The 119248-nt window shown below is 42.6% G+C and overlaps 1 protein-coding gene across 3 annotated transcripts; it reads left to right on the plus strand.

Moving 5' to 3' along the window:
• Nucleotides 1-10172: 10172 nt before the first annotated feature.
• On the plus strand, nt 10173-96562 carry LOC120844085 (zonadhesin). 3 transcript variants are annotated; one of them, XM_040215689.3, is made up of 27 exons: nt 10173-10438; nt 24223-24327; nt 41532-41555; nt 42637-42663; nt 45747-45815; nt 45923-45946; nt 47559-47585; nt 48824-48850; nt 51749-51781; nt 51845-51886; nt 55565-55639; nt 57446-57484; nt 57547-57588; nt 60042-60125; nt 62355-62435; nt 69897-69977; nt 71304-71390; nt 71701-71781; nt 76990-77070; nt 80618-80698; nt 83946-84026; nt 84890-84970; nt 87492-87518; nt 89887-89994; nt 90060-90161; nt 91393-91500; nt 96425-96562. In XM_040215689.3, the coding sequence occupies exons 2-27, from the start codon at nt 24237-24239 to the stop codon at nt 96529-96531; spliced, it is 1710 nt and encodes a 569-aa protein (XP_040071623.1). In that variant the 5' UTR covers nt 10173-10438; nt 24223-24236; the 3' UTR covers nt 96532-96562. The 3 variants fall into 3 exon arrangements, with proteins under 3 accessions (XP_040071623.1, XP_040071624.1, XP_040071625.1); XM_040215690.3 differs by having other exon boundaries at nt 10269-10438; nt 71307-71390; XM_040215691.3 differs by lacking the exon at nt 83946-84026 and having other exon boundaries at nt 10296-10438.
• The last annotated feature ends 22686 nt before the right edge of the window (nt 96563-119248 follow it).

The raw sequence follows: 119248 nt of genomic DNA on the forward strand, positions 1-119248 counted from the left end.
CAAACGAAGTCCGGCCAATGCAGGCACCCAACACCGGCCAAGCCTCTCATCCGAGACTTTCACTCTTTCTAATAGACCAGCAGGGGGAAAGCGCCAATAGCCCTTTCCCCTTTTCTTTCTCGCTCTCAAAATGGCGCTACCCACGATAAATTGAAAAGGCCGTAGGAATTCTTTTCTAGCAGGCATCTAGGATGTCCTGCCCCTAACTAACGCTTTGAACGCATCGTCGAATCATCGCTCCTAAGGACCGAACACGTCTTCCTCTCCCTCTCTTGATGCGCATCCTTGAGAACGACGACGGCACCACTGACCCCCAGCGTGGACAGTCGCGACTGGGCGCGGCAGCAACGGCGTCCCCTTGCTGTGGATGAGTACGCCGCTTTGACCTATTTGTGTCAAGGCTGCGTCGCTCTCGTCGAAGCCGAACCCCTCGGCCCTTTTTCCATTTCGCGACGTCTTCGGAGATGATCTTATGTCAGCCGGAGGAGCGCAAAGACAGACGAGTACAATTCATCATGTTAATTAAAATTACGCCAACAACGAATGAATATTGCTTTCGTCGTTCCCTATTGGTCGTTAGTCGTGTATTTAAGTTTGCTCGAATACGCGTCTACCGTTTAGTACCATTCGCCGAGTTACAGCAATTGAAACATCTGGGCGGCACAATAGCCTTTTCCGCGACGGTTCGTTGTCATCTATCGGAAAACCAGGAAGTGTTTTTGATGGCATTCTAACGAACTTCCTATTACGCCCGTATTGTTGCGAACGATGGCGGAACAAAATTACGGCGTGTTGCGATTGAAACGCTGGGCCATCCCCGGCTCCACACTGTTACTGAACGTTGATAGCGCCAGGCGAGTTCTGCCACAAAATTCGGACGGCCGCGTCTGACATACTGCTACGGATGGCAAAAGGCACAGATTCCGTAGCACATGAAAGTCTGAATGTCTGGACGCCTAGAAATCTCGGCACGATTTTGCAGCTATAGTACAGCTAGGTCTTTATCGTGACCGAAAAACAAATTCAACAAAAATTTGGTTCGAAAGAAAAGGTGTCAAGTTCAATATAAGCTTTGATCATAGATTGGAAATAGCTATGCCACAAAAGATCCTCTTCAGAAAATCGCAGCCGGCAAACGGCAGCGAGCAGACATGTGTCTCCATCAGCCTAATACACATTACTCAAAAAAATTAATCGAATACAATTACAATTACTCCGTGTAAAAAAAAGTTAATCAAATTACTTCATTACTAGAGAAAAGTAATTGGCCGTTACTTGAAAAAATATCCGTAACCTTTCTGATTACTTCAGATATTCAAAACGACAAATGTTTCCGTCGGTTTGAAATTGTCACCCTCGTGCCATTCATTATTACAGGGTGATTCAAGGAGACGCCAGGCTCTTTAAATCGACCGCAAAATTCGGTTTCTTAACCTATCGCGCTACTACTTTGTGCAACGTTGCCCACAGATGGTGCATTTTTTTTTTTGTAAAATTTGCAAAGAGCGAATTTACCTGAGGAAAAAAGTAAAGAAACAAAAAGGCTTAGCTCCTATGGAAACGCAGCGACGCCACCGGTCTAGCGACGCCACCGGTCTTCAACACTGGTTGAAATAGATTTTGCAGGTCGGCCTTTAAGGAGGGGAAGATTCGGTTTATGCATAAAGTGGTGACACACAGTCTAGCATTCTGTAACAAGTGTAGATCAAACGTAACGCACGTCGTTGCATCTGCTCCAAATTTGAAACCACACATTTAGTATGCCGGTTCCAGACTTCACATGGGTAGTCTAATGAAGCCTGTATTAACATATTGTATGACGTGATCTTTGTTTTTGTCGAAGCAAGCTTAAGAGAGCGCCTAATGTAACCGAGTCTTTTATTAGCTTTTGCGACCATGTTGTTAACGTGCGCGGTCCAACTTAGATATGAAGCCATAGTAAGACCAGTATATCTGTACTCTGGTACTCGGCTTAGAGTTTTTCCCTGCAGCGTACACCCATACTCTAGCTGCTGTCGTTTGTCAGTGATCGTCAGAATGTCTTATTCAGGTTCAATGTCATTTGCCACTTAATGTACACCATTCGTTGATTTTAGACAAATATTTGCTTGTTATAATTCGATAATCAGCAGATTTAAATGCAATATAGATAACACAATCGTCCGCACATAATCTGGCTTTGACAGCGGAGTCTTGAATAAGATCATTAACAAAAATCAAGAACAGCAAAGTACCCCAATCTGAACCCTGAGGGACTCCAGAGATAACATCACATACCTCAAAACTTTCTCCTTCAATACTGAAAAACTGCCGACGATTTGTTAAGAAAGCGTCAATCAATCGAACAATTTTATTATCTCCCAAGATAGAAATCAGCTTAATTAGCAGTTTTCTATGATTAATTCATGGTTAACCTATGGATAACCTATGGCTAACCTTACACCTCTCTATTCTTGAACCAGGCTCGGTAAAAAAAAGAAAAAAAATGAAAGACGTTTACGACTTCCTGTAACGCCGATTTAGAGCGCAGCTCTTGAGGAGGAGGAGGAGGAGGGTATGCCCCTCCTCCTCCCCTCCTTCCTTCATGCGCGAAACGCGCGTCGTCCGGCGACGCTTCGGCGCGGTGCCGAAACCTCACCGCGGTGCATTACGGGAAACGTCCCATAATGCACCGCGGTGACGTTTCGGCATTGTGACGTTTCGGCACTGTGCCGAAAGGTCCGCGAGGTGCATTATGGGAAACGTCCCATAATTCACCGCGCGATTGCGCCGACGGCAACGGCGACGCCGACGCCGACGCCGCTCATGCAGGAAATAAGCGCCTAAAAGCTGCGCTCTAAAAAAACCGACAATGTTTAAAACAGAAGCAGGTCCTCCTCATACGAATCCAGACTTATCGCTCAAGCTTGCATCCTAGTTGGGAAAGATAAATAAATTTGTTATGTATCCAGAACTAGTTATATAAATTGGGAGGCACTGATTATCTACGTCCTTTATTTCGCTCTCGACTTCATGACTTTCTCGACAACAGTCACTCCAGCGATTCACTTAGAGGCTTGGATATACTCGAGCTGATGAGTAAGGTTGTTTCCAGCATTGGACACTGACTGACTCGAAATGAGTTTCGCTCTTCTTGCTGTCCTCATTTGTAAAGTTAGACCTGACGACGCCGGATATTTTTTGGTCGCCCACCTGCCAGTTGAATCAGGGGCATTGACTGGTCGCCCACAGCCCCGGCTGCCTCTTTGCACTCTTTGTTACAGATAAAGACAACCAACACCATAGCCATGCCAACACACATGGAGAAGCACATTCCACGGACACAAAATCACGTCTTTTAGCTGCTCCTCTGTGCCGCCATTCGCTCTAAAAAAAGTCACCCTTTTGCTGTACCCGCGTCCAAAAGGCAGTGGTAACACAGAATGTGATGTGCTAGTACGGTCGTTGGACACTCCCATTGGCCGCAGCGGCACAGATTGCAGAAGGACGAGTAGGACACTTAGCAGTAGGCAAAGGCCCTAACATAGTTTCGGTTTCGATTAACGTTAATGTCGGTTGCGTATTTGCGGCTTTTGTTTAACCTCGCTTGCGAGCTTTTTTAACAAAACAATTTAAAACACTCACCTGTTTACTTTGTAATTGTATTGAAGTCGCCCTTTAAGGTTAATGACGGCCTTTCGACGCAGTCACATTTATTGTTAGAACGTTGTTTTTCTACGAACACCATCTATTTACCAAAAATCATTACCGGGGCCATATATTCCGACGATTGTTTGTTATTATAAAACACAACCCCCAGTTCTAAACAAGAATCCCTTCAACTTTCACAAAAGCTAAACGAATGTCCATGCGTCTTGTTCGAAGACACTGTGTACCCAATCCCAGGAAATAACGACAACACATGAAAAGCTTCAAAAATAGATTATGGTAGGTAAAATCATGTAAAGGCAGCCAAGGAGCATGTCGTGTAGCTGCAAATACCTGCAAATGTAGAAGCAGGATAAAGCTTGTACATTCTTACGTGATAATTGAAGGCGGTAGTGGTGATAGGTTGACATTTTTTTATCAAGACACATAAGAACGCTTTAAGAAAAGTGACTTCTAACACTGGATATTTATTTATTATAAAAAAAAAATTAAAGTAATAGAAAGTGGGTTTTTGGTTTGTTTAGACAGCTCGATGTTGGCCAGCCCTCAGATGTGGCAGCCCGTCTCCCGCTGTAGATGAGCATTTAACCAGTGAAGTGCGACTACTACCCTGGGGTCTTTAACGTGCACCACCCAGTAGTGCTACACGACCGTACGCCGGTAAGATGCTCATCGAAATCGAAACGGGCAGGGGTGGGGATTAAGCCCAGGATCCCTGGGGTCTGCAGCGCGAGCTTTCGCTCCACGTGCTCCGAGCTGCTGCGCGCTAGAGTGGGTAACAATGTCTCCATGTTATGGCAGACTAAACTCGTGCTGTATAAACAACTAACGACTCGTTACCAGAGTTACAGCGGAGCAGAGCGCCGCTGTAACTCTGGACACCCGATGTTTTTTTGTTTTTGTTTTTTTTCAGATGGACACCCGATGTTTTTGTTTTTTTTCCAGATGAGAGTTACACGGAGGGCCATCGAGGAACAGATTTGGCTGGCACTTTTGTCCAAAACAGAGACGAGCGCGGCATCAGCGTCCGGCTGGCAGTCGGCCTGTCGACTTCCGTTCCTGGCACCTAACCGCATGTGGTTAGGAGCCAGCCATATAGCACACTCTGTGTTAAACCCTGTACCCTCAAGTACCCTGCACTTCAAAGAATGTCGGTACTTGCAGAAAACACCAAGTATGCACTTCATCTAAAAACGTTAGTAGACCTTGGACGAGGAAAAATAAAAAGCCTCAAAGTATCAAGTGCTTGTAGAAGATATCATTGCCCAATCGTTGCGCGCTGACCGGACCTAGCCGGAATATGACAACGAAAACGCTTTTTTGCCGGGCATTCGTGAAAAAGAGCTGCCTAACAATGACCACCTCGATTCGACACCACGCTGCACCCACAGGTGTTTTGTGTTGTGTCGAGACGTGCATTGGGCTTGCCGCCACAATCTGTTTTGCTTCATGTCCTCTATAGCTGCCTCCTCTGATATTGTAGCGATCTGTTCGTTTTGTATGTTCTTCGAGTAAATTACGATCTAATGCATGTATCAAGCCAGGTAACACTGTTCTTTGGACCAAAATTTGACCTTTGTTTCAGAACTTTGGACACTGGAAACCCGAGGACTCAAGGTAGAACCTGATTTTCTTTACCAAGAGCCTGTGTATCTTGATCCTAAATAGATAAACCAGGGCCCAAGTTAGCTTCATTGCCTAGTTGTTAGGTTGTCACATGTCAGCTTTGGCTCGTGTATGGCGCTTGACTTGGTACTGCCATGGAAAAACCAGGAAAAGATAAACTTTGGCAGGCCTCTGAATCTTCAAACAATTTCCAGGCAAAGTACATGCCCTTAAAGTGCCGTGGAAAAGAAAAAAAAATTTTAGACAGTTTGGAAGTGACACGCAAGTCAAAAAATTAATTTTACGCGAAAAAAAAATTTAACAGCAGTATTGACGGCGAGAAATTTATTTGAAATTCTGTGCGCAAAGCTCATGACGTCGCGGAATGGTCATTTGCTCACCAAGATGGCAATTCGCTCTTTCCACCTCAACGTGAAGGAGAAGCCGATCCACCTCTCCTCCACGCGCCCGAAATGCCGAGAGAGAACAAGTGGAAAGGAGGTGATTACTGACTAAATCGCGTCTCGCGCCGTCAATATTACTCTCAATTTTTTTTTTCGCGTAAAATTATTTTTAAAGCGTGTCGCAATCAGACTTTTAAAAGAAACAAATCTTTTTCAGGGCGTTTTAATGAGTGCTTTCGAGCAAAATCCTCTAAGGCTCATATTAAGATTTTTATATTGCCAAACCTAGGACAAAGTTAAGTTTTTTCACTGCTGCGCAATACGCTACGCATTGATTAGTTTGCATGAAGTTTGGCTCAAACGCCCACGCAGTAACGATGTGGTCATCGGGCATGTGCCCAGTTGGTACGGATTTGGCAACATCATGTACTTCATCATAGTCGGTTTTCACCTGATTTCTTATGCCTTAGAGACTATATCGCTCAAGTAAAAGGGCGAGTACGACGAAATACGTGACGTCAATGCCGGCTCTACGCGGTGTCCGTCTCCGCGTATTGCCTCAGTGGCGGTCAAAGCTGCGCTCCGAACAAAAGCACAATGTTCGCGGAAACTCCCTCGCAAATCGGCCAAGTGATTCCGGCCGGACGCTCCGGCGGTGCGGGGGGCCCGAGTCAAGGCCGGCGGCGCCCGTCTTCTGCCGCGAGACCATATTGCTTCGAGAATCACTTGTGCGGCAGGGCGGAATAAACAACGGTCGACCTTCATCCGCAACAGACCGGTCGTGAGGCCGGCCGGATAGCGAGCCGGTCGTGATATCGGAAACCGCCCACAGCCGCTCTCGACACCTCGGTTGGGCGCCAACTAGGGCCGAAAAGTGCACGCTTTCTCTTCGCGGAAGTTGCGAATTCCCGATCGCTCCGTGTAAACACCTCCCGCGTCCTATGGACGGTCCGCTTGATCGCCGTGAAGGCGCGATTCAGGTACTCCGCGTTCATGGCTGTCCACACGAAATATGGAGTCCCTCCTGGCTTTTCTGCTCCGTTCACCCCTAAGCTAACAATCCGGTGGAAACAACGTGCTCGCTGGACAAATTAGCTAGCTCTCTTTCATCACCTGACCCAGTTCTCTAGGTATGGGCAGGAGTGTGATCACGCGCCGAAAGACACACACGTAACTTCCATCGGACTGTCAGCTTAGGGGTGAGCGAGGTATAGAGGACAAGATTTCACGCATGCACGGCGGATTAGTGGTAAAGCGAATCTACGGAGGGGGGGGGGGGGGGGGGGGGGGGGGCGGGAGGGCGGGGGGAGGGGGGGGGGGGAGAAAGAGGTAGGAGTCAAAAGGTTGGGTCCACTAAAAGTCTGAGGCGTTAAGGAGTCCATTTGCGGGGGCATTTCGACACTTACCGGCGCACCCCGAAAGTTTCGTTTCGGTTTCAGACAGTTTCTAGAGTAAATTTTAGCGATGAATAGCTCGAACCTCGTGCTCGATATAGGATTTGCTAAGAACTGGGCTAGCCTTCTACATTGACTGCTTCCAGTTTCGCAATATAAACATGTGCCCTAAATCTTATAATTAAAAGTGAATTATTGAGTTTTAGTTAATTACGCATCTTTTGGATGCATACCTTGAGCATAGTGTCCGCTTGGCCGTATAACTCATCCGCACAAACCACAATGCTGTAGGTTTTACGTTTTATTTTTAGGAACTCCTGTAAAGAAAAATTCGGCTGATACACTTAAGACTGCTTACTTGTAGGAATGCGAAAGCATTCTTAAACGCAGCGCATTCCTACAAGCAGCGCGCCATGTCTTCCTTTTTTCACACGGCGCTCCGGCGGTAACATCACGCTCCCCCACTGCGCAGGCGCGGTGCACCCGCCGGCTCCACGGCTTCCGTGACGATGCATCTGCGTTGCTGTGCTTTTCTTTATGTTTTATTTCTGAGGTGCGTCCGCTTTGACTTTGAATGCACCCGCCGACTTCCGTGCCGAAGCACGGAAGTCGGCGGGTCGCAGCCAATGGGAATTTAGGTGCCATTTTCGCTGGACAGACAACGCCGGCTTCGCTCCATGGGATAGGTAATGCTTTCGCATGAATAAGAAGCATGGAAGACACGTAAGCTTCGCCTTTAAGAGTGGAACGCGATAGCATTATCGGGCCCCGTTCGCATCGCCTTCTCATTCGCTTCTCCTGCTCTTCCTGCCGGTGAGCAGGAAGTGCGGTGGACATGGCGTAGTCTGCAGTGAGTATGGCTCGCAACCGAAAGGTCCTAGAGTCGAATCCCGCCTAAAATTGTTCAAATTTTGCTTCGAGGGAAATTAATAACTTTATAAAATGAGATCATTTGAGATTTGTGGCGACCTTAAATTCGCACTACCTGTCATCTTTCTCTTAATCACTTTCATTTCACGCGTAGCGTCATGTTTCACGTGAGCGTCATGGGTTGTTTGAAATTACCACGCGAGGTTATGTGGCTGCGACATCACGACCCTATTGACCAATCAGGATTTTCACGTCACGTCACCGACATCGGCTTTTCTTAACGCTATCTCGTTAAATAAACACCTTGTCTAATTCCTGGACAGCTGCACGGTCACTGACAGCGAAAGAAACGCAGGACGTGACCTATCATGATTGTCCTTGTTTTGTGAGTGGTCCTCTCTCATTCTTTGCTGTCGGTGACTATAATTACGACACGATGTGGGCAATGACCCCACGGCACGCGGGAGGGAACTCACGCGACTTCATCGAGCCGCGCACCAACCTCACATCTTCTTGCGATTGCATCCACAATCCCAAACCTGGAAACCTGCGTCCACCGTATCATCCAGCTATCTGGTTAAAGTATATGATCGATTTAATGTACTCGTAAAGATATTTTGCGGAGCGATCATCTGCGGGAAAACGTCTCTGAAAATGCAACCTTGTTGGTCGCTTGTTAGGGTAGTCGTGCCAATAAACTTCGGCGCTCGAACGCCAAACGTGTTGGTCAGCAAAGTAACGTTCTGGTATAAGCAGCCATTGGTGTCATATTTGCAAGTCTAAAAGCCCCTGAAAAAGAAAATATTGTAAAAATAAACAGAAAGGTGCGTTAGGAGTCGACATTTTATATTTTGTTTCGCGTCGGCAGAATAATATTGTTAATTGACTCTTTGTAAATTCTTGGAAAGACGCTGAAATTTCGCATCGAAAAAGATCGAGCTCTAATAAATGTGCACCCTCGACATTCCTAGAAAGTTCATGACAAACTCTTCACCCCATCAAGGACATGCAGAGCGTAAGGAAGTGGAGTCAAGTTGTGTTTTCGTGCCAAACACGACTTACGCCGCTGATACGTAACAATTGCTCAGGCGCATCGCACATTACGCGGCGCATCCGACGATTCCATCTCGAGGTCAAGTGCCACGGGTAAATTTACCTCCGCGGCACTTTACCCGCAAACTTTACGCTAATCATCATCTTTTCATCGTCGTGTAATTATGCCTACATTTATAGGCTCCAAGTCCGTGTTGAGACTTTCTAATACTTCTCAAAATTTAAACGACGAAAAAAAAAAAAACACGTATTCTTAATCGCCGTGAATCAGCGACTAATGTGACGAGCGAGCCCTCGAGAGCGACGAACCACCCCGGCCGGCGTCGTTAGCGCGATGCGGGCCGATTCCCGGTCGACGGCGTTATGTAAGCGCCCGGCGAAGCCTCAGGAGAAAGGGAATGCCGCCGTGTGCCCAGGTTTGAGAGTGTTACAAAGCTGGCCGACCGGGGTCACGTGGTTTATGTACCGCGTTTGCAACGCAAGCTGCGAGGAGGACGCGAGAGCGTCGATCCTCTGCTAGGCGTTCCTCGGATCCTCCGATCGCTGTTCCCCTTGCCACGGGGCGTGAGCTCGTGCAACCAATCTGCAAGACCTGTATGTAACGTGTTACACGTAATTTGTACATCTGTCCAGTTACTTATTTTACTAACGAAGTAGCGACTTCCCTGCTTCTCGAGAGACAGAAGGAGTAACGTATTTTCGTTACTCCTGGATGAAGTAAGGAAGAACGGTGTTTAGTTACTTCTGGAGAGGAACGTCTACAATACAAGTTACCCTATTTGGTTTTCACACCAGCTCACGCCTGTGGCTTCACCGGCAAAACAAAAACGAGAAGAAAAAAACGCCCATTAGAAAGAGAAAAAAGAAAAGATGCTTATGAATACGTTAAAAAGGAAATGATTACTAACGTCTGGAAATATTGTTAGGCGTCGACTGTTTAAGAAAAACAACAGTTTTAGAGTACCGAGAAAGGAACTCGTTAATTTTGAGCTGAAAGTAACGCCACCCTTTTGAATCTCAGTAAAGAGTAAGGTACCTACTTACGTTTTAAAAAAGTGACGAATAACAGTGGCTATAGTTCCTTCTTTTTTTTCTTTTTTTTTTTTTTTCGGTAACGCGTACACGTTTGCAATCTGCGCAGGAGGTGCGCGCCATTCAAAAGGCAAACGCTCTTCGCGTTGTGAGGTGCTTCTTCTCTGAAATCTAGGCTCTCGAGAATGGCAGCCAGCGGGTGAGGCGCCTGGCCTTGTCCTCTCATTGGGTCCCCCTCGGCGGGAGCGTCCTCGCTTCTTGCACACCTCTTGCTTTGCGCGCACGAAGACGGACGGAGAGTCTGCGGCGAGTGGCTCCGATCTCCCAGGCCGGGTTTTAGAGCGCCAGAGCCGACTGGACACGGGACTGGCATCGCCTGTTTGGGATCAGCGGGGATACGTCGTTGCAAACCCGACCGGGATACCTGGGCAGGTGAGTGGACACGCGGTACGGCCAACCACATGTCTCACCGATCTAGAGGGGGAGAAGGGCCATGTGCTTAGTTAAGTCGAAAATCAACGAGTCAACGTTGTGACGGAGCGTTTTTTTTTTTTCTTCTTTCTTTTGTTTCATTTTACAGGGTGTGTTATTTAAACCCAAACGACGTTATAAAAAATATAAGAAAACGTGAATTGTACATTAACGCGGTCTGTGCAGGTGTGTTATACAGCCAGGGGGACATAACGTCGATGTCTAATCGTTACAATAAGTCTAATAATTAACTAAAGTTCGGTAAATAACTCGTTAATTAGTAAAGTAAACACATGCTTCTAATTAGAAACTTGCTGGGACTCATCAAAAGCCATTATACTAGTAAATCATGGAAAGGTTTAAAGTACGTGAAAGCGCGGGGGTGCGCTAAAGTTACCACTCCTGCAACAGGCATAAGCCTGTGGCCCGACTTTTTTTTTTTTTTTATAAAATAGCCTAAATTAAAAATGAAACACCGCGTATATTAAGTAATCACGATTTTTGTGGGATCCTTTTTATTATATTCTTGTACTGGTGAACGATCTCGGTATATTAGTCCCGTTATTAACAACTCATATTACACGATCATCTCATTAAACGAACTTTAAAATGCGCAAACATATTTCAACCTTGCGTGTCGTAGCACTGGATTTGGTTCAATTATCATAACGTTACAAATGAACATCGGGGCAAACTGACGTCACACAACCGCTAAATTTTGTAGTCCCGCTAATTAATAAAGTTAATCAATGAGGGTAACTAAATAATTGTAAAGATATAAATACACGCGTCATTCCGCCTCACACTCAGTTTATCCGTAGGATTGAAGTACAATTATATTTTTTTTCTAGATATACATTAGATGACAGACTTGAGATCAATGACGTGTTGGTCTAGAACCACGTGGAACATAAACGGGCGTTCGTCGATCAACGGCAGCATTTATATTTGATATAATTTGAAGGAAGGCTCTAAAGTCACTGCGAGCTGAAGGAAGGCAATCTTGCTTGTTGTTTCATGCTTCTCGCTTGGTGTCTACTTTGAAGTGAATAACCAAAAGCAGGGAGCATGATAATGCTCCTTGCTTGGTGATTCGATCTTCGGCGTTCTCAACAGCCGATACAATTGGCTGTAGAGCGACAATAGGACGCCCGAGAACCCGCCACGCCCTGCGTTTGCTTTGAGCTGGTTACGTACCAATCCGGCTGAAGTGTCCTTTCGACCGACGGGTCAATTCGGCTTAAAGATTCGATCCGGCTGAACGCTCTCCTTCGGCTGGATACCCAATTCGGCTTAAAACCTCAATTCGGCTGGAGTGGACTGGAAGCCGAACTGGGTATCCAGCCGAATCGGAGCGTCCGGCCGAATCGAAACTTTAAGCCGAATTGGCGCTTCAGCCGAATGGATACCTCAGCCGAATCGAGATGACACCCCTTCAGCTGGCAGTGATTGCACGGCGAGCAAGCGTTCCAAAATTCGTCTTTGGTGCATCGGAACGCAAGGAGAGGCACGCCAATCAAAGGACAACGAAGAGGCAGTTAAGCGTGCGCCGCCGTCATTGGTAGGTCGTTGGAAAGCAAATACACGTGGCTGCGTTTTAGAGGGTACAACAAACGCACCAGGTGAGCGAGGGTTAGACGAACTTGCCCGCCGTATAGCACAATTTTGAAGCTTCATGAAGCAACGCGTGCAACTCGTCAGAATGGTCTTTGGGCCATGTAACCTTATCTGAATGATGCATAAGTATATATATATATCTTTTGTGATATCGATGAGTTGGGGATGTATAACGTTCGGCGCTATTCGTATCCTTTTTACTGTATATTACAGAACTGATGTTTTACTTGTCATTATTGTCCGGCGTGTTGACGAACAATAATACACAAATAGCGCTGTCTCCTAGCTTTAACAAAGGACTCAATATGTGTAACACATCTGGAATGTTACAATTTTGTAAACAATTTTCACGCAACTTTGCGAAAATGGAAATTCTCTGGAACAAATTTTAAAGACTCAAATTTGTGGGAAGTTACTCAGTAATAACAGAAAAAGCGTTGTAGGCAATACTTATCATGAAAAACTTAGTACGCTCGAATATACCGGAGTGTATAAGGAAACGTGTACTTCGTAAGACGAATTGTTACCCGTAGCAATTCGTCTTACGAAGTACTCTTTCCCTTATCCATGAGAGTGTATTTCTTGCGTGTAATGAATGTTTCATAGGAAGCCGAAAACTACTGAAGCGCGGCTCAACAGTGTTCAAATTCTCTCAAGATCTTTGATCCTTTCTTGCTTTTCCGCTCGAACAAAACTTCGGCGTGGCATTTAATTTCTACAATTCGGCAATCAATATTTTATTCATCGAGTGTTTATGACGTTTAAAATTGATAATGAGATTAAATGTTCAGATTCATCAAGTATTGCGATCTATCACGTTCAGAATGACGGCTTTAAATTTAGGAAATATTCTGAATAATACAAATGCCAAGATATATTAACTCGACACCAGCTTGCCAGTTCAAATTGGGCGCATCTCATTCGTTATTCATTAAACCACTAACGTGTGAGGCATCTGCGTAATTACCGGTCGTGTTGTCACTTATGGGTTAGTTGAACTTGTAACAGGGTGCTTGTAAAATCTGAGCAAAGAGGTGCAATCGGTGTCTCGGTATTCGATCATGGTCTCTGCGTACGGTAATGCAACTTACAGCAAAATCGTAGTTCCCCATTATAACATCTGATTCTTGAATAAGGACGCATGAGGGGCTTTATTTTTTTTTATCTATGACAACTTTGGACGTAATGACATCAAATTTCTGAACTCCACAGTAAATCCAACCTCTTCCCCCAAAAAAAAGAAAAAAAAAAAAAAACGTTTTTGATTTGAAAAATTCCAGGCTGCAGCGGTATAGGCTTGGCAGAGCTTTCTCTTACTCCTTTTATTGAAGTTAAAAAAAGTCACCACTGCATGAGTATAACCCAAGGCAGAAACTTTCTTTTCAGTTATAGCTCAAATTAAAAAAAAAAGAAAAATGTTTTATATACGCAAAAAATATACCCAATAGAAACCAACAGCGCCCAAAAACAAAAAAAAAGGTTTACAGTAAACATTTCAAGTCTGAGCGAAATCCTATTGTATCATTTCAAATGCGGCATTAAAATCAATTTGTGAATTAAGGGTGAATAAAATGCTGCAGAATGCATATAAACAATTTGGCAGATTAATATTTATTCGGGAGAAAATTCGTGTATCGCATGCGTTTAAAAATAACAGTGAGACCAAGATTCCACAATTTTATTGGCTTGAAGAGCAATTGTCAAAACATTGTTTTCCAAGAGAAAAAAAAGATATATGGAAACCGTTGACCCTTGTTCATACACAATACTTCGCACTCACTACTAGTCAAAACAGACTTTCGCATGTATTGCCAAGGTGGCAGTTCCTGCATCCTCAAAACTGATTGTTGATCAAGTGCCTTGTGTTCATACTAGGCCTGTCAGCTTGTATTAAATCACTATATTTTTTCAGTGGCACAGATCTGAGCATGTAGGTAGCTTTTGGTTACTTTACACATCTCCCACTAGTTTATACTTCTCTCACTACTAGTACATCACTACTAAAGAAGGTAATCTTGACATATCCTTTCCGATTTTATAAGGACGACAAGTGCATAACCAGTATCAAAAGCAGATGCCTCTCGGTTCTTGTCTTTCGAATGTAACTAAATATATACAGAATCAAATTATAATTCTCAAATAACCTCTGGGTACGCACACAACTAAGAGTGTTCGCCGGATGCTTAAGGTCTTGACCTTGCTCCGTTGAGCACCCCTGGTTTGGCATCGCTCTTCTTTGCCGTTAGAGGCAGTCAGCTTTCCCACGCCTGGCTGTTGGCACAAGCGACGGGCGTGCATAGATTCGTTGATGCAGCATTCTGCGTTCATTCAATCTTATATTTCTATTTTGGATACCACCAGAACAACCAGTTTGGGTATAACATTTTGATGCCCAAAGCTATGGAAACTATATTGTAATAAGTTGGACACACATAAAAATAAAAAATGTTGTTGTTTTTATTCAATTTAATGTAGGCGTTTAAAAAATTCAGATTATTTAAATTAGGTAATTATTTTGCGAATCGGAATATGTCAGAATAGTTACTCTTGACTAGTCTGCGTCATTTAATAACAGCTGCAGGAATATTCCTAGGCCATTATATTTTAGGTGGGCGTCTGAACTTGCATTGGGCACGAATGCTGTGTCAGCACTTAAAGTAGATTTTGATCCAAATGTAAGCGATACGCGTCAGTGTTCCGTATGAACTCAAGTGGAGTGAAAGTTTTTGCGCTGTAAACGATCTCTAAAATAAAGCGACCAGCAATGTTGTCTAATAAGGCTCTGTAAATCGGTTATTCAGGCTTTAAGAAAATCTGACTTTTGCGCTATATACAAAGAAGCATGAAAACAAGTATCTGATTACAGAAAGATATGATAAATTGGTTCTCGAGATATTTCGTTTCTTCAAAACTTTATTTATAATTCGTCTATGTAACAATTGGAGCATATTTAGTTGCAGCAGTAGCGTGTTTTATTTATGGAAGCATTTTTCCGCTCTGAATGCTGATATATACACAACTAAGAGGACATTTTAGTCCTGCTATACATGGCCACTGAACGATCCAATTGTAAGCTAAATGATATGTCAAAGTGAGACTCGAGCAGAGGGTTAACAACTAAAAAACAATATTAATGAACAATCTAGGACCCTTGCGATTGATTCGTCGAATAACACAAGGAACAAAAATTATTTTAGATGTGTAAACATGTCAAAGTGCGCAACCAAAATCAGCCCCGCCCGAAGCGACACAGATACTATCTTGCAACTTACTAATGCAACACGTAAAGTGCATAGCCGTTTACGGAACAATTCAAGCTTCCGATTTCGACATTCTACCGCACAAGTAGTTTCGCTGGTAGCCTCTGTTTCAACTTTACGAGAAAATAGACTAGACCCGACGATCGCGCATCTGGGGTATTCTGTATCGCGCTTTATATTATGGTCACAAAACGTAAGATTTCTATCTGTTTCTCAAGGTTTTCAGTATACGTGGCTTCCGCATGACGCCATCAAAAGAGCGCTCCGATGACCTCGAGAGAAAAGGGGAAGCAGGAACTCCCCTCTTATCAGGATCCTCCTCTGTGCCTCCCGGATATGCACAGACGTCGCTATTCTCCTCCCAGAAGATTATAGAAGATTAACCTGTCACTAGAAATTCTTACAAAAGCAGCTTCCCTTTTCTCCTTTTACGTGGTGGTCAAAAGTATGTGATGTGACGTCAGTGCAAGGAGCCTATATATGTACACTGGCAGACATATTTTGTGCGTTTTCGCGTGCCACCCCCACCCGTCCTTATGATGAAAATGGACGACTTGCGCTCTACGTGCTTTTATCTGAAAAGAGGTGATGCAAATGTGCTAACTTTGTAAACGAACAACTCTTGTTCCTTATTTGTTATTTCATTTTATTTGAAAAATACCCCGCAGTAGTCGAAAGCATTATAGCAGATTTTGAACAAATAAATAAAAGATGTCTTCGTCAGGACGGCACACCTGCACTTGCCACAATCTGCTCCACTTTCTAATGGCGCAAAAAAAAAAAAAATCGGCACACCTGTTCATCCTGGCGCAGTACTCCCTCAGTTTAAGAGAGTGGTCGTTCCCTCTAGAAACATAAAACATTTTTTTAAATCTAGGTTTCGCTGTTAATCTTTATTTTTAGTCTTTTTTAGCAGACATTTTAGCAGAAAAAGCATTAATCACTGCGTCTTCCGGCAAGCGGAAGAGGTTGTGATTAAAACACACTGTTGGAGTTAGGAAGTCTAAACAAAGCCGAATCATGTGCATACACCGAGTCTTCGGAAGGGCCCGCGTGGCCATAATACAAAAATGCAATGATCTCGTGCGCGGATCCCCACGAACGGGTGCCCATAAAATCTGCGCCGACGCAATGGTGTCTGAGGTATCGAGGCGTCGTAATTCGTATTGATGATACTGCTGAATTTTGGACCAGTTAGTTGATAATTAATTAACAAAAACTAGGCAAAGACGGACCATGGACGAGCAGATGTACACAAACAAAATGCTGACCCAAGAAAAAAAATGTGGAGGCGTATTTTATTTCACGCTGCAAGGAGAATAACTGTGCCAATGTGGCGTCAGCACCATCATTTGACAAATAACTATTGATCTTCAGTTAAGCAAGTAATGGGCAAGATGACGTTGTAGGTATGCTTTTATTGTCGTGGGATTGTTTGGTTTGATTCTAATAAAAATCAGCTGTCAGACATCGCACTGTTACTGTGCTTCTGTTCCGGCTTCTTCCGCCCTCGTGCTGATTTTAGTTTCTTAACTGCATGCCTCCCAAATAAAGCGAAAACCCTCTTTGAGTGTCGTGTTTATCGTGGTGGTGTGACGCCTGGTCAGGACATTCTCCACCCCATTTTTTTAAACCCTCGCTCGCCCCTGTAATATGAGAATACAAAAATGTATATCTGGTAAGCCAGACATCATTAGACATATCGTGGAAACTTCGCCTATTTTGGTTAAGTACAGGTCTTTTATTACCGGGAAACACCGAAGTGTCGGTCTACGCCCTAAGGAAAAACTATACTCCAGCCACACATTCTCAGAATCTGGTTCGGTTCTTTGAAGCCACATACATGAGTGGGAAGGGCGCTAGTGTTCTCCGGACTCGAAGATTAGCGCGGCAAATAAAGCTACGGTATTGCAAAGAAAGTACTCTCTGCGAGGAAATTGACATTTACATCAGTCTGCGAAAGGAAAAGGTACTAGAACACGTTAAATACATTTGTTGTCCACCTTATTGCCGTCGGTGATACGTGTTTTTTTTTGTGTGTTTTTTCGTATTTTGCCCGGGTTTGCGTTTTCGGACTTGACTTATCCTGTTATCAATTGTTTCTATGTGGTTAGAATATTAAAGTGAAGAAAGCCTTTTAACGTAGAGGTACAAGGCGCCGGAAGTTCCCACCTATCCTGTCTCTTCTTTAAAATAAAATTTAAAAAAACGTTCCGTTTTTGTTTTATAATATATATCCCAACAAGATCGAAAAGCACTTCAGTGTAGATTAAAAATTTAAAAGCACTCACACACGAAATAGGTTATTTAACAAAATATATACCAACGTTCCTGTTACAATTGTTTTAGAGTATAGAACATACGTCTACACAAAAATAAGGTTTTCTTTGGTAAAGTTAACGAGCTCAGATATCTCATCCTCGATATATTTTAACTTCAGGCGCTAACTGTAGCATGGATTTCTTTTGGTTTTTTTTAGGTTCATTGAAATGCCCATCAAACCAGTTCATTACTTTTACTGGACACTGCTCAGAATGAATTCATGATGCTCCTAACCTAGAGAACGCACACAGGGTCTTTCCCCGGGCAACCTGTCGCGTCGAACAGAGGCTGCTTCTCGGATCGCCGGCCAAATCGATCCTGCAACAAATCGTTCCTGACCTCCCTCATAGTAGAGAAGGAAGTGCGGCGCTCGTGGGCAAAATAAAACCATTTCGCCAGTCAGCGTTATCCCACTCACTTTGGAAAGAATAAGCTTTCATTCTCGGGCTCGTTTCTGTCATGCAAAAAAGTCGTAGAGCGGTACCTTAGTTTGTGCTCTTTGGCCACGGGAAGCAGGACAGCTTGTGCAAGGATGCGCTCCGATGGGAAACCGGAACCTAGGAACAAGTCCAAATTTAATGGTGTTGCTGTTCGTTTTGTTTTTGGTGGTTTGGGGGGGGGGGGGGGGGGGGGGAGGGAGGGGGAGAGAGTGAATTTTTGCGAAATGCGGCCCGTACGTTATATCTTTGTCAAGTCCATTCATTTAATCAATCTCGAAGGTGCCTAGTCAGTTTCTAACTCGAATCACACTTTTAAATAGTTGGTGTCCACTTTAGCCAACGCCCGATCAGGCCCCGCCTGAACCGGCCCGAAGGAGACCGCACAACGCGAGGTACGAAGGCCTTTATTGTCTCACTGTCCGACGAGCTGGAGGTAACGCCTTCACCTCTCGCCGTCACGTGCCAGGGAGTCCTCGAGCCGCCGCCCAAACTCTGGCTCGTGCACTCCTCATCTTCCTCTCCCTCGGCCACCGGGGGCCCATGTCCGGCCCCGTCGTGGCCACGATACCAAAGAGATAAGTTAATCTTCCAGAATATACTTTTCGGCAGAGACCAACATACGACGACTCCTTTTCTGTGTAATGCGTGGGTTTCGCAAGAACCAATTGACCGGAGTTGCGTGCAACAGTCTATATCGAGCAAAACGAGCGGTGGTCTTCTTCTCGATTCGCTGCCATATTTAGCGACAAGCGATAAGGTGCTGGTTCTGAGTAACTTGCATTGCGTGGAAGCCTACTCGCGTCACGTGTATGAGTAATGTGACGACTTGAAGCTGAGCTAATTGGTTCATGATTGTTAAAGTGCCAGCTGAACGTTTTACGGACACACACACACAGAGGAGCGAAAAAGGCAGACACCAGCGGTGTGTCTGCCTTTTTCGTTCCTCTCTGTGTGTGTGTCCGTAAAACGTTCAGCTGGCACTTTAACAATAATGAGTAATGTGCTTGTGTAATGGCGGGTGACGTTCAAACGCAGTAATAATATTTATTGTTATTATTTTGCACGTACTGATACCACATCTGAGGTCATTGTAGACATGTAAGTAAAGCAATAATTAACAATGGGGTACAAAAAAATAACCGATTTAAAGCAATCCAACATGAAGGGAAGAAAAAATATGGGGTGTGCTCAGATAAAGATGGTAAAAGGGGTGTTCTGCCTATTTTCGGGCTTCAAATCAATTTTTTTGTGAGCTAGACAAACAAGTTATACAACGAAACGAAGCTTCCTTTTGCAAACATACTTATTTTCTTTAAAAGAATTGCGTCTGAGAGGAGGTCGGACTACACTTTTCCAAGTTGTGCGTGGACGCAACTTTGAGGGTACGGTACAGGAATAAAAAAAATACAATATTCTACAACGTAAATATATTTATATAGAAAGCACGCAAACTAATCTACTTGAAGCAGTTAGATTTGTTTGTTTGTTTAAGTTTATATTTCAGGTAAAGTCAAATAAGTCACTTGGTATCTTGCGCAACTCATTCGTATTTAGGCACTTTTCTGAGATTTTTAGCGCACCTTATAATTATGTTTTTGTGCTGAAAACTTTTGTGCGCACTATTGTTCACTTTAAATTAAAATAATTTAAATGTTTTTTTTTTAATTGCCCCCGGAAATTCTCGAAATATCGAAAAAGCGAAAAATAGTGAAATTATTGTGCCGCAATTACACAAAAACTATCTTCATCGATTCTTTTTTTTTTAATTCCCTAGATGATTCCTTAGAAACAGGTAATTCAGGATCCACAAAATCATCTTGCATTACATGGCTTTAAAAGAGAATAATAAACTTCTTGCCAGGTCTATGTTGCACCCAGTCAATTACAGTTGGAGGCTTTCTGTCTCAAGAAGTGGAACTTGAGCACTGCATCCACATTGGCCGTAGTTGGTCGTATTGTCTCCCAGACACCATGGAGCATTAAACAAAAACCTGCGAGGTCTTTTTTTCTGAATGATGCGGTTGAAATTGCCTACCAAAACAAAACTTTGCGGTGCATTTGGTCCTTAGTGTGTTGTGCTTGGTTGATTGTACTGCGTCGCGCTTCTGCCCCAGGCTACTATTTTCATGCGGGTAGCCTATAGATAAAATACTTCGATTTACTTTCCTAGAGATCACTATACCCCGTTTTGAATTACGATGGATTATAGCTTGACGCTACGAGCTCTATCAGCCAATTCAGCGTACCAAGTGGCAGCGCGTCACTGCGTTCATACTTTTAAAGATCATATAAAATAATATAGGTAGCAGAAATTTGAAGAAAAAAAGTTTTAATCAATGTTTCGAAAATTGCACTGTTTGGCATTGATCACATGTTTGCGCGCCAATATCTGAAAGTTCGCAGACAATCGCACACGGTGCCACGTTTGAGAGTTTTTATAAAATAAAATAATGTAATGAAAAATATTATTTTGGACAACTGACCTGTACGCAGATATATTGTTTCTCGAAATTAATTAATTTCTAACTACAAATTTTAGAATGGCGTACTCAAATTTCTCCGCGTTCAAAGAAATAGCATCGTCGGCATGCGTCAATTCAAAACGCGGTTTAGGGTTCGGCTCTGCGTACTGTTCACAATGCCATTTTTTTTCTTTCACAAAGCTTTTGGGTACTCTCTTCTAAATTTGCGTAATGTTATTACTTAGGTTATTTACAATCACACAGAATCATACCGGCGGTGCACGGAAATGCCAGTGACAATTTATGTCTTCATGATATACGACTTTTTTTGTGTCAGGATATTCTATTTTACTTATACAACGGATTTGTTTCTACTATACATTGGGCGATGACACGTAAAATATAAAATGAATTAAAAATGTCGACCATTGGCCCACAGTTCAATGTCGTCTAAAATCACCCAACACCATGGTGTTGGGTGATTTCAGCCTTCAATTGCGTGGTGTAAACACCACCCTGTGTGCAGTGGCGTTACAAACACTAGAGGCATCACTTGCCCGAAGATGCAACACTGGTCCAATGACGCTACCTAGCTTTCCACTTATTCGTCCTTTTTTTTTTATTGCAACACTTGCCGCGCTCTTTATCGGTTAGGGAATACGATTCTTAACATCTTCTGCTCATATGCTCCGTTTTACCGTGCGATGGGCCACGGACAAAGCTACGAGTCATACGAGTGAATCCAAAGCCCTGTGAGTGCTACGTGATCTTTGAGAGGGACAAGATGACGCGTTGTCACTTGATGCGCTAAATTGGTTGAGATAGCTCGTAACGTCCACTACAATACATCGTAATTAGAAATAGAATATAGTGACATCTAAATAAGGGAATCGAACCATTTCCTAAACAGGCTTTGAACATTAAAATACTACACTGGGAAAGTAGCGCAGTGCAGCGTAATCAACCAAACACATCATCCTGAGGACCGAGGGCGCCGCAAAGTTTAGTTTGAATAGGTGGCATCAGCCCCAACACTAACAAAAAAAAAAAACTTTTTTTTTTGTATGATGATTTTTGGTGTTTTGAAGATAAGGCGACTAGCTACGACGACTGTGATTGCTGTGTTCGAGTACCACTAGTCGTTCAAACGGAAGTAGTGTTGGCCCGAATCAGCCACAGTTCGGACTCGGCAAAATTCGGAACTTGCCGAACATTTGGAGGAAAACCCCGATAAAGATTAGGCAAAGATTCAGCAGACGTCTGTGCGCGCCAATTAACCGCTATGCCGGCAACATCGCCTGGCAGCAGTTACCGCACGAACGTGACGGAAGGTAACTCGAGACAATGGTAATGACCACGGACAACGATGCGCTTCAGCACGGCTAACTGTTACGCATCCCGAAGCGGCGATAGGTAATGCGTAATTTTACAGCAAAGTTACAGGGTCGTTGTCTGATTTTTCGTCAAGAGCTTAAGATCAAGCGGTTTGTTCACTGTGCAAGGGACAAGCGGGCAGGGCTGTTAACTAAAAAAATAGTATGCTTTTTTAAACAACACGGTTGAGAACATTTTAATTGCCACACAAGCTGCTGATATGTCTAAGAATAACATACTTTTTTGCGATGCTATAGAGAATGTTCTATTGTTGACTAATACATATGTTCAAGTACCCTTCGCAGTTTTAGCGATGTACAAGTTGACCAAAATTGACACACGCAAAAAAAAAAAAAACTTTTTTTTTCTATTTTCGTGCATTGTGAATATGTTTTATATCTCGGTTTAAGCACATTTCATACCGATTTCAACTCAAAACAAAGGCACCCGTTCTAGCACACCCGAAGCTTCCAATTGCCGCGTTCCTAAACCGTTTACAAGCTATCAACGCATGCAAAGCTGGCCCAATGTTCAAGAGCTTGCATACTTAAAATTATAGTGTGACTTCAGTTGGAGGATCAGCCGGCGGATCTATTGCGACACGCAAAAAAGAAAGTATCCACAAAACCCGTCAGGGCTACCAACCCAAATACTCACACCTGAAAACTTGCATCAATGAAGTTCCAAAAAATGAGCTAAACCAGCTACACAGGCGTACCAGAGGTCACCGCGAACCTGCGCGTACCATGCCTGAAGTTACTGTCATTTTTCAAGTAAACAAGCAAAAATTACATTAATAAACTTTTACTTTAAAATATTACGTTATTTAGCAATCGCTATGGCAACGTTTATTCATTTTGTTCCCTTAGGTACCCAAAACAGTTTTTTTTTTTGCTAAAATAAAGTAAAAATCTGTTAGTCAGTTCGAACACCCGATTTTTGTCGTATCTCTGCCGAAAATATTTGGCCATTACCAACAGAAAGTCTCCAACAGTAATTGACTGCAACTATTCACCTGGAAAAACGTTTATTTTTTTATTTATTTAGGAAAAAATAATGCAGCACATTCTTGCGAATTCTGAATTATTCGCTTCCAAGGGTTCATCGAGGTAAATTTTGAGAAAACCGAAGAGGAATGTGTTTTTAAGTGCCGCACGAATATTGCACAAGTTTGACTCATTCGACATTAAAAAAGAAAGGCGCAACGCAAAAAAAACAAAAAAAACAGCACGTTTGTAATAGTAGCGCGCTTCTGTCACAAGTGAACAAAGGACGAAATACTTTGTATAAAACGTTTCAACCTAAATATTTAATCGTAATATACGATAGAGAAGTGGCGAAAATGTCTAAATATGATGAGGTGTGCAAGAGGCCAAGCTTGTCATTTAATTTCATTTGAAATAGAAACTTAAATAAACTAATTGAACTGCTTCAGCCATAAAGCATGCCAGCTGGCATGCTTTATGCATACAAATATCTAGGTTGTAGAAAGTTTCATTTTTTATTGCTGTGGCCCTCAAAGTTTCGTTTACGCACAATTATGGAAATCGTGGTTCCACTTTCCTGGAGTCGCAATCTTTTTTTTTCTTTGCTTTACAAAAACAAAGAAGTTTTTTTAGGTAACATCAATTCCATTGTATGACCATGTTTTGCTACCTTATATAAAAAAGTAAGAGAAAACAAAAAGTATGCATGATACCCCTAAGACCTACCATTTCTGAATAGACCCGCTACTCTTAATTGCTGAAATAAGTCATGTAACCAAGCATGTCTGTAGGCAAATCTTTATTAATCCACAAATCAACCGTTTGCGCAAAGAAATGCATTTTAAAACAAATTAACGTAAAAATGAAGTGGCGCAATGTTTAAACAATGAAACCGTCTAGTGTTCGAATCATCGGGTAAAGAAATACATCATGTAAAGAATTTTCAATCCCACTCAAGTCCCATTGACTTATGTGGAAATTGAACTGTAAAACGTGAAATAAACCGTAATGAAATGTCTTGTATCATATAGCATTTAGTACACGCAATGCTACAATACTCATCACCAACTCTATGTAGCGCGTTTCGCTGCTCTACGGTTTAATGACCCGCGTATGTGTATCCTAGTTTCCAGTTTACCTGGCAAGAAAGTTCTCCCGGGTGTCCGGGTTTTTGTTCAAAGAGAAATTAATCGCCACCCTGATTCAGCAAATGTTCCGCTTTAGTAAACTAGTTCGTGTAAGTCGCCTATTAATATTTTCGCTTGTTTTGCTTTATGTCCACAGATTCATCATAAAACATGGGATGCGGACCGGCAGAAAGGGCTTTGCTGCTTGGCGCTGTTCTTGTGATTACGACTGTATGTTCTTCTCAACACCTTAATTCAGTTGGTGAGTGCGCATGATTATTCAAGTATAATACCAGTAGCATGGTGTCTTTTTAATGTACAATTACAAATATTCGCGCTGTAATTTTTATGTAAAAGCAATAATGTATAAATGAAGTTACATTGAATGTACTAAATATAAACAAAATAATTGTTGAAGAGCAGGCGAGTCGGTGAAAGTTTCTCGCGATGGTAAGAAATAAGAAAAACGGGGTAGAGAACAGAAATCTTTTTCTAGGTTTTCTTTCTCTACCCCAACCTGAGGTCTTAGCAACACAGTTGAATAGAAATACTGGGTATTTCAATTATGACACAAACATTCCTACCAAAAAAGTGGTAAAGAAAAATAGAAACTCTTTTGAGAACCAAATGCCAGCCACGGCGGCCGTAAGAAATTGCAAGAAAAAAAACTGACCAATTAGCCAAATGGTAAACATCATTTGAGCAACTAAATCATTAATCTGTGAAAGTAATTTTTTTTATTAGAAACTTGTTTAGCATCATGAAAATTTCCTAAATCAGTCAAGTTTAAGCAATACGAAAACACAGGTGATAAGAATATCGTTCGCCTTTTTATCGTCAGCCTTGTGCCTGCTGCATTACATCATTAAACCATTCGTTTAGTTTGACTTATTTAAACATTTCTGAGTTGATTTTAGTTATATATTTTTAGCTAATTTGTACTTATTGCAATCCCTGTCATCCGCCATGGCCGGCACTTTGTTCCCGAAATGGGTGTATTTTTTTCTTCACCACCCTATCGGTACAAGTAGGAATTTCTGATACTTTCCTGAAACACCGGTACGTGTTTTACTCGTCCTCCATTCAAGGCACAAAATTGGAAGATTACCAGTCCTGCGAATCACCTCTACACGCGGTTTCTGCTTGAATAGTTATTCAATGCCATCCCCGGTTTTCTTGGTTGTTTTTTCTGATGGTCTCTTAAATTCCTGTTGAGCGGCACGCCAAAACCTGGCAATAGGCACCCTGCTTCTCTTGGACATAATGTGCTAACCAAAAAGCTTCGAAAAGCGAACCTTAATGTGAATTACTTAACACACATAAATTATGGGCAAATGCTAGCTCCTCTACATCGAACAGCGGATTTTCGATACACACTAGCAGTGCCATCTGTTTGGAACAAAAGAGAACCGCATTTCTATCACCGCATTCTTCTGAAAATTAAAATACCCGTAACCGTCTCTGTCAAAATGTGGCGCTGGTGGTAGTGACCATGCCAAAGTTTCACTACTTACCGCTATGTGATCAAAACTTAATAGGTGATTTTCAAAAACATATAATAAGCAAATAGGATCCGATACCCGATGTATTCGCGTGCTCTACATTCATTTACTTGCTCGCGGAAAAATATGCGGAAATTGCGCACAACTTTGGGCGTAGACGAAGCGTTCGGCAATGCGTAGCTTATTTTTGCGCTGAGAAAAACACTTATTTTTCGAAGCGTCGCTTTTTCAGTGGCTCTATACACCTTTCCAAAAAACACTCGAACCCAGGGGCAACAAACCGTTTTCGAGCCCGGTCACTGAGTTTGAGGCTAGACTTTCACCGGCGTCCCTCCTAACCCTAACCGAGTGGACTGTGATTTCAATAGGCGCAGCCTGCGTAGGCGCAGTTTCAAACGCTGTTGGCGGCTAAATTCTCGTTTTTTCCCGCAATATTTTGTGTTTCATTGTACATGTATTTTCCCGAGGGCATTGAGAAAGCATTGTGTCACACTAAAAAAAACAAAAAAAAACTGTAAACTGTTTTTGTTGGGTACGCGCGCGACAGAACGAGTGCGACTGGAATGTATAGTTCTAGTTATTTGTTTTTTTCTTACGATCAGTTTTGACGACGCCGCGGGATTCGCCGCATGTGAAGCGACAAAGCGCTCTGCTGTCAAAAATAAATTGCAACAGAAGAAGGCCGAAAGGCATGCATTTTTCACGCTCACAAATAACGTGTTTACCGATGGACAGGACACGGACATACAATTGAGGAAGTGTTAACAATCGAACAGTAAATCGTACGTACCACACGATGCAGCGTTATCCGAAAAGAATTTATTTGAGAAAGATCTCAAATAACAGAATAACAGTCGACGACAGTCACATCTTGACGATCGGACGGAATCCGAGATGACTTCGTTTGGGGCACGTTTCGGGGAGAGATTCCTTTTTTTCACAACCGCACCAAGGCAAAGAAACAAACGCGACTGACCCGTTTCTCACACCAACCCGGGCAACTATTTTTGGAGACGACTGAGGATTCTACGCGGATTATCTCTGGGAGGGGGGAGAACAATGTTCGCAAAATCGCGTCGAGGGTCGTTCGACGTCCTTCACCTGCTTCGTTTCCCGTGAATGTCGAGCAGAAAAGCTGGAATGACAGGCACTTACCAGCCTTATTTCTCACAATGGAAGATAACACAAGCCGTTTCGCATAAAAAAATGAAGTGGAAACTTTCAAGAGAGCGAGAAAACGTCGAATGCAAAACGGCTAAAATGCATGTAGAGAACCGCGCTGAGCGGGTCTTCACAGTCCCAGAGAGTGGCAGAAAACTTCTAGCTGATAGAGGGCGCGAGAGTCGCACCAGCCGCATCAGCATCAGCAACATGGCGGCGGCCTAGGAGCGTTTTTGGTGAGCCTTGGAGCAGCACTTCCGAAAGAACCCGAGCATTATCCACGCATCTCCCGTTCCCATGATGAACTTCCGCGATCACATATGTGCAAGATACTGCCCATTTTCAAAAACCGGGGTGTTTCAAGTTATGCCCAGGTACAGCCATGATATATGTAGGTAGCCAGTGCACAAGATCAACGACTTAAGAGCAACTAAGTAGAAAAAAATACAAGACGCAGACCTATTTGCCGTCAGCTTCTAAATGTAAATGTTCTGGACTAACTATACAATTGTATAGTTGTTCATATACATATATAGATATACAATGAGTTCAAACAAATTGTATACTGTAAACGACTTATTTTTCGCGGGCTCAATATTTCGCGATTTAAGTCAAAGCTGAGAGGTTTTGGAAAAATTCACGGGTTCGAATTTTCCCGAAGCGGTGGGATCTCAACATAGAGTTCAATCTATTTACATTTTACCAGACTTTTTCGCGAGACCTATCTGTTTTTCGCGAATTGAAGGCGATTCGCGAAATTCGCGAAAATTAAGTCGTTTACAGTATGTTCTAAAAATCACAAGGTAGCTCTTAAAAATGTCAAGCAGGAAAGTTTCAACGCCATAAAGACTATGCTAGCTGAAGGACATTTTCAGCGCACAATTAAAATGGGGGTAAAAGTACCTGAGCGAAAGACAAACGCAGCATGTCGAGTATCTCTCTTTTCACAAAAACGTCACAGGTAAAAATAAGCCATTACCTCACATACTGGTGAAGGCAAATATTCAGAGCACCAAAAATACAGCATCAGTACTTAGAATTCGCAGCTACTACGCTTCGGCGCTCAGGTATTTTAACCAAGCTCCCTTGAAGTTCACGTCTGATGTCGCCGGTAAAAATTCAACAATATCTCTGCATTAGGCTACCTGCGCTCAGATTTAGAGCATTGTGTTGTAATTAAAAAAAAATTTATAAAAAAAAATTACACTAAAGGTTGAGTGTGTAAAGATACTTTCCCCTCCCTTTTTTTAAAAAAGTCTAAGAAATTTAACAGAACATGAAGTGCTAGGACTTTCTTGTATATTTTGGATTTATTTTCTTGGACATGTTGTTCCGCTCTTAGGATGATGGGACCGTACCGACTATAATTTCCGTCTATTTCTAAAGAGCAAACCCTAGAGTGCCAGAGATAAACAACATACGAATACCGGTATGAGTATTTGGCCGAGTTTCCAGTGTACACTGTAACGCACCATGCGCAACCATTAAACTCGCCGGATTCCAAGCTGAAAGCTTTGTTCAACGCCTAATGTGTGGCAGCAAATGGAGGTGTTTGTTCACGTAGGCGGCTTGGATCAAGAAACGCTTGTATACTCCCATAGCAATAATAAACGGAACAAAGAAACCTATTTGCAACCACGTATACATCTCCTATCCTTGAAACAAAATGTTGCTGCAGCTCTTGCATATCCGACTCTCTGAGAAACTTCGCAGGCATTTCCAAGCATTGCAAGAGAAGTTGGCCTCCAGTTTAATTACACTTCGCCAGGCACATCGATAGAGAGAAAGAGCTTGGTCAGAGAAATTGACGGAGGTGACAGCCCATCACATGCGCGTGACATGAGAACCTGCGTGATGACGCCTCGCACGTCTTGCCTGTCCTAGGTGTGCCTTATAGCGCTGTAAACGCACTGATGTGGGCACTCCTCTTCACCATAGTTTGAATGCCTGCTTCCATACCTTCTCTCTCGAGCTATAGATGATTCGCTTGTCAGAATTCCATGAAGTGGGAAAGGTGGTGATTACGTTACGAATATTGTTTTCAGGTGTGCTAGAATATCACGCTTTCCGCGAGGAAGGTTACGTTTTGTACATGAACTGACTACATTTACAAAATGACAAGTCTGAAAGCTTTACAGCTTTATATCTTTTTCACCTTGTTCATGGGTTTATTACGTGTACGATGACGCAGAATCACTCGTAAACCAGAGCATGCTTCGTTTTGATTGTTTTTGCTGCCTTGATATGTTGCCCGCTCCTTGCTTTCTTCATAAAATCAAAAATGTTGAGATAGCTTAGGTGTTTTTTTTTGTAATTGCATTTTACCTAGAAATTATAATCAGCGGACAAGCAGAATTCACCTTAAATAAATAATTATTTTCTAATTATACCTTTCTGGCCTATACCTAACATCGCAATACATCGATGAAGTTTTAGGTACAGCTACTACTACCATTGTAACGGAACTGTCATTAGCGGCTCAACTTTCACAGAACCGTTACGTTCGCTTACTTCAGTTTAACTGAACGGACTTCGCTAGCTGCGTATAAGATGGCCGCATCAGCGATGTCGTTGCCGACAGCCAACGATATCGACGCGCTTACTGCTCAAAAATGCAAGAGGAGGCACCCAGACACAATCATAGTAGCGAATAATGGAGGAGAGGGCATGTGTAGGGTTCGGAACTGCCTTTATAACGATGTGGGTAGGTCACCCAATGAACACAGCCAATAGTGATGTCTTTGCCAACAGAGCTTCGTTTCTTTGCATTCGTTTCAATTTTTGTTATTTCAAAGAGAAAAATTATATTTATTATAACTAGAGATAATCGCTTATTTACTCATTCATTTCTTTACTTCATGTACGTCTAGAGACCCCATTCAGAGGCATTGGATAAGAGGGAGATACATTTCAAAATTATGGATACATAAACAACAAAACAAACACATTGTTATCAGCAAACACAATAAAAGTGCTTCTCTAATAAATTTAAAATGCGACATCAACTTTTGTTTCGTTTTCCTTTCAACTAAGATTAAACTAGCCGTGGAACACCAGCTCATTTCACTTCACTCTAAGAACAGTTGAGGCAGCTAAGAGTCGTTGGACAAGAGATAGTTAAAACGGCCCGTGTAACAACGGTGTAAGAACTGCCGTTTCATTCTTAAGAGCCAAATTAAACATGCAATTTAGCTTAGAGTAAAGGCATGAGGATTATTACAAATTGACGACACAAGACATTTCTTTTTGTTCAGAAACAAAATATTGATGACAGTCGTTGTCTGAACAAACAAACTATGGCGAATCTTACCCCCGCCAGTATGCATAGGCTCATCAATTGCGTATAAATATGTCTCGTCTTTGTCTATTAAACTGTCCATTAGGAAATGGTCTTTTTTCTTTCTCTTGATATTCGAAATTATGGGGAAGATTCTATTACGTTGGGGGAGAACGGCACATGAAATGAATTATCATCGAAAGTTATTTGCCATATTTTAACTTTGTACGACATATGTTTACCGCGAAATTTATTGTGCCCAATACAGTTCAGCGAAAGTAAAGTAAGTCAGTTTATCCCGTTCAAAAGTCACATTACCAGCGTGATCATATACTACTATGTAGTCAGCTTAAAATCTTCTGGGAGTGGCTTATAAATAATAAACATGCTTCTAACTCCATGATTCGTCTTCTCGGCCTCAAACTCATCGCCTGCTGAGCGATGAAATGATACCTGGAGCTCGCCACGTCCTGCCATTCTTTAGGGGAAACTAAAGCGGTTCTGTATTTGAGAAGAAAATTCTTGAATAGTCTTTGCTTGGCCTCCTGGGTTACGAATACCTAAGTTATATCTCAGATTGATGCGCCAAGTACCTACACACCGCTGTCAAAATAACGCTAAAGCCCCCCCCCCCCCTTTCCTCCTCTTCCTGTCGCGTTGGATCTGGGGAAAGAATCATGACGTATTATGCAGAGATCTCAACATTTATGCACTTTACGCAAGCCTTACCCGAGCAGTCAAAAGCGCCGCACGGGTCCCTCACAAGCAGCACGCGCATGGCAGCTGAAACCTTTGGGTATGACGTCACACCCAGAAGTTGGTTTTTCGGTTTTTCTCACGTCTATTGATATATTCGGGTCAAATACTCGTGATATTCAAATTCACGGGTCAAACATATGCTAGAATTCAAGTCTAATTAATTTATTTAGCTTCTTTTTAAGCGGTCAGTGGCTATATGCGGAGAGCAAGTCGTCTGCTTCTTGCACAGGAGCTGCTGTGACGCCTTTATAACTATTGAGGTCTATTCACTATTTGTTTCAATCAGCCAATAAGAGTTCGGCGTTCTTACATCATCGTAACCCCTGTGCAAGAAGTAGACGAACTTGCGCTCCACATAGTTCTTGTAAACAAGAGTAGAACGAGGGAAGACGTGTTTAGGTTATACATTTTTTTCGTGATGGTGTTTTACTCTCATAAACTCGAGTGCATAAAAAGGGCGTGTAAATAAATGGCCCTCATTATTCATTAGTCATTTTGTTCCTTCGGTGATACTAAGCTCAAAAACATTGAAAGGTGAGTCTGAGCAGACACAAGTATGTAACTCGTGTGTAGGATTAATTGCGCGTGCACGTACCCAACTTGGACGTCTCTTTAACATATGTTGAATACGAAATGAACAGGAAAGTATACGGTTGGAATTTGCACAAAACGCCATACGTGCTTAAATTGCTCAAATTAAGATGCCCTTTTTTTGTTTTGGATGTGTTTATGTATAAGACGTATGTCACCAGTGTTATGAATACATTATTATTATTTTTTTTTTATTTCGGAAAAAAACAATATTTTTCAGAACCTTTTTAGTGCCAAACCTAAAGAGTGCATCTGCCGTGCCCCAGCGAAGGTTCAAGGATTAGTTTAATCTACCTGGGGATCTTTTATACATACGACCCAAGTCTCCGTTACACGGCGTCTTCACCGCAATAATCCTCCGCCCGATTGCGGGTACCCCGGCAGGGGTCCGAAACCCGCCAGCTTGAGATCTGTAGGCCGGCGCACTGCCTCGGAGCCGCCAAGTCGGCTGGAAAATATTTTTCTAATGATTAAACTTGAGCCACTCAATGCTGTAGGCGCCGGCATAGTTTTATCAAGTGGGGCACCGTTAAAGAGTGCAAATGGTTACTTTGACTGCTTTCTTGTGAGCACTCGCGACTTGATCTTGTAAAACCCCTATGGTGCTAAACCTCGCAAGCCATAAATTGTTCTTTCCTGTTATTCCAGGCGGTTACAAAAACAGGCAAGAAATTATGGTATGAGTAAACAAAAAGTATTATAGAAGAAAAAAAAACAATTTAAAAAGGAAAGTTTCGCACACGCTTTAATTTAAGGTGACTGCCAAGGTTGGTAACCAGTGTAGTGCCAAATAGAAAAATAAGTATTTAAGATAAGATGCTAAATACCCCTTTTAAAATGTATTTAGAGTTGTATAATTGAGTTACTTTTAGTACGAAATTCCTTGAGTGCAAATACTTTGCAAAAGTAATTGAATTAGATTCGAAGATAAGTGTCAAGTTTTGGAAGCTGGTAATATAGAAATAAAAAACTCAGAAAGGGGGCGCTCTTTTTGGGATGACTTTCTGAAAATCAGATTTTGCTCTAATCTTTATGACCTTCAAGATGCAACTTGGCTGCTGCAATTTAAATTTACCCTGAACTAATTCGGGATATGCAACATAATGCCAGCCGAATTACTTTGAGAACAAACGGGACTCGTGCATTCTAGACATGGCACCGGCAGTGCTTTCGTTTGACGGCAGGCTCGGCTCATGACTCATTCCGCAATAAGTTTGTAATGTGCCCCGTCGCAATTCGGGGGACGTGACATGTAGTCCGGCACTGCATATTTATAACAGCCGAACTAAAAGTTGATCAGGCAGCCAGACTTCGTGATGAGTTCGCGAGTGAACGACACATGTGCACGCGCAGGAGAAACGTTTACTGGAGCAGAGCAGCCTCTGTCGCTGATACACAACCACGAGCGAGTACTTTGGTTCCGCAGACAAAAGCGAAAAGGAGCACCTGTCCCTTCAACGTAACACCGAGAAACCTTATAGAGAATACAAACCCCAACTTCACCTAAAAAATGTTATGGCAACTTGAATTGCGACACCAGTAATTTTGCAGTGCAGCACTTTCGGCGCGCAGTACGTGGGCCAGACAGAGACGGCTTTCCGATTGCGGTTTATTAACCACAAAGTGCATGCAAGATCAATTCCCCCACTCCCCCTTTCAATACATGTCAGCAATTCAAAACATTCATTCGGTAAGCTCGAAGTTCCATTTTTACAGTCTGGTTTCAAAAGCAACCGAGATCGCGAACAAAAAGAATTGTACCTTATTCACAAGTTTAACACTATCAAAGCCGGGATCAATAAGCATCCCGGCATTAAGTCTCCCATTCACGCGGTGAACATACCTGATTCTCCTGTATTTGCGTGAGCGTGCACATTCCACAGGCTATGGGCCATCCACGCTTTATTTCATGTAGAGGTCGTTGTAACGTTTTAAACTGAAAAGGCGGCTGGTGGTGTGTTTTCTCAAATGTTGTAGTTTCTTCATTACTTTTTTTTTTCTTGTTTACCGACCTTGACCTTTGCCGAGCATTTGGCGGCTGCTGTTTCGTAACTGCCTCTCCGTTTTTGCTCAGTCAGACCTCCCGGCCAGGTTTACGCTGGGGGCTTATCCTTCGGGCCAGGTCCCCAAATAATCGGCTTTTGTGGCGATAACTGTGTCGAGTCTATCGTGGGGCACTTGAAGGAGCCAAATGTCTTGAATTAGCATAATCTATTAATATCATGTACCACGTGATGTAGCCAAGGTGTGTCAATATTTCGTCTCATGTAACCAGTCCTGAAAAAGGTCTGTCTCAAGCCGAAACATCGACGAACTTTACGCATAATATGTTATAAAACTCCAAACAACCGTCTCAAGTGCGTTTCCTGCTGTATATACAGGGAGTTACAAAAGAAAATTTACAGGGTTTCTTTTTTTTCCACCGCAAAAATAAAGTAGACATCGCCGAACGCTCATTCTCCGCCCAAAGGTAGCAGTAGAGGTCACAACCAGATGCGAAAGTTTCAGCTCGGTCCGATACCTTAATCGAAAGTTATAAGTGACTATCTAAAAATTTCAATGGGAAAATGGAGCCCAATTTTGCCCGTTTTCGGTTTCTGGTGCCATAGAGCCCCGTGTATTGGAAAACTCCGTCGGCCGCCAATTTCCCATCGAACTTTTCAGAAAATCACTTATAACTTTCGATTAAGGTATTGGATCGGGCTGAAACTTTGGCATCTGGTTGTGACCTCTAGCGCTACTTATGGGCGGAGAATGAGCGTTCGGCGATGCCTAGTTTATTTTTGTGGTAGTAAAAACCCTGTAATTTTTTTTTTTTTTGTGACACCCTGCTTTTTGGCATCCTGAGCTACGTCTCTCTCTCTCTCCCTCACTCTTTCTTTCTCTCTCTCTCTCTCTCTCTCTATATATATATATATATCTATATATACAGGGTGTTTTTTTAAGAAGCTTAAAGGGCCCATGAAACGAATTTTGGGCTGGAATTAATCAATTTATATTGGGATTTTACTAATAGCCCATCGTTCAGTGGGCCAAAAAAACAAAGGCAGAAAGTCAGAAGCCTGACTTTTGGTACGAAAATTTTGAAAACAAAGCGAACTATTTCGTACCTCCTCCCCTTCGTAAGCTCTCTGCCTTTTCGCCCTGATACATCCGCGGACCCCGCAGCGCGTCATCGGGCCCAAATGCACGTGACACGGCACCGGACCTCACTTAATCCCTTCACCCCTAAGCTGACACTGTGGTGGAAGCTACGCGCTTGCCGGACCAATCAGCCGCTTTCCTTTCACCACCTCACCTAATTCTCTGCCGGTCGGTTTGCGCGAGAGAGCGCGATCACGTGGCAAAAGTGTGGCCGGGCCCAACGAGCACGTAGCTTCCACTGCACTATCAGCTTTGGGGAGAACAGGGTGCGGAAAGCAACTTTTGTCTGAATTTTGAGCGACGGGCTAATCTTTTAGGGGCACAATAGCGGTGTCCGGCTACACAAGCGAGATTCCCAGCAAGAGGGGACTCCCCCTTTCCGTCTTCTTGAACTGTTTGGTACAATGCGCGATTTATGAGTTGAGGAGGAAAGCTAAACAGGAAGTGGTTGGAAAACCGTTTCATGACTCCTTTAACAGTTTTCTTTAAAAAAAAAGCCGTGGAAGTTACACTTATGCCGCTTATGGAGGTGAGTTATACGGCCAAGGGGACATATTATAGGGCGTGAATCGTAACGATCAGTCGTCTGATTAATTAAAATTCGTTAATTACCTTTTTAAATAATGAAAAGATATATATGGTCCCAATAAGAAACTTGCTCAGCGTCATCGAAAACCACTAAGTCAGTCATTTTCAGGAAGACTTTCGGCGCTTGAAAAGCGTAATATTGCACTAAATTTACCACTCGTGGAGCAGGTACAAGGCTGGGGCTAGATAAGAGACGGAAAAATCTCGCGGGCGCCTTATCGCAACAGCTAGCTTTGTAACTGCTCCACGAGTGGTAACTTTAGTGCACTACTACGCTTCTCACGCGCTCAAAGTATTTCTGAAAATGACTGATTTAGTGGTTTTCGATGACGCTGAGCAAGTTTCTAATTGGAACCATATGTCTAGTTTCATACATTAAAAAGTTAATTAACGAAATTTAATTGATTTGTCCACTGATCGCTGCTATTAGCCCCCCATAATATGTCCCCCTGGCCGTATAACTCACCTCCACAAGCGGCATAAGTGTAACTTTCACGGCTTTTTTTAAACAAATCTGTTAAGCTTAAAAAAAAAAAAAAACGTTCCTCACAATAGGTCGCTGTCGCTCCTTCACAGTCCGTGCATTGCCGTTGGAGGATCCCCCCCCCCCCCCCCCCCCCCCCTTCCCCCGTTGGTGCCGCGCTATCCCTCACAATACACCCACAAACATATATGTATGAAGGACAAAAGGAGACAAAAAGGAAAGTGTACAAAAACCACTTCTTTATCCCCCGCTACCTTCTGCACCGCCGTGTTGTTTGCAGACCGGTGGCGTCGTTGCGTTTCCATAGAAGCTAAGCCTTTTTCTTTCTTTACTTTTTCCTCAGGTAAGTTCGCTCTTCGCAAATTTCACAAAAAAAAAATGCACCGTCTGTGGGCAACGCTGCACAAAGTCGTTGCGCGATAGGTTAAGAAACCGAATTTTCCTAGGGAGCCTTCATGTGCGCTTTGCTAAGGTGATGCCACCCTTTGTAATACCACTCGCCGACAAACCAGCAGCCATTTTGTTCCTCGGCGATAATCCGTGGGGCTTATAACCCTCCCGGAAACAAGCACCTTATTTCAGAAGTTCGGAGCAGCGTTGTGGAACCCACGGAGGGAGGATTAGCATTTTCCCCCTCGGATGGGATTACCGATGGACACAAAGGCCACCTTCCGGCGCACGGGGAAACAATGAGGGGAACAAAATGGCGGTGGAAGAGGGTGTGGGAAAGGGAAACAGGCAGTTGGCATCACTCTATGCGAAGCGCACATGAAGGCACTCTAAATTTTCCGGTCGATTTCGAGAGCCTGGCGTCTCCTTGTTCCACCCTGTAGTTTGTAAATGACTGCACCTGGCGGAAAGCTGGTTTTGAGGATTTTGAGGACAACACAATGTGCGCATTTGAAAGGAGATGAAAGAAACTCTTTTTAACAATCATCGGAGCACATATTAAGCAACAATAGGCAAACAAGGAGCTTTAGGTGAGCCCAACTGGTCACTTATCATAAAGCCAGCATGATCTACCGGGTGATTCAAGGAGACGGCAGGCTCTTTAAATCGATTGGAAAATTCGGTTTCTTAACCTATCGCGCTACGACTTTGTGCAGCGTTGCCCACAGATGGTACTTTTTTTTTTTTTGTAAAATTTGCAAAGAACGGAATTTACCTGAGGAAAAAGTGAAGAAAGAAAAAAGCTTAGCTCCTATGGAAACGCAGCGACGCCACCGGTCTTCAAACAACACGGCGCCGTTTCGCACGGGACACAAGAGATGGCGCAACGAACGCCGCCAACGAACGAGCATACGGCGCCGAGAGCCAGCGTCTTTAGCAAACAATCTTTTCGACTCAAAAGCGGAGCGCGTTCCGCGGGCGGCGACAGTCGCAGAAACAAAAACAGGCGCGGTAACAACAGTTCCTTGTCTGCTAAATACGCCGGCTCTCGGCGTCGTCTGCTCGTTCGTTGGCGGCAGTTGGCGTCGCGACCGCTTGCGCCATCTCTTGTCTCCCGTGCGAAACGGCTCCGTGTTGTTTGAAGACCGGTGGCGTCACTGCGTTTCCATGGGAGCTAAGCCTTTTTCTTTCTTTACTTTTTCCTCAGGTAAGTTCGCTCTTCGCATATTTTACAAAAAAAAATGCACTATCTGTGGGCAACGCTGCAGAAAGTCGTAGCGCGATAGGTAAAGAAACCGAATTTTCCCGTCGATTTAAAGAGCCTGCCGTCTCCTTGAATCACCCGGTAGCTTCTTTGGCCGAGGGAGTGGCTGTCCTCGCAAGAAAACATGTTCGCGTATTTTAATACCGGAACCCCTTGAACCTGGGATTTCTAAAAATAATCCATTGTGATCGCACCGAGCGCTAGCGTCACAATCCTCCTGTGACGGAAACACTCCATTTCCAGACAAAAAGTGTGGTCCGAGTGTGTAATCCGGACGACGTTACAAGCACTTTTCTAGCTCCAAGAGTAACGTACGTTTAGAAAAAAAGCTTGAAAAAAGAAAAGTGGGCAAAACGGCAAGTGGACACATAGAGGCGGGCGTACTTGGAGCTATACATCTCGTTTTTTTGTTGGCATTTGGAGGCTGTGTTTTGCTCGTGCCTTGTTTCCTGTTCTGTGTTTGGTCGCTCGGCTCAAGTTAGCAATCGGTTCAGCTTCGCCTGGAGTCTGACGGCCTCTAGTTCCGTAGATTGTTTTGCCGAGAGTTTTTTCCGAGGTGGCAAAATGTATTTGAGATACTGAGTACAAAAAAATTTAGAAATTTACTTTAGATAGAGTACCGAATACTCTAGACCAGGGGTGGCCAGAGTGACATGGGAGTAGAGTCGCAGACAAAACTACAAAAAATTCAAATAACCGCAGGAAAAAAAGAAAGAAAAAAGGGGGGGAGGGGTACTTTTAACAAGAAACAATATGGAGGGAGCAGGTTTTTACAAAGAAGACAAGTCTAAAAGTCGCTTATAACAAAAAAAAAAAAAGCAGAACAGCGTTTTTTCAGTTGCTAAGCAAAAATTGATGCATGGTTCGATAGCCAGACACTGCCAGTTATGCCTATACAGTTGAAAGTTCTTTCTAGAAAAATAAAGGAAACAGGGTCACTGGACACATCGATGCGTCAAAAAGCAGTCCAGCTGTATGTACATGTATGTAGTGTAGTACAAAACTAATAAGACTGTGAGTTTATCTTTTGTCGATAATTAAAGAACTATTTTTTGTTTGCGGAAGATAGGAGAAGAAAGGCGGTAACACTTACCATGCAGCCGCAAGCCGCACTTGTTCCCGCAAAGAACCGCATGCGGCTCGCGAGCCGCAGTTTGGCGACCCCTGCTCGGGACGAAATGAATTTGCAAGATACCAAAATCCTAGCAAAAGTATTTGAAAAACGGTGTCTTAATCAGACTATTTAAGATAGGCACAAGTCTGGCGGTAGCATATCACGAGAACCACTATCGGTATCGAGAGTACTCACGTTTAGTTAGTATCCCGTAACGCCGACTGATATGCACAGTTTTAAGTTTTCAATAGGTTTTGGCCAGGGCAATAAGCCTCGGTATTACAATGGCACGAGAAGCCGGATGTCGGCGTCCTTCGGTGCGGCGTTTGGCTCGTGGGTGGTTGCAAGCCGCGTGATCGTGCGACCTCTTTGGCTTCCTCGAATGCACTCTGCAACAATACGAAAGACCCGTTCAGCGAGGCACTCCCAGGTGGCTGCGCGGGATTTGCTTTGGCAAAGCCTACGTTACTTGAAGTGGGGAAATAAATGAACCTTTGTTCCAATTTCTCTCTCGAAAAATAAAGAGGCTCAGACCAAAATGTGTCTATACTCAGTTTGACTGAACGATGTACCGCAAGGGACCATCGAAGCTAATCCAGTGCAGTGTGAGTGTCTCAGGACCTTCGGGGACGGCACGTAATCACGGAAGGCGTTCATAACACTAGATTGGCTGGGATTGACCGTAGCGTCCACTGAGGTCCATCCTAAGTTGAAACGGAGGACACCGCAGCCGATAATTGAATCGGAAAAGGGGTGTTTTATATTGTGGGAGACTGCACTTCACTCCACCCTCGAGGACGTGTTGCTTAACGTGCTGAATGGTTATTATAAAACACCACACATACACAAAAGGCGATGAGTGTAAAAAAAATTGGCTTGCTGTTTATGTTTATACAGCCTTGATGGAGATTCGCCTCAACGGGTAATCGGTCTCTTAGCTGTAGATGAGAAATTTGGCCAGTGCGGTACAACCGCTAAGCGGGGTTTTTTAACGTGCATCACGCAGTAGTGATCACACGAACGCCTGCCGGTACGAAACTCATCCAGATCGAAACGGGCGGGGGCGGCGGGGATCGAACCCAGGAGGTTCCCAGCGCAAGCTTTCGATCCACGCTCCGAGCTGAGACGCGTTAGCCCACTCGGTCACTTCCTCCCCTAGGCGATGAGTGTCTGCCATGTACCGTATTTAGTAAAGGTATTCGCCTCGAGATCGAACCGTGTCGCCACCGTGCGGCCGAAATTGGAAACGCGCGAAAGCGGGGATACCGCCGTGCGTCGTCTGCTACGGGAGCACGCTCAGAAGCATGGATCTCGACGACGCAAGCCCGTTTCAGGCTGAGCTTGACATTGCTTATTAAATGCTTTATGTTTTTGTTGCCGTTTCTTCTTACTAAAGGCTGTGTTGTATCGTTTCCCATGCGTAGAAATTCTGCAAAGTGATTATTATTAAGTCGGAAGCTTCCATAATCTTAGTGTGTTGGTTTGTATACAATCGCTGTTCCCACGTATTATTGTTATCTCGCACAAACCGTGGCTTTCATAAAGCATTGAATGTTGAGTGGGTCTGTGGTTTGATTAGAAGATTAACCCGACTGATCGCTATTTTTAATAGACTAATCAATCAATAAATTGGTATGTTGATTTTTTTTGCCGGTCATATTGCGTGAAAGACGTTAAAACTACACTCTTTTTAATGGTTTTTATACTATGTCTTAAATGACCTATTGCATTCACATTCTAAACTTCACGTTGTGAGTCCTACATAAATATAAACACGGGAAACCTTTTAAAATGAAATATTTTTTAAGTTATTATTTAAACAGTATAATCACCTCGGTGAAATGACAAGCAGGCTGAAGTGGTTTATCGTGCAAGCTTGTGTCTCAAAAGAAATAAAGACCTCAAAAATATTAAAGAAGGCATTTTTTACTAATTGTTGACTTTCTCCAGCACAAGACTCCAATTAACCGGCAAAAACAAATTGCAATTAAAGCATTACTTGAATAATCTGGACTGCCCAGTCCCGATATACGTTAGGTGAGAGCGGAGGGTGATCGGAAAGTCTCGTGAAGGTCGCTAGCCCTCATCAGTAAAAGAGTATCACTGCGGCCTATGCTGTCCGTGTCGTGATGCGCGTCGATTGTTGGGGTTGCAGAATCTACTTTTTGAATACAAGATTATTTAGCCAGAAATTTATAGTATTGGTCTCTTGACATCCGTGGCCCTCACCAAGAAAATTGAAGCGGGTGAGCCCACACTACCGAGAAAAGCATTTATTAACAGGAACATTGCTGCGTTGCTCGGTTGCACCAGTTTATTACAGTCACGGCAGATATATTAGAACAGTTCGTTTCACTTGTTTCAGTGGTGCTGCCAACCGTGCAGTTTGCAGATCTTAACTAGAAGAGGCACCCTCTCCTCATCGCAACGCAGTACATTTGTTCAGACTCCAAAATACTTACCCACACTATGACACAGTAAAAGGGCAGGGGAACTCAATAGCATGGTAATTTCCAATACAGCGCTAACTTATCTTCATTCTAAATACTTATATTACTGCAAAAGCTAGAAGTTAAAAAAGACATAGAAGCTGCGATCTCACATCCCACAGTACCAGTATTATGTTATCTGTGTTGGAATTTACTGTTTTTTTTTTAATTGCCACGTTTATGAACCGATACATCCATTTTAAAAGAAACAAATATTTAACATAAATATTCCAGTTCAGCAGGAGACAGGCATCAGTTGTGGTGATCCATGCTTTCCAACGTCTGCCTCGAGCAGACGACGCACCCACAGAAGCGATTATATAAATTTAGGCCGCACGCTGGCAACACGATTCGATCTTCACTGAATCACCGAACAGTACCGCATCCTTTTCCGCTAGAATTGTTTTCCCACCGATAGTATTCGACAAAATAAACGCAAAAATCAACGCCGTCTCGCGCGCAAAGGTGGAGGCCTATGGGGCGGCCGTTTTCCTATCCCCTCTTTGACGATGACGATAGCGCGACCGTAGCGCCACCTCTAGGTCGATCTCGAGGCCAATATTAATGTAATTCAATAACGGCTCAAAAAGAAAAAAAAATTCTAGACAACAACAAAAAAATCATGTTATCTTCTTTTTGTTTTTATTGCCCTTGAGGACATAATTTGTGTACTAACATGTTTTTGTTTTGTCTTTTGTTTCAGAAAAGAATGGTGTTTTCTTTTCTGGTAAGTATATTCTCTCGTACGTAACCTGAGTTCTTGGCGTCGTAAGTAAAATTTGCTACATTTGCGTCGGTCAGGGCTATTCATAGCTCAACAAAATATAACATTACCCTAACAGCCATCTGTGTGGTGTTCTTCAATTTGTAAAATCACACCTTGCTTTGTCCTATCTCTTGTCTTTCAAAACTTCAGGCTGACTTTTACTTTTAGTCGACCCTACGCTTACATTCTTAAAATTATTTGCACCTTTAGAGGCTTCAAACCTATGTTTTGTTTTAGCAATTTTTATCACTAAATTGTCTGGGACCAGATTTGTATAAAAGAGAGAAAATAATTTATTTTACTCTTTTTACCTGTTACAAGGTAAGTGTTAACTCCTCAGGTGCTTCATGTTTCATACGATGCTCACATTCTGGTTTCATCATTCCCTCCCGAAAGCAAAAATGGCTTAAGGATCAATACAGTAGTAAGCAGTGCATTGGTCATGGATTGGCTCTTCCTATACGGAACTTAGAGAAAACACGGTTGAATCAACTGCCACCAGAGCCCCTGCAGTAACTCTCAATGTCTCACTCAGAGGAAGAGAAACGGTTTACTTCAGGTAATTATATCCGATGACATCTCGTGTAAAACAACGCACTGCAAAACTCGCTTCTTCCACATAAATAGGCGATGCTGTGGCAAACACATCACCTGTGTGCGCGACCGAGCGCCCTCCAGGGAAGGCTGCAGCACGTGAAACTAATCGATGACCATCCACATCTTACATCCAGGTTTGGCGGGGCGGAGGAAACACGCTAATATACAAGGTCGACTATTGCATCTAATGAACATTACACAAAAAATACAGCCGTATATTTTTCATCGTGCGTGCGTGCCGCGCTCCTTACGCTGGGCATTTTTTGTTTTACAGAATAAAGGGGAAAAACGTACCAATTATTTCATATATAATGTTGCCGAACGTTTTGTTTGTACCGCGCGAATATGCAATCAAATTAATGTTTTCATTTCATTTGAAAACTACTAATTTATTTTGCCCAATTATAGTGCATATAAGAGGCCAACACTGACCTTTTCATTTTAGGTTTGCCACGGCCAGACTCCGAGCTGAGTAAGTTGTCTGTCCTCTTTTCCCCACTTTGCTTTTATTCGAGTTATTGCGAGTATTTGTAAACATATTATAGGCTCACTGAACGATGTTCTGTCGTTCACCAAATAAGATCTGAAAAAAAAACGGAAACCTTTCAAAATAGCATGGGCCATTCACTCTGCACAGTAATTCGGCTATATAAACAAAACACGCCTTTTGTTATATTCAGTCAAACACTCCGTAAGGTCTCCGTCCATGACCTTTGTTAGTGTCTTACGTTGCAAACTAAAAGAACCACATGGAAACACGGACGCATTGAGCTACTGTTAATACGACTTGCGAATCAGTAAGTAAGACGTAAGCCGCGTTTATTTTTTGGAAGTTTTACAGTTGAAACTATGATCCTGGCTTATTACCCTTTTCATGTTGCGCCTTTGTAATCCTACACGATATCCCGATCTATAAAGAAATGAAAAGAAAAAACAAATCGTGTTATGTCTCTTAAAGCATAATGGCAGGAAGTTTATATTTTTTTCATTGCTACCCAATCAAGTCCTTTTCTTTTTCTGCTCAAAATATATTCCCAGAGAAAGTGTGGTATACTGAACAAATGTTAAGTCATGTTTCCTAAACAGAAGCTGTTCGCACTCCTAGTTATAACTTCTGTTTCTTCCCAGAATTCTTGGTAAACATTAACCCGCTATCCACATAAGTTGACGACGTTAACAACGTCCGGTGCACTTCTTGCTACTTCATTTGTCTTTGTTTTGTTTTAGAACTCAAGCTCCATCTACACGCTTTAGGGATTTTGAAAGCCGATTACTCGTGTCAGCTAAGTTCAGACGCATCCGACGCTAGGAGGTAACGGACTCAATAAAGCAGCGTCATAAGCGCAACCCTCTAGGCCTTTTCTCTTTATGGTGGTTTTAGCAATGAAAGAACACGAACGGAAACATTACGAACACCATGATGGTGAGCTTTTGAAGCTGTCTGATTGGTTCCTTCAGCTCGTAGCGTCGGCTGTGTCTGGACTTAGGGTGAAACAAAGTGTAGTAGTTATCCGCATGCATATTTTCAAAACGAAGTGAAACGCGAACATTGGAACGCGTGGCCTTCGATACATGCTGCGCTATCTGGAGGCGATTAAATGCGTACAAACTCGCCGCCCCTCTCCAATGTGCATTTTTTCATCCTCCAGATGGTGCACCATGTATTGAAGACCACGTTTTGCCGGCGTTCGCTTTTCATTTCGGTCTGACAGACGTAGATTCTGTGAGAGAATGGTAAAGGAAAGTAGGCAAACATTTTTTTCTCAGTTTTCTTCTATAAAAGGCGAAACGAAAAAAAAAAAGTGAGGCAAATTGGTAAACGCCCAGCAACAGAAGCCAATTATGATGCCACTCAAAGTGCTAACGTCAATGGCATTCATTGCTGTTTTTATATATGAGCACATACGAACATTGATGAGCGCGCGGTCGTAACCGACGTCGCGGTCATTTTGCCGCGTGATCATTTTCCTCTTGCCATTCACTGAAAAAAAATGTGTCAAACAAGCGAGAAAAAAAAAAAAACTGCTAACTCGAACGTAGTATTTATTCTCTCGCCCCCCTTTTTAATTTTTTCGGTGTTTCCGAAGAGGGTATTTGTAATTGGATTATTTGTTCAATATTTATGCGTATATGCGGACAATTTTAAGATTTTTGGAATCCATGAAGAGTCATCTAATGCACGAGTCCCACTAGAGTGACAAACAGAAACAACTAACAGCGACAAGCCTCAAACCAGTTCTTTTTGCGATTTGACAGGCTTTGTAGAATAAGCGAGCCTATGCTCAAACACGAGCATCAAGCACGTGAGGGTATCTTTGGGCTTGCAATCACTTGCTTAATTCACGACTACCGAACGACTAAAAGCCTGCCAAAGGTACCATCGCGAATACGCACCACGTGTTCGATGCTCGTCCTTCTCGGTTGTTTTTGTTAGCGGCTCTAGCGCGACTCGGACGCAAGACCAAAATAAAAACGATTTTGACGTAAAATATATTTCTTTCAGGCAATATAAACTTATGTTTTGAAGGGTTGCGCCGTCGAAACATACCTTCGTGCTGATGCCACGAAGGTATATCTCGCTCCTCCTATATACACCTTACCGAAAGCGTTACTCCAATATCTGTCTTGTACAACCTGCGCTCGTAACTTAAATTTTAAAAAAAATTAACTACTTGCTTGAAAATAGTGCGAATGGCCCAACGACGTCCGTGGCAGTGTTAGACAACGAGGGGTGAAGGCAGCGGAACGTTGAGCCTACCTGTCAAGCGATTTTATACGTAACCAGATTCAATTCTTACCTGGCATCAAGCTGCCCTCGTCGTGTCATTTCCCATCCTGTTGGTCTCAAAAATGACTTGAAGCCATTTTTTTTTATCAAAAACACATGTTGATAAATACTAAATAGACAGGAATTGACACGTATCAGGGAGGAACACATTATTGTTTTGAAAGAGGTGACTTCGCTAAGGCATCTGAGTTAAAAATCTACTCGAGAAACCAGGGATGCGTTTAATTCTATATTGTCATTAAATCAAATGCTGTTTCTTCAAGAATCGCCCATATTCTATTTTAATGCCTGGTACAAAGTATCCGTGTTCTGTACTGCTATATCGCTAGATTGTGCACGCTCCTGAGAAACAGGCAGTATGTGCTATTAATGCATGCTCTGCACGCTCTCCAAGAAACAGAATAATTAAAGCCTGTAAAAATATGTCAGTAAACAAAAAGTGTACTTTTAGCATGAATCCATGATTGTATACTAAAATCAGCCAAACAATTGTGTGATATTAACAGAACTGATTCACGTGGTCGCAAAGCCTCGGTTCAATTTTTCTACTCACGATTGTTTGACTACCTGCCTTCTAAGCTTGTCGCTTTACCGTTTAAACAATATCGCTAGTGCAAGGAAGGTTATCTCTCAAATTAAAAACTTGAGAGATAACTTTCGTTTAAAACGTTTAAAAAATATATAATTTGTATTTGCAAGTCATAGTAGCCCGGGTGGTTTTATACGTTTCCCAATAAATGATTGCATGGTGTCCATCTCCAATGCAGATACGATTACAGAACAAGATACCCCCCGGAACACACCAAGCAGGGCTGGACTTCCGAACAAAAAATTAGGTATGCACAATATATCAAAATAAATCCTAAATAGTAGGAAGGCAATGCCCTTTGAACCCCACATTCCGTTGGGTAAAACAAACCAACGATTCTCTTTTTTTTTTCAGGTGGCACCAACCGCCAGCTCACAGGTAATCGGACTACAAAATCAATTATATAGCATATCACAAGTAACTGCAGAAGTGGCGAAGTGTGTAGACTCGTATACACCTGGCATAGATTTATATGATAGGTAGAAAAAAAAGTCGACAGCCGTTTACAACTCCCTGTAACACCGAATTAGAGCGCAGCTCTTGAAAAGGAGGAGGGAAGGGTACTGGGGGGGGGGGGGGGGGCAGGGTGTAAGATAGACAGGTGGGGAAACGGCCCATAGAAGCCTACCGCGCGCCGTGACCGGATTGTGTACTCGTCTGCTTGCAGGTACCCCCGACTTGCGACAGATGGCGTTGGAATCGAATTTGCGTGGAACGTTATACTAGAGTGCGAAAAATAAGCCGAGAGCACTACAGTTCTTCATTAAAAATCCACGAGAAACCATCTCCGTCAGTTTAGAATGTCTCCATCGGTCGCCCACCTGGAGTGAAAGTTCGCGGTGCTCCACATAGATGGCGCCACAGAAAAAGAGAAAGCCGAGGGGGACACAATGCGGTCACTCATTTGGCTGTCGTTTCCCCACCTGTCTATCTTACACCCTGGGGGGGGGGGTGAGGTGACCTGGGGGGGTCACGTGACCTGGGGGAGTCACGTGACGATGCCGATGATGTCTTCAGTGACGTCACTGATGACGTCATCAGTGACGATGACGATGCGGACTCCGATGACGTCATCAGTGATGATGACTATGAGGATGTCGGTGACGTCATCAGTGACGTCACTGATGACGTCATCCGTGATGATGACGATGACGATGCGGATGCCGGTGACGTCACCAGTGACGTCACTGATGACGTCATCAATGAAGATGACGATGACGATGTGGATGCCGGTGAGGTCATCAGTGACGTCACTGATGACGTCATCAGTGATGATGACGATGACGATGCGGATGCCGGTGACGTCATCAGTGACGATGACGTCATCGGGGAGGTCACGTGACCTCGGCGGGGGGGTCACGTGACCTCGGGGGGTCACGTGACCTTGGGGGTCATGTGACCTTGTGATGACCTTGGGGGCCGCGTGACCTTGGGGTGACCTTGGTTACGCCGACGCCGACGCCGCTCAAGCCGGGAACGGGCCCCTAAGAGCTGCGCTCTAAAACACCCACGTGTGCTTCGTGAGTACTCTGTTAACGTGGCAATGGTTAAAAAAAGGCGCGAAAAGAGGCGAGGGCGAAAGAAGAGAAGAGAAAAGACCATGCCCTATTTCCTTTCTACTTTTATTCTCAATATATTGACGTTCTTTTTAGCATGAACACTTAACAACTTTACAAACTTCCCATTTTTCATTATTAACCTGGTCCTTGCATCAAGTGTTTCTTTATAGGGGCTTTACGTAGATCGTTTTCTCCATTCTGCAACGCTCTAAGCGACCCGCTACGCTATCCGGAACTGGGCAGGCAAGGCTAGCAATGGACATGCACCGTAGCCTCATCTTCGTGTCGGAGGGCGTTGCAGTACGGCGGAAGCAATCTACGATAAGCCCCTAGCGTCAAATGCAGGTTTCGACGCAAGCATGACCCCCAACGAGCATCAGTATAAAATTATTCCTGCAACCAACCAATTTCTCTCGTGCTTTTCTTTGCAGGAACCACACCGTTTGACTTTCGATTCAGTAAGTTACGTACATTAATAAATGTTTTCGATCGTTGCAAATATAAAGACCTCGGTTTTTCGTGCTGTTGTACTTGCGGGAAAGGTATGCCGGGCAGGCGATTTGACGCTTCAAAAACGCAAATAACGAACAAAAATTCTAAGTGAAAACACAAGTTGCTCGCTTTGTGCTCTACTAATGTTATTCAAAGGCAAAGGGGCGGGATATGGTCCTCAAGTTATGAATCTTCAAGTTTGTCATGATTCTTGGTTCTCTTTAGACTACAATCCAACAGGACACTTGTATAAATATTCGTACGACTGCTTTCCCGTAGAACTCTCGGACAGGCAACGACTGCATCTACAAAGGAAGCTCCGCGAATGACAATGCCGAAGTTGCATCATTTAAAGAAACACGGCGATATGACACTCAGCATGACGTACGCACTTGAAATCGCATGCTCACTGTCGTACTTAACAAGGTCTAAACATATTTTCTACTTTGTCCCTCGCCGAGCTACTTCCATACATTGCAGTCACTCCGAGTGCTCCCCGAGGCTGTTGACGCACGGCCATTTGTTATCAATGAATATTGGAGTCATCCCTATATCTTTCCCGGTTCTATTTAGTGGCCTGCACCTGTGCGTGATTGGAATGAGTGCCCTCAGACAGCTCGAAAAGGCGACGAAAAGGCTACTGAATTCAGGATAGAGCGGGGGATAAAAGATATTGAGGGTTATTTGGAGACAGTTTGAGACTTGGATCATGATACAGATTCCTTCAGCAGTTTTCCTATTTATTTTGTTGACAGGTTTATTCATATAATTAGGTGAGCTGGGGATTTAATAGACAAACAATTAAAATACTTGCTCCCTGGGTTAATACAAATAGCCTTTTTTTTACACTGAAGTACACAAAACCCGCCATTAAACTCATATTTAGAACTTGAGAAAGCAAGCATCCGGGAGGCTAATAATGCACAGCGTTGCTGTGTTTTACCAACGTCATTTATTATACCACCGGGCTCCTCTCAGTTATTTACATTGAGTATCATCCCTTTCGTATAAAATACGTATATGCATACGAAGTACGACAAAAGTAACATAAAGTGATACCGAAAACGTCTTTTTAAAGCCCATTAGCCTAGACAGGTGTTTTCCGTGACTCAGAGGTCCAAAATATATAGCACAAGACGTCCATGCACACTTTACAGCACCCAATTAATAAACAATAAATATTAATACGCATTTCTTATTACAGATTCTGCCAAGCCAGACAGCAGATTCAGTAAGTTTCACTCACACCTATCTCATTGGATGATTTGAGCGCTGAAACGTTTAAAACCCTCAACTAATTTTGTCAGAACATTCTGGTTTCCGCGCACAAAATACTCCAAAACCCTTCCTCGCTCGAAACTTTATGCAGTGTGGTGCAGAGTCACTCGCCTTGCTGCAGTGTCTTTGAAAAAAAAAATAGACTTATTGCTAAATTGCTATTGCTAGTGTAAGTATACGCGCCGCACGCGCTCGCCTTTCCCGTATAAAAGATACGACCTAAATAACCAAATATGGATGTTGGCGAACGAGCGTGCGGTATGAACTTTGTATTAGGTTTCTGCTTTTGAACAGTTACAACTGAAGACGCCAGCACGTGCTGCGTGTAACTACCCTCGCAACATGCTTCTTGGTGCTAGGGTAACATCGCGAAAGGCCTGTTACCCAAACACGGGATGAGGACGTTTCGTCACATGCGCACTCGTCACAGGACGATTGGTCACAGGACGATTCGTCACGTAGGAACATTCGTCACAGGATGACTCGTCATGCGGGCACCTGGTCACATCGATCGGGCAGGCGACGATAGTAAATCGCAAATTTCAACAACTGCCCACATTCCCTGATGAGGACTTTCACGACTTCCCACTGTCACATAAACCAATGGCTAGGAATCTTACAATGCTCCTCTTCCGCTTTTACTTTCATTATATTACGAGTCTTTAGCAGGTTGATCTCAGTTGCTGGCTTGAAGGAGCAATACTCCGACTGACAGCTAAATCAGTTTTTACTTTTGCCTTGCCTAGTACCTATTCGACAAAATCAATAAGTGTCGGAATTCTTTCTGCTGAATGTGTACAGCGTCTCTCTGTTGCGATCCCCTCCATTATTTTGAATGTAGTCCGAGTTCAAAAATAATCACTCTTATATGGCCTCCGCATTCACCGTTCGGGACGGACCCAGAAGCTAAAACGTCTGTTACAAATTCTTTGACCTTGAGAAGCGAAATACATGCTAAGATGTGACCCACTTTGTGAGACCGAACCAACATTCAATGTTCGGGACCGAAACAGAAGCTAAAACCTTTGTTACGAATTCTTCGCCTTTGAGAAGCCAAAGACATACTAAGATATGAGGTGAGCCACTTTGTCCGCCCGAACCAAATTGAACAATACATTTTTGGGGGAACTAACTATTGTGGGACCGGTTGGCCATGTGACGAGTCGTCCTATGACGAATGTTTCTGTGTGACGAGTCGTCCTGTGACCAATCGTCCTGTGACGAGTGTGCATGTGACGAATGGACCGTATCCCCCCAAACACCAATGAAAATGGAGGTCTACGTGCCGCGTCTGCTGGCGTCCGCAGCAGTAATTGTTTAAAGCAAAAGCTTAAAACAAATGGCGCCTTGCACGCGCGCTCGTCATGCCTTAGCTTGGTTATTTACTTCGAATCTTTTAAACCGTGAAGGCGAGCGCTTGCGGCGCATACACGACATTCCCAGCATTCTACTTGATGCTTGAATTTTGTTACAGCTCTATTTAGCAATAGGTCTATTGCCCGTTACTTTGGTGGTTCGGACTATGCAAAAAGCGAGCTCAATCGCGTGGCCTTTCCAGTCACGTGGCGCCATCTCAGGGCGTGCGTCAGAAATCAAAAAGAAATCTACCGTTTGGGTGCCGTTTCTTCCCTGGCTTTCTTCCCTGGAAGGCCTATCGCATATTCTGTGCTTACTAGTTTTTGTTGGCATTATCAAGCTTCTATTTTGTTTTTACTTGGGTAGCTGAGCTTCAGTACTCACGTTACAGAGGTACACAACTCGCAGTTACGAGCTTTCGGTGCCACACCCCATGTAAAGGAGTACAAAAACTCGTCCACGTTTTGTTTTCTAAATGCTCATTTATCAAATCCTCTATTAGAGTATTCCTCGGATCGATTAAAATAACTTTTCCTAATATTTCTTGACAAGAGATAGTAAAAAAAAGACATATATTGATGTCTAAACGTAATAATTGTGCTTTTTCTGTGAAGTTATTCACACCCAGTGGGCGACTGGAGTCTCCGCTGCAGATGAATTATTTAGCCAGTGCAGTACCATTGCAAGCCGGCGGTTCGTAACGCGCCTCACAGATTACTCACACGCGACCGCACGTCGGTACGACTCTCATCCAATCTGATTGAAACAGGCAGTGGTGGGGATTGAAACCATGATTCATGGGTTCTGCAACGGAGCTTTCCCAACACGTGCTTCGAAAATGGGGGTGCGCTAACACATCCGGACACCGAACGTCCCCTCCCCCCCTCTCCTATGTTTAAACACCAGCAATCTAATAAAAATGTCCAGTGGATGCACTATGAAGCCGCGTTAAGACTTGTACACTGGCTTAACTTGCACTAACGTCGTTCGGAAGAAAGTGATTCCGCTGGATCTGTTTAACCTCGCACGTGGATTCTCTGAGCCTCTGGTCTCACTGACTCCTAGGGTTTCACGCCTTCCGCTCCAATCACCTTTTACACTTCTGAAAGCTGAAATCATTCCAGCGAATTTTGAGATTGTCAGGAGGTTAGAGCAATTACACTGAGAGGCATCATATTTTTAACTCCGCTGTAAACGCTCTTCTATAACTCAACTCAAAACCTTTCTGAGAATGGATAATGGCTCGTATTTTATGTTCAAATAAATCAAGAGGCACGTCAATTGGTCGTGTGTGTTCAAGCATCATTCGGTTAATTTTTACAATATCGCACTAATATCACTTCTTTTCTAGAATGCAAATAATTTTAAAGCGTTTCCATTGCTAACTCCGGTTTGTGGTAAAGTTGTTCGGACGGTAAAAATGATATTAGTATGGTCTAATTACTCAAGGTTGCCTTTCCTAGAGCCTTAATTTTACCTTGCATTAAAATTTCAGCTCTTCTCAGAACAACACCCAGACCCGATATCGGTAAGTGGAGTCCTTTGCTTATTAAATTGGCGCAATGTTGTGTGTTCCTTATCTTCCGTACAGCAGGAACTTTGCAGACGACAAGAGCTGCGTTTTTCACGACAGGTAAGAATTCCGTATTTTTCCTAGCATGTAAGTTTTACAGAGTATGTGCTTTATATTACACACAAGTGTCAACCATAGCAAAATTAGAAAACAAAAATCAACAAGGAAGGGAGAACCACATTCTTGTGATATCGTTGAAAATTTTTATAAATGCACAGTACCTCTGCTGGAGGTTATGGCGTCTCTTCTGCTGCGACCTCTGTGAACAATTCAATGCTCTCAAGGCGCTCAACGTTCTTAAAAAAGTATGTTACCACTGAAAACCTACACATGCTGAATATTTCTACAAAATATGACTTTCTCCCAGGAATAAGGGACGCATTAATCTATCTAGCAGATATAAGTATTTGAAAAGTTTTCTGTTAGTGTCAAAAGTCAGATTGGACGTCTAGTGTTTATACAGCGTAAGGTTGGCCTGCCACGAGGGGCGACACTTGTTCACACTGTAGATGAGCAATTTTGCCAGCGCAGTACGACTGCTTAACCTGGGGTCTTTAAGTGCTCATGCAGTAGTAATACACGACCTCACGCCGGTACGATGCTCATCCACATCGAAACGGGCAGGGGTGAGACTCGAACCGAGGATCCCTGAGTTCTACAGCGCGAGCTTTCGATCGCGCTGCAGAGCCCAGGGATCCTGGTTCCTAGGCTCCACGCGCGTCGAGTTGGGTGTGCGCTTCCTGTTAGTTCTTGAGGTAAAATGAGGGGGATCGGTGGCCGAATGGGCTAGCGCACTCCAGTTCGGAGCACGTGGAGCGAAAGCTCGCGCTGCAGAAGTCAGGGATCCTGGGTTCAATCCCCACCCCTGCCCGCTTCGATCTGGATGAGCATCGTACTGGCGTGCGGTCGTGTATCACTACTGCGTGGTGCACGTTAAAGACCCCAGGCTAGCGGTTGTACTGCACTGGCTAAATTGCTCATCTACAGCTGGGAGACTCGTCGCCCTTGGAGGCAGATCAAGCTCTAGGCTGTACAAACATACACACAACCCAATTTTTTTTAGGCGCAATCCCGCGTCTATTTACTAACCAAAACAAAGAGAGGTAACAAAATATCCAACGGTATTTTGAAATCAGTACGCTACCCATTTCAATAAAATATCGACCACCGAGCCCGATAAAATGAGTGTTCAGAACATCAATTCGAAATAAATTTTCAAATGCGCTATCACTTGATTATATTCAAGGCAGACCATAAAGATATTGTACATAATATGACAATTTTGAAGCACATAAAAAGCACCATCTAAAGGCACATTTGTGCAAAGTTTCAATCCACTATGTACTATCGGGTGCAAATGAAATGCGAACAGCGGAGCGCGTGGCCCTCGGTAGATGCTGCGCCTCCTGGAGGCCTCTTGGAACTGATAAATCTGCGGGTTGGAGCCCACTGCGGGGGTGTGCGTCCTACTCCCATATGTGTTTCACCCTCGCCCAGCATAATGCAAGCTTCGACGCTACGCCGGTGGTGCGCTGAAAATTCCGTCACTGTCAGATTCGTTGGCTCGGTATGAGCCATGCCAGGAAGCTCGCCGCTCGCAGCAGGAGCAGGCTGCTTGCGCGCGCGTGTCACACGCGCGTCCGTGGAGCATTACCGCAGCGTCATAGTCCCTCCTCACTTGCGCAGTTTTTAGAGCGCAGCTCTTAGGCGCCCGTTCCCGGCTTGAGCGGTGTCGCCGTCGGCGTCGGCGTCGGCGTAACCGCGCGGTGCATTATGGGTAAATTTCCCGGCTAAATCTAGCGGAAAAATTCCCCGCTAAATCTAGCGGAAACATTTTCCCGCTAAATCAAGCGGAAAAGTTTTCCCGCTAAATCTAGCTAAGAAACACGTGACCCTCACTACCCTTTCTTCCTCCTCCTCAAGAACTGCGCTCTAATTCGGCGTTACAGGGAGTTGTAAACGGCCTTCATTTTTTTTTTCTTAACGCCCGCTGTCATGTTTGTCGAGGCTGAGAGGAAGCGGGTGTGGGCTTCGGACCTGGTATACCGCATAATGGAAGGTCTACATCGTCGGATGGCTGCCGTTGTAGACGCTGAAAGCGACTTTACAAAGTATTGATTGGCTAACCACCAAGACTAGCTTAGCGATATACAACAGCGAAAGCAAGCCGGTCCAGACAGCTACTGCTACGGCGCTGCCTGCGGCTTAGTCTTTGTAGGTTGCAGCACTCGTGTTCCCTAGTTGTTCATTATTTCTTTTTCCACAAATGCTACCTGGCAATAAACGTAATTTACCGTCCAGGCTATTTCACTATTTTGATGCAGCCATGCGTTCTAGGTCCTTCACGAGGACGTCTAAATGGTTCTTATAACTGTTGTCAAACAAGCTCCACAAATTTTTCGTGTGCGACCGTTCTGCTTTAACTTCTATTTCACACTCTTGACACACGGGTGATCATTTAATGAGCGCGCTGAACTAGATTCTGGCTGCTTGCAAAATGCCAATGATAAAGTTACTGCATTTCGTTAAAATGTTTGGTAAATGCGAGAGCTGGTGGACCTGCATTTCGGAAATCCCAGCGCCACACCCAAGACACAAAAAATAGAGGGGACACAGTGCTAGCGCTGGGAGCTGCGACATGAAAGTTTGCCAAGTAATTGACTTCACTTAGGCATCAGCAGCCGTCCAGGGTCCCCTCTTGATATTTGTCTCGAATTTCGCACAGTTTTTGCTATATTTTTCACAAGAAAATTACAACGCATATTAAGAAAAGAAACAAGACAAGCTAGGAGGAAGCATGACGCGGCGGTAATGGTCCACGGACGCGCGCGCGCAAGCAGCCTGCTCCTGCTGCGAGCGGCGAGCTTCCTCGCGTGACTCATGCCTAGCCAAAGTAAGTGGCTGCGACGGAACTTCCAGCGCACCATCGGCGCAGCGGCGAAGCATGGGTTGTGCTATACGAGGGTCAAACACATCGGAGTATGACGCACACCTTCGCAGCGCTCTACTCCCCAACCCGCAGCTTTATCAGTTTCAAAAGGCCTCCACGAGGCGCAGCGTGTACCAACGGCCACGCGCTCTGCTTTTCGCATTTCATTTAAACCCAATAGTTCATACGTGGGTTACTTATACGAATTTTGTTTAGGGCCGAATAACGCTCGAGAACACACTATAGAAAGGCCAGTTTAATGTTGTGCGGAGCAAACTAAAGTGGGCAATAAACAGCCAGTTACACTACAGTTAGAGACAGCAAATAAAACGTGGGGAGTGGCCTATCATGATCCCGCTTTTTGCTTCGTGATTCATTCAGGCTGTCCTATATCTGCCTATGCCACAGTTTCATTAATTTAGGAGTAATCATAAAATGCTTTGAACTGGCCCTCCCCGCATTCTTTAAGGCGTCAGTAATCATAGGCTAGAACACAAGCCGTAAGAGAGACATAAAGAACAAACAGCCGATGCGGGCCCGTGTAATCTGCTTGTCTTTCTTTTGTTTTCTTTTTCTAGTCGCAGCGCGCTCCACCTCGAAATGATGCCAGTTCATTAACCGCATAAATGCCATGCTGAGCAATCTTGCGCAATGTGTTCCGTTGCTTCCTTTGTCTTGTAGATAATATTGAGTGGGCATTTTGCTTGTTCCGTGGGAGGCGCCCGGCCTTCTACGGAACTGTCGCTTTAAAGAGCATGGCAGCTTGTTCCAATTAACGAATACTAGAAATCAATGGCGATCCATTTCAGACAAGCGTGCGACGAGCAGAGCAACAACAGCAAGACCAACTTTGCCGCCTACAACGACGCGAATACCAACCCAAGGTTGTTACAGTTTTCTATAATCATTCCGCATACGACATCGAATCTGTGCAGAAGGCTGACAAATCTGGGCCTCCCGTGGAGCAGGCGTGCTTAATTCTGCGTGAAGGAATATGCCACTCGAAAAAGTGTCAGAGCGATAGAAATGTCACACATAAGTGCTCAGTAGGTGCTTGCATTGGTTTGCGTAAACAAATAAGGATTCAGAAAACTCACGGTGATGCTGTTTGACGAGGGTATACGTAGGGGAGCTCGAGTACAACGAGCACTAGCTCATTAATAGTTTCCATTTTTGCAAACAGTTTGCTTAGGCTGATTGGATAAATAAAATTAAGTCACGTTATGATGTTATAAAAATAATCTGGACGTAAAAACCACGGGAGGAATGCGAGTCAGACATGTGACCTTCGATAGTCTGAAAAAAAAAAACACTTTTTCATCCCGGCCCCTTCTGCAATCACACCTCTCCCCCCCCCCCCCCCCCCCCCCCCCCTCAGAAAAAAAAAAAGTTATCCGAATTGGCGGTTTTTACCTTTCTTCGGTAGAAATACCATCCACCAAAATTTACATATTTTAGGTAAATTTAACAATTTGGCGTGTTTTGCCCGCACGCTTTGAGATGAAATCATCCAGCTCTCTTGCAGCTTTTTTTTTTCTTTTTCTTGTCTGCATTCATAAATTGGTGAGAAAATAAAGCTATTTTATTGTTTCGCATCCTGCCCTGCCTTCCTGTGGCTCTCTTGTGGTAAAGTTTCAGCGTTATTTGATGAGTGGTCTATTTATCGGCTGCGGAAAGCTCTCGAGCATTCACAAGGACTAAATAAAATGGCATCTTCAGCAGTATCATACACTGCCTAGAATTTCAAAGTTACGGCCTCGCCATTGTGTAGTTCTGTTCAATTTATTCTAGCAACTTGCACTTGATACATACAGGGTGTTTGATTTTCATTTGAAGGGATTTAAATAGGGTAGGGAGAGTTAGACAGTTACACCTTCGCCTTGTAATTATCAGGCTCAGATGACATTAGATAAGGGAATAATTGTCATGGTAAGTTGGCTAATTTACTAAATTCCGTTGAATAACTTTTTCGTTATTGGTCTTAGGGGTCGTTTCGTAATCGCAGTATTAACGGCCCGTATTATTGGACGTCAGACCAATTGAAAGCATTCGCGAAAATGTAAATGTTTTCGAGATAGTATTTGATAAATTTCACGTTTTAGCACAGTTTACGACTAGCGCGCGACATGCGTAGTGCATAATGATTATGGAAGAGTGACGCAGTCGTTTAAATGTCGCCGTCACAATATCTCGCCAGCGTGTATTTGGTGACTGCGCCTACGACAGAAGCGACGATGTGACTCAAGCGTCTGCGTCACACTTGTCAGCGTCGTTCTGGGCAGGGTTTGCGATTCTCTTTCTACGCACTATGTTTACATCGGACGAAAAATATGAAAATTTATCAATTAATATATCAAAAACTATTATGTTCTCGCTAATTCCTGCAATTTGTCTGGCCTCCAATAGCCTAATTTCCGTCAATACTGCAATCGTAACGTAACCCCTAAAATTGCTAATTAAAAATTAACTATTTTAGCTATTTATCCAACTTGCCATGACGATCATTCCCTCATATAATATACGCAGAGCGTAACCCATACATGGCAAAGGCGGCCCTCGTCTAGCGCTTATCTCGTTTAAGAAATATATGTTCGAATTAAAATCAAACACGCTGTATATACAAGGCACGGTTAACTAGAGTCAGACGGATAAGTGTAAATTTAAAGCTCTAATTTGATGGGTACTTTCAGCTCCAGTACGTACTCCATCGCGGCCTGTGTTCTCTGGAGGTAAGTGGATAACATCCAACACACCCACTGCTCCTTTTCATAAATTCCAATTCAACTTTCAGGAACCAACTTGACACCGCCAAAGACAACAGTTACAACAGCTGGTGAGATCTGTTTGTCTAGATAAGCTTTGTATATTGAATGATTTGATAGTCGTGTCAAGGCCACCCCAAGCGGCATAACACTTCTGCCTGGAATGGTATCGAAGTGTTAAATTTGACTGGCGTGATCTATTCGAACAGGCGAGACATTGATGGAGAATGTGGCTAACTCCGCCATTCTTATATGGGCCGCCGTATTTCTTTGCGATCATTATGTCTTAATTTTGCGCAAATATAAAAGTTATTTCAATAGAAATGATGACTAGTTTTTAATATTATTTAATTTCTTGTTCCCTTTCGACACGAAATAATTTTTTGCATGGCAGTGGGCGTTTTAAAAATCAATATCTCGGAAAGCCTGCGGCATTTCCAGCCTTCAATTAAATTAATAGGAAGGTTGCAAATCCGTTGATACTAACATACCGATTTGAATATTTCAGTAAATGATTTGCATAAATTGTTCGTACATTGTCTAAAAACATATTGCTTAAAGCTTTTTTTTTGCATCGGTTGGAACACGTATTATAAATATATAAATCCCAATAACATATCATACCTATAAAATGTGATCGAAACAGAAAACGAGCATTGCTGTGACTGCACATACAACCACAGTTTTCTTGAAAATTAGCGAGCATGACTTTTACAGAGCGCAGCTCTTAGGCGGCCGTTTCCGGGTTCAGAGGCGTCGGCGTAACTGCGCGCGTCGCATTATATCACGTTTCCCCGCTAGAGTTAGCGGGGAAATTTTTGCGCTAAATTTTATGGGAAATCTTTCCCGCTAACTTTAGCGTGCTAAGTTTCCCCGCTCAAATTTAGCGGGGAAATTAACGTTACGTGACTTCACCAATTCAGTTTCCCCGCCAAACTTAGTGGAGAAAATGACGTCACCACTTCGTGTCACGCCAACTATGAACAAATTCAGCGGCAGGAGGAGAGGAGGAGGAAAGGAGGAGAAGAGGGTACGGAGGAGGAGGGGAGGCATACCCTCCCCTCCGTACCTTTCCCTCCTTCTCAAGAGCTGCGCTTTAGTTTCGCATTACAGATTTGTAAACATCTTTAATTTTTTAAGCTGTGACCATAGTTTACACCTGATAAATGACTCGTATATGCTCCGGCACACACTAGGAGCTTCCAGCTAAGCCAGTGCATGTGGATTGGCTTATAACTTTTGAAGTTCCTGTGAATCTATTTTGTTTCACAGCACGTGAACGTAAAGCGGTACTCCGGCGTTTTTTTTTTTTTTTTTCTTTTTCATAGTCTTCGATTTGACTTAAGATTTGCTAAGCACACCAACAAACATCACTGAAATAGTAACCGAAATATTGGGCCAAAATAATGTTTTTTTGCAAAGGTATTGAATTTAAAGCTGTGTTCTTTACCGTCTTCTTTTTTTTTAAGTGAAAGTTTCTACGGGCAACAATAAAAATGTGACGTCAGCGGAAGGCAGGGATTCACTCTTTGCACTGTAGACTTCGTTCCCAATTGATTACAAGCGGTTTCATGGAGTCAAATGAATGCTTCGGAAGCTCGCTCAAGCACCCGTGCAGCAACACAAAACGAATGCTCGACATAGTCCATCTTTAGACTGCCCGCTCGGCCTCGAAGCCTGCCTTCCCCTGACGTCACGGCATTGAAAAGGGCGGGTATATTTGAATGTCCGTTTTGGCATCATTTTCCACTTGCCGATTTCGCAATAAATAAATTATGTGAATTTCGGTATAAAAAATAGCATACCGGAAAGGGTAAAGACGGGTGATGCCGAAAATATGGTTAGTTTGGGTAGCTCAAAAATTCGCTGCAGTAGCAAGTGAAGTGGTCATACATAATAGGATTAGACAGAAATATACTCTGGGAAATTACGTAAGTGTAGGGACAGCGAGTCTGACTTCGAAGATGCGAAAAGTCTCTAGACAGATCATATTTTGGGTTCGAACATAGTTTTGTATTTGTAAATCTTCAAACTCGCGTTACGTTATTGGCGGAAAATCGGGCGCACTGCTATATAAAATGTAATCGCTATACAAAAAACAATAAAATGTTGCCTTGTTCCGGAAGGCACCAGTCAGTTTCACTCACGTATTGCGTTTACGATACTAATGTGAAAATATGTCATGCGTTTTTGTGAAGCTGTGCACGCTCTCTTAATGGAACGTTCTTAGAAAAAATATAAATACGAATCAATAAATTGACATTACCTGAGCTGGAGCTCAACTTATGCTCTCTAGGCGACCGGTGGTCCGTTGAAAAAGTCAGCCTGGGCCGGAAATCAATCCCAGAACCTAAGACTAGCACAGCCCTCTATCACATGAGCTAATCTGGAGCTATAAATAGACGTCGATAGAGCAAAGGTATGTCAACAGTTGCCAACAGCAATTGATCGTATCCACTGCAAGGATGAAGTCAAGTGTTTGCCACACTACAGTGTATTTGAAAAAATCATTTTGTTCTTTCAGCCAACTCGAGAGCGACCAATGGGCCAACGGCACCCCAAGGAACGCTGTCCTTCTCCTTCAGGAGGGCATCGCTGACCACAGGAGGTTAGCGCGATACGTGAAGTGCAGTGTGTAGCCTGAAAATGACACGCTCAAATGTACACCGCAGCTTTTTCTATTACACAACACAACATAATAGCTTCGTTTTTATGGTACATTTGTACTTACGAAGGAGTGCCTAAGTCTGAAAATTGCTTATTATGTGTACACCGGTTGTTGCAGCGAAGGCTTCCAAAAATCCCTAAAAATAGGCTTGTTCGGAAAAATAGAAACTCCTTCCGGGAACAAGCTGCCAGCAACGGTGGACGTTCAAGATTGCAAAAATACTAATTTGCTAGATAACTGACTAGAAATTTATGAATACACTTTTTAAGTAGAGAGGATAAACATATGGTGTTAGTTACAAACCTCCTGAGCATCATCGAAAACCACTAAACCCACTCATATTAGGATGATATAAGGCTGGTGCAGAATTTTACCGCGTTCACGAAAGAATGATCGCTTGGGACCGGTTTCTAGGCTTCCGTTTCCTACTGGAGCGTACCTTTGCGCCGGCGGTCCTGCCCCCTGGTGACCGAGGCGCTCAACGCCATACTTTCTCTCATCCGACGAGGGACGCGAGACGTAGATGCGGGCCTCGGTCACGCGAAGGCGGGCCCACTTGCGCAAAGATGCGTCCAGGTAGAAAACCGAAACATAAAAGCGCGTCCAAATCTAACAAGCGCGAGATTTGTTTTTCTTTTTTTTTTAATGACCGTCGTTAATTGTTGTGCCCCACTTATCGTTTACCAAAATTTGTTGAAATAGTGGTTCTTGATGATAGTCACAACAGTTCTATTTGGAACTATGTGTTTACTTTCACGCACAAAGAAGTAAATTACTACATTTTTGTTCAATTATTTAGATTATTATTTTGTTCTTTGCTACCCCTGACGTCCGCCGTGAACTGCAGTTTTTTCCTGGAAAGTGCTTTTTTCTCTTACCCAATCACGTTCTTGGTGAATTTTAATGTCTTATGCGAAAACCCCTGTATAATAAATTTGCAGATTATTTTAGAGCTTCGAGAAAATATATGAAAAGAAAGCTCGGAGAGGCATTTGTATTCTGAATATGTTAAAAACAGCTTATTTTTAGCAAACAAGTACTTTCCTATACCACATTCACTCCATTTTTTTTTCTCTAAAACTGTGAAATAGGACATTTTGTTCAGCAATTAAACCTAATAAATGTGAATTAAATGGGTCGATATAATTTGCCATAGTAATACCTTTAAAGGTGTGAATGTAGACCCGTATACCCCAAATAAAATCGGCATGCTGCACTTTGAGACAAAACGTACATGTAAACATTCTACAGAACAAATAGACGAACAATCGTTACAACAGGACGCAGTCTTATATCCTATTCGTTATCTTCTTTTCGTGCCTATTTTTTTTCTTTTAATTATCACTTGCTGTTCCTACCGCGCTCTTCTTACTCCTTAACGGAAATTGGTCAGGGATAAATAAGTCAAAGGTTTTGATGGTCTGTGCTGCTCTCTAGAGATAGTGTCTTGCATTTGTGGGTGCAAAACAAAAGTTCTCGGTTAATGAACATTCGCTCACATCCCTTGCTCGCTTCGTCTTTTACAACTTAAATAACTATTACTCTAGGCCTAATAGGTAATTAGGCTACTGAATAAGAACGTGTTTTTTGTATGAATCAATGCAACGGATAAAGCAACCTCACGTGCAGTATTATTTGCCTCTACTAAAGCGCTGCAAATATTTGTTTGTAGACCAAAGCGGTGCAAGGCCTATTTAGTTGTTATCTCTTATCAACTTACGTGTCTCACTAGACTTTTTGTTAAATTTACAAGTTCGTAGACTATGTTTTATATAAATGGATAATTCGAGATACGAGATCATAATCGTACATCATTACCGTCCTGTTCCATCCACTTGAAATGTACGGTTTCTTAGAGTATAAATTATTTTCTGCGTGAATCATCACGAGACGTCGTAACCTGACAAACATTTATGCTTGCAGTGCATTACGGAACTCTCGCGCCCTGAAAATATCAAGACACGAATTATGTTACGCTTCTCAATTCCTTTCTTGATGCGAATGTGCTTTGAAGTTTGACGACACCTCTTCATACATGTGAACATTACACTAGCTCGTTTAGCTTAAGCGAACACGGTGTTACTAACAATCCTAGAGTAATAAAATAATAGCAGGTGTAGCAATAAAGTCGTCGGTGTGACATAAGTTGGTGTTCAACCCCCGTTGCAGGTAATCAGAGCCCTCCTGAGATACTTACAGCGAGTGCGCCGTCAATCGAAGACATCAGTACCCCGGGTGAAGCTACGCAAGGTATGATATTTTTAACTTTTTTTTTACTTCAACCAGAGTCGTTTGTTGTTGTTGTTTTTTTTTTTTCGGATCCGTATTTGGTTGCAGCCTTTTGCATCCCTGCCAAGTTTTGCAGTAATACGACTAGAAACCTATGACCCGTTCTTTCTTCGATAAGCATTTGTTTTGCTAAGAGAATGAATTAATAAATCATTCAATAATCTATTTCACATCAGACAATTATGAGGCTGTAGTGGCAATATTCAAAATGCTGACTTAATAAGGTCCCTACGACTGTCACATAGCAACCAGCCAGCAACATTCAATAAGTAAAAAACAAATATATAAATATCATATATCAAGCACAAATATTTAAAGATGGAAGTTTCGATTTTTCACCAATCCAAACAAAAGAGGAGAACAACATGAAGCAGAAACACAAGTAATAACACTAATACAGCTAAAAGTATGGGGGGTAAAGAACAGCACTACCGAAATAATATTCGTTTCACCACGAGAATAATACAAGACAGATAAACATTGAAAGTGAATCACAATATATATATTCTTATCAACACAGGGCCACACAATACGGGCAAAATTTAAGTGTACATCAAATATGTTTAATTAAACAAGGTGCAAAATCTTACTATAAGTAACATTATGTCCATCAAGTAGATTTAGGACGAACGGAAATTCACCTCGTTTTTACTTATGACAGGAGCGAAGAAGGAATGAAACCCCGGGCTGGAGGTGTAAAAAAGTATAAGGTATTTGTTATGTCTATCTGTATTACGAGGTGCGAGGTTATAACCTGCTTAATTACACACCTTCGTTTTTTCTTGCTACCAGAGATTCTCAAGCCGAGAGGGTACAGAAACAGTTGTTGTCCAACAGGTATTGGCAACAAAAGACAAGATTATGCAAGAGCCAATAAATTTCCACCGTACTTTATCTAGCTTGTTTTAACTCTAAAGTATAACCCGTTGCTACCGCAACCGCCATATGAAAATAATATACAAAAAACAATTATACTCAAGGCAGGGGCACATAATCATATTCAAGCTTACCTTTACAGCACCGATGTGAAATAATAATAATCGAAACTTCGTTTTATTCGGTGCCCAGGAACGGCCTTTCAGCCCGTACTGGCACACCCAATGCAACAAGACACAGAAAAAGTACAGTTAAAAAATGAAACATAAATCAAATTTGAACGAGCATGCACATACATCGCCACATAATACTATTGAAGAGATAATACAAACAAAACGTAAATCATTAAAAAATACAAACGTAGACGCGCACATTTCAATACAAATAGAATCTGCGCATAAAATATATCAATGTGGACGTACTGTAAACAATACGCGATAGATATATTAAAATAAAACATCGACGAAAAGAACAATTTCAATCTGATGGACAGCATAGCAGTGTTGCGTCTGAGGAGCCAAATACAATGTACAAGGGATTTCATGAAACTCGGTTTGCACCAACCAAAAAGATCCAAGTCCCCAGCATTATCACTGTATACGCTACACATGCGAGACAGAGGTCATGGGTACGCCAACAGGGAACACTGTACGGTTTTGAAAAGCGGGTAGCCACACGTCGGGCTCTGAGTGGTATTTGAGTCACCAAGTGAGGACAGTCAATATTTGCGTGAAAAATTTCAACAAAAATATCGAATCGGTTCTCACGGCGTAAATATAGGCTAGATTCAAAGTACACTTGACAGATTTATTGCTCAAAGCATTCGAATTATCGGAATAGCAATTATGTCGAGAGATTAATCCAATTTTTTTTTCCGCGCGTGTTCCAGCTTCAAGGAGCTACTGGGACAGATGTCGTTCCAAACTGTGCAGGCATAATGTAGTTAGTATCGCGTTAATGCGCGGTACAAAATAATTGAAGTGTTCGAGTTGGAAACTTCTCGAGTCACTCTGCAGGCAGAACCCAGTGTGCGCGAGGCAAACAGGATTAATTGAGAGACGTGCATCGAAGCGTAGGGAGGAGTCAAATGTCGCTCCCAGATTCCACGGCACTGGGCCTCAGCCCTAATGTTGTAAGGAAAGCATAGGCTATGTGTTTTACGCGAGTAAGACATTACCTTTGCTTTAGATTTATTCGAGATGACAAATAATTTAAACACGAGTCACTGAGCCATCCATCCGAAGCATCTCACAGTCGCCAACATTCTGAACCTCACGAAAGATCTTAATATCACCTGCATATTGTAAAACTGAAGAACCTAAAACAACCTGAGCGTGTCATTTACAAAGAACGAAAGGAGACCAGGCCCCAACACTGACCCTTAACCCCCCCCCCCCCCCCCCTCCCCCCGACATGACCTCATACCTCACCGCACATGTGCCGTTCGCGCGAACGAAGCATTCTCTGCACCACAGGTAGAGCTGTAGCCATTTATACGACGACCCACAAGCTGCACATTGATAGAGCTTCGACAGCAAACTACACCAATCATCGACGTCAAAGGCTTAGCTGAGATCAATGTGCACGCATCCACCTGCCCCCTATTGCTTGCAGACTTTGAAACAATTGACATAAAAGAAACCAAACTCGACGCGATTGGGCGTCCGTAATGGTTGGGCGTGTTCTTGGGTGTTGGGTGTGCGCGATTATACTCTTGAAAGAAAAAAGATAGTTTTATGTACCACCATTGTAAAAATTAAGCTTTGAAAATGTACAAATTAAAAAAGATCGGTCGACAATTAGATAAATTTTTCTTCTTACCTGATTTGTGCACAGGAATAACGGCGCTAATAATAATAATAATAATTATTATTATTATTATTATTATATAATGATAATACTTATTATTAATATTATTATTAATATTTAAAGTGTCCAAAATAATCACATTGGTCTTTAGATAGGTGCTCTTCCACAAAAACACAAAGTAAGAAACAAAACTATACATGATCGCACTCAAGTCACGCAATATAAAAATAGCACAAAACACAGCATGCAGTGCAAATTAGTTAGTAAAAGCGAATTACTCATTAAGTGGTGGAACTCAGAGGCCGATACACAGATGTCGAGATCCGGCGTGGCGACAATGTCACTATAAAGCGACTGGGTCCGAAAACGAATATAAAATGTTGAATGAATATCAAACAAAAAATATTAAATGTCGAGTAGGTGAAAAATTGAGAGAGCACTAACTTTACGGAGGAGCTAAGCCAAGTGAATAGCCCCGTTTAAAACTTTATGCAAAAAAACTAGGTCACGAGCTTCCTTTCTCTTAGACAAAATAGAAAGATTGTATTTTTCTAGCAGATATTCATAGTCATAATAAATACGCAGTTCCAAATATCAGTCATAATCTACACGAATAATATTTTTGTCGAGTTCACGGTTCATGTCCTGCGTTTTTGATAGTGAATACCATATGACAAACGCAAATTCAAAGCGCAACCTTACTAAAATTTGCAAAGATGAATTAATCTACAAGGGTTTATAAAACTTATAGACGAGCGTGAAACAACTCTCAATATTCTAATCGTGTTACCCACAATAATATATGCACATGATCTTTAAATGTTAAGGCACTATCTAATCACACACTAATATATTTCGCGAGAGGCGCGCTGCGCTGGCGTTTCATCAAGGTTATATGTGCACCCAACAAGAGTATGACGTAGACATATCAAAATAACTTGTTTTTGTAGGATTCAGCAACAACTGGTTTTGCTTGCACCTCAAGAGCATACGCGACACTTTGCACTGTAATATATCCGCTATCCTATCGGGTACTGATTTATTCAAAACTTATTATCATCGGTCAAAAAGAAGAAACTCCGAACTTTCAACACATCACACTATACAATTTGTAAAAATTAACAATAAAAGAGGACCCAGAACTGATCCCTGGGGAACGCCAGACGTTGAAATAAAGCTGTGGGAGAAACTGACTACAACACAAAAAAGTTTTGTGCAACATATGAAATAACTCTTAAACCAATTACATAACTGTGGACAAACACCATATAAAAATAGCTTGTGCAAAAGTAATTTGTGACAGACTTTGTGAAACGTTTTGGTCATATAAATAATATTGCATCTGCTTACACACTTAAAATTTTAACACCCTTATTGGTGTAAATAACTTGTCCTATGGGGAGCACCCTTATTCGTGTAACACAACACCCTAGGAAATGGGTGTAAGTCTTAGCACCCTAAGAAAGGGGTGTGATATTCGGACACCCTAAAAAAGGAATGTGATATTCTCACACCCTAGAATAAAGGTGTGATTTTTCTAACACCCTTAGTCATGGGTGTGATTTCTAACACCCTAAAAAGGGGTGTGATTAAAGTCTAACACCCTAAAAGGGGGTGTTACTTTCTACCCCCCCCCCCCCCCCCCAGTAATGTCCACCTTTCAGAAATTCTTGGGGAGAACCCTGCTTGCGACATTTATTCTTTGTAGCACTGGTGACGTAAGCAAAACTCGACAGGCTTGGAAAGACGGAACGACCGGAAGTTACTTGGGACGCAAGCGGCAGTTCATGTTTTTAAGCATGCTTGCAAAGTACTTACAAATAAGTGAGCGATCTCATGTAATCCGTGATAGATGCATAATCCGATTCGGGCAGCACAGAACAATTCGCAAACACAATGCCGGGGATGAAGGCGGTCGATCACATTCAACGGAAGCCTCGCGGTCACCGATGAGCAGCTCTCTGTCGCGATAGATGCACAATCCGATTCGGGCAGCACGAAACACCGCAAACACAATGTCGAGGATGAAGGCGGTCGATCACATTCAACGGAAGTCTCGCGTCCGCCGATGAGCAGCTCTTTGTCGAAACTCGTCCAACAAACACAGCACAATAATTCCATAGGCTCCGACGAAATAAATGGCCAATAGATGAAAAAGTTGGCATAGATGTATTCCGGCCGTTCACGACGAAAAACCACGGTCGCGAAATGGAACTCGTCAGGACCTGCTTGCACGGAAAAGAGAACACTGACGGACGCTTTTTGGAAACCGGATTTACGTGGTCTCTACAGCTCACCATAAGCTGGCAAACGGCGAAGGCTATGACTCCAGTAAGCCATCAGCGCGTCAGAGCGAGTCGCGTGACAAATGTTCGTCCAAGCGTTTTTGTCCTACGGAGAGCGGTCACGTGTTTCGCTCCACGCCTGTGATTCGCTAGAAGCGGCCTTCGCACTCGCTCACAGCCACACGGACACAAAAGAAAGTGGGGAGGCTTATCAGAAGAAGAGGTCAAAGGGGGGTGGACAAAGCTGCTAATCTCCTTCTGCTGCCTCCTGGGCTGCACAGGGAGGGTCGCCTTGTATGTGGGACCTTGAAGTTGTTGTTGTTCGAGTGGCGGTTCCCTTTCGAAAAGTGTGGAGCCGGGGGAGTGACTTATGCTTTCTGGGTAGAACTCGTTGATCGTCGTCTTGTTTATGCGTTGGAATTCCTTCTTTCTCTTTCCTTTTTTTCTTCATGTGTTTGGAAGTGTATTTATTGGTTCAGTCAGGTGAGTTTGTGCTACCCAAAAAAAAAGGCGCCACTGTTTGTTCCAAGCTTCAGCGCAGTTAACAGGAAAATGAATAAAAAGATTAAGCAAAGCGGAATTTGCTCGCTTTTTGGCTGGAAAAGCCTTCTCGGGCTAAAAGCAAGCAGATTCCGTTTTGGCTAATATTTTTTTTTTTATTTTTAACGTCGTATTTTAGGCGGCAAAGAAATAGAAATACCTCTCCGGCATAGCCGATTCACGCAGGATACTCTCAACCCTCAACTAAAAACGGCGTCGCGTACGTTATGTCAGGATATCGTTGGCGCGACTCATCCCATTTGTTAAATATTGGCTAAACCAAAATGGTGTGCGCACAATCTTTTCGAATAGATCCAATATCGGCGACATACGGTGTGTTGCCTGGGCTGTATATTTACACGTCTTCGGTCACCTTTTGCGAGGGGAGGTGATTTTTTAAATCGAAGTTGAACTGATAAAACTGATGCACGCGCGACATGTAATTTTCGGCTCCTCTCGGACGAAGAGTTCGATCGGAGTTGCAAAAAACATTCTCTAGCACTTCCTAATCGTACGTGCCTTTGTGTGGCGATTAATTATATTGGATGTTGGTACCGCCGTACATCAGCAACCGTTTCATCAAAGCAATAAACATGAACGGTTATAAAATCATGGGTGTAATCGACAGTATCAACATTACGCCCGTCTCACACCGTGTGGATGAAAAGTGTATGGACGTCCGTTAAAAACCACTTGACCGGGGACGGAAGCATAGAGCACTGCTCATCGTCATTTGCGCCGGGTTGTCGGGCAAAAACCGGTACGAATAAATGGCCTCTCCTCTGGCGTGAAGAAAAACGGCGTCGATGACAATGATATTGACCGAACAAAGCGGAAAGCGGATTTGTGTAAGATTAATGTGACGCGCATTCTTGCACGTTCTCGTTGATGTCCTGAAGTTTTGACGGGACGCGGACCGATGCATCGCTACATAATTCCAAGCAATTTGAGCTACGTCTTGGTATTGCACAAAGTATAAAATCCACCGCTTAAAGCACATATTAGATAAAAATTCGAGCTTGCTAATGCAGGCGACATTTTTTTTCCGACTCATTTCATAGCTTGCTCCTCGATTTGGGGCACATGCTGCTATACCGCGATGACGATCAATCGATGTCACGATGTCCTTACCGGCTCCTCTCGTAGACAAGGGTTTCTTCGACGTGATTAACTCCGACTCCTTGAAATCATACAAGTCCATCACACCCTTTCTACACGTTATGAACGGGGGGTGTTGCGACGAGTGCCTACACCCTTCAAACACGATTTCCTGAGCATATTTCAAATTGTGGGTGTGATAGGGGTGCAAGAGGGGTGTATGTAGGGTGTAAGCCTTCTCGTACACCCTTGTTACACCCACCAATACTCAAAATCGTGTAAAAAGAGTGTAGGAGGGGTGTAGGAAGGGTGTTGGTTAAAGAAAACACCCTTTTAACACGATTTTGGGTGTTAAAATATTTACTGTGTACCCCCTGTTCGTGACAAATGGCACGCAATAATCCCGACGAGTACACACATTGGTCTCCACAGCCGTTTGGGGAGACCAATTGCTACGACATTGAAGTGTTCAGGACAAATTTCACTTTCTACAGATAAGACTCTACTGTGTATATATGTTAATAAAGTCGATCTATTTTTCAGCATAAAAATAAATTGGCGTAACACACAAAAAAAAAAAAAACATGGCAGAAAAAAGAATTTACCTCAATTTCTTCAGTGTACATCTATGTTCTCGAGACTTTCTGAATTAGAACCCGCCCAAGCACTAAAGCTGTCGTCAGTTTATCTATAAATATTTTTTTTACAAAATGCATCGTTCTAGTCGCTGTGATTGTAAAATATCAATACCCTTTTTGTTTGTTCGTAATAGCATCCCAGGAACATTCAATACTCAAATTTATCGTGCTTTCAGGAACTCCAAGGCAGCCTGTTGTCTCAACCGGAAGGACGTCACCTGCGAGACCAACCGCATTTCAAAGTCGAGCTCCGCCAGGTATAAAGCTGTAGAGACCTAAGCTAGATAAAACGTGATAATATATATTTGATATTTCGCACTCTTTTCTTCTGGCAACATTCCATTTATCAGGAGGTGCTACATTGGAGGTTTAAGGTTTTCTGTCTTGGTATCCTTTATTACGCATTTCTTTCATAATATATAAACAGTATCGCGAGATTCAGAGTTCAATGGGATATGTGTAACCAGTAGGATCACATACATGAAGGAGAGCGATTGCTCCGAGAAGCCATAGAATGTACTCGTAATAAATATATTATTAAGTGGTGTTATGTAGTACTAAGGTTACAAATTTCAAATTTTGAACAACCTCAGACCCGACTTGTGTATTTCAGCTTCTTCTTGTTGTATAATAATATTTCTTATCACCGTTTTCATTGTGAAATTTCGTTTCACATTTTGGTTCTTTCACGTTAATACGCAGAAGCCAAGGCTTCTATGGAGTACAGTCGGGAATATAGTATAACGAAAAATTAGTGAAAGTTTAATCTACTTTTCAAACTTGCATTGTTTAAAATAAAATGTCCACATGGTAGCCTAGGCTCGGGTCGTTGCAATAAAAGTAGATATCATTGCAGCTTTCTTGGGATATAAGAAAGCATATCACTCCCGAATGTTCCCAAGATTGTAAAATTTGTTGTCTTTCTTTTTTCCCATACCTCTAAAAATATTATAATCCGTATTGGTAATTGCTTAATGCTTTCTTGACCATGTTATATATATCAGAAAAAAATGCATTAGTAAGGATTGACGGGGCATTTATCGATTAAAGCCAGATACATTTGCTTTACGGGTTTTTATCCAGCTGCCAGTAGTAGCGCTTCGCGCGTCACAGCGCATTACTTATGCCAGTCTCTACAGGAGGGCTCTAAGCCATGCTTGCTCTACGTTAAACCGAATTACAACTAAAATGTAGGTTTTAACTTTGAACATGGGTGTACATTATAAATCTGAGCTTTTCTATTCCGTGAATTATCTGAAAAATATTCTTCATGAACACCGATAATGAGATCTTGCGTGCTCATTTATGTGGCTCTCTTAATAACTTAACCTTTACTAGTGAGTCTGCAAGTTACGTGAACAAGGATCTATTGACTAATTACAGTTTTCTTAACCTTCAATAATATGAAAAATAATATGACATCTATTATAATTCACTCAATTGGAACCCGTTAGTGCTCCAAAATATATCACGCAGAAATACAAACCTGAAATGTACACTAAAAACGGAAACAGGATACTCGTTATTAGGGTTTCCTGAAAAAGAACTTTACTTCTTTATCTCGACCAAACTTTGATTTCCAGTAGCCAGTCAAAGGCCACCCGCACCCACAAGAGCAACTGCGACACCTGCAGCCCGGTCGACCACAGTGGCGACTCGAAACACTCAAGGTAGGAAAGCGAACGTTGTGCAGTTCAATTTGGTACTATTAACTCATACACTAATCACAGAGCGCTTTATGTATTTTTTTTAACCAGGATATTTCCCGAGTCGCACTTCACGCTGCTCGATGTTCAATGCTTTCTGGAGATTTTGTAATGTTTAAGCTCATATTTTAATTGTTCGAAGGAGAAAGGATATAAAACATTAAACTAAAGTGAAGGTAAACTTATTAGCTTTGATAATTTAAAATTAAAAAGTCTAATTTTCAATAGCCGTTCGCCAACTGGGATACATATGACGTTTACATATTTTTTACAGGAGAAAGGACAACCCGCATAGGTACAGAGTCAGCGCCAGCATTGGGACTCAGCTTCACCAGGATTGCGTCAACTAATCAAGGTGCGGTGGGATATGAGACGTTGACTCTCTAGCCTCGTTCGCCGTTTTATGGAAGTGCAATGCGCTTCTCGTTTTGTGGACTGTCCAAAAAGTTAAGGAAGTCCTAATCATTGTGTTACTTTGAGCTGAGTCTTTGGATTATGCCTACAGAACCAAGTTGCGGCAATTTTCTGAAACATCAAAGATAATTAATCAGCAAAACCTCGCAAGAAACAAACAAATAATACAAAAAACTGCATTTCACATATATTTACTAACTAAATAGAAAGGTGCTTTATATTAAGACTCGTAAAGTGGAACCAGAATCCTCAACTCTTTATACTCGTATCTAGGGCCTCCAAAACATCGTGTACATTTTAATTACTATGTTCTAAAGTCTAATTCAAATCCTGTATATAAAAACTGGCTGTATGCAGCATTTCGTTACTTACAAAATTATGTGGCAAAAGACTTGAATTTTAAGCTGACCAAAGTTAACTTTTGGGCTATATGGGTAAAGATGAAAACGATAAATAGCGTTACGGACGAGGATGAGTAGAAGCAGACAAGACAAGCGCTACCACTCGTCCTGTTCACGCGTTTTCTTTTTCATCGGTCGAGCTATTCGTCTTTTTAATATTGTAACCTAATATTCATGTACATTATTTATATTTTCATTGCTTAAAAAACCAATAAAAATTCCTCTCTTTAGAAAATCTTACGGTAAATGTTTATCATGATATATGATTAAAAAGAAAACAGAATAATGCTAAAGCAGAAGTCATAGGGCCATTGAACAATAACAAGCCAAAAACACAAACGCCCACGCATTGAAAACTATTTTTAAAAATTGTCACAAACGCTGCTCCCAGATGAACGATATCCGTGACACAAACAGCCCGACATCCTAATGAGGCACCTGCTGACGTGAACGCGACGCAACAATATCGTACGCCATGTTGCATTTCCGTGTCAGTAAGTTGTAATGCAATGCAATTACAACATAATTTACCGCATTACTCCAACGTTTCGTTACTTGGGTGAAAATATAAGCGTAATGAGATTAATAGAATCAGTTCGCCCCGCTAAACAAAAAATTTATAATATAATACTTAAAAATATCTTGTAGAATTGGGTCCAATGCTAACCTTAGCACTTTCAGGGAAATTCAGTTGCTCTACAGTTCCCCGATATGTAGCACAGGTCGACATAAAGAAAACGTGATGTTTCGGTGATGCGAAAATTTTTGCGAGCTTACTTGAATGATGGAACCGTCAAAAAAAATTTGAAGGAATAAATTTATTAGAAAACATTCGAGGACGCTTCAGCTTGAACGCGATAGCTAAACATATAAACATATAAACCCGCACTAGTTCCCAAGCCGTGCAAGCGTGCCTCGCGAGGCTTCAACGCCTTTAATGTTTCAAAGACGTGTGCTAGAGTCGCGTACGCTGTACATCGGCGTCCCACTCAACTGTTATAGAGAAAATAAACGATACTGGTCGGGAGTCACCACCGACCTAGACAGGCGCGCTTCTCGCTGGATAAGGCGCGCCCTATTCATTTTGCCAGAGCGACGGTTTGTAACATTTTGCTCGTCGCAAACTTGGGGTATGTTTAGCAGGCGATTTATTGTGCGCATGTTAGTGTGCAGAAGTTCCACCGCATATTTGCGAAGTTTATTTGGAGCTCGACTAGGGAGCCGATGAGGCGAGAAAACCTGTTTCATCGAGTACGCGACGGTAGCCTGGGTCTCACGATTTTGTTCGTTCGGCTGTTGGTGTCGAGATACTTCTTTTTACGAGATCAAGAGCACCCTTTCATCCTTACTCTCTTTCAGACTAAACTGGCACACCATTTTCCTTTTTTTTTTTGTCTTTTTCTTGTCTCGTCATGTGGCGGCGAACCAACAAGACCTGTTGGTTTTCATAAAGAGGGTGTAGACACGGTTCTTACTTTGTCAGCCCGTTTTTCTTTCGGTTATCTTTCTGTAGTGAGTAAGCAAAAGCCCAGACGCGATCTGCAGTTCAGTTTATTTCCAGCACCTCTGTATCGAACTGTCGTTTCTGACAGAGGACAAGATATGCTGAAACAAGTCAAGCGCATGTGTGGTCTCAGTCAAAACTTTATTTTTGTAAGTTGCATACAAACACTTTGCGTGTCAAGGTTTTTCTTAAAGAAAAGGGAATGGATGTGCCATGGTCTGTTGACTGCATTTAGTGTAAATAACCCGGAACTATAGAGCATGTTTTTTTATTATTATTTTCTGTTAAAGCGCTGTTGTTGTTGGTGCTCTTGTTTTTTTGTTTTTTTTTTTAAAAAAAGGGGGGGGGGGGGTGTTTAGCGAACATTAAAAAAGGAATCAAGTATTAATCCGACTCGCATCCGGTTCCTCGACGTTACTAGTGATGACCTCGAATTTTAGACGTCTTTTTTGTTTTCTTTGGGGTTTGTGTAAGGTATGACGCTCGCGCATGGCTCCCAGGTCATGCGCGAGCGCCATACAATGCGAAAGAAAAAATGCGGTTTTATTTCTACAATTTTGTAAAAAGAATATAAACCGTATTTGCTAATTGTGAGCCGAAGCCCGAAGGGCTAGGCATTTGTCAGAGTCTGCTATATATAGAGTGTTAACATGTTCTGCAAACTTCCTAGAGAGTTTTTAAAATGACTTGACATGTTCGTGTTTTACACACACACACACACACGCACGCACACACGCACACACGCACACACGCACACACACACGCACACGCACACACACACGCACACACACACACACACAAAAACGAGTATCTTGCGTGGCATAGTAAGTAGCGTCTCTGGCTCGCAACCGAGGGGTCGTGGGCTCGAACTTCGCCTAAAATCATTATTTTTTAAGGCAAATGAATTACTTCATGGAGTGAAGTTTGATACATGGAGCGACTTTTAATTTGCATTACATGTCATGTTTTTTTAATCACTTTCATTCCGCGCGTGACAGCACGTTCAACGTGAGCGTTTTGGGTTGTTCGAAATTCCCGTGTGAGGTTATGTGGCTGTGACGTTATGAGCCTATCGAGCAACCAGGATTTTCGCGGCACGGCAGCGACGCCGGCTTTTCTGCCAGGCCACCGTTTTTTTTTTCGACACGAGCTCCTTGCTGCTATCGCGTTCAAATAAGAACGCAGAAGACAAGGGTAATAGGCAATGTATTCCTAGACTACTTTTTGTTGCTGTCTTAGCTGGTATCGGGTTTCTAAGAATATACCTCCTGCCTTTTTGTGGACCATTCTTACGCTATAGTGTTTTTGCTCTGAAAGCAGAAGTCGGCAAGGATGAGCGGTTCAGTGCTCGCTCCAATTATTTCATTAAATATGTCAATGAATTCACTGCTCACTACCTGCATATTCCATGAACCCGTGCTACACTGTACAGAAACTGAATTTCATTGAAAGCGCCAAGTTTAGTATTGAGCACTTTTACATCTTTGTACACCCGCACCATTAGACGACGTGTATCCGAGTTGAGGGGCAGCAGCCTGCAGTATATTGTATTTGCTTGTGTAGTCGCCGCACTTCTTATGAACAAGGCCTGTGTGTCTGCTTTCCCGCGAAGCACGGCCATAGCGAACCACCGCCATCGGCAAAAAAATGGCAGCGATTTGCGGGACAGAGATAGCGAGTTCACGTGAAATTGCTATCTGCTTATATCGCATCTTTACGGGGAATCGCGTCCTCGACCTTGTTGATCGCTGCGTTTTCTATGCAGAACGCGATGCTTCGCTGTAGGTGTGCTCTGCAGGAAAGTAGACGTAAGGACATCGTTCGTAAGAAGCGCCGCTATTACTCGAGCAAATACGGTACCTCTCGTTCTTTCCAGTTGGATCGCGCTTAACATATGTATGTGAAACTTCGTACTGCACATTTATTCGCGCATTTTCATCAGTACCTCACCTGAGAAGGAAGACATTGTTCCGGGAAAAGAATAGACACAAGCCTATAAACTTCTAAAACTTTTGAAGTGCACAAGCACCCGCGCCGCCAAAATGTTGGCCAAACGTGCGAGCTCACGCCTGTGCATTTTGCAGTATCGCACGCAATCGAATTGAGATATATCATCTTCATTTTCGCCTTCATTGTTAATTTTAGAGCCACCTCAATAATGATGGCAGCCTGGGAGAAAACGTAAATAGTATTCCAGTCCATTTCTGAAACCAGAGAGTTAGGGTCCTCGTTTACATTGTGTCTCTAATATGTTGTTGTTTTGTTGTTGCTGTTCATTGTATTCATCATATATCTAATGTGTTGCTCTGTCAATGTATAATTTTAGGTATTTACTTTCAGAAGGAATACCTCCTTTACATTACTGTTTTGTTTTGCCACGTTCCGAGTCAAGCAAACACGCGCCTGAGATCTAAAATCCGAAGAGTAACCAGAAAGAAGAAAACTCTCCCTCAATTCCTCCTTTCTATTCGTGAAAGCAAGAGACCCTTCTCCTTTCTGTGGGGTGTAGCTCAGAGAACCCCTCCTGTAGGGAGAGGAGGGAAGAAGAGCGCGATAGGAATTGGAGAGAAGGAATCTGAGTTCAGGTTTTCTTCCCGGCAAAAGACGATTCTGTAGGTCGACCTTGAAGCCAGCTCGTCATTTTATTTTGGCAAACCTGTATCTAAAAAAAAGTTCTTTTAATTTAACTTTTTTTTCTGAGAAGTATCTGTGCAAAGTAACGTTCTCAGAATATGTCAAGTAACAAGTAAATGACTACGTTTTACACACATTAATTATTAGTAAAGATAATTTCATATATTAAGACTGGGCAACTCCCACTGGTACTTCGTGGCATTTTTTTATGCTTGCATTTTGATTTTTAGCGTGATTAAAATCTCGAATAGCCTTCCATTGCAATGCGTGGTCAGGTGAAGTGAGATTATTCATCGAGAATTAAGTACTTTAAATAGCATTGTAGATCATAGACGAGTATACCAGCTTGCTCCGAAATCTATGCGAATTGAAAGCGGTATATAGAAACTCCTAAAGATACAGTCGCACGACTCGTGCACGAGCCTAAAAAGCGTTTCATTAGGCAAAACTGCGGGTTTCAGGCTTTCTACAAAGTGCAAACGAAGCAGATACAAAAGTGAATAGACCAAGTAAAGTTTCGACAACTGGACATTTATAGGTTGTTGCTGCAGAAACAGGAGCAGTTAAACCTCGTATACTAATTCTGTTGGAATTATTGCTTTAATTTCAGGATCTCGGGAACCACAGAGAACAACAACAGAAAGAAGATTTCCAACTAGACCCTCCTCTACATCAGGCTCGATTACACAAAGTACGTGGAACAGCCTTTTTATTTTATTTTTTACTCCAGTTTTTGTTTTTTTTATTATTTACAATGGCCTGCGTTCGGAATCTAGCTCTCTTTTAGATTTGAAGATTTTTTTTACAAGATAATTTAAGGAATTTATCGTATTGCGGCTTATCTTATTTGTAAAGTTAACAAAGATAACGTACCTACAGTTTTAATTTAAGTGCTCTAAACCGATGGCGACGAATACCCTGAAAAAATGACGAAAAGTGATTATTGATTAGGCAAAAAATATCCACGACACAGTTTTGCAGTTACAAATAATAACGTCTTTCAAGCATATATACGGGGCATATTTCAAGTATATATACGGGGCGCGGTGCCGAAGGCGCCGCATCGCGGCCCCATCTTCACCGCGCCCCGTGAAAAAAAGAGTGCAACCAACTTCTGCTGCGCTGTCCTCGCGCAACGCAGCAGAGGCTGGTTGCACTATTTCTCCACGGGGCGCGGTGCCGTTGGGGCCAAGATGCGCTCCGATAGCAAACCGAAACTTAAAAACCCGTCGAATTTGTGCAATTTTTCAGAAAGCCGTAAAACACTTCTCGTGCCTTCTATCGTTCTGCAATTCCTTGATTTAGTGTTTTTTCAAAGATGCTGAGCAATTTTCTCATTGAAACCATGCCCTTAAACGCAATATTAAAAAAGTTAATTACGCAAAAATAATTAAAATCTAATTTTCCGGACTTTAATAATTTTCCTAAATAGGCCCCTGGCCCAGTACAAAACGACATATGCCTTTTTTGTTGCGACGCGTCGTTTTTGCGACATCGAATTTGTCCACCTTTCGTGAAACACCCGAGTATGTTTGAGCTTTTATTCGATACATATTCTATGCCATAACTTTGATTATAAGAATGTTCATTATCATGAAACTATGTTGAATTATTGTTAAAAGGGACAAGCTCTTATTTTAATTAAAATAATTAAAAACAAGAAACACGATACGGCGGTCATTTTATACTTCTGTTGTATCTTGAAATATCAAGTACGAAGTCTTCTTCTCATGCAATAGGTATTTGAGTCTGGCGAAACACTCAAGTGACCTGTGACGATCGCACAAATCTCAAAACATTCCGTTTTCGCTATTTCTCAGTAAAAAAACTAGAGAACTAAATATTTGCCGCAAATACGGTTTTCAGTTTCGTTCTAGTTAGGAATGGGCACCGCCTTCATGATATTTTGTTTCAGAAGAGTTTGAATAATCAACACGCTTCTTAAACGATTTGAAAAGAACTCGCCCAAACGTGTCTTATTCCTCCGGTATTTGAAGGTAACAAGACTTTGAAACGAACATGTAAGTCTTAGATTGGCAGTGGCCATTTCGCTGCTTTCTTAGGCTTCCACGAAGATTCTGTTTAAATTTATAAGTGCAAAGCGTTTATATCATGCATCTAAATTGCATCGTGCGCGGTGTTTTAAAAAGAAAGGGATTGAACCACTACGTTTCCTGCCCCTGAAAATTGAGCAGCAATCAGTTTGATATTGAGGTTTTTAATCACAATACCCCTGTCCTGACATTATGTAAAGTAAAAAAAAAATGGGCAGAACAAAACAGAATTTTTATTTTATTTTCTAGTTCACGTTGGGCTCATTTTAGAGCACCAAACAGCTCCTGCCCCACTCATTCTGGAATTCAGAAATGTGCTCTCACTCAAGACTCAGATGAAATATTTGGTTTAAAATTGTATGTAGTTTATTGAACTATACAGGTTTTAGGTCGTTTGGTTACCTCCTCGGCCTGAAACACGGCCCTCCACCCTTAGTTACCCAACCAAATTTTCGCACACTTGCATGCATCATAAATTTGACTTCACGCTTTATGTTACACCATACCGCTGTGCAGGACAGAGAAAAATATTGATATAATTTAAGCTATGATTTAAATCGCGATTTAAATTGCGATTTCAGACATATCAGTTTTACTAGGATGATATAATTCAAACCATTCCCGTAAAAATATTCCTTCCCTTTGCGTTTGTTCATGATTTGATGCCTATCTAAATTTGTTTTATATTTAAACAGAAAAAATAACATCAAGCAAGAAATCTTTACATAAGGCTCAGCAGAAGCAAAAAGAATTCCTCCTCTGAACAAATCTGAACGATGAGCTTGATTTCTACCGTCCACTTTTTGCGTCGGTTACGTAACGTCCTATTGCAACAAACAGTCAAAACACACCAAAAAGAGAGGAAACGAGAGAAGTAATATCCTACTGCAATCAAGTCAGAACTAAAAAAATCCAATAAAGCTTTTTTAACTAACTATAAAATGTCAAGCTGTGTTGTGCTAGTATGGCGAGGATTACAGCAATACAAAACTTGTTTATCAAATTGTACATTTACACCCATTTTTTTTTCGCCTTTTTATCAGTGATCGGACGAATTTAAAAATTTATTTGCCATGTCTAAAATAGAAACTATTTCAATAAAATCATACCTAAACTTTTTTTTAACTATCTATAAAATCAAGCGGTTTTTGTTCAAGTATGCCGGGATTACGTGAATATAAATGTGATTACTAAAAGGTACATTTACAGTAATTCTTTCTTTCGCATTGTTACTGTTGATCGGACGAATTAATTAATTAATCTGCCCGGATGAAAAATGCATCTAATAGTAAAAGTCACTATTTTATAGCTACAGTAATGGAATCAATCTGATGTAAGTCAAATAAATGTGATATACTTCATTTTTATAATTGTCTTTATTTTCAACTTTGACGTTGAGTAATTTGAGTAGATTTGTAGCGGTGTTTCCATATGCTTTAAGCCTTGTACTAGACAAAGTTTTACCAATTTGCCTTTGTGTGTTGTCGCACGTTTAATATTAAAAATGGTTTAATCATAATCTTTATTTTTTCACGGCCAGAAGCAAGCACCGCAGTCTTCCGTTGTGTTCACATAGAAAGGACCATGGTTAATAAATCACTAAAATCCTACACAGAATTGTACAAAAATAACCAAGGCATCACAATGTTATGAGGTGATCAAAAGTTCATCTGACTGGTATAGTGGCTGGAGTCTTGTAACAGAATGCTCTTTAGGGCTACAGAGGTCGGAAGTGTTGAGTAAATAAATATATAGGTTTACATTATCCACAGTGCAGACATAGCTCTGAAGTAGCAAATGCTCGCGAAAGGAGCTCAGAATGACAGAAAAACAGGCCCCAGACTAGCAGCCGGCGTAGTAAAAGAGGCTTTACTTATACAGGGCAACCTAAATATGCCTTACTAGCAATTTTAGTAAGTATAACTATAGCAAAACACACCTTAGCCATATTCAATGTAAGTGAAAAGAAACATTTTTACAAACGTTTCTTTTTGCCGCTTGAAACACTTGAGTCCACTACCGTTCAACGAACGTGTGTTCAAAAGTTAGATTTTACCTGGTTTTAATGTTACTTTCATAAAATAACTGTATATAACAGCTTTCATAGTAATGCTTCGAATGCTAAGCATGAGCATATGAAAGTATGTTTGGTCATTAAGAATAAATGTTTTTCTTTTCTTTCAGGGACACAAACGCTTCCCACAACAAGGGCAACATTGCCGCCAACAATCAAGTCAATCACAATCCCAAGAACACGAACTCAGGGTACGGTACAAAAAACACTTTTACGTTTATTTCGTTTTGCACTCAACAGTTCACAATCGTTACATCCAAACATACGTTTTGTCTTGAATGTAATGAATAATCTATTCAAGAATGTAAATTATAGTAGTCTCTCTGTATTCATTGTATTGTAATAATATTGTAGTTTCAAATATCAAGCACAAAGTTTGTCTGGCGAAACACCCAAATGTGACGATCGCCCAAATAAAGTATTCAGTTTTCGCTATTTCTAAGTAAACAACTAGAGTACTTAATATTTTCCGCAAATACGGTTTTCAGTTTCGTTGTAGTTATGAATAGGCACAGCCTTTCTAGCATTTTGTTTCAAAAAATTTTAAATAATCATAGTTTTGCTTGTACGATTTGAAAAGTGCTCACCCAAACGTGTCTTATTCCTCTGGTATTTAAGGTTGCAAAGAGCTTGAAAGGAAATTGTTAGTCTTAAATTGAAAGTAAACATTTCTCTGTTTTTAGGCTTCCATTAAGGTTCTGTTTAATTATTGTTTAAACTTATTGGTGCAAAGCATTTATATTATGTCTCCAAATTGCATCGTGTGACGTGCTTTGAAAAGAAAGGGAATTGAATCGCTATCTTCTCTACCTCTGAAAATTGAGCAGCAATCAGTTTGATAATGAAGTTTTTAATCACAACACCCCTGCCCTGATGTTATATAAAGTAAAAAAAAAATATACGGGCAGAACAATACAAACTTTTTTTTTTGCCAGTTCACGCTGAGCTTATTTTTGAGCACCAATCAGCTCCTGCCTCCCCATCACACATTCTGGAATTCAAAAACGTGCTTTCACTTAAACCACGGAGAAAATATTCGATCTAAAGTATGTGTATTTTTTTTAACCATATAGACTTTAGGTCGGTTGATACCCCTTCGCCTTAAAAACGAGGCCCTTCACCCTTAGTCACCCAACTATTTTTTGTATGCATGCAGGCATTATAAATTTGACTTCATAATTTAAGTTATACCATAGCGCTGAGCAGGATGGAGAAGATTTAGAAATTTAAATCATGATTTTAATTGTAATTTAAATCATACCAGTTTTACTAGGATGATATAACACAAACCGTTACCGCAAAAATAAACCCGAAAATATTGTTTTCTTTAGCGTTTGTCTATAATTTGATGCTTTTTACCTGAATTTTTTGGCAATTAAGTTGTAAAAATTATCAACCAATACCGAACACATTTTTATAAGGCTGAGCACATGCAAAATGAATTACGCCATCAGTTTGAAATAAAGATTTTTAATCACAACACCCTTGCCCTGATATTATTTAAAGTAAAAAATAAAACGGACCTTTTAAAAAACGTTTTTATTGTTTGTGTTTCTAGTTGACGTTGGGCTCATTTTCGAGCACCTGTCTGTTCCTGCCTGAACATCACACATTCTGGAATTCTAAATTTTGCTTTCATTCAAACCTCGAAGCAAATATTCGATGTAAAATTGTATTTAGTGTATTTAGCTATATAGGTTTTAGGTCTCTTGGTTACCTCCTGTCATTGAAACAAGGCACTCCACCCTTTGACAACCAACCAAGTTTTCGCACGTATGCACGCATTATAAATGTGACTTCATAATATAAGTCATATCATAGTGCTGAGCAGGATGGAGAAAACATATTTTAAATTGCGATTTAAATCATATTGGTTTTACTAAAATAATATAAATCAAACCATTCCCGCAAAAATAATTTTCATTTTGCGTTTGTCTATTATTTAATGCTTTCTATTTGAATTTGTTTTTACTTTAAATGAAAAACGTTATCAAGCAAGAAAGCTCTAAATAAGGCTGAGCACAAGCAAAATGAAGTGCTCTTCTGAGGAACTCCGAGCATTGTGCTTAATTTCTACCTTCGACTTTGATCGTGAGCTACCTAACATCCTGTTGCAACAAAATTCAAAAAGCATAAAAAACAAAGGAAAACTAGAAAATCTTCCCCTTAATCTTTTAATTCCATAAAAAATATTTTTAATTAACTGGGAACGTTAAGTTGTCTTGTGCTAGTAGGGTGAGGATTACAGCTATAACAAGTTGTTTATTAAACTGTACATTTACACTCATTCCTTTTTTAGCAATTATATTGCTGATCAAACAAAGATATCAAATAATCTGACATGTTAAAAAAAATCCTAAATCAGAAGCAAAAAAGAAATAAAACAATTTTTTACCCTAACTAAAATAATTAAGCTCTTCTTGCTGAAGTATGGCTGGGATTACATCGATAGAAATGTGTTTATCGAACTGTACATTTATAGTAATGCTTGCTTCAGCATAATTATTAGTGATCTGCCGGATTAATCAATAAATCTACCTTGTTTAAAGATACATCTAGTGGTAAAAATACACTATTTTTTAGCTACAGCAATCGAAAAATTTGATTTATATCGTATAAACCTTATTTACTTGATTTTTTCCAACTCGTAATTTTTTCAACTTCGGCTTGGAGTGACTGTGTATATTTGTAGAGGTGTTTCCATATTCTTCAAGCTTGTACTAGATAAGTTTTTACCAGTTTGTCTTTGCGTGTTGTCTCACGTTTAATATTCATAATTGTTTAATAATAATATTTGTATCTATTTTTTCATGCCCAAAAACAAGCACGAGAGTCTTCCGTTGTGTTCACATAGAAAGGACCATGGTTAATAAATCAGTAAAATCCTACACAGAATTGTACAAAAATAACCAAGGCATCACAATGTTATGAGGTGATCAAAAGTTCATCTGACTGGTATAGTGGCTGGAGTCTTGTAACAGAATGCTCTTTAGGGCTACAGAGGTCGGAAGGTACATTATCCACAGTGCAGACATAGCTCTGAAGTAGCAAATGCTCGCGAAAAGAACTCAGAATGACAGAAAAACAAGCCCCAGACTAGCAGCTGGCGTAGTAAAAGAGGCTTTACTTCTACAGGGCAACCTAAATATGCCTTACTAGCAATTTTAGTATCCATAACTATAGCAAGACACACCTTAGACATATTCAATGTAAGTGTAAAGAAACGTTTTTACAAACGTTTCTTTTTGCCGCTTGAAACACTTTTGTCGACTACCGTTCAACGAACGCGTGTTCAAAAGTTAGATTTTATCTGGTTTTAATTTTACTTTCATAAGATAACTGTATATAACAGCTTTCATAGTAATGCTACGAATGCTAAGCATGAGTATGTGAAAGGATGTTTGGTCATTAAAATTAAATGTTTTTCTTTTCTTTCAGGGACACAAAAGCTTCCCACAACAAGGGCAACATTGCCGCCAACAATCAAGGCAATCACAATCCCGAGAACACAAACTCAGGGTACGGAACAAAAAACAGTTTTGCGTTTATTTCGTTTTGCATTCAACAGTTCACAATCGTTACATCCAAGCATACGTTTTATCTTGGATGTAATGAATAATCTATTTGAGAATGTAAATTATAGTAGTCTCTCTTTATTCATTGTGTTGTAACATTATTGTAGATTAAAATATCAAGCACAAAGTTTTCTTCCTATGCAATAGGTATTTGAGTCTGGCGAAACACCCAAATGTGACGATCGCCCAAATCTCAAAGTATTCAGTTTTCGCTATTTCTAAGTAAACAACTAGAGAACTTAATATTTCCCGCAAATACGGTTTTCAGTTTCGTTGTAGTTATGATTAGGCACAGCCTTTCTACTATTTTGTTTCAAAAAATTTTAAATAATCATAGTAAATAAATATATAGTTTTAAATTATCCACAGTGCAGGCATAGCTCTGAAGTAGCAAATGCGGAGAAAGGAACTCAAAATGACTGCAAATAAGTCCAGACTAGCAGCCGGCGTAGCGCTAAAAGGCTTTGCTTCTGCAGGATAACTTCAACATACCTTAGTAATAATTTTAGTAAGTCTAACCGTAGCCAGACACACTTTGAAAGTATCTGCACCAACGTTATATTTTAGCCATATTGAAACAAATGTCAATAAATAATTTCACAAACATTACTTTTACTGCTAGAAAAGAATTTTGTCCGCTGCGGTTTAACGAACGGTGACACAAATAATAGACTGTACCTGGTTTTAATCTTATCTTCATAATATAACTGTATATAACAGCTTTGATAGTCAAGCTTAGGAGGCTAAGCATGAGTACGTGGAGGGATGTTTGGTCATTAGGAATAAATGTTTTTTCCTTTCTTTCAGGGACACAAAAGCTGCCCACAACAAGGGCAACATTGCCACCAACGGTCAGGTCAATCACAATTCCAAGAACTGAAACTCAGGGTACGAAACAAAAAAACACTTTTACTAAGAAAAAAGTTAATTAGGATTATGGGCAACCGGTGAAGGTTTTTTTCTTTTTTTACATTCAATAATTCACAATTGTTACATCCAAACTTATATGTTATCTTCACTGTAATGAATAATCTATATGAGAATGTAATTTATGGTGGTCCCTCCGTATTACTAGTATTTACAGGTTCCAATGCTGCTATAACAAACAAAAATGTAAATACCCAAATTCCTAGGTTACTCTGAAAGATAAGGTTACGAATGTATGCTTCCTTTCCCATCGGAAACGCAAATGTAATGGTTTCTGACCAAGTCTCAGGTAGTGGTTGTTATCTACAAAAAAATTGAATAAATAAATTTATAAATTCCTGCCCCGTACCCGTTCCAGTGACTCACAAATTGACCCTACCACTAACAAAAAAAATCTCACGTCACTAGATAATCAATAATAGTTTTACCCTCTCAGTTGTTTCAAGGTACTGTTAAACAGTCATATCAGAAGATATTTTAGAATCGGAACTGTGAGAATTGAACTCATCATGGATTAGATGCTTCGTCAAGCCTCGCAATCCCCCTCCCCCTGCATCTAGGTCACTTGATATTTTTTACGATGCTTTCAATGGCTTTACGTCCGGATAATATTTATGTCAAGATCACCAGTACCGGCAGACATCAGTGGTTTGAGCTCAACTTATGAGCATTCCTGCATCCATGCTTAACAAATTTTGCCCATTTCATTAAAAATACCGACGTAAGACCGTACGCCAAGCAAACTGAAATAAGGCCAAGATATCTGCAATGACAATATAATAAAATATATTAAGCGTTCCACACTGTAGATAAAGTGCTGTTGTGGATATTAAATTTTGGTTCTGTTGATTCGATAGAAACAGTATTAAGTACCACACAACCTTAGCCAATGTGTTACTTGCGTGCACTCTCCCTCGTGAATATTTTCAACAATCCTTCATTCCCGCTTAAACCTAGTCATTTTTATAAAATGTAAGTTGGGGTCCAATAAATGTATCTGGTCATTTCATTGATCTATATTACGCTGTCAGGTTCACTTTTTATTTCTTTTATTTGTTTCTAAGCACTAAGACACAAATCGAGTAGGTTACAAATTGGTGTGCGTAGTCAGGAGAAAAGGAAGAAAAAGCCGTCACAGGACAAACATATTCTTATAAATCAGTGGAGAAAGTATAGGTGAACAAGCGGGAAATGTCTATAGATGCGGAGTAATCATGAATAAAACCGGCATTGGCTATGACAAAGAGTTCTAGACGGCAGTGACAAAACTAAAAATTATTCGCCGTGTGCTCGAGCCATTTTTACTACAATATGCTACTGCCATTACAACTAGACAACGCACAGTGAAAAAAAAAAAAAAAAAAAAAAAAACTTTAAGACGTAAGCACTATTTCCTTATAACATCTACATTCGGGTCTTACTCATCTAACAAGCCACAGAACAATAATTAGGGATGTCTCAGAAACTGAAGCTACTGCATACCGACACTTTCCATAATAGGTTGAATACGTACTTTTTTGTAGGCGATGCATCTCGCTGTACATAACATATCATGTTCTAGACATCTTTCCGTATATTCTCCACTACGGGATTTCGCTTTGGGTGTTACTTGCTATGTTGACACCCGTTTTAAATTCATAAAAATTTGCGTCTTTGGGGTGAAAAAAACAAATGAAAGGGTTACTGGGTGTCAAAGGTCAAAGGTCGCTTGCGGCAGTGAACGCGCGTTATGACGTTACACTTCCGCGTGTCTCTCGAAACTTGTACTGCAAGATCAAGAACGTATTGCAGGTTAAACTTATTGTGAGACTTGTTGTTTAGATATGTCGGGACTGCTGCTGCTTGGCTGCACCAACAAATCCAGTGGTGCACACGCTCTTGGTCTGCGGAGGAGCTAGGCCTCAGTCCCGCTGTATGTTACACATTATGCACCAGGCATGTTTTTGCATATACCGTCCATTACGGGCTCCTTTAATGCGACCAAGATGCGGCACGGCACTGTCATGTCTGACAAGCCAGTATGAGTAGCATTACCACTGAGAGGTCGCAATGACATTACTCACGAAGAGTATCACTAGCGTCGTCAACGGCCAAGGTTGCTTGGGGAGAAAGCTTTAAGGTCGCTTGTGGTGATGACCGTGAGTTTTGTCGTTGCACTTCGGTGTGTCACTGGAAACCCTAAGCCCGACAACGTATTCTGCGTTACAAATTTCTGTAGATTACAAGATATACCTCTCCCCAACGACATGCAAGTGGGACATATTGACGACTGCTCGAAATAAAACGTATAACGTAGAATTTTAGTAAATATGCCATTTGTCTCGTATTTAGAACACTACTGTATAGCGAATGGGTCTAGCCAACATAACACGTATAAAACTGATGTAATCAAAGGCATAAACAAACGAAACATTTATATTATATTTTACTTATGTAATCCTTGGCATTATGTGAATACTGTTCACTTTTTTTTTTTCTTCAGGAACTCAACAGACTCCACTCCGATTTGGTAAGCGAAACTTCCGAATTTTTTGTTCCCACCTAGCACGAGGGCGTACGCCTTTAGCCCAGTTATTACATTATTAATACAAGTAGTTATGTGCTTGCGTATTGGTTTTTACGTGGAAACACGCAAAAGAATTTACGGGCTTTCGTGTCGCTTCTTCGTGCTATCAAATTACAGAAAACCACCAATATCCGACAACTAAAAAAAAACAAAAAAACGTCAGGAGCTTAAACTGTGTCTCGTTGTGCAACACGAGCACGATCAATAAACCTATAAAGCGCCTAGGAGCTTTACGGCAGGCTACCTAGAGCCGTACTGAGTCGTTTTTTATCATATTCAAACTTCTCTGGAAACCTGGGAAGTGCAGATATGCTTACCCAAGAAACATTATTGCTGTCGCAATGTATTCGTTCGCAACCTCTGAAAAACGCATGGCGTTTCTCACGGATGCTTCGGCAACTGTAAACCAGAGCCGTTTAAGCTGAGACAATTTGGCGAATGGGCAGAGATTGTGACCCGCTAGATAGGGCCAACATCGCGATAACACATTAGGCGCGTTATTTTACCAAGAGACGGTTATAGCTTCTTATTTGTCAATAACCCAAGATTGCGACGGAGAAGGGAGAGGTGGGTGTGACACTTGGTCGCTTTTCCAAGTTTTTATAGACCTTTCCGGCGTTTATCGGCCGCTCGAAGATGCTTGGTCAGTGGGCTGTGGACGCACGCACAGCGGTGCAAATGCTCAGAAGGCGTTCCGCAGTTCAGCACACAAAGATGGCAGCGCGTCATAAGGTGATTTTTGGAAAGATCTATAGACCTTTGCAAACATCGCCTTCTGGGCACTGCCATGTTGGTCTGCTGGGCTGTGGAACGTCTTCTGAGCATGCGCTGTTGCTCTGCTGTGAGGTATATCAGACGCTGCGAATGGCGTCCTCAGCTCAGTGACTCAGTATTTTTCGCCCGGGTGATAAGCGATGCAAAGGTACTATATACTTCGTCTCACTCTTACGTTCGACCGCAGCCGATGCCGCGATCACACGAAATCAATAAAGCAGAGCCAAAAAGACGCAGTCACGGCTGTCATTGCCTGTGTGCCTGTGATTTTGAAGACTAAACCAAATCGAGCACAATGAATGCGCAGTGATTCTGCGCTTTTTTTTCTCCGCGTTAATTGATTTCTTGAGTGATGGCAAACCTGCAGAGACAATGAGTGCCGTGACGATGTAATTTTGGCGGTATTAGGTTGGCTCCACCGACGCGTAGAGTCGTCTGCGTTCGGACTTGAAGTGAAACGGTGCATATACCAAATGAATTCACTGACGTTACGCCACTGCGGTGGTGCTGCTGTCGGCACTGCGCATGCTCAGACGCTTCACTCCTCCCGAATTTGGTTTCTGCGCCCGCCCAGTGCCCACACCTGGTGTGGACCAAACGGGCTTGTTTTTGTAAACACCGCATTTGTGTATAGACCCTCGGCATCTTCAAAAGATTGCCCAAACCTTCCAGTATAAACGGCTCGTCTGTAAACTTGCGCCTTGGGCTACGTAGTAAATGATCGAGTGGCACCTGTACAAGGAGCCCCATGACAAGGCGCTTCACCGCGGCAAAACGTTTGACGAGACTATACTCTAAAAAAGGGTATGCATTTATATTTCTAAAAAATACAAAAAAATTCAATCACGAATAACTGCACAAGAATCCCAGCGAATGAAAAAGCTAGGAATACCATAGCGATGCGGTGACAACGGCTCGTAATAAATTGCGATGCGCGCTGTGACGATAGGCGAGTGAAACTTCGTGCTCACTTTTCCTGCGCAGATCGCGTTCGGTGTATTCTTATTCCGAGTCTCGCCATTGGCCGAGATTCTTGGCTGCGTTTCCAGGGATGCCACAGTAGCGCCTCAAATTGAGAGGTAACCGATTAAACTCGCCCAGCCCCTTGACTTCGTTTTCTACCCAATGAAAATCGTCATATCTCGATTTGATGAGCTACGGTCACATTCATCTATGTACGATGCTCTTGTAATGCTCGCTTTGATTCGCTGCCTCCATGTTCCATGCCCCCAATACGTTCACCGCTAGATAGACGCGACTAGCTGAACCACTGGTTAAGTAAGGAGGCGTCTCCAGCGCGTGATAGTGAGGACTTTAGTCTCCCGTGCAGACAGCACGAGCCTCAGTCACATTTTCTACCACCTCATCGATCACGTCATCGCCACTGGGCCACAATAAATAGTAACCGCCCAGCATTCCACTGTTCAATAAACGTTTAAGCACCACCATGTTTTGGACAACAGTGAACTGACAGACGCTCTTTAGTGTGTACCATGATTCAACCCCCGCGTTATTTATTTATGTTGCCCCCTCGCAGCTTTCTGCGACAAGGTGCTCTGCAGCCGGTCTTGTCGGCAGAAATTCGGGCCCAAGCTGAATTCCTCTGACTGCCTAAACAACGCCTGCAAGTGCGAAGTTGACGAAGGTACCCACTTATAACTTTTTAGTGCGATCTACAATTTCCGATTGTCATTTATTGCTCCCGTGCAGGCTGCAAGCCAGATGTGTGTTTGGCTCGGTGCCGAGAATCGAGCACAAATCTCAGGAGCGCAGTCTGTGAAGACGGCACTTGCAAGTGTCTTTCAAGAGAAAGTGAGCAACGTATCCAGTTTCTGCGTTTACGATTTCATTGGTTTAAACAATGTTAATTATATACTATATTGATTACAAAAAAGGACATGTAGAAACATATACCATAAACCGTAACAAATACAGACATAACTTCTCAAATAATATTTACAACCATATAAAACATACAAACATAAAAAACATATAGACTCATGAAAATCCGTATCACGAATTACAAATAATAGCGTCAATGTTTTACAATGTTATACCTGAGCCTTCGACTCAGGTATAAATCATTTCGCTTTAAATTATGGTATGATATGTTATTTCTGCAAGCACTGGTCCTTCATCTACGTGAGCTCTTCAATGTACAGAAACTCTAGATTGAAAACATCTTCGGAATCGTTCATAACTCAAAATATGTCTCGCCGTGTAGATAGTGCGATGATTTTTACTCCATACTTAAATACTTTTTCTTACATACATGTTTCATGCCAGCATTTAAACATTTTTTTATACCATGTTCAATATATCTTTAAATAGTTGGTCGTAACTTTAAAAAATTCGGAAGAATGCATAAAACAATTTATCGCCACTGATAGCTAAAAAAATGCACGGTGTGACTTAGTATAGCCACGCCTTTTGCTACTTGGTTCGTTCTTCGTATTTTGTTAGTGACAAATGTCGCAATCCCATTGGCTGCGAAAAGTTAATAATAGGCTCGGAACTCACCATACCTTGTTTTTCTTATTTTTGTTAATGTCAGTAACTATAGGATTAACAGGCATAATTCCGTTGACTAACCTCCTTTTGGCAGGCTTAATACAGCACTTAAATTGAATACCTGAGATCAAAATCTTTAATTTGCTTCGTTTTCCTTTGCTCTAGACTTGTATAAGAAACAAAACTTTTCAAGGGGGTGTCTAGGATTTCTCTGATTCGGCTGTACAATTACGCCTCAATAACATCAATTTGCTGCATCAATCTGCATAATCACCAGGCATATCTTGCTTGCAAATCACTACAGACACCCTACTCCTTCCGCAGAACTGTACAGAAAACAATATTTTCGTGCATCAGATATATTTTTTTTCTAAGTCTCACCGATTGGTTGAAAAGAGGACCCTTTCCAAAATTAGAGGCGATGCCATTTGACTTAGAAAGGCGGCCTCAAAGGATGTGTCAGTCCCTCTGTTTTTATATCGCTTCGATACTGCTCCTCAAGCGTTGAGTGACGTAGCCACGCCCATTTCAGGATGCACATCTTCCCGCTGCATCGACCAGTGCCGTAGGACTCACGCGGGCAAGGAGGTCCTCAGCGCAAGTTGCCAAGGGGAAACCTGCCAATGCGCCATTAAGAGACGTGAGATGCACTCAAAATCGACGGGCTTGACGTTACAGGGAAACATGCTTCTCATCTTATGATGTCGACGTTCCTCAATATTAGGATATGTTACGTGAGAAAGATTTCAATATGGCATATATGTTATAATGACTACGTACTAATAACACGGCACGATGAAGGAAATTGGCCTTAGCAACGTTAAACGGAGACATTATATGAAAGAGGCCTATTAATGCAAGCAAATTTCTGATACGTACAATAGTAAACGCGCGACTGTTCTGGTATCTTAACTGCCATTTTCTTCCAGAAGACACAAAACATTTACTCCCGCTATGGTTCTATCATCATGAGCACTTCTCACACCGTCCAAGATCACTTTAGAGAACTTTCTTTGAGATATTTTGGATATGATTTAAAGGATGATACAAGAACTTAAAATTATTTGCGTTCCTGTTGTATATAATTTCATGCAAAGGATTCCATTACCTACTTAACACCCAGTTACATGCGTCAAAGTGACATCTGCATGTTGCGAGCTAAACCGTTCCGCATAAGTGCATGCATTTTAGTAGTCGGTCACGCCATATGAATGTTCGATTGGTAGCTTCCTTTCCATAAAATGAAAAGCCACATCCTTAAAACTTTTATCGCCGGACGCTGACGTACACGAGAGTACGGGAACGCGACAGAACAGCACACGACAAAACAGCACGCGACAAAACAGCACGGTCAAAACAGCACGCGTCAAAACAGCACAGCGTCAAAACAGCACGGCGACAAAACAGCACGCGTCAAAATAGCAGGTGACAAAACAGCACAGCGTCAAAACGGCACTGCGATAAAAGAGCACGCCCCAAAACAGCACGGCGTCAAAACAGCACAGCGACAAAACAGCACGTATGTAGCAACTTCGAGCGCGCTCTTCACCTCTCCATGCGCGAACAATTTTGAACCTCCTTGACCCTTTCATTTTTTGGCGCTAGGTTATAAAAGAGAGAGGCATACTTGAAGAGATTGGGTAGTTATAGGTGATATCTTCGCGTCGATGTTGGCCGCGTTGTCTGGTCTTTTATTGTAGGACCAGCGAAAGCTGAAAAGTTATTGGGAAAAAGAAATCCATAAGTTCAAGTTATGAATCGTCTGGTTTGCGGCGATCCGGTGAGGTTCCGTAGTACTCGCCGTTTCGTAATTACCACCTAAGCGTAAAACGCCTCCCTCCCCCCCCCCCCCCCCCCAAAAAAAAAAAAGAAGAAAAGCGGGAGATGCACCGATTACAGATGCATCGTTAGAACCGGTAAGATAAGGTGACTTTATTGTCGAGCGTATTCAAGGTGGTGCCATGGGCACCGATTCTGCGTGGTTCATTCGCTATGAATAAAATGTCCAGGAAACACGCGGCTGCAGCTTGCAGGCGAGAAGTCGTTTTAAATTAAATTTACAGATTATTTCCGACGAAGGCCTCGATCGACAGGAAACCGGTGAAGCAGAAACATGCCACAGCCTCAATGCTGTTGCCGTACAGCATGGGCAGAGCAGACTGTTGCCGCACACGCTTTCTGTTTTTTCTTTTTTTTTTAACAACTAACGTCAACACAAACCCGTTCGATTAATTTGTTCTTTTTTTCCTTTTTTTTTGTAGACAACATTGCGAGCAGAACTGCTCGAGAAATAGTCAGAATACGCACACGTAAAGGCTTCGGTACTGTCCAGGGAGCCTTCATGTGCCCATCGAGTATACTCTGCACACCGAACTTGCTCCCAAGAGAACGGATTTGACAAATTGGCCGTCGACGAGTTGGCTTTCGACGAATTGGCCTTGACCCTCCATTATTTTACAGTGCCTACTTTGAGATATCCATTTTTTTTTTTTACTCCATACGCTGTATTTAGGGTTCAGCTTTTTCGGCTTAAACCGAATAAAGTACGCCGAATTATTTTTTATCAAATTCGGTTTTAATTAAAAAAGGTCAGTATTTTCGAGGAAGTTCGGAGAGGCAGGGAGGTATTACTGACCGTATACCACTTCCTTTCGCAGTTTTCAGCTTCTCTCCGAGATCGGCTCAACGTTCAACAAAAGCTCCGGGGGCCCAGGGGTCTTCAGAACGAAATCTGGGTCCTTCACCTGATATGAATTTGTGTGCCGAATTCTTTGTTCAAAGAAGAGAGTTTCATCGTGAACTGAACAATGAAAATCAAGGACGGCCATAAATGCCCCACATTTTTAACACCCCTACCTTCCGTCTACTAGAGGAGGGCATACATACGAATTTGCTTTATTATCGTTTCTGCTCAATCATGCTGCGTACGTGACTATACACTAAACGAAATTCAGAGATACAAAATATGAAAGCAATATGGATATGTAACGCGAATTTACCACCCCTTGCAGTCGCGAAAATGGGGAAAAAAACGCACTAAGTACAATGCTTGCAAATATCTGGATCTTGAAATGTGGCTCTCCGACCGAAGTTGTAGTGAAGCTCATGTTCGTCCAGTGTACGTACAAATAAGAGCACACGACGATAATATCAGATCACGATAGGGTCCCAGTGCGCCTTGCAGAACAGGTCACGTCGGCTGCCACAGACAGCAATAATTAAGAAAATCAATACCTGGTTTATTCACTATGCATTTTAAACAAACGCTTTAAGATACTGCATTTTCGGCAGTATACTGATTCTCGTCAATAAACCGAAAAGAACCGAGAAGTTTATCAGTCTACAAATATACACAGCAATAAACCGACAATTTGTTTCGAATAAAAGCCGAAAAAGGTACGCCGAATTTAGAAATCATAAAAACTGAAAATGCCAAACCCTAGCTATATTGTCAATGTCCTGTTTTCAGACCGTGCTGTTTTGTCGTGTGCTGTTCTGTCTCTGTGCCCTTTTGGCGTTGCGCTGTTTTGTCGCTGTGCTGTTTTGACGCTGTGCTGTTTTGACGCCGTGCTGTTTTGGCACGTGCTCTTCTGTCGCTGTGCCGTTTTGACGTTGTGCTGTTTTGTCGCATGCTATTTTGACGCGTGCTGTTTTGTCGTCGTGCTGTTTTGACGCTGTGCTGTTTTGACGCGTGCTGTTTTGACCGTGCTGTTTTGTCGCGTGCTGTTTTGTCGTGTGCTGTTCTGTCATGGTGCCCGAGAGTACACCTCTCAATCTTCGGTGTCACAATTCACAATTAAAAAAGTTCCACGGCGACGGCAGCCTCTTTTGACATAATATTTGTGTAACTTAACTTATACCTAAGGTTAGGAAAGCACAGTTAGGTTAACAAAAACGAAAAAAACTCACGCAAAAATCTGGTTGCGCAAGCACGCTTCCGGCGCATCTGTTACCTAGGTCATCTAAATCCCGCCTTCTATTTCTCGATTAAACGCCAAAGCCTGAGTGTGGTTCACCTGCTTGTCTTCGACGTTCAAAACTTACAATTTTTTTTTTTTTTTTTTTTTTGCTAATACGAATTAACTCATTGAAATGTCACGAGGTTAAACTGAACACTAAAGTACACATTTTATACAAATAAAGATATTGAGCTATTTTAGCATCGTTTACCGGGAATCCGGCTGTAGATGCATACATATGTGTATAATAAAACTTCTCAGGACAATATGTCAGCCTGACAAATCGATAAATGTGAAAGTTCATTAAGCACTGACGTGGAGTAAGCCCCATAGGGACGTCACTGACTTCAATGTCCTGCTAGGTTGGACAGACCATGCACGCATTGCTAATGTTCGAGTAAGGAAAAAAACACTTGTATGCCGTTATCGTGTTTAATCCGTACAGTAAAAATAACTACATTCGAAAATGAACGTTTAGTGAGAAGAAAGCAACACATAGTGTAAGTTCCCTTGTTAAATTCGGTGACATCCCATGTCGTTTGTTTGTGACGTTGGTTAAACCTGAAATTGTTATATGTTTGTATTTTGAAGTTGTGAACATTGTAAGAGAAGGTAAGGCGAAGTGTGTGAACCGCACACCTTGTACTTAGTTTAGAAGAAAAAAAAAGACTTCCACTCACGCACTATATCTGAGAGTTCTAAGGTTTCCAAAACCAACTAAGCTTCCCCTTCAGACATCTCTAACTAATAACCAATTCATAGGTGTACATTGACCGCCATCAACTAAATCTCTGGCGAACTTTCCTCTCCTGCCGACGGTTGTGAGGAGAGCTCGAATCCAATAAACTTTTTTCCAGGTGGGTCTTCTCTTCCCAGAATTTGTCTGCTTAAAGGGACACTGACACGGTTTTTACGCTCGCAAAGGTTTTTATTTGTACATGACACATGAGACCCCAACCGCCCAGAACACAATTTGCGGCTCGAAATTTCTTTTCTTTCCGCCTAAAAACCGCCGACCGATAACTAGTTGGTTTAAATCGCGCTCACTCTATTCTCCATGGTCAAGTGCCGTTTCCTACGGTTTAGACACAACCACCGAACAGAATCAAATTTGTGGGTCATCGAACGCACCGACTCATATTAAAAATAGAAGAAATATGATGCCCATTTCTGTGGCTTCTAAAGAACTGTAAATACGTTGATTGGAAGAAAAAAAAGTTCCAGAGCCACGTAATTTTCGGCAATTCTCTCCTCCTCTTTCTTTCCTCTTCCTCCCCAGTCAAGCTTTTGTTTGTGTTTCAAGCAGTTGCATTTTCTATTTTTACTATATTAATAATATATGATATTGTGGCAAAATATAAATGGGCTAGTCTTCTAATACCAATATATATCGAAGGAGAAAAAAAAAGTTTCTTTAAATATTCTCACCCAAGTGAAAATATCGATCATGAAATATATATCTTCAATCCGAGCTATGTTGCCATGACTGCATCGTAATAAGGTATGTCGCATACCGGCAGAGTGTCTAAATATTCTAGTTCAATCTTGAAATTAATATCAGTTATTCGTAATAGAATAAAAATTAATGCATTTCATTCTTTTTAGCATGCAACATCGAAGACTGCACGAAGAACTGTCAAAAAGCCCAGGGGAATCGGCTCTTCAGTGCAGAGTGCAGCGACCAAGACATCTGCAGGTGTCTTCATACGTAAAATGGAATAAAAAGATCCCACATTCAAAGATAAACATGCGTTGATTTCTGAAACCATGAGGAACTCGATAGTAAAGAAACAATTAAAAAATTTTGTTATTTTAAATTCACTCAGAAATTTAGTAAATTCTCATACCAGCTAAGATATTGCACGGCATATCCGTCTTAGTAAACCTTAGGAACGCTATGCTTTTCGAGATAACCCGGTCCCATGTCGCGTTGTCCTGTGGGCGAGAAAATGACTCAGGTTATCTTATTTCTGAAAGTTCGCACTTCCAAAATATTTCAGAAGCTGAGGATTATAACATACCCCCTGGCGATATAACAACTGTTCGAAATTAAACACGCAAAGTGAGGTTAATAATGGATTTGTGTTGCGTCACCTGAATACTGCCGTGCTTGTGGAAAACCGCAATATTCATGTCTTAAGAATTCTGGTGTGTTCAATATTCAGACATGTTATGATGTTGTGGAATAAAGAGATTCATATGCGTACTCGCTAACCGTAAGAAAACAAGTCCTCCAAGATCCAGAACCATGATTCGCGGTGGTGCGAAAAGTAATTTTACGGTAATATCAGTTTTAGTAAATTTTCAGCTGCATTCGTGGCGTCGGCGTTGCACCTGGCGGAAAACGCCGTGACGTCATTATATCGTATGACCACATTCAACCAAAGGAGTTCCTGTTTGACGTATATCTTTAATTTGTGCTTGTACAATGGGGTATTTCCCCAAAAAATGCAGATTGCGAAAGTTAGCGTTTTCTATAAAAAAGGTGTCAAGAATGATATAGGTAACTAAAGGCCAATCTTAATTTTATCAGTGTTTTCAAAAGGCCTCGAAAAATTTCTACTTTCGCTATTGTGCAATTCATAGATAAACACGGTTTAATCACTCCATCACAGTTTGGGTTTGGCAAACACCGTTCTACAGAATTGGCACTTATAGAGCAAAAAGAATACATTTTGAAAAGCTTGGGAGAAAAAAAATGATCCTCTTGGTATTTTTATTGATTTCAGCAAAGCATTCGATCACTTAGATCATAGTCTGCTACTAAAAAACTACAAATGTATGGATTTCGTTGGCATGCATCAACTCTCATGACGTCTTACCTTGCACATCGCAAACAATACGTTCATATAAATGGTTATTCATCTGATATTAAGATTCGCTCCTATTTTCTCTGCTTACTGATACTACGTTGCCCATCGCCAGTGAGTATTTTTTTTCTCTGACTTCATCATAAGCAGTTCTTGCTGGCTTGCAAGGTTCTGGCTGGCCCGTTGCGCGGCACTCCAGCCGGCAAGGCATGGAAATTTCAACGTCCTTAGTCGCCGCCATGGCGGAACCGCTCCCGCCTGACGACGAAGAAATCGCCAGCGTTTCGGGCTCAATTGCCGACGACAATCAAGGTGCGTTCCAGGATGTCGTCCGCGGAACAAAGAGACGCTGCCCAAGTCAAGGCTCTGGTTCTAGCGAGCAGACTATCATCACCCAAACCGAGCCCACTGTCGGTCTCGTAGTTCTTTTCACTCCTGTGGATAGAGATGTAAGAATTGACTCCATCACTTCTGTTCGCCTCACGTCCACTCTGGAGACGCTCGTGCCTTCGTGTGTTATTGAGGTGCGCTTTAACAGGCGGAAGAATCTTTTAGCGATTGACGCGCGGAATGGACAGACGACACGTACTCTTCTTGGGCAGACCACGCTTTGCGGTATGAAAGTGCGTGCTTTCGAGCCTCGTGGAAAGGCCTCCAGCGTTGGAATTGTCCGCGACATTGACAGCACCCTTTCTGACTCCGCAATACTCGGAGTTTTGCGCTCAACAGTAGGCATCCGCAACGTCCGTCGCATCGGCAAGTCCACTACTATTCGTGTTGAGTTTGCTTCTCCTACACTTCCGGAGCACGTCTACGTCGGCCTGGTTCGACATGGCGTCGACTTGTATGTTAACAACCCCATCCAATGCCACCGATGCGGTTTGTTTGGCCATGTTGCGGCTGTGTGTAAGCGGTCGCTAACTTGCCTCCGATGCGCAGAAGCTCACGCAACTACGGAATGCAAAGGCTCGAGCACTCTTTGCGTCAACTGCAAGAAACCACATGAAACAACATCCCAACAGTGCCCATTCTGGCAAGCTGAGCGCTCCGTGTGTCGCTATCGCTGCGAGAACAATGTGTCCTTCGCAGAAGCACGAGCCCAAGTTGACAAACGTACGGCCGAGCAGGCGGCTCCACGAGCCGAAGCTGCAACAGAGATGGCTATTCTAACTGAAAAATTTCAACGGAGACGACGTCATTCCCGACGACGCCAGGCAGAACAACCTATTGCAGACAAACAAGACCCGCCATCCTCGCTTGTCGCCGAAGCCCCGAAGCCAATGGACACAGAGCCTCCGCCTAGGGAAGCACCTGTCCTTGTCTCCTCTGGCGAGAGCAACGTGCGACAAAGCTACAAAGCAGCGCTGCAAAACGAGCCCCCACCGTCGTCACCACCAGTTCAGGCCGGACCTGTACTCCCGACCACTCAAGCTCCTCTTAGTGTTGGACAGGAGGCGATACCGTCCCTCCAAAATCCAAGCACCCTCACTTCCTCGTTAGGTAGCTTCGTACGCCAAATGCTGGTCATAGCGCGACAGTTTCTCCCGCTTCTACAGTATCCATGGGCAAACCAGCTCCTGAATTTTATCACACTTATAGAGCCCCTGGTCAAAAGTTTTCTGCAATGAAAGTTTTTACTCTCCTCATTTTTATTTTTATGGCTTCCTGCCCATCTATCTTACAATGGAACGCCCGCAGCATCACTTCTAAATTAGCAGAGTTGCAGTATTACCTTTCATCTCAACCGGTGCCTATACTTGCAATTTCGGAATGCCGCCTCAGACATGGCTCTCGAATTCAGCCCTATGTCTATTACCCTAGCGCGGCGGCCACGCCTAACAGCTCGTCACGGGCATCACTCTTTGTTCACTCTAGTGTGCAGCAAGCTGCAGAAGATGTGTCCCATCTGTGTACAGAAACAGCTGAATTTGCAGCATGCACGGTCATATTTCGCTCCTTTAAGATGACCATTGTGTCTGTATATATATGTCCTACTGGTCGCTTTGATGCGAAGTGCATTAGTAGCCTACGTCTTCAATTTCCTGGTCATCTCCTTATATGCGGAGATTTTAACGCACACCATCCTCTCTGGGGTAGTAAACGCACGACGCCTCGGGGTACGACTCTCGCAGATGAGATTGAATCAACAGATTTGATTATTCTGAATGACGGCTCTCCTACATTTTTTGGTCATCGCGGAGAACCTAGCGTGCTGGACCTTACTCTCGCTTCCCCCAATCTAGACGTGTACTGGTCGTTGGATGCGGACACACGTGGAAGCGATCATCTTCCAATTTTGATGAATATACCCGAAGTGACCCGCCTCCCACGTCGTCAATACAGTGTAACCAACTGGGACTTATTTCGCGCAAATTTTCGCTTTCTTGAGCCGTCAGAGGATATATTAAAAGATATTCCCGCATGTCTCGTTCAATCCACATATAAAATATCATTAAGGATATCTCAGCCGTCCCCGGATTTGAAGTTCGTACGCTTACGTGCTGTTCGCCGCCGCACTCAGCGTCGTGCGCGCCGATCTGGCAAGGTCTCCCATTGGATAGACTGTCGTCGTGTTACGTCAGCTTTACTCCGTCATACTCGCGTACTTCGCCGTCGACAATTTCGTCAGTTTGCTTCTTCATTAACTCCATGTACACCTAAGCCAAAGATCTACAAAGTACTGAGAGGTATGGGCTGCTCTCCAACACGTCGAGATGTGTTCATCGCCCTCAGTCTTAAAACTGGCATTGAATTATCACGACTTGCAGATGATTTTGCGGTGCGCTTCATTGTACCCCAACGCCCTTCTGGATCTTCACATCCTCGATCACTGACTGGTCCTGCACGGAGTCCGGAGAGTATGGATCATCCTTTCAATATGTCGGAACTAGATGCGGCTCTTAGGAAATGCAAACGCCACAGTGCTCCTGGGTCTGATGGCATTACCTACCAAGCATTGCGTAACCTGAGTGACAAGTCACGCGTCGTCTTGCTCGAGCGCTTAAATTTGGCATGGACTACTGGTATTCTTCCGCAAGAATGGAAGCATGCTGTAGTAACCCCCATTTTAAAACGAGGCAAGCCTTCGTCGGAATTGTCCTCGTACCGCCCAATATCTTTGACCTCGTGTGCTGGGAAACTTCTAGAACGCTTGGTGCTTACGCGTCTCCAGTGGTACCTTGACGACATTGAAGCACTGCCACCTGAAATAGCGGGATTCAGAAGTGGACGCTGCACTGCTGACTGTATTGCGAGCCTTACATCAGCGCTGGAAGACGCTCGTTCACGAGGAGACACTGCTTTGGCAGTGTTTCTTGATGTTGAACGAGCTTTTGACTCGGTTCCACATGATGTAGTTCTTGCCTGCTTGAGTCACCTTGGCATAACAGGAGGAATGCTAAAATATTTCCGAGAGTTTCTGAGCAACAGGACAATTAGTGTTTGCTTGGGCAAGACTACGGGAGCCGTGCATCCACTGTTGCGTGGGTTACCTCAAGGTAGTTGCCTTAGTCCAGTGCTTTTTAATATCGTAATGACAACAATACCTTTATGCATGCATAAATCACCACACCCTAGTGGTATTATCATCTATGCAGATGACATCTGTTTGTGGGCTTCCCACTCTGATCGACGCATTCTACGTCCCTTCATGCAAATATCCCTCGCGCGTGTTGCAAACATGCTAGAAGACCTCGGACTTTCCGTCTCACCGCAAAAAACAGCGGTGCTCGCTTGTTCCCGCCGTCCCTTTCGTCATGGATTTCCGCGGCTTACTTTATGTGGGACTCGAGTACCACGGGTGCGTAGCTATCGATACTTGGGGGTCGATCTTGATTCCCGATTATGTTGGCGTCGGCACGTAACGAATCTTGTACGTCAGACGGCGATGACGACATCTCTTATTCGTCGACTTCGTGGACTTGAGTGGGGATCGACCCCTAAAGCCCTACTATGCGTGCACCGGGCGCTTAACCTTTCCCGCATTCTTTATGCGGCGTCATATTTGCCGCCTACGCGATCTCTATGGGATCAGCTGGAACGATGCCACCGAGCCGGAATAAGAATGGCTCTTGGTCTTCCCTCGTACTCCCGAATCGATGCAACGTGGATTGAGGGCCGAGAGATGCCGGTAGCTTTACACGCTGTGAACCGTGCTTTTAAACATCTCGTTCGGCTTGCTGAGTCGACCAGTGGTGTCTCGCTGTTCACTGACATGCAACAGCGTCATCTTTCACAATATGGCGGTCATTGCACCTCTCTAGTTGAGGCTCTCGGCTTCATACCCTTCGTCCATTCTCCTCCAGTTGACTCCCCGTGGAGCAAGAACCCGTTCACCATCTACGAGGACATCCCGGGTTTCCATGGAAAATCACGACACCCCTGTGTGGTTAGTCGAGCCCTGACAGAGGATGTGATGACGTCTCGACATTCCTCGTTTACGGCCATTTATACTGATGGCTCTGTCGACTTCATTCATGATGTCGCATCTGCAGCTTACCACATCCCATCGGAACCCTGCTCATGGTCAGGACGGTTCGACCATGCCGTGTCGTCGACTACAGCTGAGCTGAGTGGAATCCACGCGGCTCTTCTTCACATCACGACGAAACCACCAAATAACTGGCTTTTGGCAACAGACTCTCGGTGTGCGGTCCATAATATCCTCAGCAGCAAAGGCGCCAATCCAGATTTGGTTCGTGAAATAATTAGGCTGGGTCACCTACTTGTCTCCCATGGCTCCAACCTGCGAGTACAGTGGATACCTTCGCACATTGGCTTACCCGGAAATGAGATGGCTGACCATCTTGCCTCAACCGCTCTAAAACTGCCCACTGCGACGTTGAACCTCCCCAACCACTCTGACCCGAGATTGGCTATTAAGACTTGGATACAACACAAGCATCCCGTTTCCAGTGTGGCGTCTGATGAACCTCCTCCCCCAGCTTGCACGCGTGGCCTAACACGGAAGTTCGCTTCTCTTCTCCACCGCTTAAGAGCAGACTGCGCGTACACGCAAGTGAACCTGCACCGCATCAAAAAAACAACCAGCCCCTTCTGCGAGCACTGCGATCAACCAGAAACGCTGACGCATATATTTTTTGAATGTGGACACTACAATACAGAAAGAACCGTCCTTCTAGCTTCACTGAAGAACCTCGGTGTTTCACCCACCCTCGTGGATATGCTGTTCCCCAAGGGTCCACCATCTACGTGCACACGTCTCCGAAAGACTGTGTTCAGCTTCTTGGATGCCTGTGGGCTTCTGGCAAAGCTCTGATGAGTGCGAAAATACGACCGCCGATTTCTCTTTACGTGCTTGTGTGCCAGGGATAGTTTTTTTTTTTTTCTCGTGAAGTTTCCTGCGGAAATTTTGTGAACATTCTGTGATGCTCGCGTTCTAGATGTGCCCGATTTCTCACTTTTGACTGATTTCTTGCCGACTTTTTATTTTACTTTAATTTGTTAATTTGTGTTTCATCATCCTATATTTCTCATCACCATCTGTTCCCCCTCCTTTCCCCTGCATTCATTCTCATCAATACTGCAATAACCCAAGCCCGTGAAACTTTTCCACAGCCAGTGAGAAAAACCTCACGTCAGGCAAACACCACCACCACCACCACCACCACCACCACCATCTGATATTAAACCCATTCTATCTGGCGTTCCACAAGGAAGCATATTAGGTCCCTTCCTTTTTAATTTATACGTTAACGATATTGTTAATATTAATAAAAGCTTTAAATGCGTAATTTACGGTGATCATACATGTTTATTTTTTACCGGTAACTGTTGTCAGGAACTAGCAATAAAGGCAAATCAAACGTTGAAAGAACTCGCTACTTGGAGTCAATGTAATGCTTTAAAAATAAATGACAACAAAACAAAAGCAACTTTATTTCGCCCAAAAGGTAAGAATTATAATATAACTAGTGATATTGTTTTAAATGGAACCAAAATAGAGATTTTATCTAGTTTTAAGACACTTGGCGTTATATTCACGGATCGAATGATTTGGGATGAACACGTAAATTATATTTCGGTAAAATTGTCACGAGTCGCAGGCTTAATATAGCGTCATCGCCATATTCTGCCCACAAATTTAAAATTAATTATTTATAATTCATTATTTTTCTCCCACATTCATTACCCCTTCTTAGTCTGGGGTACTACTACGAATACAAATTTAAACAAAATACTTGTAATAGAAAAGAAAATATTGCAAAGTATCTGTAACGTGTCATGCGATCACCCTAGTGAACCTTTTCTTTTTAAGTTTAAATTTGATGCCTGTAAATAGATTATATAAATATCGTTTATGCGTGACCTATAAATCAGAAGTGCAAACAAATCTTTATGCCCTTATTGAATTCGCGTCTCTCTCGCCAAGAGTACCAACATATCCTACTCGAAACACGGAAATTTGGACGCTCTCTATTTGAAAAACTAACTACGGTGAACAAATGTTAAAATATGCACTTCCTCGACTGCATAATTTTCTTGTTACTCACACCATTGATCTTCCCACAACATCTGTAAAAAAAATCTCCGAGCATTTCTTTCTTTTTCAAATGTGATGCTTAGTTGTCATGTTTCATAACCTAAATGTTTGCCAAATTGAATAATGCTGTGCTTGCATGTGAATTGTTTTTGTCTGCCTCTTATATAGTCGCACCTTTCTTGTAATATTGTCCTTTTCTTATCTCTGAAATTGTTATCTTTTCTCTTGGTTTTATTTTTGGATTACTTGTGCCACTGCTGCCACGTGTAAGGGGGGGGGGGGGGGGGGGGGGGGGGGGAGGGCCCGTCAAGCTGCATGATGCAGCTTTTTTTCTCGGTCTCCCTCCGTCATTTGTATTTTGACGGAAAATAAACATTATTATTAATATTATTAACCATCGGCCGAAAGATAGCTAGAGCGCTCGCACATTTGGATAGTCCTGCTGTGAGGCTCGGGGCGCGATTAGCAATATTGCTTACTATGGACGCCTTCGCCGTATTCATCGCTGCCGTAGGGCCAAGAGGATTTCCGCGTACACTAACTTGGCTGGAATGCAGACTTCTTGGCAGAAGCGGCTTTATAAACTCAGACTAAAAATGCGTGTTTGTTTCGTGATTTTGTACATGTGCCGATGGTAGGGGAGTGCGAATCAGACATCCGGGAGAATGTCCGCGACCAAGAGACTCAACAATGTCTCCAAGGCATCAAAACTAAGTTGACGCTAGATGTGTACGCACATAAGCAGAGCATTTCCTCGAAGATTTGAGTGTATGACAACAGCCTGAAAGTCGCGTGCTGTTGAAGGCACAAGCCGAGGCACTTCACACGCTGCCTTACAGACGACGGTTTGATGACGCTGTGCCCATGAGTGTGTGTAGGGCCAGCGGGGCCCATGATAAAACGGTAGCGCATATCGTCCTAGAAAGTGCGAGATTCCAGCCGACCGGTCCACATAAAAAAATACTCACACCATCGAAGTCTCCTGGCACAAGCTAAGGTGTTATGTCTCATTGCACCAACAGAGCAATCGCTGCAACACGACCGCACAGGGTGAGGAAAACAGGCAGACGGCCCTCCTACGAAATCGAACGTGATTTCCAAAGGTCTGCACAGACTTAAGGTGTGTTCACACTGGCGACTAGCGACAGTCGCGAAGGCGAATAGCGGGACAAGCGACCACCGGAGTTCACACTGCGCCCGATCGGCGAGTCGGTACCGGCGAGTCGCTTCTCGGAAGCTCTCAGGAGCAGCCGTCGATTCAGTGCACCCCGCCGCAGTTGGGTTCGCCTTTCGCTCCTTTTCCATTTTCGTTGTCTAACAGCTGCACTCTAAATCTCTGCTGCGAATATATAGCGAATAAAAGCGCTCGCAGCGAATATATTCGCTTGAACAGCGATGAAAAGTCGGCTTCCGCAGTCCTGTATTCGCTACAGACACAAAAAAGGAAAATAACAACAAAATGGCGAGCAACCTAACATACAAAAATAGGGACGTAGCGAATGAATCCATTCAAAAAGATACAATCCTTCCGTAGCCAATATTTTTTCCCGCGCTGTAGCGGAAAGGACTTTCCAAGCTTAAGGGACCTTGTTTTCTTTACATTTTGCGTTTTGGTCAAAATAGATCGGTAGCGGATGAATCTCAGAGTGCAGAGCACAAATCCTGACTTGTGCTCGAAAACGAAGAAACAAAAAAAGAAAACCTGCGGCCAATCGTTCTTTTTTTTTTTTTTTTTTTAATTTAACGCCGTACCGTCGGGAGAGGGGGAGGGAGAAGGATAGGGGGACGAAGTGTTGGCTGTAAAGAGAGAGCCTGAGCTTCAAGCCGACAGATGAAACGAAACCACGGTACAACACCACGCCGGTCCCGGGAAAACGGCAGCCAATGGAAAGCCATGAATGTTCAAAAGCGCGGGAGATGTACCAAAAGCGAGAAGCGATATTCAGACAAAAGGAGCTATAATGGCGGTAACAAGTCTTGACCTCCGCGGCGCTTTGCGCCGGGATTGTGCTGAGAGTCGGTGCAAGGGCTACGTTAGAACGGTGGAGTTAGTTCAGCCTGCCCCGGACATTCCAGTTGGCGCTTGCATTGATTGCTGGCATCGTCCGGTTTCGCACAGCGAATTGGGTAAGTTTTCAGAACTTATTTCGTTACTTCTGAATTTGTAAGTATGTTTGTAGAAATTAACTGTCTCCTCGCCTAGCGAAAGTCTTGCGAATATAAGTAATTTAACTCGAAACAAAATTAATTAAGCAATAACTTGTCGAGTGTTCTGGATTCCGTCCGCGCTTTGGAAATTAAGTGAATTTGCTGAGCCTATTTTAAAGTAGTGGCAATGAGTCATCGCCAAGTCGTCCATGTGTGACGTTTTTTCCATAGATCGTTTTATCGAAAAGCTTTCCGCGTTCGTTTTGTCGACACTCCTCGCGACAGTTCGTCACAATGTGTGTCGACGAACCGTCGCATTTCGTGAACAGATATCCTCCTGCGACGTTTCATCGCAGGAGGATATGTGTTCCCGAATTCATGCAGCGTCGACGAAACGTGTGTCCATGAAAAGTGTGTCTATGAAAAGTTGTCCACGAAGCGCAGCCACACGAAAAGTTTTGATGAAACGTAGGGACCCGTTCTAAGGCGTTTCCGGAGGCCCGCACGGCCTGGGAAATTGAGAGTTCGTTGTCTTCATAACTGCGTGAACCCGTCGACTGAGACACAGAGAGAGAGAGAGAGAGATACGTCATTGCAGTGCCAAGTCTGGATTAAAGCAGTGAAGGGCTACGTAGGGGTGTCTAGGTCAAAGTCCTTAGACACTCTGGATATGAGCTCCAAGAGGTGACGCTGGGAAAGCTTATAATGTAAGGGGTGAGTGAGCCATTCCTTCCAGGTGGTGGCAGTAGGGAAAGTGTGTGTGTGTGTGTCGGGGGGGGGGGGGGGGGGGGGGGGAGGGGGCGATAGAGGAGGGTTGGGGAGCGTGGACAGCTCCAGAATGTTCAGAGGTAGAGCAGGATGGGTGTTTGGCGAGGTTGAGGATGTGGTGCATCCAAACGCGATGATAATATAATCATCCACGTTTTGTCACTGCTAGCTTTGCGCCACGCTCTACGTGTGGTAACTTAGTGCGCCCCCGAGTTTCCAGGAAGCTTCAAGTCGTTCTAAAAAAAGTTGATTTAGTGGTTTTTGATGACGCCCTGTAAGTTTCTAATTGGAACCATATGTCTATTTTCACTAATTGAAAAGTTAATTAACGAATTTGAATTAATTAGCGGCCTTATCGTAAAGATTAGCCATCCACATAATGTCCCCCTGGCCGTATAACTCACCTGAACAAACGACATATATTTAAGTTTCACGCTTTTAAAAAAAAAAAAATTGTAAAGTTTAAAAAAAAAGCTCCCCGTATATACATATCCACAACGCCACCAAACTGCAGAATATCCTGTTTTCAAGGATACGCACAGAACGCACATCATAAACAAAAAAGGAGGGTTATTAAATAAAACTATTAGCTGAGCTAGACGCATCTGCCCCTGTTCCTTTTCCCGCCTCTGTAAAATGTTTTCCCCCACCTGCCCCAGTCTCGTGTTAATTTCATCGTGGTTGCCTTCGACATTAAGTTTCCTAAAAAACGTTGGCTGCACATCTGAAGCTTCCTTGACACCGTTTCAAATGTTCCAGTTCTGAGCAATGTATGTTAATAACAGTTCACGAAAGAGATTGGAAGCTTATCTCTTTCCTTTTTAAAAAAATTAGATACTACGAAAATGTTGACAAACTGAAGCGTGGGCCGAAATCACATGATATAGGGCTTCTAATCACAAATTTGTATTCTCTTAAACTATGACAAACGAGCTTTTCAGAATATTACCGGATGTAATAGTGCATTTTTTAGGTTTTTCATGGTGGTTTTTTTTTTTGTGTTTCCCTAGCTTGCCCTTGAGCTGAAACTGCAATTCGAAAAGAAAATGACTGAAGTGGAGAGATAAATAAAATAATGCAAGTGCTCCCGGGTGTTTCGACGAGACCAAGGGAATAAATCTAGCTCGTTTGTCAGCATTGACAATCATTTGAGGCCTCAGAAAACTCGGTTTGAGCTCATCAGTCTGGTAAATCACATTGTTCGCTATTTAGTTTAAACAATAATTATTATATATTATGCATCGACCCAGCCTTGACAATATTATTTTGCATACGGTGTAAGTGAGTGTGAATTTGTATTCAATATTGCAGCCAGAATGTCCAGAGGGCAACGTCGTGGAACCTGGGACGAAACTATTTCTTGGCACCGACCGAAAAGTCAGCTGGTGTTTAAGCGACCAGAAGATCGTCCTCAAGGCAACATCGATGGAGCGAGCACTGGTGCTCTGCCTGAGAGTCCATTATGTAAAAAATATGACCTACCCAGTGGCGTTTTCTTAGCTCCTGGCACTAATTCAAATAGTGATGGTGGGCGACTGGACCGGCGTTCCTATTCAATTTTGAAACTAGTCACGTTTCCTTATATACGTAAAAAATCTCTAGGAGCTCACCAGGATTCACTGTGTCAAAATTTAAAGATAAAATAATTATGTTTAACATTGTTTAACCTTTGCTTGACGTATCTTTTTGTTACGTTCATTTGGCTGATTTAATTTAATGCCCTACTTTTAGTACCTCTTGAAGGAAAACATAGGTTATCAACAGTTACCAACCTGGCAAACAAAAAACCTGTACTTGTTAGAGAATTCAGCGAGTTTGAAAATGTCGGAGAATTTTCACCTCGCAGTCACGGAAATTTAGCTTTTCTTTCTCCGAGCGACTGCATATCACGGGCGTGTGGAGTGGCATAATTGCATGCAACTCGGCTATCATGCCGACGCAAATCTCTGAAAATCCTATCACATTCTCTTGAAACGTTCGCACTAAGATGAGCTTCTTTCCTTGTGCTCGTGCTAAAAAGATTTTTTAGCGAGAAATATCAAAGAATAGACTGACAACGTAGTATGATCAAAATAGTGCTTGCTTAACGCCTTGTTGGGCGTCAAATAGAGCATTGTTTTCTTTAAAAATAAACTGTGCTTAAGGGTCCAGATACATCCTTTCCCCCTTGGATTCAGACAGGGAATTACAAATAAAGTAGGGGAAACCTAGAAAAGTCGGCGAATTTGTCAGCGCCACATTGGTAGACACCCTGGTATAATGTCTAGAGATAGCTGATTAAGTACACAGCTCAACACTGCGCAAACATACAATCGCTGTGCTTTTCTTTTTTTTTTTTTGTCCTTTCTAAAGTTTTAGGGCTCTCTTCCAAACAAGTAATTTGGTGTAAAATGTTTATTTTGGGGCACTAACTTAAGTGTTCAGATTTTATACTTACAAATTTCCAAATAAAGAATGAGGGTTTTTTTCTGTTCTAGCTTCCGACTAAATGTGTAAAAAATAAATTGTGATTAAAAATATTTTATTATGCGTTAAATGTAGCTATGTACTCTGACTGCCTTTTTACATAATTCACATACAGTTTAAATCAGTTATTATGACGTAGTGCAAGCCTGTTGACCCCCCCCCCCCCCCCCCCCCCCCAGAGGGAGCTTCCGCAGGGGTTGTCAGCCCTTCCAATGAGCTGAATAAACATAACAAAGGTGCTTAAAAATAATTTATTATGCACAAAATGTAAATATATACTCTAGATATTCCTACAAATAATCACAAATTTGAAGTCATTATGACGTGGCGCGAGCTTTTGTGTTCTTCCCCCTTCCGTATGCCCTCCCCTTTTCTTTTTTTTTCCCGGGGGGGGGGGGGGGGCATACGAAAGCTTGTGCCATGTCATAATGGCTGCCTAAATCTATGCGATGATTATATGGTAAAGTGGCTAAATCATGGATATGCAATCTGCATATAAAATATTTCCTTAATGGCTTCAATTTTCTTCACATAATTTCTCGGAAGTCGAAAGAAAAACAACTCTGGTACGAAATATAGCGGATGTTCCCGTGCTCACAGTTTCCCGGAGTTTACATACAGCAACATATTGTGTCTGAGATGACATAGAACGATCCGATGCGCTCATTGCCAACAACCGCCTGTTAAGTGACATAATATAGCAACTAGGCATGTCCTCCTCTCATAACGTTAGATGAAAAAATTTAGCATCGTATGTGAACCACCGTACCATTTATTTCTTGCTTCTCAGGTATTCTTGAAGCTTCTATGTATCCACGTGCATAAGAGCAAGGAAAGTTCGAGCTGTAGATATATTCAGCTTCAATCATCTTTACCGTCACTAGCGTCGTCCTTAACACTTAAATGCCTGCTTTCATTGGTGCCGACTGCACCGCTATATTGAAAACATATGTTTAAGGTTTAGTGAATGACGTTAGTGGCGCTAAAAAAGGGTTCAATTTGTATCGAATAAGGTTCGTAGCGGTGAACTATTGTGCAAGTCAACCCGGATAAAAAAGTATCTAATATGACCCAAATAAAAAGTCTCCGAGGTGACCCAGATAAAAAAATATTCGGGGTGACCCATATAAGAGATTTTCAAGGTGACCCAGGTAAAACATTTTAGATCATTTTAAAACATTTTAGATCACATCATTAGATCAAAGTTTTCCAAGGTGACCCAAATAAAACGTTTTTAAGCGGACCCAGATATATTCGTCACATATATATCCGCCACAAATTTTCAAAAGAAAGGTGGTGGATAAATAGCGGATACATCTGCTACCGGGTCTAGAGTGTACAGATGCACCGTCGTTGTCATATGAAAGAAACACACCAAAGAAACTTGAGACTGCTTATGTGTAGGAATGCGAAGGCATTATAGTCCCGTGGGTGAAATGTTTTTGAGAAGTGTTTCTACACGTATTAAAGTTGTTTCTGCTCGTAGTGCATTCGGTAGCCGCTGTAGATGTAGACGCTGCTGCCGGTGTCGAGGCTCTAGATATATACTCGGTCGCCTCACAGTCCATCGCACGAAGCACACAACGAGCAGAGATCAAGCCCGAAGCGCAACCGACGCGCCGGAGGCAGCGCGCCACGACTTTCTTTTGCACACGGCACTCGGGCGTCACCCACTGCGCAGGCGCGGCGCCCCCGCCGGCTTCACGGCTTCCGTGACGAAGCATCTGCGTAGCTGTGCTTTTCTTTGTGTTTTATTTCTGAGGCGCGTCAGCTTTGACCTTAAGCAGCTCGTGCTTGATGACATATTTTGTGGTCATCTTTCGGGCACAACGCCAACGCCGCCATTCCCGTAATGGGACATATAAGGCATTCGCCTTAAAAGACTCGTTATGTTCGCCTGGGTTCTTCGGAATCGTAAAAAGAAGCACAACCCTACTGCGAAGAACTATTTAGCACATGTATTAAAGTAAACAGGTTCGTACCGGCAGCAGTTTGACCTTACCGGTCACCCGTTTGAGTCATACCGGTCACCCATTAGGGTGAACGCTTCATTGGTTTGGGTAAGCGGGTCACTGGTTCGGTCAAACGTGTCACTCGTTTTGGCAAACGAGTCGCTCGTTTGGGCAAACTGGTCGTTCGTTTGGGCAAACGGTTCACTTGTTTGGGCAAGGAGGTCAATAGTTTGCACAAGCCAGTGACATGTGACCAGCAAACTGCACCGGTTTAATCAGACGGCTGTTCCGTTACGCGGTGAGCCCGCTAGATACTGAAGTACAAAGCGGCGGCACGGGCACGCCTGTTTCACCCGCATGCAGTCTCCAGAGTGCTGTTTTGAATGTCACTGCACATGTCATTACTGTCATGCCAACAGAGTCAACTACGCCTCTAAGCGGCCGACGCGTTCGTTCTGCTCAAATGTGAGCGTGGGACTCTCGAGCAACGTTAGCTTGCCGAAGATGCAAGACGCTGTTTTGCCACCACAAATCGTTTTCCCTTTGAACGCCTGCGAAGCCGTTCCAGCGAGCGGAGTACCCTTCGCAGCGCCTTGTAACAACCATTCGCGCAACATCGCAACCTTCCGTCTGTGAGCTTTGGCGGTTCATCGTCGCAGGGTTCATGTTCGCGGAGTTCCATCAAATACTCGCATTAAAATCGCGACGACCTTCATCTTACTTGGACGTGACATCGGACGTGCCCCAAGGATCTGTGTTAGGGCCCACTACTATTTCTCGTCTTTATAAATGACATTTCTATGGCTGTTAAATCGAATATCCGTCTTTATGCGGATTATTGTGTTTTGTACAACGCTGTTAGGGCCGAGGTAGATCACTTGATATTGCAGGAAGATGTCGATAGAATCTCAAGATGATGCGAAACCTGGAAAATGAAACTAAGTATTAAGCAATGTAACCAGATCACGTCCACTAGAAAAAGTCTACCATTTTCCTTGCCTACTCGATTAAATGTGTCCCGCTGAACAAGGTACAAAAAGTAAAATATTTAGGCGTTTATTTCGCGCAAAACTTGTCATGGAGTGCGCACGTTGAATATTATGTATAACAGTGAAAACCAACCGCATCTTTACTTCTTGAGGCGCAACTTAAGGGACTGTCCTCCGAATGTAAAGAAGACTTAATTCTGATTCAATGGTAGGCCTATCCTAGAATATGCGTGTGCATAGAACCGAAAGAACGCTATTTAAAAAATATATATACATATTGAAAAAATTCAAAGCAAGGGAACTAGGCTTATCACAGAAAACTAAAACTATAGGCAAAGCGTCAGGGCCCTTAAATCTCACTCAGACTGGGAACCACTAAACTCCAGACGAAGGCGCCTTTGTTTTAAATGTCTACATAGTATATACAATTACCATACTGGGTTGGACAAACTCTAGGTCATCCAGCAACCCGACTTCGTATCACGAAGACTCGATCACTCAAAGAAATTTAGAACGTTTACAGGCAGGACCGACACAGTAAAATATTTTTTCCCGAATACAATCAGAGATTGGAACGAATTACCCGACGACACTGTGATAGTCTCTTCTAGCGCGCTTTTTTTTTCTCAATAAATTCATTTGTGACGGTTGGAAAATGCATAAATAATAAAATACTTTTTTTGTGCGTTCTTGCGCACGCAGTTTGTTGTTTTGTGTAATAGTGTGGTTCAACAGTGTATTTGAGAATGCTTTTTTATAAAGCCTTGTTATAAAGTCGTGGTAGCTCTGTGAATATTACAAGGTATCCAAGCAATTATTTTTCAAGAAAAGAGTGTATACACCAGGGAATGTTTGTCCTTTGATATGTGAACTTACTTTTTCCTAGTGAGTGTTTCAACATGGTCATGACTGATGTAACCGTACTCTTACCCCCCCCCCCCCCCCTGCAATGATACCACCGGGCGCTGGGAAGTAATGTGAAATAAATAAATAAATAGATAAAGACGATGAACCTCCGTCGCTCACAGACTCACAACAGGCACCAGGAAGGTTGCAATGCTGCGCAGGCGGTACGCCGTGCGCCGAGTACTGGAACGGCTCCGCAGTCGTTCCCAAGGCAAGGTGTTCTCAATAACAAAGCCTGCGTCGTACGACATAAGCAAGTTAACTGTGCTAAAGAGTCCCACGCTCACATTTCAGCAGAGCGAGCACGGTCGACCCGATCGAGGCGCATTCGGCTCTCGTGTCGCGATAGCTACGTCGTTGCTTTGTCTACACTGATGACATGAGCACTGCAATTCGTAACGGCTCTCTCGAGAGTGCATGCGAGTTAAATAAACGAGCCTATAGCCCGATATAGTGTCGCCGTAACTTGTCAAATGTAGTACTTACCTCTACAGGAGCGTAAGAAGCGACGTAATGTCCGTCGACGCCCGCGTCGAGAACGACGATATATACATTAAAAACGCATTTTAACACCCGAAACAAATATCTAATTACTTAATCGTGAGGTGCGCACCACATTGAGGACGCCCTCTTACCTCAGTATTCTGCGAATTCCTCAAATGAACAAGCACTGTTGCTTGTTCATTTTTTTTATTGAGATTTTAAATTAGTTGGGCTTCTTCGAGCCCACAACCTCCTACATGTGTTGTCATCGTGTTGCGCAGGTTGTTTATTAATGAAAGCAATATAAACTGAACTTACAAATAAAAATAAACACTTAAGACTACTTACGTGGGGGAATGCGAAAGCATTATTGCCTGGCGGTGACATTGCGCTCCCACATTGCACAGGCGCGGCGCCCTCGCCGGCTTTACGGCTTCCATGGCGAAGCATCTGCGTTGCTGTGCTTTTCTTTATGTTTTATTTCTAAAGCGCGTCCACTTTGACCTTGAGCGGCGTGTAGGCGCTGCGCCCCCCCCCCCCCCCCCCCCCCCTCCCCCCGGCTTCACGGCTTCTATAACGAAGCATCTGCGTGCGCAGCTGGCCAAGATAGGCAGTGCGCCCGTTACCGAATGGTTGTCTTGTTTTGCTCCCAAGCGAAGAACCGAGGTTTGATGCCTCGCCGCGGATCCGCCTTTTTGTTGTTTCTGTTAATGTCGCGTTCTGGTAGATTCGAGAACCCTGTTCCTTGTTCGAGTTCCGAAGGTTCTACGCGGCAAGCCTTCTAGGCCGATTGTTCCAGAAGCCCATGCTGACAGCGGCTCCGCGTGGCAAGCCGCTGTCAGTCTCCCTCTTGCGCTCGATCGTGCTACTCCTCGAAACTTCAATGCCCGCGACGCTACCTCTTTTTATTTTTGCCTTCTGCACAAGCTCGCCAAATTAAACGTTTATTTCATGTTCACTCGTCGCCTCATCATTTTTCATTGGTGACATTTTGCGGTTTGTATCTACATTGAAATAACATCACCTGCAAGCCTTTTATAATAAAAAAATTCAGTTTCCTGGTGAAATTCAGTATTCAAAACATTCCAAGCAGACAGCATTAACTGTAAAACTTAAGGAGATTCCAGTATGGACCGGTGACTAGGAAAATGTTATAGCGCATGACTGACTAAGCACAACCCCGTAAAGTGAGTGTCGAGATACACGTGCATGTAAAACCGAATGTAACATGAGCCTCCCGACGGCAGTATCTCGCAAAGTTTCTAGCTCATGGTGATGTGCACGTGTGGTCTATATTACCAATATCATAGCTCTTCGATGTCCGTCTTTTTAGAGTAAGGCATCGTACATTGTATTTTTCTAACGAGAATACATTTTTGCGTATTTGCGTTCAGACTTATCATGTGGGCACCCATGATTCATCTTTACATTCCCTGCGACCCGGTATTCCACAGCGCCAGATATGTAGAGCCCCGCATATCCGCGGATTAGCCGCGGGTCATCTGCGGATATCCGCCGTCAGCTGGAGGATGCAGATAAGAATGAATCTGATATGGCGGATTACGGATCGGATGCGGATACCTGCGGGTCCGGATCTACGTTTTTTTGCCGAGGCGGCCCATGGACGTCTGCGGCCGCACAGTGTAGATCAAGGCTGTCCAAACTTTTTTGGCTAAGGGGGCGGATCAGCGATACGTGCTGTCTCGAGGGATAGTGGTCTCCAGGGGAGAGGAGAGATATAAAAGTGATCACTGCGACGGGCTGTGTGGCTCGTGGTTGCCATACAGTGACCGTCGGACCCGCTGTGGGACGCACCCGTGTCTTAGTAGCGGAGGCGGACAGTGAGTCGGGCATCGGTGGTGCTTTTAGTACCGGCTGGCTTTTCCTGGGCCGTTCCACTGGCTATGCAGATTGGTGGTTTCCTTTATTTCCAATTAATTTCCAAATGGCATTTCCGAGAAATTTTTACTTGGTCCAAGGATCCAGTTCATTTTACTTTAAATTGGCTTTAAGTCTGCGGTGCGAAAGCGGAAGCGGACTAGAGACACAACATTTTTTTTTTATTTCTTTAAGTCTCAACATAGTAAATGTCTCGAGGGCCGGAAAATGAATGTGTAGATATAGACGAGGAGAATATATATAAATAATTCTTGATGGGCACTTAAACACAAAATTGTAAGTTAGTAAAAATTAAAATAGAAGGATAGAAGGAGGGTGGAATACTTCTACTTTATTTTGAAATACAACAGTTATGTAATTATGACCATACACAATAATTGGGACCCAGAAAAATCACCATGCATAAATCAAGCAGCATAGAAACCTCGGTATGTTCCAACAGGACAGATGGCTAAAGATAATTGGATAGCTAATGCTGGCAAGATTCATTAGATACGTATACAGGACACTAAACGAACAACGCGTGGGTACGCAAAGTAATTTTAACGTACGTAGTTACACAGATATAAAACACGGTACTAAGAGTGATGATGTTGGTGATGACAATGTCCGACGAATAGTATGACTAGGCGACACGCCTCACAACAGACAGTTTTCTCTCGTTTTTCTATGGCTGGGTATTTGATTGATTAACCTAACAATTAATAAATTGATACTTTAATCTCGATTATTTTTTACCGGTTAATTTGTTAAATTTTGACAAACAAAAAGAAAGTAAAAATTAAACGCTTTCACCACGCAGACGCCGATGAGTACGCCTCTATGAAGAAAAACGTTACGTGAAATATTGACCTAAAGTAAACAGTAGGGGCGATATTCTGAAATCTAAAGAAGTGGAGAAGGTTATACGGTGACCCGGCCACTTCAATGCCGTGCGAGTGTCTGTTTAGCGCAGCACAGCCTATTGTGAGCAATCAAAGGAGTTTGCTATTACCGGAGAATAACACCGAACCTGTTCGCCTCTGTGGCTGAAGTAGTAATTTGCAAGGGGGGTGTCCTTTCGGCTGTTCTCAACTACACATCGAGGTAGATGTAAAACCCGAAAGTGTATGCTCATCCGCTCATCACAACTTTAGCAACGGCAAAAACTTTAGTTTTTACTTTTCCGAAAATATTAGGCATGGGGGAATGAACGAGACCGATCAAACGATTAACTAATCGATTAAAAGGTGTCGATTAATGGAGTTAAAAATTTTAATCCGCGCCTAGAGCTAGTTTTTTCTGGTGTCTTCGAATGGTGAGCGTTCGCGGTTTCTTTAACCGGCTTATTTTTGCGCCGGTAGCAGCGGGCCTGCTGAAAGCAAGCCGCGGGCCGGGCTTGAGGAAGGACCGCGGCCAGCCAAGAGCCAGTCGGAAGAACCCTGCGGGCCGATTTCGACCTGCAGGTCGAAATCGGCCCGCAGGGTTGGGGGCGGGGTTTGGAGACCCCTGGTGTAGTGCGAGTTTTTGAGTTATATTATGAAGTGCCTAATCGAATATTTTCTGGGGGCAAATTACACCCTTAGACAAAAAAAAAAGCCAATCGGAGAGAAAATTTCGCTTTACGCCAGGAAAGACCCGATTCTCGACGTAGGTTGCTTCAGAGCGTTCTATGTCGAGAGAAACGCTGTTCTTAGGAAAAAAAGTTGGAAGTGCACGGGCATCAGTCGTCCTGGAAATGAGTGCTCTTGTTTAACATGGAAAGAACTGAAAAAGTTCTTCGGGCATAGAATACCCAAACACGAAAAATCAAAGTCTTCCGTCCCCCCGTGGCGTGTGCGCGCCTTTTTTCTTCTTTTTTTCTCACACGCACACAAAATTTTAAATCAAGATAAATATAGTCCGGACACAAAGTATCCTAAATTTATCGGAGCTCACTTGTATTCAAAAATATTTATGCTACTGTATTTGGCGTTGGCGCCCTTGCCATTGGATACTAAGCGTCCCGCAACTCTTAAAAATACGAGGCGAGGGGCGTGATTTCCGAAGAAAGAAAGAAGCGGACACGAGAACAGTTCAGTAGGCGCTGTGTTCTAAGTAAACACAACTTAATAACGTAGATAGTTATTTTTGTTTCGATGTCTGTGGTTTTTCTTTTTTAATTTATAGTAGGTAAATTTGTTGATGTTGTTGTTGTTGTTTTTTGAGGGGGTGTTCCCGATTTTGAAGAAACCAGCTCGGAAGTGAATTCCGGATTAACTTGCGGGGTTTATTCTTCTAATCAGAAAACACGCAACCTTAGAAGTTTTGACGTACATATCCTCAGTTTGCATGTGAATTAGTTCATGAATCAATAGACAGCCCTACTCTTCTCGGTTCTCTACACTACCATATTCCAGTTAGAACGAGCTCTAGGAATCGCCGAGTATTTTACCCAGACCTTTATCACAATTTGTCCTGTTTATGGTGCCAGCTAAACATGAATAAAAACACATAGAGAGAGAGACACACACAAATAGATACACACACAACAATGTGTCTCTCTATATCTGTTTTTCCTTCATGTTCAGCTCGCACCAAAAACCAACATTGTACCAAGTTGCTTCCAGCATTTTCAAACACGAAGTTTTGCAACATTTATATTCGTTGTATACATTTGCCGTTTTTTTTTAACCATGTGTATAAATTTTAAGCATGTGCATGTTTCTAAGTTTATGTATAACATGTAAGCACGTATATTTGCGGCGAATATGCATCTCATGTTTTTTTGTTGTTGTTTTTTCACCTCAAAAGTCTTCGCGCTGTTGGTAAGCACGTTAAAGAAAATTTACAATGATTTGAATTGAATCGAATTACAGTTTTTTTGTGGCTGATTTCTATATCGCGTTCTTTACGCTATTCAATCATATGCCCATCAGGAATGTAAAAAGCCAACTGCAAAAAGAACAGAAAAGTACCCTATCATGCGTATTCCAATCAATTATGTATTGCAATGTTCACACACTCACTGATCATTTCAGAGATGGTCCAACGACACTGATAAGGCACATCGCACACATTATTTGCGGCGTGCTCAAAAACAAACGTCTGGCAGTATTTTTAATTTATGAGTTTTTTTTACTACTCCTAATAATATATTCTTTCTAGCTCTTCGTACGTTTTATTTTATTTATGATCCTGGTTTTCTTCCGCAATCACCATACTTTACTCATCCCCACGACTGCCTCAACTTTGCGGTCGCATATATAGTTTGCCAAGTTCTCCAAATTTTGATTCCTGAAAAAGCTGCGTGTAACCAAATTAAATATCAAGCGCGGCCGTCATTAATCATCCGCAGTGAGCCAACTTTGGGGGGCGCAGACACGCCGCGCCCAAGTCTCGGCTCTAGGCCAAGAGTCGCGCGCGACTCCCTCCTGCCGTGACAGCTGCTGCCCTCCTAATTAGCCTGACCTCTCAGGACTCTGAAGCAGTCGAGGAGCGCCTGACATCCACGAGAGGAAATCGTGACATCTAATTCGTTAAGCTGT

Source organism: Ixodes scapularis, unplaced genomic scaffold, assembly GCF_016920785.2.
Source record: "Ixodes scapularis isolate PalLabHiFi unplaced genomic scaffold, ASM1692078v2 PGA_scaffold2__306_contigs__length_199485367, whole genome shotgun sequence".
In the NCBI taxonomy this organism is placed as follows: Eukaryota; Metazoa; Arthropoda; class Arachnida; order Ixodida; family Ixodidae; genus Ixodes; species Ixodes scapularis.

Coding starts and splice junctions, on each gene's coding strand:
- LOC120844085 (XM_040215689.3), top strand. CDS start 24,237: ATGGGATGCGGACCGGCAGAAAGGGCTTTGCTGCTTGGCGCTGTTCTT. Junction 45,947..47,558: donor CACCAACCGCCAGCTCACAG/GTAATCGGACTA, acceptor TTTTCTTTGCAG/GAACCACACCGTTTGACTTT. Junction 71,782..76,989: donor GATTGCGTCAACTAATCAAG/GTGCGGTGGGAT, acceptor CTTTAATTTCAG/GATCTCGGGAACCACAGAGA.